At 39.8% G+C, this 121,896-nt stretch overlaps 16 protein-coding genes across 19 annotated transcripts; 6 read left to right on the top strand and 10 right to left on the bottom strand.

The window, feature by feature from the left end:
• Positions 1–2,362: 2,362 nt before the first annotated feature.
• On the bottom strand, positions 2,363–6,606 carry spef1 (sperm flagellar 1). The gene is made up of 7 exons (XM_058651957.1): positions 6,268–6,606; positions 6,069–6,180; positions 5,153–5,300; positions 4,996–5,041; positions 3,856–3,928; positions 3,177–3,282; positions 2,363–2,870 (listed from the first exon to the last, which is right to left on the bottom strand). Exons 1-7 carry the CDS (start codon positions 6,374–6,376, stop codon positions 2,757–2,759), a joined length of 708 nt encoding a protein of 235 aa, XP_058507940.1. The 5' UTR covers positions 6,377–6,606; the 3' UTR covers positions 2,363–2,756.
• A 2,237-nt stretch (positions 6,607–8,843) lies between these two features.
• Positions 8,844–10,699, top strand: LOC131474243 (AN1-type zinc finger protein 6-like). Its single transcript, XM_058652009.1, has one exon. The coding sequence runs from the start codon at positions 8,909–8,911 to the stop codon at positions 9,503–9,505; it is 597 nt and encodes a 198-aa protein (XP_058507992.1). The 5' UTR covers positions 8,844–8,908; the 3' UTR covers positions 9,506–10,699.
• Positions 10,700–10,879: 180 nt separating this feature from the next.
• On the bottom strand, positions 10,880–20,248 carry adam8a (ADAM metallopeptidase domain 8a). The gene is made up of 20 exons (XM_058651022.1): positions 20,179–20,248; positions 20,006–20,084; positions 19,727–19,803; positions 18,814–19,045; positions 18,639–18,716; positions 18,471–18,539; positions 17,854–18,023; positions 17,666–17,747; positions 17,144–17,286; positions 16,875–17,052; positions 16,698–16,787; positions 16,367–16,562; positions 15,813–15,894; positions 14,693–14,867; positions 14,523–14,609; positions 14,356–14,440; positions 12,831–12,948; positions 11,679–12,743; positions 11,498–11,554; positions 10,880–11,395 (listed from the first exon to the last, which is right to left on the bottom strand). Exons 2-18 carry the CDS (start codon positions 20,054–20,056, stop codon positions 12,611–12,613), a joined length of 2,046 nt encoding a protein of 681 aa, XP_058507005.1. The 5' UTR covers positions 20,057–20,084; positions 20,179–20,248; the 3' UTR covers positions 10,880–11,395; positions 11,498–11,554; positions 11,679–12,610.
• Positions 20,249–22,240: 1,992 nt separating this feature from the next.
• znf511 (zinc finger protein 511) lies at positions 22,241–26,035 on the top strand. Of its 2 annotated transcripts, XM_058652366.1 has the most exons (7): positions 22,241–22,399; positions 22,478–22,554; positions 22,948–23,149; positions 23,912–24,036; positions 24,361–24,621; positions 24,962–25,078; positions 25,372–25,440. In XM_058652366.1, the coding sequence occupies exons 1-6, from the start codon at positions 22,301–22,303 to the stop codon at positions 25,068–25,070; spliced, it is 873 nt and encodes a 290-aa protein (XP_058508349.1). In that variant the 5' UTR covers positions 22,241–22,300; the 3' UTR covers positions 25,071–25,078; positions 25,372–25,440. The 2 variants fall into 2 exon arrangements, with proteins under 2 accessions (XP_058508349.1, XP_058508350.1); XM_058652367.1 differs by lacking the exon at positions 24,962–25,078 and having other exon boundaries at positions 25,372–26,035.
• Positions 26,036–26,552: 517 nt separating this feature from the next.
• Positions 26,553–28,438, bottom strand: msx3 (muscle segment homeobox 3). Its single transcript, XM_058652369.1, has 2 exons — positions 27,916–28,438; positions 26,553–26,959 (listed from the first exon to the last, which is right to left on the bottom strand). The coding sequence occupies exons 1-2, from the start codon at positions 28,265–28,267 to the stop codon at positions 26,553–26,555; spliced, it is 759 nt and encodes a 252-aa protein (XP_058508352.1). The 5' UTR covers positions 28,268–28,438.
• A 17,051-nt stretch (positions 28,439–45,489) lies between these two features.
• si:ch211-217g15.3 (uncharacterized protein LOC368914 homolog) lies at positions 45,490–60,042 on the top strand. Its single transcript, XM_058650752.1, has 7 exons — positions 45,490–45,929; positions 46,009–46,165; positions 57,681–57,810; positions 58,587–58,680; positions 58,790–58,844; positions 58,982–59,013; positions 59,094–60,042. Exons 4-7 carry the CDS (start codon positions 58,673–58,675, stop codon positions 59,746–59,748), a joined length of 750 nt encoding a protein of 249 aa, XP_058506735.1. The 5' UTR covers positions 45,490–45,929; positions 46,009–46,165; positions 57,681–57,810; positions 58,587–58,672; the 3' UTR covers positions 59,749–60,042.
• Positions 60,043–60,672: 630 nt separating this feature from the next.
• Positions 60,673–63,229, bottom strand: fuom (fucose mutarotase). Its single transcript, XM_058651927.1, has 6 exons — positions 63,101–63,229; positions 62,864–62,932; positions 61,749–61,819; positions 61,554–61,652; positions 61,362–61,435; positions 60,673–60,829 (listed from the first exon to the last, which is right to left on the bottom strand). Exons 1-6 carry the CDS (start codon positions 63,183–63,185, stop codon positions 60,763–60,765), a joined length of 465 nt encoding a protein of 154 aa, XP_058507910.1. The 5' UTR covers positions 63,186–63,229; the 3' UTR covers positions 60,673–60,762.
• A 3,824-nt stretch (positions 63,230–67,053) lies between these two features.
• echs1 (enoyl CoA hydratase, short chain, 1, mitochondrial) lies at positions 67,054–71,476 on the bottom strand. Its single transcript, XM_058651507.1, has 8 exons — positions 70,996–71,476; positions 69,663–69,860; positions 69,434–69,561; positions 69,130–69,229; positions 68,906–69,010; positions 68,558–68,677; positions 68,400–68,467; positions 67,054–67,485 (listed from the first exon to the last, which is right to left on the bottom strand). The coding sequence occupies exons 1-8, from the start codon at positions 71,087–71,089 to the stop codon at positions 67,420–67,422; spliced, it is 879 nt and encodes a 292-aa protein (XP_058507490.1). The 5' UTR covers positions 71,090–71,476; the 3' UTR covers positions 67,054–67,419.
• On the top strand, positions 71,107–73,716 carry sprn (shadow of prion protein). Of its 2 annotated transcripts, none has more exons than XM_058651509.1 (2): positions 71,107–71,241; positions 73,123–73,716. In XM_058651509.1, exon 2 carries the CDS (start codon positions 73,140–73,142, stop codon positions 73,605–73,607), a length of 468 nt encoding a protein of 155 aa, XP_058507492.1. In that variant the 5' UTR covers positions 71,107–71,241; positions 73,123–73,139; the 3' UTR covers positions 73,608–73,716. The 2 variants fall into 2 exon arrangements, with proteins under 2 accessions (XP_058507492.1, XP_058507491.1); XM_058651508.1 differs by lacking the exon at positions 71,107–71,241 and adding an exon at positions 71,717–72,111.
• An 806-nt stretch (positions 73,717–74,522) lies between these two features.
• mtg1 (mitochondrial ribosome-associated GTPase 1) lies at positions 74,523–77,928 on the bottom strand. The gene is made up of 11 exons (XM_058651506.1): positions 77,700–77,928; positions 77,544–77,610; positions 76,612–76,714; positions 76,445–76,531; positions 76,292–76,348; positions 75,985–76,075; positions 75,846–75,907; positions 75,653–75,749; positions 75,396–75,477; positions 75,184–75,296; positions 74,523–74,832 (listed from the first exon to the last, which is right to left on the bottom strand). The coding sequence occupies exons 1-11, from the start codon at positions 77,800–77,802 to the stop codon at positions 74,735–74,737; spliced, it is 960 nt and encodes a 319-aa protein (XP_058507489.1). The 5' UTR covers positions 77,803–77,928; the 3' UTR covers positions 74,523–74,734.
• A 332-nt stretch (positions 77,929–78,260) lies between these two features.
• LOC131473894 (peroxisomal N(1)-acetyl-spermine/spermidine oxidase-like) lies at positions 78,261–83,852 on the bottom strand. Its single transcript, XM_058651504.1, has 10 exons — positions 83,617–83,852; positions 82,678–82,854; positions 81,848–81,978; positions 81,193–81,380; positions 80,774–80,955; positions 80,446–80,615; positions 80,119–80,204; positions 79,893–80,005; positions 79,228–79,382; positions 78,261–79,151 (listed from the first exon to the last, which is right to left on the bottom strand). The coding sequence occupies exons 1-10, from the start codon at positions 83,771–83,773 to the stop codon at positions 78,999–79,001; spliced, it is 1,512 nt and encodes a 503-aa protein (XP_058507487.1). The 5' UTR covers positions 83,774–83,852; the 3' UTR covers positions 78,261–78,998.
• A 371-nt stretch (positions 83,853–84,223) lies between these two features.
• On the bottom strand, positions 84,224–89,153 carry LOC131473895 (peroxisomal N(1)-acetyl-spermine/spermidine oxidase-like). Its single transcript, XM_058651505.1, has 10 exons — positions 88,972–89,153; positions 88,387–88,563; positions 88,144–88,283; positions 87,730–87,911; positions 86,555–86,736; positions 86,281–86,450; positions 85,793–85,878; positions 85,558–85,670; positions 85,261–85,415; positions 84,224–84,946 (listed from the first exon to the last, which is right to left on the bottom strand). The coding sequence occupies exons 1-10, from the start codon at positions 89,123–89,125 to the stop codon at positions 84,803–84,805; spliced, it is 1,503 nt and encodes a 500-aa protein (XP_058507488.1). The 5' UTR covers positions 89,126–89,153; the 3' UTR covers positions 84,224–84,802.
• Positions 89,154–90,346: 1,193 nt separating this feature from the next.
• Positions 90,347–110,540, bottom strand: rassf4a (Ras association domain family member 4a). 2 transcript variants are annotated; one of them, XM_058652040.1, is made up of 11 exons: positions 110,434–110,502; positions 104,879–104,917; positions 104,655–104,723; positions 104,440–104,515; positions 96,955–97,061; positions 96,072–96,136; positions 95,048–95,229; positions 93,575–93,728; positions 93,358–93,479; positions 92,359–92,456; positions 90,347–91,942 (listed from the first exon to the last, which is right to left on the bottom strand). In XM_058652040.1, exons 3-11 carry the CDS (start codon positions 104,705–104,707, stop codon positions 91,873–91,875), a joined length of 927 nt encoding a protein of 308 aa, XP_058508023.1. In that variant the 5' UTR covers positions 104,708–104,723; positions 104,879–104,917; positions 110,434–110,502; the 3' UTR covers positions 90,347–91,872. The 2 variants fall into 2 exon arrangements, with proteins under 2 accessions (XP_058508023.1, XP_058508022.1); XM_058652039.1 differs by lacking the exon at positions 104,879–104,917 and having other exon boundaries at positions 110,434–110,540.
• LOC131474269 (protein DEPP1-like) lies at positions 98,888–99,945 on the top strand. The gene is made up of 2 exons (XM_058652043.1): positions 98,888–98,973; positions 99,252–99,945. Exon 2 carries the CDS (start codon positions 99,253–99,255, stop codon positions 99,655–99,657), a length of 405 nt encoding a protein of 134 aa, XP_058508026.1. The 5' UTR covers positions 98,888–98,973; position 99,252; the 3' UTR covers positions 99,658–99,945.
• LOC131474270 (C-X-C motif chemokine 9-like) lies at positions 105,838–107,398 on the top strand. Its single transcript, XM_058652044.1, has 4 exons — positions 105,838–106,013; positions 106,185–106,314; positions 106,424–106,504; positions 106,824–107,398. The coding sequence occupies exons 1-4, from the start codon at positions 105,947–105,949 to the stop codon at positions 106,927–106,929; spliced, it is 384 nt and encodes a 127-aa protein (XP_058508027.1). The 5' UTR covers positions 105,838–105,946; the 3' UTR covers positions 106,930–107,398.
• A 2,030-nt stretch (positions 110,541–112,570) lies between the features above and the next one.
• tmem72 (transmembrane protein 72) lies at positions 112,571–117,764 on the bottom strand. Its single transcript, XM_058652042.1, has 5 exons — positions 117,301–117,764; positions 114,653–114,719; positions 113,809–113,880; positions 113,381–113,520; positions 112,571–113,252 (listed from the first exon to the last, which is right to left on the bottom strand). The coding sequence occupies exons 1-5, from the start codon at positions 117,374–117,376 to the stop codon at positions 112,804–112,806; spliced, it is 804 nt and encodes a 267-aa protein (XP_058508025.1). The 5' UTR covers positions 117,377–117,764; the 3' UTR covers positions 112,571–112,803.
• Between the last annotated feature and the right edge of the window lie 4,132 nt (positions 117,765–121,896).

Below are 121,896 nucleotides of genomic sequence, written 5' to 3' on the forward strand. Positions count from 1 at the left end.
TAGGGAAATTACTGTCAGTCTCAGACTGACTGATATTCTCTGCATTTGACCCATCCTAGAATTAGGAGCAGTGGGCTGCTGCACTGAGTAGCGCCCGGGGAGCATTGGGAGTTGGGTACCCCAGCCCTTTTTTGGCCGGGTGGGGATTTGAACCAGCGACCTTCCGGTTACAAGTCAAGTTCCCTTTCCACTTGGCTGCCTTATGTTATGTAATCTACGTTATCGATGCATTTTCAAATTAACTATGTTACAAAAAGCAGATAAATAGTAAAGCACATTATTTTTTTCTTCATTATGATGTCAAATTGTAGTTATTTGCTTGCATTCCTGAACAGAAAAATTAGTTTTAGTTGATCATATATTCACATTTTCTTGACCGGTAGTTCAATAAATGCAACAAATGGTTTTTGAAATGAACTTATAAGGTGTTTGATACCATGTTTTATAGATAAAACAGAATTATTACGTCCGTTAGTTCTTGGCACATTCAAGATGACCCATGGTAACTTGCAATAATGTGCAATAATTATATTTTAGACCTCAGGAAATGCACAAACTGAGGCTGGATGATACTGTTACAATAGGTTTTCCCATTTCCTCTGAGCCTGATCCTTATGTAACAGCAGAATCAGTTACTTTGATCTTTTAAAGTGCAGTATTTGTCCAAAATGACTCAGGGAACAATAAATAAAACACTGTTCTTTACACGTTCTCTGCTGTTCTACAGTCCATGTTCACGTGTTGTTAACTTTACACCCGTATGTTTGTCCGTTGACTTTGTAAAATGTTCCTCCCAATCCTGGAGCCCTGGCCTCAGCAGGGCCTGTCAGCTGCTAACAAAGGTTTTCAGGAAATGTTCGGTGAGTGTGAGAGAACAAGTGACTGCTAAGCGATCCCTCATTTGAGTGACCAAATGAGGGATCGCTTCCTCTTATCAAACTCCTCATGGAAGCCTCTCTGGTGTTTGTTTTTTTTCCACAGACAAAAGGCCAGCGCTTGCTTTCTGACCTGGTTTCCCCTCATATTTGGGAGAAATGTGATCATAAACCATGCTTGTGTGAGTACATCCTCATCTTGTTTTCATGTGTTGATGTCTAGTGGAGTGTTTGTCTGATTTCATATCTGGGGTACAAAGTCAGCAAGTTTAAATCCCACCCTCCCTCTCAGGAAGTCAGGTCAAGGTCATATTTGCTGCCATCTGGTTGAGGCAGCACTTCTCTTTCCTTTTTTTACTCTTCCGTTTGGATCTTCAGATCCTGACTGAATCTGTCCCTCACCAAGAGATACGAGGGTGTGGTCGCTCATCTCTCGGTTCAGGACTGTAAATCTCGTCCAGTGATTCATCATCAGCAGCAGCAGCAGCAGAGAGCGCATACTTCAAGAGCTGCTCAGGTTTTCTCTCACATTCCTTGTGTGTATGTGCAGTGCAAACGTCTGACAGAAATTATTATTACTTAGTTTATTAGTAATTAGGGCACTCACACAGTAGTGCGTGCACTTATTTAGATTTTGGTCATTTATGAGACCTTAAACGTCGATGAAAACATACAAAAATTGGCATGCAAATCAGAACTAGGCGAAAAAGTGTAAAAGTGGTCCCGAGAGTTGAAACCTGTTAGGACAAAGCAAAAACTTAAGTTGCTTGAAACTTGGTGGAAACATGTCGTAGCCCAAGACAAACAAAAATGGCCATTTTGAAATTGACATCCATCTTGGTGAGTTCGTCTGAGCACATTAATTGTAACATAAAAAACATACGTGTCAATTTGTACTAGACACATCAAAGATGAAAAGATGTGAAATGGTTTTGCGGATTCAAAAAGGCGCGGCCACGACAACCATCGCAATATTGGCAGATTGCGATCGTTTGTCACGAGGTGGCCTGTGACTTTGCCGTACATTGACCGAGTCACGGGCACAGCGCCACCAGCTGGCAGCATGGCAGTTGCAGTTGAAGTCTCTGTTTTTCCCAGCGTCTTAAATGTATCTTTGCTCCATATAACAGACATTTTATGGCCCTAGTTGCAGCCCTAGACACACACTCCATGTCATTTAATCAGCAAGTTAATTTTGGAAGCCGATGCTTGAAATTTCACATCAGTAACGAGCAGTCTTCACACTTGAATGGGAACAAGAGCTGCATCAATGACTGGTGTATATATTTAGACTTGAAAGGAAGCGAGAGTCAGTGCACAAACATAGAATGTCATTCGGTTTTGTTACGACTTGGTTATTCACAAGATTCGACCTTCTACTCGGCTCATTTGGACGTGAACTTCTCGTATTCAGAAAGAGAATTTAGAAAGAAAGAGAGGGTCAGTCACTGCAGAGTATCATTTTCTTTTTTTTTTAATCATAAAAAAAGTGTATTCACAAACTATTATCACTAACAGGACTTCACAAATCGCAAAGGAAATAATAGTCGACAAACAGAAACCACAGTCTTTGTGGTTGGAATTGTGTTTGACACCACACTGTATTCTAGAAGACGCGCATGCATTTGGTTTGTAAATATTTGGACAATAAAGGAGAACAGGGAGAGAGGGATGAGGATAGGAGATAATAAATGAGCAGTAATGCAACATTAACAGCTGTAAACACCAAAGAAATAAGGAATAAAAAAACATTGTCATAAAACACCATGAGCTAACTATTTTTTTGATCATTTAATCTAGTTAATCACGGCTTATTAATCACTATTTTAAGTGAATACTATTTTTTCTTTGAAATGATTCCTGATATTGTCCGTGTGGGCATCAGTTCCGATCACCGCTGGCTCTGCATGACCCCAGGTGCTGGGTGAGCTCTTCGATGCGCATGTCCTTGAGGTGAAGCAGGTGCTCTAACTTGTTCACTTTGAGCTGTAAGACCTACACACACACACACACACACAGGAAAGAGAGAGAAGGATGTGACCAAACCAGAAAGTGGCTGAATTAAGGTGTTGCACAGCGGAGTCATTGTTTACTTCCTCCAAATCCTGCTGAGGTGGCCACAGATGAAAAACAAAAAAAAAAAAATTCTTATACCCACTGAGCAGATGCCTTCTCATCAACCACAGAGTACTTAGAGTACTTAGTTGTGATGGTTAAGGGAATGCATTATGTCCACGAGGTGTCGTCCTCACTACGATATAAAACTGTGTGTGTGTGTGTGTGTGTGTGTGTGTGTTTTACCTCCACAGTCTCCTGCAAAGCCATGACCGCTTGCTCTTTCTCCTGCAGACTCATTAGGACGATTGGGTCCATGTCTGTCTGAAACTGCAACATGTGCTGCATGTGACTAAAAAGAAATTATAAAAGAGCATTCAAATAAAAGAGGCACAAAACATAACACATCAGTATATTCATTACCAGTGTTGTAATGTTTGTTACTGTACTTTACTTTGTTATTTATATTTCTAGTAACATTTCCTAAATAAATTGTGTACTTTTACTCAAACTATCTTTGTTACTCGTTACTACCAAATAAAATCAGAAGAATAGTTGGCAATGGTCTGTAGTTGAGCTGCTTTACACTACAGTTTTATCATTCACGCGCTTCAACATGGGGTTAAGTGTCTTGCTCAAGGACACATATAGACAAGCAGAGCCAAGAATTGAACCCTCATCCTTCTAGTTGAAAGACATCAATCCTTGCGCCTCCTTACTAAAACTTAAGTACATTTTATATCAGAAAAACACTTTTGATACTTAAGTAAAGTAAATGTCATATACTTTAAGACTTTTACTTAAGAAATATTATGAAAAAAAGTCATTTTCTGCTAAGATACTTGCACTTTTAGTCAATTACTGTTCATTACTATCTAAACAAGCATTATGGATTGATTTCAAGTCAGTTTTTTTTTAATCATACCTGTTGCTGAATCTGCTCAATTCTTTTTTCATCCCGTCTCCCCTCAGATGAATATCTCCACTCTGATGAAGTTCTACAGACAGACAAAACTTTATGTGACTGAAAGCTCATCTCTCATAGGAAACACAAATCTTAAGAACACAACTAAAGGGTAAAGGGAGGAGATGAGGAGACAGATCCATGATGATAAACACGAGCACAGGGGGGAGGAACAAAGGTCAGGTGAGGTCAACAGGTCAGATGTATCTTGTGGTCCCAAAGACCCATTTCAAGACGCGAGGTGATCGCTCCTCTGAAGCAGTAGCACCTTGAGTCTCTGGAACACTCTCCCTTTTTCCCTTCGCTGCCTAGACACTGTTGTTGCTTTCACAAAGCAGTTAAAAACTTTTCTTTTTAATCACAACCCTATTCTTTTAGTTAGACTATGATTTAGACTATCAGTATTTTATGTACTTGTATCACCCTGTGAAGCACTTTGTGATTCCATATCTGTGAATGGTGCTATACATAATAAAATTGACTAAATACACGTGTACCTTCCCTAGGGCTAAAGTACATAACCTCAAAACCTATCCTTAATAATGTGCGTTCTCCTTTTTTGGATGATTTGCTGTCCTTCCTCCTGATCCTGATGACCACTCCCACATTTAACCCAGCTTATGTGTGATTAAACTGATTAAGGCTGTTATTTGTAGTTTTTTAGACTTTAATCGCAAGCTTGGTGCTATTGTTGTCTTTTGCTGTGTGGAGTAGTGGTGAGTCAAAGATATCGTGCAATACAAAAAACGATATTTTAATTACTAAATTAAGGCTTCACATTCACGTACATAGACTTTATGCACTGTGTGTTGTGAATAAATAGAGGCATCCTGCAGTCTTAACTTTTCACATTAACGTTTTGTTTTCTTCACTTGAGACCGATATCGTGATGTATCGCTATATGATTGTCTTGCAATATATTGACGATGACAGAATCGTTGTATCGTGATATTATTAATATTGTGGACCATGTATCATGTATCTTATTGGTTAAAAAAAAACACATGTTTTTACTGACAATACAATGCTGTCTGTACATGTCATGGGTCAAATATACCAGCAGTGGATTAGAAAGGATGGTTTTGTTTGCAGCCACTCTACCTGTGTAATTTTTCCCAAACTTCCTGGGGTCACTGAATTCCGATTCCTGCGTAAAACAACAACAACAACAAAAAACAAATCTGATTATTGTTCCAGCAACGCTGCTTTGCTTACACGTACAAAGGGACTTAAGGTACAAACAAACAAAAGTACCAACCAGTGCATTGCTTTTGGTCTGCTCCAGTTTAATTTCAATCTTCTCATTCAGGGCGAACAGTACTGGCTCTATCACTCCTGGAGAGCAGATGATAATCTTGTTCACAGTTTCTTCAGGCACATTAAAGTTCAGCTTGGAAAACACCTTCCTGCCTCCCCGCCCCGCCACAAAGAAACACACATAGGTAAGCATTAGCGATGATGATGATGGTGGTGAATAAAGTGTGTTTAAATGTTGAAAAGTGTGGAACAGTAACGAGGGTTTACGGGCAGACACTGAATAAGAATGTCTGTATATTGGTTTAGGTGAGGGCCTTGTTTTATAGGGCAAACAAGACTTTTTCAGAGGCAAATCAAATATTGATTTAATCATTCAAAAATATTGTATTTTGTTGTTTGAGCTCCCTGATTAGTTCTAAATCCAAATGTTTCTTCTTTTCAGAACATACTGTATTCTCCACTTCATACACTCACCGATGGTATAGCATATGGTTATAGCAAAGCAAACATGAAGTTTGACCACATTAATGTGGGAGAGAATCTTGTTGAAGTATCCAAGGGGGAGTTTTATGTTTGTGAACTGTGAGCACACAGTAAATTGGCGGATAATTAACGTCCGTGTCAGCACTTTAGTTTGTAAAGGTTTGCCTTTATTTAAAAACAATTAATGGTGAGATTTGTGTTCAAGAAAGAACCCCAACCTTGTTAAAAAAGGTAACTAAGTAACCTTTACTCTGAGTACATTTTAAACAAGTTACTTTAACTTGAGTACATTTTTAGAGCAGTTACTTTTACTTGTGTGTAAGGTTTGTGCAATATGTTTGAGTCTGTAAATATACTATTATGAATCATTTATTGTGTCTATCTATCTATCTATCAAAAAACAAACAAACAAACAAACACAGCAGCTTTCTTGCCTGTTGAGGACTCTCCAGTTACTGAGCTTCTGTGGTCTGGAGTTTGCAGGAGCGTAGTTGTGCAGATCAACGAGCTTTGGGAAGAAATGTTTCACAACCTCAGCGGTCATCACTACGGAGGTGAAGGGTCATAGGTCACAGCAAGTCATAATGAGCACATGAGTGTAACACGTGACAGATGTATTTCAACGTCACTCACCTCCGTCGCTGAAGTCTCTCGTGATGTGTCTCTTTGGACGAGACAGCGGTATTTTGTCGACCCACGAGTACAAATGCCGCAGTTCCTCATCACTCAGTTTCTGCGCCATATTCTGCTCAAAGACGTGCGTGTTTACTGAGCGTGTGTTAGGCCCGATGTGTTCTCCTCCATCCCATGGAACATGAAAGAACTAATCAGAAGTATCCGTCGCTTCCTTTCATGTCGCGCGCACCTGTGGAATGATCACACGTGGCGTCATGTTTTTCTTCTTCCTCGCTCAATGTGATTATTTGTATCTATCAGAACAAGCAAGTTCCTAAAACTACTGAGCTTTTAGCTTCCCCGTGCGACGTGTTGTCTAAAGCGTTGCTGGGGCGACCATTCACTTACCATGGCAACCAGGGGCTGTTCAAAAATCTTTGGGTGCCCAGGGGCAGGGGGGGCGTGTATATTTTTTGGTTTCATTTTTTGTTATCTATCATTCATTTATTTATCATTTATTACATTATTTCTGTATCTTTTGTATAAGTGAATTTAATTTGTAATATTGGGATTTTTTTGTTATTAAACGTGATTATTTCGAATCAAAAGAATCTCATGAGCACTTTCTAGTTCGTATTCCTCAAATAATTTGTGCAATTTATTTCCAAGTTGAATTATTATTTATTTTAAAATATACAGGAGAAAGCACTTTTATCATTATTTTTTTGATCTAGATCCAGCTTACCACCAAAAATGCTAAAACTGCCTTAATTGCAATCCCCAGACCCATCTTTATAAATCTGAAAACATTCTGTCTGATTTTGATTTATATACTTTTGGATTTGTCAGTCAGTCAGTCATCATCATCTACCGCTTTATCCTCTGCTAGAGGGTCGCGGGGGGTGCTGTGCCAATCTCAGCTACATCGGGCGGTAGGCGGGGTACACCCTGGACAGTTCGCCAGTCCATCGCAGGGCCACACACAGATAGAGACAAACAACCATTCACTCTCACACTCACTCCTATGGTCAATTTAGAGTGTCCAATTTACCTATCCCCACAGTGCATGTTTTTGGACTGTGGGAGGAAGCCGGAGAACCCGGAGAGAACCCACGCACACACGGGGAGAACATGCAAACGCCATGCAGAAAGGCCCTTGTTCCAACCGGGGCTCGAACCCGGGTCTTCTCGCTGCAATGCGAGAGTGCTAACCACTACACCACCGTGTGGCCCCCTTTTGGATTTGTATAGCTGTTAAATTTCTATCCAAGCAATGATAAGTGCACTCTTGGCTCAGAAAGAAAAAAGAATGGGACCAAAGGCCACACAGATCCAATTACAGATTCACTCCTGCCAATATTGGCTATTTTCTAGTTGTTTTAAATAAACAGGACTTCAACTAGGTGATGTACAAGCTTGGACACAATTTGTGTTTATTAATTTATTGTAATTTATAGCATTTAACTATGACCGCTTAGGATGTGTGGGTGGTGGAGTGGCTCAGTGGTTAAGACAAGTACCCTGGATGCGAAAGGTCACAATTTCGACTCCACACCTGGCTGATTGTACTCAATTCCATTGTAAGTTGCTTTGGATAAAAGCGTCTGCTAAATGACATGTAATGTGTACCACAATTTGCTTTAATTGCTGCAAAGCATTTGTCACATATTTATTGTGGTGTTTTTTTATTTATTTATTTAACCCTCATCCATCAATATGGACATTACTGTCCATTTGGTCTCCTCTTGCAAATTCTGGAATTCAAATTTTAATTTTTCTGATGCCAAACATTACATTTTTTTGAGGATTTTAACCATTTGAATGGCAGTTTGGTTACTTGACGTCACCGTTAAACTATTAAACCCCCCCACAAAAATGAGTTATGTTCCATATAACAAATGTTGGGTGGCTGGGGGAATATTTATAAAAAAAATATTGAATACGTCACACATTTACTAAATTTACTACTCTCTACTAGCCATAAACAATAAAAAAAATATCCACTTCCAAAAACTGCTACAAAAATAGTACGTATTCTTTGTTCTGCTTTTTGGGGCTTGATCAACTTCAGTCCTGCAAAACTATTAATATCAAATATTGAATAATAAATATTGAAAATAAAAAATAATAAATAAAGGGTTAAAATCCTCAAAATGATTGAATATTTGGTCGTTTTGAGCAGGGGTTAAAGTTGTTTCGATGAGTTGTTTGAGATTTATAAAAAAGATATAATGTTTTTACAACAGTTCTTGGAAGTGGATTAGTGGATAAATTAAACTAACGCCTGTGGGTTAAAACATAGGACAAGATGAGGTTAGTTCATCAGAGGTTACCGGTGAGGTTACTAGAGTTACTACTAGCCTATACAACTTGTGTATAGAAGTTCTGTCACAACTCTTGATTAATAAACCTTGATTTTCAACTTCAGATATAAATACACCAGCTAATATGTAAAATGTTGTGTCACGTTTAGAATCATGACGTAATTGTCAGTCCTTTGATGTTCAACTTTTTTTATGTGACGTCATATTGCGAAACGCCAAAGATCTAAGATACCGACGTTCGCCCACATGTAAACAACCCTCTGGACTGTGTGGTTGTCACGCGACAACTGCTCATTTTTATTTTAGAAACCAAGCTTTTGTGATGAGACCAAGACATGTCGGGGAAACAAGACATGACACAGGAGACCAACAGGAGGAGTCCTGTGCTCTGCTCCACGGGCTGCGGTTTCTATGGCAACCCCAGGAATAACGGCATGTGCTCCGTGTGCTACAAAGACTTTCTCCAGAGACAGAGCGGCAGCGCATGCGCTACCACATCTGCCGCTTCTTCTGCCCACAGCAGCAGCAGCAGGGGAGAGACTCTTCTGGCTCAAAGCTGTGACAGTACCACAATCTCTTTACCAGCTGCTACGTCATCTGTACCAGAAGACTCTGGACACTGCAGTGGACCGTCCACAGCCACCGCCAGAAGCAGCAGCCTGACAGCAGACTGTTTGAAAACACTCGGGGATGAAGGATCAGTGGACAGGACCGCAGAGACACAGAAGCCCAAAGAAGAGAAGAAGCGCTGCTTCACCTGCCGCAAGAAGGTTGGTCTGACAGGCTTTGACTGCAGGTGTGGACACATCTTCTGCAGCCTGCACCGATACTCTGACGAGCACAACTGCACCTTTGACTACAGAGCTGAGGGTGCAGAGAGAATCAGGAGGGAAAACCCCAAGGTGACAGGAGAGAAGATCCGGAAGCTCTGAAACTAGAAAAAGATAAACATTTATGTCCTCGGATAAAACTATATGAAAACAAAACCCCAGCATACCTCAAACTACTGAGCTGGCTTGTAGCTTCTCTGGACAAATGGTGTTGTTGTAATGGATCTGTGGGGGCCCAGGCAAACAGGAGCTGGAGGGGGCCCCACCTTGAACTTCTTTTATTTTTATTAAAATACATACCAAGGCAAACAACAACCAACCGTGTGCAATATACAGCAAAAACAAACAAGATAGCTGAAGATGAAACACAAAAAAAGCGGGCGAAAAGCTCAGGAAGGAAGGAGAACTCCAGTCATCCAGTCAGGTGGTTGAAAGGGGGGGGGGCATTTGGGGCCCCCCAGATTCCCAAATTTTTATTGTATATATACAAAAATACAAGATCTCACATGAGTACAAAAAGAAGGCAAACAACAACCAACCTGAGGGACACAACAAAACAAAACAAAAAAAAAATAGCCGAGGATTAAAAACAAAGACAACTTAGAAACACAACTTCTGAGGTGATTTTACTACCTGAGGCAACGATGTAAAAAATATCCAGGCTGAACAGAAATGGCAAAGAAGGGAAGGGATTACAGTGTCTCAATTTACAGCAGTGAATATTCTTCCAACATTATCATTTTATTAATCATATCAGACACATTTAGATCATCCAAAAAAAGAGAGAAAATGTACCCGTTTAGTTTCACCCTGTTTAGTTCCGTTGCCACCATCGACTAATGTCCTTGGTATCATTTCTTTACATTAAAACTATTAAACGTAATCATCACTTCTGCTAAATGTGATGTTCCATGACTAAATAAAACACAGTTCCCTCAGTATGCTGCTTCTCAAATTGAGTGTCGTGCAAGAAAATGCAAAAAAAAAAAAGTATTTTGTTCCCTACAAAAAAGTGATGGCCCTTACATTTAAAGATGTGCAATAGTACATACAGTACACCAAAGTAATGTAACAAAAGATAACAACACAGTTGCCTCATTAGCAATATCTTGTCGTCGCATTTTTTTGAAACATGTCTCTTTCTGCCTTAGTTCTCTCACTCTGCTGTCACGAGCGCCCTCCTCCTCCTCCTCCCCTTCACCACCAAGTCTTTCCATCAGATCACCAGGTCACCAACCACGGTCACCATCAGTGTCTGGATTTTCCCAGTTTACAACCCTTAAGCAGACTCCCCGAGCTTTGATATCTCCCCCACTGTGTTTCAATGTAAAAAGGATGAAAAACAACAACCTTGTGAAACAGTGAATAAATGCTGATTTATTTAAGATGAAAAGTACGATTTCAATAAATACATTGAAAATTTATTTTTGAAAGGTTTGCAGGAAAATTTAAAAAATCCTCAGTGCATGGAAAACAGTCATTGGCATTTGTAAAAGCAGTGCAATTGTTGCTGCTGCAGAGAATATGCAAAAGAAAATCCCATGAGAAACTACAATCAATATGTATCAGACACACAGAGAAGAAAAACACTGCTGTTAAAGTCTTACAAAGTCACGCGTACATTGGTTAGTACAAAACAATCAACTTGTGCCCATGTTGGTGCCACCATTTAAGATGTTTAATGTTATTTATTTCTGGATTTACAAACAATACGTCCAGTTGCCTTCAGCAAACTGACTGAGAACCAAAACCAGTAAAACAGTAAAATAAAGTAAATGTATCTCTATGGCACACAAAACAATTGCCGTGTGAAGTTTTCACACATCCCAGGATCGAGGGAGAGTGACATGAACCATGGCGGCGTAGTCGTTTGTCATTCATGAATGAAGTAGAGAAGTTGAGATTGTCAATGCTGGCTCCAGGTTTTCATCAACAAAGCAAGACAGACGGCAGTGGTCCCTAGAAAAGCTCTGTCACTTAACATTGCAGGTCCTTCGGTAATGAGGTAGTGACATCACAAAACATTTTATTAAACAACACTGACGCATTGTAAGAAGCAAACAATTAAGAAAAAAATTCTGGATGCAATTTTACCTCTTTATAGGACGGCTGGCTTATAGCAGGGTATGGCAGCATGAACGGCTTTACAACCTAAAGAAAACAGTTCATTTACTCACTGGAACAATGCAGACATCTGATTACAGACTAAAACATATAACCTAGTAATAATAGTAAAAAAAATAGTACTGTTTGGTGAGTAGATTAAAGAGATTACCTGTTGAATTTTTGATGGCTGGTATACAACTGTCTTTGGTATATTGGGTGGCTGAAACGGGCCAAAAAAAGTTACCCTTTGACAGTTTAATAACAATAATGTTGTGTTTATAAGTTGTTTCTCTGGAGTTTATTGCATGTGTGGCTACGGGCCATACCTAACTCAACAGGCTACCCAGTTCCTACTGCAGGCTTTGGTCATCTCCCACTTTGACTACTGCAACGCCCTGCTAACAGGCCTCCCGGCCTGTGCTGCTACAGATGGTCCAGAATGTGGTGGCACGCCTGGTCTTAAATCAGCCTCCAAGGGCACATGTCACCCCTCTGTTCATTGAGCTCCACTGGCTACCCTTAGCCGCCCGCATCAAATCCAAATCACTGATGCTAGCCTACAAAGTGCTTCATGGGTCTGCTCCTACCTACTTCAATGCTCTCATAAGGCTTATGTTACCTTTGGACTACTCCGTTCATCATAGGATCGTCGCCTCGCGGTGCCAACACCCCGCACAAAACAATCCAGACTCTTCGTGTGCCTACCGAGAGCTACCAGAACAGGGGTGTCCTTGTCTATCTTCAAGAAGCTCTTGAAGACCCAGCTCTTCCAAGAGCATCTTGTGTCCTAGCACTTACCCTACACCCCCTCCCCTGCATGATCTCCTTCTGCACTTGGATCCACCTCTGAACTTTCACCCTCTATCAGTCCACTGGTCCTATCTAGTGGAGTTCTTTCCAAGACTTCTTCTATGTAGATAATTCCTCTTTTGTAAGTCACTTTGGATAAAAGCGTCTGCTAAATGCTTAAATGTAAATCTAAATACAGACCCTTTGCTATATAAGATGAAAAACTAACACATACAAGGTCGGTGTAAGTGTTTCACTACTGTGGTGCTGATGCTCCTGGATGAAACGGTGACCTCACCACTGGTGCTACAGTTACGTCGTGTGCTCAGTAGCAGACGGTAGAGGTGTGCAGTGCGAAGTGGGCGACGACTCCACAAATCCAGGCTGGCTGGTGACTTGGTCCAGAGGCACTGGATTTAATTGTCCTGAAATAGGCTGGAGGCATCTATACAGAAATAAACACAGAAGTTCAAATAAAAAAAAAGGTCTTGTCTTAACTTCACATACTGAGGCAGAACTTTTTTTCCCGAACCTCTTTGCAGGACGTCTTTTATCAGTGCAGCAGCAGCAGCAGCAGCAGCAGCACACCATTATGATCACCAGCAGAAGTAAGCCAATGCCACCAGCCACTAGAATCACCGTCATATTCACTGCGATACACACATATTGAATGATTACCACTCAAGGAGTAGCACGCATCAGCATACATCACATGCCCACATTTCTTCAGACCAACAGGGGAATTTCATTCAGTCATTGTCGATCTTCAGAACAGAGCACAATTGTTTGAGGTTCCATGAGAAATCTATTCTGAGAATGAATGCATTTAAAACATGATGAATAAAAAGTGAAGCAATAAGGAGGCAGAGACGGGGATATAATATGAAGACCTAGTGCTTATGTGCTCATAGACTCACAAAGTCTCAGTTTGAAAGGTGAAGCTCGGGAAGTGGGAAGGACGAAGCAGTTAGTCACCAGTGGGCAACTCTGCTGGTTGCAAAAAGAGTCAAGCGGAAAATGAACCGAAACTACATTGATGGTCTCTAATCGCTGTAAAATGTAATATGCCACAGCGTATTCTCAAAATGTGTTGTTTCTATAGTTATTAATTTCATAAGTGATGTCTTAGAATTAACTTGTTTTTTTTACCGTTATTTCCTGTTTTTAGGTTGTGCTTTTATTTTGATAGAGTGTAACCGGATAAAGAAAAAAAGAAAGACGAAGCTGCGGATAGTTGAGCGTTCGTACGGCATAAACGGGTCTATTAAAAGTTCAAAAACGCTAAGAAAATGTCTACTAATAATTTCGTTTAGCACCTGGCTGATAAGGGCACAAGGTCTGTCATCATTTTGTTTTAATGTTGTGCTTAATGCTTAATAGTAATGTGATGTCCTTTTATAGTTTTGCATTGTTTTATACCAGTGTATTTTAAGCTAGCAATAACGTTGTTTTGGTGCGATGTAGGATATGTCTGTCGATCTGAAAGGGACAGTTATTTCAGTTGCTTGTTTGCTAGTATAAATAAATTATATTTATTATTATTAGAAATTATTTTTGTGTGTATTAATAACAATTCCTGAGGTTAAAGCTGTAAAATGTCAATTAAAATATCGAATTTTAAGTTAAATATGTTTGTTTATTGCACTGTATTCTGAGGTTGTCATTGAGCTAAAACATGTTAAAAGGGATTTTCTGTTAAAGGTTAAAAACACACTTTTTTGATATTGTTGAACATTACGAAGTTGCTAATACTTTATTTTTGTTACGGTGTGTTCAGACTGTGTTCAAGGGGCCAGAGGTTTTAATGGAGCCACGTTATCATCTATTCAGCTCAAAAATAAACACTTGTGAGCCATAAGTTAAAGAGTTCGACCATCATTCAGCCGGGGACGCTACATGACCCCCATGTGGAAGATAAAGCGGTAGAAGATGCATGAATGGACACATTAGTGGACATCAGTGTGATTGATAGCTTGTAACGTCCAATAGATGCAGAATTGGACATTATTTTTGAATTTTTATATACAATCTATGCATAAGCACACACTGGACCGTACTTGGAGGCTTCTCTTTGCGCGGCTCCTGACAAAAAGGTGGAAGCCAGCCGGGGTTGCAATGACACTTACTCTCGTCGTCACACACCTGTCAGAAATCACACTCACAGTCAGGTTTACAGTTGTGGAGCTTAAGAACTCTGGTGTTGTGAGATTATTCCAGTTTTTACCCCGTTATTGCTGCAATTATGAGAACAGTCACTGGAGTCGTACGCTTTGAGGGTTGTAAAGTCTTGACACTCCTTGCTGTAGCACACCTGAGAGACACAAAAGACACTGTGAGAAGTAAGTAAGTGGAGGTTTTCTTTCTTTGTTGAGCAGAAACAGAATATTTTTTTACCTTGTTGGTGCCACACTTGGTGCCAGTAGGTATATTGCCCACATCTTCAGGGAAATTAGGTACTTTAGTTGCTTCCTTGCACTCTTGTCCATTTGTTAAAGTGTATACGGATTTCCTCTTTGTCACAGGAAAATCCCTGCCTCCAGAGCAGAAAAGTGTCCCGCAGTATTTTTTTCTGGAACCAAACACCACAAACTAATGTTTTTACCAAATAATATCACCCTTTTTCTATGCACGTGACCACAAGAACTTCAACTACATGTTAATGCAAATATCTAATAAGTCAATTAACTTGCAGCAACTCAGTGGATTCAAGAGATGTAAGTGACACGATAGACACGGTAGCTAATCTGAGTATTTCAAAGACTGCTAATCTACTGGGGTTTCAATGTACTATAGGGATGGGAATCACAGAGTACCTGGAACCGATACGATACATGCTCCACGACGCCAATAATATCACGATACAATGACTCTGTGATATAGATATACTGTATATTGCCGGAGAGTCATATAGCGATACATCACGATATCTGTCTAACGGAAGAAAAGAAAACGTTAATGTGAAAAGTTAAAATTGCACGTTTACTGTATTTATTCACAAAGTCTATGTATTGAACGTGGATGGAGCATCTTTTGACGTAGCTTTCTCCACCGTTATCCCGCTGTAAAACTCCCTCTTCTTAAGCCAGATAACGTCTGCCCAAGTTTCGCTCGTTCATGACGTAGCGACGCCCAGTGAGTGAAACTGGCAGGGACTGTTTACTTTACAGCGCCTTGATTTGTTAATTAAAATATCAATATTTGCCCTGGCGTATCGATTATTGTATTGCATGAGGGAGGACGACGACATGTTATCACCAAATTGATATTTTGACCCACCCCTTATGTACAACCATCTGCAGCGTTTACAGTGAATGATCCAAAAAAAGACTGGTTCAAAAATTATAAAATGGCCACTTATTTAAATAACCACTTATTTGAACCAAGCCGAAGAAAACTAGCTCTTACATGTCAAACCATATATCAGATGGGCTACAACAGCAGTAAAAACCACACTAGACATTTACACAAGTACAAATAAATACCTAAAGAACTGTATAGTCTTTTGGCAACGTACCTGCGCCGACATTTATGGCCAAACCATGTTAAATGGCAGTTTCCATATAGGTAGTAACAAGCAAACGGTGCTACTACTGCATCTAAATGTAAACAAAAAAAAATACAGTATGTATACAATCGCTGCAGACAAACAAAACTGTAATTACCTCTGTCAGAGAGATTAGGTTTTTTTTAATCTGCATGGGTTTATCTTCAAAATTGTCCTTGTGTTAGCAATTTCCTGTCTTTTTGTGTGACCAGTAGGTGATGACCCAAGTATGTTTCCACTATATTTTGGTAAGAATGTAGCCAAAATTTTCTTAGATAACTGTAAAAAAACTCAAACCAAAAGTCATTGATTTGGTATGTGTATGCGGGATCAGACGCCTCAGTGACGTCTTAACGGATCCATTTTGTCATGCTTATGTAAGATGATAGTAGCTATAGGCAGGTAAAGTTCTACTCAAATCCTGGATCCAGTCGATCCAGTCCAAATGTAAAGATTTCAGGTGTGGGTACCTAAAATGCAGATGACAAAATGTCAAAGCCTTGGCGGAGGCTCATGTTTTTTACCTGGACCCCAGAGTTTTTTGCATTGTTGCTGCTTTGAGGGACACTGTCCATTGTAGCAGTATCCTTTTCCACTACCGCAGAGCAGGCCATTTTGAGCATAGACGTCAGTCGGACAGGAGGCAGAGAAGCCATTGCAGTTTTCTGACATGTCGCAGTCCCTTGCCTTCGGTCGGCAGACACTACTTGTGGGTTTCAGCTAAAGAGCAGAAAGAAACACAGATGGTGATGTACCATCTACTGAAATACACACAGTCAGACAGTGTCTAGCTGTATGGTAACACATTTAGTTTCAGCATGACTTCATCTAGAGGATAGAGTGACTACGACTAACCTGGCAGTTTTCACAGCACTCTCCCACTGCACACTGTGCTCCATCAGTAAGTCTGCAGGTCGCGGCAACGCAGCAGCGATTTGTACATTCCTAAGAGACGGACAGAGGAGAGCAGAATATTGTGGTTCACTTTCACGTATGTGTGATCATATTGGTGTGACCGCAACATACACAGACCCTTTCAGTGCCACAGTCACACTGCTCTCCGGCCTCCACGAAGGCGTTTCCACACACTGGGCCTCCGTAGATGCGATCAGTGGAGGGTATATTCAGCAGACATTTCGGGTTGTAAGACCTTAAGAATATATCCATCTCCCTCCTACTGCAGCTGCTGAACAGCTGTGGAGGCACGGGGCTGGAAGAAAGAGATAAAGGTATTATAAATATTAGCTTTACCTCAGGGTCATGAATAGAAAGATGACATGTAGTTGAGAAACTCAGCTCACTTCGCTGTCGCTGCCATGATACAGCCTATTTCTGTTGCGTTCCCATCACACATGCAGGTATTCGTGTCATGGTTCATGCCCAGGTTATGACCCATCTCATGGGCAATAGTAACAGCCACCATTATGAAATTGTTGTTATTGTCCTGTGAATAGTTGAAACAGCAGATTAGGAAAATCTACACTACAAGACACCTTTCATTTTCTTTAGTTTCTAAATTTTTTAGATAGCAGACTGCAACAAACACCAAACTCATCTCACTCCTCTCTTACTGAAACATGTCAGGGAACCATGGTGCCTTCTTCTTAGTGTGAATTGAAAGTGTTCCCCTCAACATACAAAAGCCTAGTTTTGGCTTGTAGAAATGTATTGGAGATTAACGCATGTTTTCAGGATTTTTAAGTATTTTTTTAACTGATCTACAGTTCGCCATTGTTCAGTTTTCCAGTGACGACACTCAGAGCAGGTACTAAAAAAACTGCAGCTTTAATGTGAGTATACACGTTTGAGCTAAATATACTTACCTGATTGATTCCTCCAGATTTCGAACTGCACATTGCACTGGTGATCGCTAAGCCGACAGTTGGACCATCAAAGTCCACACCGCTGCATGAAGAAGAGAAGAGTGACACTTTTTTTTGGAGATCAGATGGTTTTTGGAGGTGTTTCTGCTGCCATGAAGTCTCACACCAGTACAGTTGCTGCGTCTTACGTGATCAATTGTGCATTGTCGTGTTTGATCTTCGGCAGCAGGGTGCTCCGACGCCACGCGAGGAAGTTTTTGAGGGTCACATTGGATGCACTGCTGACCACCATCTCATCTCTGTATGACCAGATATATACACCCACCAGCATCACACGAAATCCCAGTTGGTGATACAACTACAACACAACAGAGGCAGATAAACTGTCAATCACAGAAATACATGCTGCTCTCACAGGAAGCCACATTTTAGAATAGAATAGAATGGAATAGCCTGTTACTGTACAAGAAAATGCAACAGAATTGCAGTGTTTTGTGATTGTGTGATATTTTCTTTAGGCTTATGTGTGGAGAGTCACAGTTAAAGTTAGATTTTTCGCAGTGACATTTCATTCCTTAAAATGGTCGAGTTCAATCCAATAAAGACCAAATAGTAGCAGGACAAGTGTGATGTTGAAAAATCTAAATCTTCTCTGCATCTGATTAACATGAACTAAATATTTTAGTAGTTTTTAAGGAGAATTGACATGGTATTAAGCTTCTATACTAATGTGAAGTTATATTCTGGCAGTTGTTTAAATGTTAAATGTTATGTTAAATTTAAAAACAGAAAGAGGAGAACACACCCTGTCCACGTGGTTTGCTATATCGAGCATTCTGGTCCTGAGTATATCCGTATTGTTAAACATCATGTACTGCAAATTAAAAAATAACTTAATTAGCAACGCAATCAACACAATCAAGAGTGTCTAACAGAAATAAAACATAATCATGTAAGTGTATTGTAATCAAACCTCAGTGTGGTCGGCCACCAGAACCAGCTCCACTGTCAAGGGTCTTACCATGTACTCTCCGGCCTCTGCGCCGCTTCTCTGAATAACACAAAGATATGAACAGTGTCTGGGGGGTTGTGTCTGTTTTAGAAAGTAGGTGTACTGTATATTATGTGACTGTGCTCGGAGTCTTTACCAAGCTGCTGAGCTGGAACAGTCTAGATGGATGAGCTCCATGACCATTGAAAGTGGTCGTGGTTCCCTGAGAGCAGGTGCTTCTCTTACTTCTCAGGTGTTTGTAGTTGTAGACCATGTGAAGGCCCTCGTCACTGTGAGCGTGAGAGCTTGGCGTGTCCTCCTGCTGTCCTGCCTCGCGACTGACCAGAGGTTCAATGAGGTACGTCTGGTCCCAGAGAAGCAAAATACCCCTGGAATTGTGGATGGAATGGACAGAATTTCAGAGTGAATGAGAGAAGGCTGAAACACATTATCTCATACAGATGACAAATAAAAAAAATCCAAGAAGGAGATGTTTTGAGCCCTATAATGTAAAAAGAACAGGTGGAGGATGTAGGTTGCGTTCCAAGGCAGAAATAATTATATTTTAGCGGTGATGCAGATTTGAAAACTGCAGCATTGGTGGTGACAGGTTTAGATTTTACTCCCTACCTTTATTGACACTAAAAGTTATTTTATTGCAACCAGAAAATACCCTCCTCTTCTTTGCAAAGGTAATCTTGAATCCAGCTCCATATCCAGATCACCACCGTATTTCCGTGTCCCCCCAAAACCAAACAACATGGGCAACAGACTTGAAGAGCTGAGCAAACTCAGCATCAACATAATGATTTGAAGGGTATTCTTCATTTGACCAAGTGGGAAAAAAGGGTGAAACAGCCCTTTAATTGAATTAGAACCTCAATGACTGGGTTCCAGGTTTCCATCACTACATGCTCACTACATGCTCTCTAACTTTTGGACACGCTAGCCATGAGTCACAGCAGGAGACTTTCAAATCTCAAATCCTCTTGGGGTTTAAATCAATTTGCTTCTCTATTTGGGGGAAACAATTACCTTTCTGCAATTATCTTTAAAATGCATTTACTCACTTTATTCCAGAACACAGTCTCACACTGGCAGACGAGGCCTCCACCCCCACGATGTGTCCATGGTAGTAGCAGTGAACCTGAATATTTGTCAGATGATTAATGGAGGGATTTCACAGTTTGGCTCAGATATCAAGTATCTTGAGCCAACAAATATATACATTAAACAACCTCTTATGTGGAATTAACTGCAAGTAAAATGTATTTAAAGTAAATGCATGAGGTCAAAACTAAGTGGCAAGTCAAAATAGAGAAAGGTTTCGGCCATTATGAGCAACGTACCCCGAGATCTGGATACGTTGTGACTTGAGTGCCTTCATCTGAATGATACATCACAGAAAAGTTCTTCCCAATAAGATGTCTGAAAGAAAAACAATAATACAAAAACTCCATGACATTGACAGATATATATATATAAAGTCATCACAGGAGATGTGAACAGTACAAAAACTTACATGTTCCGTTCCAGATGCAGGGTGAGGTTTTGTCTCTCGATTGTCAAAGAGTACTGGACCGTATCAGGGTATTTCTACAAACACAAGAGACCCACAATGCATCCTTTACAACCATGGTTCTCAAACTGGTGCACGTGTACCACCGAGTGGTACGCGAGCTTCCTCTGGTGGAGGAAAATCAGAAATACTTTTTCATCTATATATACCAGGGTATGTGATCAGTGTGTGTAGAACAAATAACAACAAAAATAATAATCAGAATCACCTTATCTCTCGCTCCATCTTAATCTAATTTCTCTATACCCTTTTGTGAAGTATATGTGAGGAAAATTAGGATGATGGGAGCAAATTATCTTATTGGGATTAAATCGATATCGTTGGTGATAACGGTGTAACTTCAAGAGCTCAATATTCTCTCAGGTGGCACTTGGTAGAAGAAGGAACAAAAAAAGTGTGTGTGTGTGTTACCTGTGTAGCAGCATCGTTCATTCCAGATGAATCCTTCAGTCTGCGAGGTATCACTGTTTGATACTTTGTCACATGAGGTAGAGTCCCTAAACTGACCACAGTTATTCCTGCGATTACATAAAGAAAAAAAGAAAGGAAGAATAACTTTACTTATTTTGAAAAGTGCCTTATAAAAAAAAATGATTAATATTTTTTTTTTATAAGGCACTTTTCAAAATACAGAAAAAAACGTGCTTAAAAACTTTCAGACACTTATATAACGTAAATACAGTGCAAGCAAGAAAGAATGAAAGAAAGAAAAAATACTTCTTTATATGGACCGTGGAAAATTTGGAAAATAAAGTTACTAATTGTTTCACACACACAAAAAAACTTCAGGGGAAAAAATTGCTTACAAAGTCGAGTAAGAAAGAAAGAAGTCGTACCCCATGAGAAGAAGATTATCCATGTCAAATATCCAGCGTGTATCATGTTGGTCAGTTGGATGGACTGGTCATTATGCGCCTGTTTACTGGGAGGATAAATGGAGAGAAATCCCTACATTTTACACAGACACCACACAGGTATCTCACTGGCTTTTGTCGCCATCTACTGTCTAAATAGTGCAATAGTCAGAGTTAAAACCTTCACAGCAGGGGTCCCAAACTCAAATGACCTGGGGGTCACTGAGTGTCTAGTTTGATCAGTACAAAAAAAAAGTCCAATTGAAATAATAATATTTATGTGACGATGAGTGTAATGATGTGATAGTTCACACAATTTCATAAATGCTGATTTTCTTGGCTGCCCTTTTCCTTATGTCAGAAAGCTGCTTCCTTTCATCTGTACACAATCAAAGGCAACCATGGGAGGGAGTGAGGGGCTCTGACCTGTGCAGGTGTCAAACTCGTGTGGTCACCCCCTAAACTATCAAGTTGTAACGAGTTATTACTATATGTTTTTTATAATTAACAAACATTTTTACATCATTAATACATTTTAATGTCAACTACACGCATTCCATAGCAGCACAAATGTTTTTATTTTTAAATTCTGTGAAGAATCATAGATGCCATTATATGCTGAAAAACTATGCTTTTTCACAAGTCTGAAAGTCTGACTTGACGGCCCCTGAGACCCATGTATTCAAGGACCTTGAGTGACTTGCAACTCAAGTGGCCCTTCATCCATCTTCATTCATTTTCAATGGTAAAAAAAACAAAACCTATGAGAAAATTTTGATAACTGAAGGAGATTAAACCAGCTAAGGGGTGTGGGAGAAATTAGTGACTAAAAAAATATCACTATGGATTACATTTTTTTAATCAATTTACAAAATGCAGATTAAGCTAAACCACAAGTTAACTCTTACTAAGTTATTTTGATACTTAAGAGTTTTACTCAATATTGAAAAAGGTGACTTCAACTTCTACCAAAGTCATTTTCTGGAAAGATACTTGTACTTTTACTCAAGTATCCCTTTAGGTAATTTATACAAGACTATATTACTACACATTATAGTAATATAATGTGTAATTCATATTTCAGAACAGAGAGTGGCAGTAATGAGCATTTTACGCTGGTCTGAAGAAGAAGAAGGAAAAGGAAGACGTCTACGTCATCATTCTGCGTCAAAAGAAGACTCCATAGCACAACAGTCATGTGGTGAAAAAGCATGATATCTTTAACAGAGACCACCGAGGAACAGTCTGAGCTCCCGTTCAAATTCGTCCCGCAGCTCTTTCACCTGCACAAGGACCACGACCTGTTTGAGGTAACATAGCAACAACGACGCATTTAACGTTGACCCACTGTTGTCGCCAGGTTAACTCACACATTAATGTTTACACAGGATGGAGACGTCCACAGACACATGTATCTGCAAGACCTGTACTGTGTTTCAGAGGCAGAGGACAAGTCAACACCCAGGTACTTCAATACAATGCAATACAAATGTAGTTCTATAGCACATTTAAAAAAACAACCCAAGTGACCGAAGTGCTGTATACATAATACATATGGCACACAGGGTATGAAACAATGTAAACCAAAAGCAACATTAAAAAAACTATAAAACAAGGCCATATGTTAACACTATATGTTATCACTTAAACTGACAACTCTTATACATGGTCTTTGAAATCTGGACAGGGAGCCAGTGAAGAGAGGCCTGCACAGGGCCAATATGCTCATATGTAGCTGCAGAGAAAGCAGGGGGAAAAAAGATAATTTAAACAAAACAAAATTGATAAATGTTTTGCTTTTAAGATAATTATAATGTCTGTATTGTAGAGTTGTTAGTCACCTTTTATCTCTTCTCAGCATATCGCAGTTTGCCTGTCACATCTCCGGCTGCAGCGCCGTCTTCAGCGTGCTGGAGGAGTACGAGCACCATTACAACTCCTTGCACAGACATGTTTGCTGCTCCTGCCGTCGTTCTCTGCCAAGTGCTCGGCTCCTTGATGTTCACATTCAGGAGTGGCATGACTCTCTCTTCACTATCCTTGCCCAGACACAAGACATGGTAGGCCAAAGTGAAAAAAGCTTTTTGTTTGTTTTGCACTCACCCAGTAACCAGCACACGGCATGTATGGTTGTTCACAATGTAACAAAAAATAAATACATCACAAAATAACCCTAAAATCACATTGTATCCACTTAACAAAAGAGTTAGAATAGAACCTAGTCCTTGTTGGGTCTACAATATCTCAGAAATAAATGTTTCACTCTCCTGCACCAACGTTCATGGAGACAATTAGCTGTTTGTCTGCTTCTGCCTCAACAACTCCAGTGTGCAGTCATGTAAAAGCTCTTAATTTCTCTATGGACTTTGGTGTTTTACAGTTTACAGTTGGAAGATATTGAAGATTTAAATGAGAGTAGATTTTATTAGGTGAGCCTTTGTTTTTCCTTGGGCCCCCAGGGGGCCTACAAAGCTCAGGGTGTCAGTACCTCATACAACCTAAAAAAAACTGGGCTATTCCTGTAAACCAGGGGTCTCAAAACTTAAATCACTTGGTGGGGGGAGGGGGGGACTGAGCACCTAGACTGGTCAGTAGGGGACTGGTCAAGTGAAAAATTTCCAAAATGTTTACCAAAAAAACAACTGTTTAGTAGAGGTGGGTGATAATTACACACTATTTCTCAAAATTACAAAATAAAAGCATTTCCAAACTCTGCAACTTTGAAAATATTTTGAGTTTTTATATGAGAATGAAAACCTTAAGGCTTCAATGATGCCATTTTGTGTGCCCTTCCTTCCTTGTTTCCTTCCTTCACACTGTAGTACCAGTGTTTGGTCGAGGGCTGTGGTCAGAAGTTCAGGACTAATAAAGACAGGAAAGACCACCTGGTAATGATTCACAAGTATCCTCCCGACTTCAGATTTGACAAAACCAAAAAGGACAGGCGGTAAGACCACGTCTTGCATATTTTGTCCAGTAGATGGCAGCAAAACACCAGTAAAAATAGTACTCTGCCGCTGTCTTGTCAAAGAGGGTCTTTGTTTGTTATGGTGAACAGGATTTATGCATCTCAATTTAATCTTCTGACTTTTTTTTGCTACAAAATGTTGATAGAATGAGATTTCCTGCTGCTTTATTACATAACATAACTTTTCATCAACCTCTCAGCTCCAATGCAATTTTTTACTTCGTATGTCCAAGCAGAGAAAAGTGGCACAAATTAGTTTCACTATTTTACTTCTAATTTTTGACATCATCTCTTGGTTCATAGAACCCACGAGACAAAGAAACCACAGCAGATAGAGACAGCCATGGAGGTGGTAGATGATACGTGCGGGTCTGAGAGAGTGCACGATGGGCTGTCTGACCAGCAGGAGCGCGGAGAATCCATGGAGACGCATGTCTCCGAGGAAGAAGCTGCTCAGAACTATGCTGCTGCTGCTGCTGCCGGGGGCGACGCAGGACTTTCTGCTGCACTTCACAGCAACAAGCATGCAAACAGCGAGATGCCAAAACCACAGTACTCCTACAGGTTAGTTTAAAAAATAAATTATAATAAGGGCCAGTTTTAGAGAAGATATTGTGTAGTTATGCCTGGGTTAAGCAAATGTTTTTGTGTGTGTGTGTGTGTGTGTGTGTGTATATATGTGTATGTGTGTGTGTGTGTGTGTGTATATATGTGTGTGTGTGTGTGTATATATATATGTGTGTGTGTGTGTGTATATATATGTGTATGTGTGTGTGTGTGTGTGTGTGTGTATATATGTGTGTGTGTGTGTGTGTGTGTATGTATGTATGTATACACATATATGTATATGTATACATATATATGCTTGTTGCTTCAAGGACTTTTACACACTCTCCGTCCCCAGTGTACGAACAGCGTGTGCAAAAACAGGAATTCGAGTACTGTGCTGCTTCAGACTGGAACAATCTACAGAACACTCTAACTCCAAAATCTGGTTTTCTGGATCATTTTAAATTAATACGTAAAGATTTTTTTAAATTTTTGGTCCGTTATTGCTTTTCAGGGTTTGGACGTTAGACTCTCTAATGTCTAATGTTATTGTAATTTGGTTGTATTGTCTTTGTTGATGTGTATGTGTTGCTGCTGCCTCTTGGTGCCAGGTTGCCCTTGTGAAAGAGATTTGCAATCTCAGTCCCAGTGAGATTGCAAATCTCTTCCTGGTAAAATCCTGGTAAAATAAAGTTTAACTCAATAAATATATGTCAGTTAATCTGAGTTGCAAATCCAACAGCTGTGTTCTTCTTCTTCTGTTAGAGTCCCTGCGACTGTGTGCTTTGGTCACGGATCCGTCCGAGGCTTCAGAGGGCGACGGGGAAGGAGAAAATGAAACTTCACCGTGATTGTCTCTTTTAAATATGTATAAATACCCTTGTTTTTGCGAGTGAATGTATATAATGTCATCTGTGGCTTTTAAACTTAAATTAAAATAGCTTTTGCAAAATAATAATAATAATACGATGTTTTTTATCCTGTTACATGGCTCACTTTTGTTATTTTTGTTTTTTTTACACACCATACTGAATGCTGTCATTATACTGCAAGAATGTAAACCGAATCACACAGATCAGCGCAACATTCAGCTGCAAATAACTAAGATTTTTGTGAGGAAAAACATGAGTGGAATGACCAAAGTTTACATAAAAATGTTTTAATATTGTACAAAACACCTTTTCTCCTATCACATATAAAATATGTTGTAAATTTAGAGTCTTTTCAGTCGAGTTCACTACTTATTGCAGGGAGCAATTTACATTTTGTAATGAAACCTTTGTCTAGGACATTTAAGAGCTCTTCAAACACCTGTGCAAAAAGTTATTTTGAGGTAATTTTTTTTAAAAAAGGAAAAAAATACAAATGACCAGGATGAATGTTTCTGACTTCATTTGTATCTTTATGGATATATTAAATTGTGTTTGTGCTAATTGAACTGTGGATATTTTAAAAACTATTTGAAAGGGCCCATGAAATGTAAACAACAACAAAAAACCCATTCACATTAGTGACTTTTGAATAACTGCTTCATCAAATGAACTGTGACTGAAATATTTGAACAGAAAATAAACCGTTAATTTAAACATTGAAACTAGGAAAAAAAAACAGATGAATGTCTTGTTTAGAAAAATGTATTTTACTAATTATGCTGCAGAAAAGAACAAATAATTTACCACAAAGAAAAACTTAAATAGGATAGAAGATTAAGGAAAATAGGTAAGAAGTGAGAGAGCAGTTGTGTGTGTGTGTTCCTTGAACATTTTAAAAGTGAAGCCAGTTTCTTCTGGTTAAAGTTTTGTATGAAAAATATTCTTCTTGTGCCATTAAAGTTTCCTCTATCTATTTGTTGTTGTGCATTGTTTGTCATTTTCTAAGTGAAAGTGTAAACAAAAGAAGGAAAAAGTTGTTTCCCCCCCAACGCTGCATTTCATTGTCACTGTGCGTTAAGACAAGTAGTACATCCCATATGGTCCACGGAAAAGTCCCGGGACAGGCACTGCAGGCCGCGGTGCGCTCAGGGCCGCGTACAGGGACGGTGCGCCCATGGGTGCGTTCAGGGGGAAGGGGAAGGCGAAGGCCGGCAGCAGGGGCTTGGCGGCCAGCTTGAGTTTCTCCAGCTCGGCCTCCTGCAGTCTCTTGGCCTTGGCCCTGCGGTTCTGAAACCAGATCTTGACTTGTGTCTCTGTGAGGCTGAGGGAGTTGGAGAACTCCGCTCTCTCCGCGATGGAGAGGTACTGTTTCTGACGGAACTTCCTCTCCAGAGACAGAAGCTGGGAGGTTGTGAAGGGAGTCCTGGGTTTCCTGTTGTTCTTGTGTTTGCGGAGATTGCAAGCGGCCGGGCTGGGGAGTCCTGCGAGTAAAATAAGACACATCAAATCATAGAAAACCCAGCCTTATTATAATAATAATAATAATAATAAATAATAGATTCTGACAGAAAGCCAACATGGGAGGTTTTCAAACACAGAACAGACCTGGGCTGTTTATTATCATTATTTATTGAGAAATAATATAGTGTTTTATATATATATATATATGCTATATATAGCATAGTGTTCTTTTAAAAAAGTAACCACTCAGAGAACGAAAACCTCTACACTAACAAATGACACAACCATACATTTCTGTCAGGGATCGAGGACCTGAACTCCTACGATACACCTGCTGCTTCCAGAGGTTATACTCTAACTGTATTGTATACATTTCATCTTGTGAATATGGAAAAAGTGAAATTATTGAACTGCGACTTAAACATTTAAACCATCAACAAAATGAACACTGCACATGTCTCGTAAATTAACGTCATCCAAATTCGTCCTTAACTTTTATTTGCTAACTTTTTTATATTAATTAGGACAAAAAAAACACAACCTCCATGGCAGAAGTTATGGTGGTTTCCACACTGTTTTTATGTTTAATAATTAGAAATAATACATCGTTGAAAATCAGATAAGATCGTGATCCTTATCTGACTAAAAAGTAAGGCTGACTAAAAAAGTAAGGCATGAGTCGTTTATTATTATTATTATTATTATTATTATTATTATTGTTATTATCATTAGTATTACTATTTTAATCTATTTATTTATTTATTTTTAAATAAAATCTGAAGTATTCTCACCTGTTTTAGTGCCAACTTAATGTTTAACTTATTAGTTCAGTTTTTCGTGAGTTTTTATATGCTAGTACAAAAATGAAAGACAAATATTACAAATATATATATATATATATATATATACTTGGCCAATAAATCTGATAAAGCTGAGAACATGAACATGTTTCAGAGTGTAATCATCCAACACTCACTTGTAGGGGAAGCGTATGAAGCCTGACACCAGGGCCTCTTGTCCATGTCATCGGGATCCACCGCCTCTGCTTTAGACCGGTAAAGTTCCCTCGGAGACGCACAGTCGGAGTCCTCGTCCACCGCCCGGACGCAGCCTGAACCAGACCCGGGGGAGTGGAGGCTTCTGCCGGACGGTCTGTCTGAAATGATGGAGTCCACACCGAAGGACAGATCAAGACTGCTGTTTTTACATCTTCTCGCAGGTGACAGGTCCACGTTAGCGGCTCCCTCCTCTGCTGATGAAGTCTCCCCGGGAGCGGTGGAGGGCGGTGATCCCTGCGCAGGATTCATTACGCACGACTGAGGTGCCATACACCCACTTTCCCTGCAGCGCTCCCCCGGTGCTGTGTGAAGTCTTTCCGTGTCGTCGACTCGGAGGAATCTGTGACCGTCCGAGGAGGAGGATCATCCGAGGATGTGTGTGTCTGCGTGGTGAACTTCAGGTCTGCTGCGCGCTCGTGCCGCTTCTGTCCATGAAGTGCCGCAAGTTCGCCTTTCATCTTGCCGCCTGCCTATCGAGCTGCCCTGTGTCCACGTGACTCGACCTGAGCAGTTTGTGATTGGTCGTGACCCTCGGTGCTCCCTGGGTCATATGATCAGGAGCAGAGTTCTGGGTTCTCGAGGCAGAGTTTGTTGTGTGTGTGCTTAAAGGTTCATCTTATAACATTTTATTGACAGTAATTGAATATGCTTCTTAGAATATGTTTGATTAAGTGCATTTTATGTGTGTTTAATTGCATATTTAGAATAAGCCTTTATGTACTGGAGGAAAGGGTCTTGTTTTACATAAGGCACCATCTTGCACCACCTTTTTGTCAGTGTTCAATGTCATGTAACAAATTACAAATACTTTGTTACTGTACTTAAGTACAAAATTCACCTATCTGTACTTTACTTGGTTATTTATATTTCTAGCGACTTTTACTTTGACTCCACTACATTTCCTCTATCTTTGTTACTTAAGTACAGAAAATGTCAAGACTTTTACTTAAGTAATATTATAAAAAGTGACTTCATCTTCTACCAAAGTCATTTCCTGGTAAGATACTTGTACATTTACTCAAGTATCCCTTTGAGGTACTTTATACAAGACTGCTTTTTGTTTACAGAGACCTGAAAGGACAAACCAGAGTGTGCGTTTTGCATTTTGAAGCAGAAACTTAAGATACATTACAAACAAAGAACTGACTAAGACTGACTTCATTTCTAGTAAGTGTAAGCCTCTGTATTTCCCTGACGCTTGGGAAAGAGTCCTGTATTTGTTGCAATGTGTAATCTCACCATGAGATGTCACTAATTCTTACCAGGCATTTAAAAGTTTTGGTATGGCCGATTATTAAATTACCTAAAATGATATTTAATAGCGTATCGATCAACTATTATATATATTTAATTTACTCATGTTTAGTATTTTTAAATAAAATGGGTAAGCGCGCCGTTACCTTCTCAAAACTCTTTTGTTTGTACGTTACACAACAAAGACACACCACGTTATTTTTTTGGACACATCCCATTACTTTTTGGGGGGATTTTTTACTTTATTTTGTACATTGGCAATGCTAATTTAAAGTGTACTTGCTTTGGTTTAACAGCCCTCAGCACTGTTTTGATTCACTCCGACTGCTCTCATCCAGCCTCGTTCTAATGCAGCAGCAACAGGCAGCTGCTTTTCAGCCCCAAAAACATGTTCTGCCCTTGAGAGTTCAAAAACAGAGACGACCGGAGACTAAATATTGAACTAATATTCATCAGGCAGAGATAAACACGAGTCCAATACCCTTGTTGTTTCATGGATGCAGATGTAAATAAGCAACTGGTTCCCATTACCTTTAAAAGGCAATAATGCTTTATGTCAGTGATGAATTTACACATTACCAAGAGGAAGATTTAGATTAACTTTAAAAAAAAAAAAGTATAAAATGTTTTCAGAATGTTGTGAAAGTTTGTGCTGCTGTCGAAGGGCCTCATGTGTGAAGTTGTGCTGGAGAAAACGTTGACAGTATTTTATTGCTGTTTCATTAAATCTCCCGTGTGTAGCTTCTGTTGCTCGCCTTAGGAATTCTGAGTAATTACTGCAGCTCTGCTGGCGCCTCTAAATGTTGTATGCCAGGGTGAGCTCTCACCACCCACACCTCTCTGCCAGCCAATTGCAATAATCATTTGTCCTGTCAAACCACTGAGCATCCAGACTCTTTCAGAGGGAGAATTCTCTTCTGAAACCTTTTTTCGCTGGGTGCTTTCTTGGCATTTTCAGTCGTGCTCCAATGGCTTGCAGCTGCCTCGCTTTACTCGTGCGATGTAGCTGTCGTGCTTCAGCCCTCGCCTCGGTCAATTGTTGCCTAAAATGAGTCACTTCCGTTCACTTACTTCCACGTTGCGGGATCGTAGGCGACACGAGAACAGTTGTGAGGCGCTCACGGGCTTAATAAAGATTTGTATCAACCCATTTGGCTTAAATGTAACTGACATTTATTTATATTCAGAAGTTACACAGAACAAGACAGCCCAGCCTCACGGTACTCTTTTGTACTCGTAAGAGTTATCATCACCGTAATTTCTATCATGTGGTCTCTAATCAAATTATCTATGGCTGATATTGGTTCTATTTTACCCTGTTGTGTTCATTGTGTTGTTCCTTTGAGAGACAGTAAGAAGCCCAAGTATTGTCGCAGAGGCCCTTTGAAGAGGCCCAAATTGGCTTTACTTTGCAGCTCTTCATATCAAGTCAAATCACCGTCAGTGAAACCCAATATGCAAGTTTTTCCTCCCGTATGGGAACTATTGCTGGGCTTGTCTGGCTGTCTGTAGGACAATTGGTTAAATAAAGTTAACTGTTTCTCTCCCCGAGGTACATTACTGCTTTGATCCTGCTGCGCCTGGCGCCTGTCTGCCCTCGCTCCCCCTCCCCTCGCTGTGACAGTGATAGATTGCCGGGTAACTATACAAGCTCACAATGACTGTAATTTAGTGTCCAACAACATTACATTCTCCTTTACTCACTCTCTATTACCACTCTCACTCCCCTACTGTTTGAATAGGAATGGAGGGCTGTCTGTAATGTTTTGTTTCTCCTCCATTGTTTTCTAATGAATGAGTAAATCAAATATTTTCTGCCGTGTCAGACAATCAACAACTAGATAAAGCTCTCCGGGCTCTGCTAAGGCCAGTTTTTCACAGTTAATACATTCACCTATCTCGTAATGTTTTTTGGTTTTAAAAGAATCCTGAATCACATACGGGTTACCACCAAAATCGAATAATTTCTTCCCTGGGTCTTTACCTCCATCTCTGGACATTTTTGTTAAAATCTGTCAAATTTTGAGTTAAATGCGACTTCATCTTCACCTTTTTGGCAAGCATATAATAAAAGCAGTATTTCATATTAAAAGCTGAAAATCTATATTGTAGGGTTAAACTTATTATAGATTACACGAAGGAAGACGTCAAACCCTTCAGACAGAACAGAAACACCCTGAAGTCATTTCCTGTCCTCAGCGATATACACATTTTAAATAACTTTGCAGTCAGCATGGGAGAATAATGCAGGCAGTGTTTGGCAGTATAATACCAGAAGTCACGTTGGTAGAATCCTGAATCATATTTTCAATTACCACCAAAATCGAATAATGGAATAACCTAAATCTCCAGACGTTTTTGTTCAAATCTGTTTGTCGCATTTTTCAGTTCTATGCGGCTAAATCATCACCTTTTCGGCAAGCATAATTAAAGCAGTATGTTAATGTTAAAAGCTGAAAGTCTGTATTGTAGGGTTGTCCCGAAGGTAGAAGACACTTAAACTTATTATAGATTACAAAACCCTCAGACAGAACAGAAAGACCCTGAAGTCATTTTCTGTCCTTGGCGATACACACATTTTAAATAACTTTGCAGTTAGCATGGGAGAATAATACTGGCAGTGTTGATGGTGGCGTGACTATTTCTCGAATCACACAAGTTAAAATAACAAACTGCTTCCAAAAAATGTTTTCTGAAATGTTTAAGTATATTGTAGCGGCTGCACTACAGCACAAACATGTGTGTTATTACTTTACTTTATTACTTTATCACTTGGATAAACATGTATGAATGAAGAGGACATTTCACGTAAAAACTCAACATGTGAACCTGTTGATGACACAACAGGAGACGTCTTCAACATCCATCCATCAGACACACCTCGTCTTGCTTGCCAATGTGTAGAATTGTTTGAGGAGGTAATTGTGGTTTCCAAAAGAGTTTTTTCCCCCCTTCAAACAAACATGTTTAGGCAAGCTTCATATACTGTATTTAATTTTTTTCCCCTTCTTTCATGAGAGTTGGCAAGGCTTAATCCAGCTCCCCTAAGCAAATTTTGTCAAAGGGGGCTGGAGTCATGTGGGATAAACATTTATGAAACACACAGCAGGGAACGTTGTGGTGAAAGTGTAGCGACTTTAAAAGAGACGAGAGGCCAGCCCGCTGAAGCAGAACAAGAGTATTATCCTACGTCTGAGAGGACCTGCCAACATTGATATGTCAAGATATCGACTGATGTGAGGTCACAGACTTTCCTTTCCCTGCTGACATTTACAACAAACCACACTCTATGTAAATTATCTTCATATTTACAGGCAGGACGACATGTTGACTGACATACACACATGTGTCTTATTTACGATCATCTGCGTTTATTTCATGAAGTGAGCAGTCACATTTGTTAATGGTGTAATTTAAATGTCATTTGTGTAGAGCCAAAACCATTATTACTCCAGAGTTCACCGACCACTTTAATGACATTTTAATAGCAGTGTTCTGTTTTCATCTCATCCTCAAGAGTCATTTCTCAGTAAACCTTGGATTTTGTGTCCACAACTCTCAATTCAAAGTTTATTTTAAAACAACTCGGATTCGTTTATCTGGTCATTCACGGCCTTCCAAGAGTTACTTTATAGATAACTTAGAGATAACGTTCTACCATCCTGTCCTGACAGCAAAAATAAAAGAAAATCTAATGTTTAATGCATTTGCCATACATTAATGACAGTTGACATTATGAGTTCAACCTGAATTTTAGCTGGCAAAAACCAGAAGAAATAAAGAATAACGGCACCACCAACAATAATGATAATATATACAGACAAGATACATGTATATACTGTGTAAAAAAATAAAAAATAAAGCATTACATGTGTGAATACAGGGAACATGTCTTTGATTGACTGGATAAATGCGGAAATAATTGATACTAACAACTGAAATTATGGAGTCAAGCACACACGTTCCCCGAGATCCAGCTCGATTTCACTCAGTCGTGCCAATCATGCCTGAGAGGGTGGAAGGCCCGAGGTATTCCCAGTAATGACTCTCCTTATCTGATCGAAGCTTAAAGGGAACTGCAACAACACGTTAGCCATAATTAGCTGTTTCATCTTTTCCACCTTCAGCACTTTGTGTTATGTGAGCTGCTGCTCTCTCTTTACCCGCTGAAGGTCAGGTCTTAACTGTTTACCTTAACTAAGGGTGGACCACTGGAGCATAATACTCCCGGCTTAGATATCACGGTGAGACATCGTCTCTAACTGTGTCACAGAGTCAAATAAATGTAAGAGGATTTACGGGACACTTCAGCCACTATAATTCATTCAAAATTCAATTCAATTCAATTTATTTGTGGAGCGCCAAATCACAACATACACTAGGCACCAGTGGAGAGAAACAAACCTTTTAGATGAAGAAGAAACCGGACTCAAAGATGTGCCTCGACAGGTTGGGAAAAATGGGGGACAGATGAGAGAAAGGACAAGAGGGAGGTGAGGTAGAGTCATTTAGTACTTGATAAGTCAATGTCATTTATACAAGCAGCAGCAGAGATGGTTGATAAAGAATTATACTGATATCAACTTTAATTATAGCATAATAATAATAATATCTGAAACAGTGTCTGAAACCACCGCACTGCACATATTTTGGTTTGGATGGAACTTGTGTTTGACAATATCTTTATACAGTATCATTATTATTAATGCCACCCAGTAAAGACAATATATCCCCATGGATGCAAAAAATACCAGGGGAAAAAACACTTAAAGGTCTAGTTTTTTTTTAAGATTTAGTGACATCTTCTGGTGAAACTGCTGATTCATTGTTGTTTGGAGTTTGGGTTGAGAGCTTCCTGGTTCTTCCTGATGGTCACTGTTGCATGGATTCTAATGTGACTTTCATCATTTATATCACATGGTCACATATTGGATATGTAGCAGCTCTAAGACCACATAGTGATGTGACACAGATCTGATTTTGAAACTGGAATTGACGATCAGATTTCTGTGTCCTCACAGCCCTGAAAAAAAAATCAGATCTGACTCAAATCAAACGGAAAAAAATTGAGTGACTTCAGCTTGGTAATATTTTCTTAGTCAAAATAGAGAGGGATACATCTGGCTTTGTTATCTACGCAAAAACAACAATGTGGATCAAAATGGTGGCTGGAAAAATCTGCTGTGGCGACCCTCAAAAGAAGAAGAAAAAAATCTCAATAAACATTGTGTTCATATCTACACGTAAAGTAAAAAATGCAATTGTTTTATACCAGCAAAATTCCCACAGCCCTTAACTAGAATACGACATTTCACATTAGCATATCCAGAATACTGTGGACTCAAATGGCCGATAATGCTTAGAACCTTTGTAATTACCTGATGGGTTGTTGATTGGTTAAGTGCTTTTCATTTATCCTCTTTATGTTAGCATGAATCGAGTGCCAGGGGAAAGTGCTGACAGCTAAGCAGCGAGCGGGTTATTATGCCTCTGTGTTTTGTTTTGTAGGATATTGGGTTTGGTGACAGGAAGGCGCGTTCCACATGGCGTCTGACAGAGAGGAGCGCGGTGTTCGGCCAGCGCCAGGTGCTAACAGGTGAACACAGAGATGTTGTTGCTGTTTGGGAGGAACAGGCGGGGGGCAGTGGGAACTGGACACCCTCTCTGGACCTGGAGCGAGCCGGGGGTTAGGGTGAGCTCAGAGACTGTGCTGACAGCAGAGAGGATGGTTTCTTCAGGTGGCTTTCCTACACTCAGTGATGATAATAACAATGATGAGATTAGAGAGAGGCCCACTAACAGAGCCATCTTTATTGATCCGCCGTGAAAGCAGAAACATCACACAGTACTAATGGAAGAAAGAGAAACCTGACACACACATAAACCTTACCACAACATAAAGAACTCTGTTTCCCCTTAAAGTATGTAGATGTATACAAACATGTGTTTCACTTTGCCTTCAGTGCTTCTCAGAGGTGAGATGGCCTTGAACAGTATTTTTGTTTAACTCATCAAGAAACTGACAATGATGTTAATATTTCTCACTATATTATTAAAATGACCAAAGTGAAGGCACGGTACCAAAGCACCTGCGAGGGGTCGGTTGGTCCACAGAGATATTTAGTATTTAGTAAATTAGTAAATTAACGATTTGCTCGTTAATTTGAAGGTTGGTATTTTATGCATTCTGTACAAACTAGTGAAACACTACATTGATATCCTGCAGATGGAATCGGACTCATGAAACAGTTTGACATTTTAGGAACTACATATATTTGCCTCCTTGCCTGGAAATAGAGGAGATTATAGTTTACCTCTCATCTTTGCTTAGCAAAATCTACTTTCCAAAATGTATTGTTTTTGTTTAGCATGTATGTAACGTGTTGATTAGTTGACACACTGGCTCAGTGGTGAGGGGGTGGTCTTTTAAGGGTTTGATCCCTGTTCCCTGACTTCTTTAATCTACAGGCTAAGAAATGTGTCCCTGAACAAGACACTGTTTTTGTACTGTAACACTCTTGATCATCAAGAAAAGCACTAAACAGTTTAAACATTTAAAAGTAAACAAACCCCTGGATTTAATCAATGCCACTGAACCTCCTTTCACATTATTCATTCCAAACAAGTGCTTAAAATAGCATTTTTGAGCAATGTTCATGAGCAATTTTAAACCTTTTTCCCATGCTTCATCTCAGGCATGTTCTCACTGTGTCTGGAGGTCATTCCATATCATCTGTACTGGGTTAACATCTGAAGTCTGACTGTACCACTGCAAAAAGGTGGATTTATTTGTTCAAAGTGCTTTGATTTTCATTGTCATCGTCCTCCTATCAACAGCTTCTACTTATCTCCATCTGGTGCACAGCTTCCCTGACATCATTCTGTAACCCTGATAAACTCAATTCAAACCACCCGGGTCATTCTAATCCTAATCCACCTCTTTGTTCCCCACACATCCGTCCATGCAACAGTGTTGTTGCGTTTTAGGAAGAATTCCCCAATACCTCGTGACTGCTGCTTTGGTGAGTCAGTTATAAATCATGGTGCCATAATCTAGTTGAGGCTCTGACAATGTTTAACACAGAGAGGCCAAAAGTGGAACAAATTGGAGTTGCATGCCTTGCTCGGGGGCATTTACACAGTCGGTCTTGATGGTGGGAATAGCACTTTGCATTCACCCCTTTCATACAGATTTTTACACATCATTAGAAGTTTTGAGTCGGCGTGATGTTCTGCTCACACGCCTATCTCTCCAAACATAGTCTGTCTTGTTCATCTCGTATACAATCTCTGCATTCTAAAAAAATATTGTTTAATTAAAAGATAAAATATTTAGAGCCCTGACTTTGGGTTTGTGTGAGTGCGCGCCTGTGATCTCAGCACAGTGACAACCTGAACAAATATGCTGAGTTGAGTCTCCTGAGATTACAAAAGGTTCCACGTCGTCCCATGAAGCTCTGAAAGAGATGGGAGGGCAAAGCAAAGGCCCCTGAATAAACAACCATTAAATTCTCCCTAGTCTGCCTGAGAGGGCTCCAGACTTGAGGCCAAACCAAAACACAAAATAGACAGAAACACAATTTAATGTAGGGGGAGGGAAATTTGTTAGAGAAAGTTAGCCAATTTTATCCAGACTACCTCTCTTTTTTAGACTACATGCTTGATGACTAGCGGACAGTGGGATAAAGCGAAGACGATTGGTTGTGGAGAGAGAGAAAAGGGGATGAAGTGGACGAAGGAGAAGATGAAAGCTTTGTTGTGCAGATGCTTAATGAGCTGGAAAACACAATTGAACTTCTCTGACTGTGGAAATTGCTGTGAGGGCATCGTAAATTAGCGCCTGTGTGGGAGCTAGCCCGCTGACAGAAAAGAAGCTTTGTGTGTTAAAGGCTTCTTCACAGGCCTGTGGCCACTGAGATCCTCTATCCAAGCTCGGGCTGTCACATGACAAGGAGTTGAGTAGTTGCTCGTGAACAATTGGCTGCTATTTTGTTGCCAATGTGACTCTTGTACTTCACTCCACCTGTTGATCTATGTTGTTGAGTAATACTTGAACCTCATCTCTATCCTCTTGAACTCCGACTCATGACAAAGATATGAAGGGACCAAAGAAGAGGAGTTAGGGCCATACACACAAGAAACGAGTTCAGAACAATCTGCGTAACTTTTTTATTTACACAAAACTGCCGTTTTGGCATCACTGAAACACTATTTTCATGCAACCAAAATGCTATTTTGGATAATTGTCCCACTTCTCTCTTGAGGTTTGCTGTCGCTATCTTTGTCATTGTCTTCTTTCTCATCTAATGATTGGAAATTCACTTCACTTTATGATAACGTTTATTTTCTCTCATAGTGCCCTGACATGGTTCATTCTGTCTTTGACTCTGCGATTATTTCTTATCTTTCTTATTTCCCCTCTGTTTAGCAGCATTACAGCGCCATATACAGGTGCAGTATATGTACTGCAGCATTTAGAGTTATTGGGGGGGGGGGGGGGGGGGGTTCATGTGGATGGAGACGTTTCTTGAAATGATGCAGTGTTAATGAAATGTTTTTTAAGCATGAAAAATAAAAAGATCGTATAGGGAAAGTTCTGTTTCCGTGTGGATAAGGCCTAACTCTAAAGGGTGACTCTTCATTCTGGCTTTGCAGGCTTGGCACATGCCTTCTGTTACTAAGTGGCTTCATATTGAAAGGCTCTGCGGACACTATTCTTTCTCCCACTGGGTGCCAGCCTCTCTGCCCTGGCAGCTGCTGGGTTTTAGAATAGACCCATAGTCTCCCCTCTGCAGGTGAGCTGCACAGCCAAAACAGGGCCCCTCAAAGGCCTTTTCAGAGTCTCAATAGGAAACTGACTTGGGTAGAGAGGAACGGGCACACAATGGCTGCCTTCTCTAGACACAGAGAAGATGGAGATGAGCTATTGGGGTGCTGCTTTAGTGTTGCTTATAGCCATGTCGAGGAGAGGTGATGAGAGAAGAGAGGATGATTTCCCCCTGTTTTGAAGGCGTGGCTCTTTTCCCTCAACATTTTTAAGCACTGCCACTGCCATGCAAGGGTGTCCTGTCATCCCACGTCTCTGATGTAATTGCTGTGCCTTTGAAACCTGACAAAACAAAATGGTTTTGCATGTCCTGGGGCAATGGGGTGGCACTATCCACACCTCTCTTTCTTCTCATCCCCACCTCTTCACTGGAACTCCCTTTCTGTCCCAGCAAAAAACCTCCCTTGCAGCGAGGAAATAATTCACCTCTCTCTGCTCCCTCTCACCTCCTTTTCACTTTTAAAACTTTTTGCTTTTTATTTGACAATAGGTAGCAATGGATGGATATGTACTTTAAATGTGTAAATGTAAAGGAGAGTGATGAAGGAAACAATGGTTGATCTGTTGTTGTAATTGCATCATTTCCACATCCTGTCAAAACAGAACCAAAAGCAGAAATACAATCCAGACATCCTGGATCTCTGAATCGTTGTCTTTAAATTATGAGTGGGCCCTAACTTACTATCATGGCTAATCATATTGTAAATATATGATTCCATGCATGTTTAAAATAGTTGTTTAGTCTAACTGTGGCCCCAGCAGTCTGTTCAGCATTTGATTCTGCAATTTAGTGACATACTAATCTGTGTTGGGATTCGTTTCGTATATTGGAATATTGAAATTAGCTTTTACCCAAATCATTCAGCAGCTAAGATCAACTTCAGTGCAAATCTTTAATGATTAGTAAAAAAAAAAAACGTTGCTCATCTTATTGTTAAATATTAAAAATACACTATTTATTTGCATGATGTGGGTTACACTGTTACACTGTAACGTTGCAGATCAAATTAGACAGAGAGAAGCAGCGGCGTACACAGGCTGACAAAAATGATGCATGCTAAAGTAGCCTCTTGAGTCACAAGGCACACTAAGTAGCCTCTAGAGTGGTAAAAACATGAAGAAGTACTGAACTTATGCGGCCTCTAAAGCAAAATAGAAGGGCCTTTCTAGTGGCGAAAAGTGGCCTTGCATCTTTGTTTTCTATGGGTTGTTTTCTATGGGTCAATCAAATAGGGTGCCATTGTGAAGTTCGATATATGAAGAAATCAACAACTAACTCCACCAAAAGGCGTTTGTAGACACTGAAATAGTAGAAAACTAGAATTAATGTGACACAAATATTATATTTGTAAAATAATACATAAAAACATTGGAACATTTGAACACTACCCCGAGTTTAGGATGTCACCTTGGCTTCATGATGAGTATAACGTGATTTCCTGTTCACGGCTTCTTGTTTACTTGTTTAAAGTTTGTCACACTGAATGCAAATTTTTGCTTCATAGAGTTCGGGTTAGGGTTTTGAGCATTTGTGTCTATTGAGTGGCATGAATTACGAAATTCTTTATATTCTGGCCAGAACGGAAGACGGTAAGAGCGGCTATTTCTTTTCACCACCAACATGGGTGAAGAAATGCGGATTGTCTCTGTCTCTGTATATAAAACCTTTGGTGTCGTACAGCTCTTTTGGTGTGAACACAGATGAAAAGCTTCTTCTCCTCCATGAACCAAGTGAGTCTGGCTGCCGGATACAGACATGACATCAGTCGGAGATTTTCATGAGGCACAGTTTTGCATTGAAAAATGTATGTCTACTTGAATCTGTGAATTGACTTTATTCATAAAGTTATTTTTATGAATAAAGTTAGAATATAAAAAACAAATGGGATATTAATAATATTCAAAATAAAAGCAAGTAGAAAGTGTGTTTCTCCTCTTTATATTACTTAACATGACAAAGTAATTTAAGTATAATGGCATTTGTGATGTATTTTATAAATACTGGCATAAACATGAAGGAAAACATGGAGGTAATGGAGGTACATTTGAATATTTATTGATTGGTGACATAAAACGCACCTGATCCTCTTCACAGGTGTTTTCAATCAGCTGATGACCGCGGCTTCCTCCTCCTCCTCTTCTTCTTTCTCTTCCTCCAGCCAAGTTCAGTGCTGTTACTTCGAAGATAAGCCGCATAGACAAGCCGCAATATGAAAAAAACACGCGAAAGTGTCGCTGTTCATGTACAGAAACTGTCCCTGGAGGAGGGAACTTTAAAAAAGAAAAAAAGAAGAAAAAAAACGCGACGTGACGTCAGACGCCGAGAAGTTGGTCGCGTGCAGCAGCAGCTGGCTAGCAAGGAGGTTCAAGATGGTGGGGGTTGACCAGGTCCAGATTGATGTCTCTTCCAGAATGGTGAGTGACTCTTGTCAACTTTGCCTAATGGTGACTATGCTATGTCATAATGTTGACTTAGTTGTATACTCAAATTAACTTTAGGTCAATGTCAGCCAAGATGTGCCTTATTATCAGCTCAATTTTGAATTAATTGTTTCCTCAAAATTAGCTTGAACTCAATGTTAGCCAAGCAGTGCTTCATTGTCAGCCCTATTTTGGCTTCATGTTTGCTTATTTGTTCAAAGTTATCCTTAGTTCAAGCTATGCTTCATTGTTGGCTCAATTTTGGCCTAATTATTTATTAGTTTTAGCTTGATGCTAGCCTAGCTGTTCCTTATTGTCAGCTAAATGTTTTGCTTAACGTTTGCTATTTGCTCAAAATTAGCTTTAGCTCAATGTTAGCCAAAGTGTGCTTCATTGTAAGCTCTATCTTATTTGCTGAATTTCAGCTTTGGCTCAATGTAACCTGAATTGTATCTCACTGTTGGCTAAATTATGGTTATATTAGCTTAATTATTAGCTCAATATTAGCCTTGGGTCATTGTCCATACTTTGTACCAAAATAGATTTTTTTAGCCAACAGTGGCGGAATTATTAATGTTTGGTCAATTGTGGCTTGTTACCTGAATTGGCGGTCAGTTTGTCAGGTAACAGCAGGTAAATTATGGTGTAAATAGGGCTGCAACTAATCATTTTGTATTGTATGTGATTAATCTGTTACTTATTTTCACATTAGGTCCATTCAAAATTTTAAATGTTTGTTTCTCAAATCTCTAAATGATATTCTCTAATCAGTTATTTATTTATTCTGTTATATGAAGCAAGTGGTGAAATATCCACATTAAGTTAAAAAATCAGATTGTTAAACTCTCTGAAAGACATCAATCATACCATTGTCAAGATCGTTGGTGCACAAAACTAAATGGCCACTGTGCCGTTTACTCATTTTTGTATTCAGTGTCATTACTATTGAGTATTTTTTACTGGATAGATTTATTCATTTTCTTTAATGTTTTGTTATATTTTAAAGGCAGATTCAGGGTTACACACAAAATCCTGGAAGAAACTTCTGCTTCCTGCTCGTGGACAAAACAAAAAACATGAGTGACGCCTTTTTTACTACCTCATTAACATTATTTATTGAACCGATATCAATGTAGCATTTTCAGAAATATATAATGTATACATTTTGGTGTTTTAAAACAAGTTTGGCTGTATGAGGTACTGACATATTTACACTTTCTTCAAATCTCTGTCTTTATTCTGCAATCATTTGTAATTATGTTAATTTCTTTACTTCACTGTTTCTTTACTTCACTGTTCATACAGCACCTGTATGAGGTACCTGAACTAGTTATTTTAAACCTGTTATGGCAGGAGCTTGGACATTTGAGTTTTGAAACTGTAAGATCACTTTTTTTTTTTTTTCCAGGTTGATCTTCATGCAGATCTTCTAATAGTAGGTGTCATGTATTTTAATTCTGGGTGACCGCCGTGTCCCCACTCTCTTCTTGGCCGCCGTGCCTGTATCTATCCTATCTGCATTGTTTATTTGAATTTGCTGAGACTGTATGTCGAATATGGCCATGTTCTTTCTCTTCTCCTCCTTTCCATCTGTCATATAGTTGAGGGTTGTACATGGCGCATTAGCCAAAGGTTGTGTTCTGATTGTTCAGGTTGCAGTGACATTGTCCACTTTGGGTGGTCTGAATATGTAAAATGTTGGTCTGGTCCTTGTTTCTTATATAACTGCTGAGCAAGTTATTTGGAAATATGAGATGCTTGACTGAAGTGGTTTTAAGGTGCTTGTCTTTGAAAGAATGCTGATCAGGGTGTTGAATGGGTTTTGAGTGCACGTGTGAGATGTCTGGATTGAATAGCTGAGATGCTGAGAAAAGAATTCTGCTCAGCAGTTCACATTAAAGTAGTGAAGATGGGTGGTTTGTCTGAAATGACTGCCATGCCAAATTCTAGAAATGCTTGATAAATTTTAATGCACTAACATTTCCCTTTTAGGTTTATCTACAAAGGGTAAGTCCATATTTTTTTTTCTACTTTGGGGGCTACCATGTTGGCCTCCGTGTGTGGTTAGGTTTTGTAGAGTAGGGGAATAAACAATTTGAAACTTGTGTGGTGTCTTTCTTGAATGTCATGGTCATCAGTACTTAATTGTTGGCAATTGACTTGCTAGTCCAGTTGCCCACACTTAACTACTAAGACTAAATGTGTCTAGGGACAAAATGGTTGTTACATTAGACATTAAGTGCCTTCTCAATGGAGGGTGTGGTTTTTGCCTGGCCGCAGAAATACTAGATGGTAGAAATACAACATTTGATGCTGTGTCACAAGGCTTACGCCTCGGTCTCTGTCAAATATGACTGCCAGGCATTTTCTTTTCAAACATGGCCATCAACCGTTAGCCCTAACATGTAAAAATAGATCCTGGTGGTCGTACGTCACACCTTGTGTGTCTAGTCTTTTCACACCCCTGTCAAACATGGATGCTGAGGCTTTAGTAAGTGTACTAACCATTTATTTTTCAGCTTCTTCAATGAAGATGAGGACCCAGCATCACTGCATGCCCATCTTAAATTATGATTGCATTTTAGTTGCGTTTAAATATTTTCAAACAGTAAATGCAATTTTGCTTGCTTGGCTGCTGTGCCATGACTGTACCTGGTCTGAGCTTTTTCTGGCTCAGACCAGACTGCCTCTGGCTGTCTGTCTGGCCGGCCTCTCTCTGTCTGTCTGGCTGGCCATCTCTCTCTGCCTGTCTGTCTGGCCGTCTCTCTCTCTGTCTGTCTGACCGTGTCTCTCTCTCTCTGTCTGTCTGTATGTCATTCAGTCCGTGTCTGTATGTCAGTCCGTGCCTCTCTCTCTGTATGTCAGTCTGTGTCTGTATGTCAGTCAGTGTCTGTCTGTCGCTTGCTGTCTCTTGGAGTTAGTCAGGGTCTCAACCTAAATGGATGATTTTAAAGTTGATTAGTCTCAAGGCTTCTGTTATTGCTGCAGCAAATTCTGGTACCTTATCTTTTAAATGGCTTGATTTGGTCTTGAAACTCTTGTAATAGTTGCAACTTGTGCTGTTGACAAACTTGAGGACTCTGACTCATGCGTGGTAAATGCTTTAGATTACTGTAGCTTGTCAAATGTTTTGTTCCAAACAGTAGTAATGTTTGACTGCAATGAGCTAGAGGAGTTTATTCCTCAACTGGTAATTGCTTTGATCATATAATTCAGGGGTGTCAAACATACGGCCCGGGGGCCAGAACCGGCCCGCGAGGGGGTCCAATCCGGCCCACAGGATGAATTTGTTAAAATTTCACACTAATCTAAACGTAATGTCAAATGCTCCAGATACCCGTGACTAAATGTTTGTGCCTTAATAGATCCATTGTGCTGTGTAAATAGTAAATTTAGGCATGATATTGTTGAAATTGCACTTATATTTCTCAAGAAATTTCATGTTTTGTAAAATTATCCTTCATTAAATGTAAAACAAAGGAGAAAAACAAAGGCGTTCTTGTTGTTCATAGGTTATTATGCTATTATTTTACTATTTTTACTGGTCCGGCCCCCTTGAGATCAAATTGTGCTGTATGTGGCCCCTGAACAAAAATGAGTTTGACACCCCTGGTATAACTGGTTACTGATGTGATTATGAAGCTAAACTGTGATTTTTAGGCAAGTGTAGTCAAAATAGAGTTTAGGTGTTCAGCCCATGGATAATGTTACGAAATACTTTAAATCAAACTGTTTTCAGATTATATGCACTGCCATCATCCTTTGTAGTTTTATCCGTCACCAACTAAACTGGAATTTGACGTTAAGGCCGATTTGTCTCCCTCTGCCAAGTTTAGTTCCTGTTGAACCTTTTTTGTGTTCATAAAGCTTTTTTGCGCCTCATGTTGGGAGGCCTCCCAGCAGGGGATTTCCATCTTCCCCTGCTAAACTATGCACTGCGTGTGTCTTGTAGGGATGCAGGGATATCCTGGACAGTTTCATACATGGGATTGTCCTTATTGGGTAGGTTGCAAGGTTAGAGTGTGTTTCAGTTCTTTAGGAGGAAACAAACCTGGCAGAGAGACAACTCGGATTATTTAACTGAACGTTACACCAAATGAGAATTTTCCTTTTCTGTTGTGGACAAATTGAAATGAAACCTTATTCTGTGGGATGAATTCCAGTTATGTTCAGACAAAATAAGACATTATTTGGCTTAAAGTGAGACTATTATGCAAGTACCCTCTTCTGACATGAGTGAGCACCTGCAGCTTTTATTTTTCATTATTTCATTTGTTTCTTGGATTCACTTTTAACCTTGATCATGTGAATTTGTAAACTTAAGTGGTCTTTTGCCTTCTATTTGCATAGCTGGTAACTACAGTAGTTGAAATTATGAGACTTCATGCCTTGCACAATGGGGTTTTTGATAGTATAGAATAGGGCTAACTTGCCACACTATAGCAACTTCAGCTAACCAGTATTTTTAGTCCACTCATGACTTTATTCCATCAGCCACTTGATTCCCCAGTTTGGGCAGCTTGTGCAGTCATTAGGGTGATGCTTAATCCTAATGTCTTGGTTGGATGCATGAGAAACGGCAATCTCCCAGGTGTGTTGGCGAAGTTCCTTCTGATTTTGTAGCCCTACCATAATTTTTCTCTTTCTTCTTTGTCGTGTTATGCATTAAATGATTGTTCCAGCAGCCTTGCAACGCACACTGCTGTTGTCGCAACATCTGCAAGAGGTAAAGGTTTCACAATTCAGTGCTTTTAATTTGTTAAGATGTGGCACTAGACTACTGACGATGCAGACACCTTGCTTGATCTAATTTACCCAAATGGTTCATCAGTTTACAAGACATAGTAATTGAATTTGACATTCTGAGGGTCAGTAACCTGACCTTAACTTTTGGGGAACCTTGCAAAGGACCGCAAGCTCTTTGCATGACCCAACGGAATCAATATTTGAGCAACTTTATTGCTCAAATTGTAAATCAGTCAAGATGTAATGTTAGTTCTCTAGTTCTCCTTCACACTACAGAGAATAAGGTAAATTGAGTCAACTCGTAAGATGGTAAGGCTTTTTGTCCTTCCCCTCCTAAGATGGTAAGGCTTTTTATCCTTCACCTCCTCTGTGTGTGAGGAAATCTGGCCACGGATCCTGACTGAGTAGCATACCATGACACTGCAGTTTCCAAAATCGGACAAGGTTCCATCTGGTTTTGTGACTCAGCCTGTCATGGTATGTATTTATCTTCTCAAATAAACAATTAGAATATACATGTGTTCATGCAAATCACTTGTGGACAATGAAGAAGCATTTTGTCAAATTGTGGTCAAGCATTTTCAGGTGTCTGCTTTGTCAATAGTCTAGTGCCACATCTTTAGTAGCCAGTAGAGATTGAGGCAGTAATCCATCTGTGGGCCTTGACCTGTCGCACTTGACCAGGTAAGCTACCTGAGGATTTTTTTTTTCCATTTGTGTATGTTTTTTCTTGTGACTTACCAAATTCTATCATGTTTTAAAGAGGTGATGAGGGCTGCAGCAGATTCCTGAATCAGAGTACTCCATGTTGGACACCACAACCTGGAGAAGTCCCGTCCTGGATGGCTGCAGTGAGGACCTTGCCCCACGGTGAACTGACCCTTCGACGATGACGCCTCTTGGCCACGGGATGTCTTCCGGTACGTTCTTTCAGATGGTACTCACTTTTGTTTAACCCATATTTAGTTTATACCAAAGTGTGCTAACTTTTTTTTTTAGATGTTAGACCTTAAAGACCAGAGTTCTACCAAACTGTATACATGCTTCAATGGCTCTCACTGAATCACTCTGCCCAACAGGACATGGTCACAGATCCAGCTCTGAGATTTAAATTTTTTATTTTTTTTTAAATTGAGTTTTCCACCTAAATCCAGATACTCATCCAACTCGGAACCATCTGCGCCCACTGACCCACAACCACACATCACAAAACACTGTAAATGCACATGATACAGCACAACACTAAAAATACAGACACTGCCTCTTTCAACCTGTGATTTATAGAGTAAAAAAAAATATTTTTCTTAACTTGATGGTTGACTTGTAATTTTTTTTCCCATGGTTCTGTGATGAATGTTATTTTGGCAAGTTAGTTCCTTGAACTTAAAAATGTGGAATTCTTTTAAAAAAATTGCATTAACATGTTACTGTAGACTCGGCACCCTTAACACTGCAGAGTATCAGTTTGATCTTAACCAAAAAACTCAAACCCACAGGTCCTGTATAATCATAGATGTCAACATTTGACTTTTATATTGACCAGAGCTCCTAGTTGTCTCAAGACCCTTTGTAAGATCAACATTGTGTTACTACCTCAGGTAATGGTAGAAAAATGTAACCTTGAACTTTGTATTATTGTGTATTTAGATGAAAGATAGAAGTTGTGTTGACTCTGACGAGTAGTTTAACTGCTAGTATTTGAGCAAAACAATGACAAACAAATACACTTAACTGCTAAAATGGAACTGCAAAGTTAAGGATTATTCCCCTATCTGGATTTGTGCAAGGTTTTAAAGAACATAATTAAATGGACTCTAAAGCAGAGAATGCTATAATGTGAATAGTGGGTATCATGCATAGTAATCTGCTGGTGTGTGCCCCATCTCACAACTTTTCTACCTCCAGCCACTACCATCAGATATGGCCAATACATAAAATGATGCCACTGGACAAGATGAGACTTGTTTTCACCAAGTAGTACATTTAGTTTTGTTTGTAATTTATGCCATTTTTTTCCCCTCCACTGTCAAACATAAAGACAGGGTTCCCACGGGTGTGAATTTGAAAAAAACACACCCTAAATAATAGTGCTTGAGTTTTTTGCAAGAAAGAAGTTAAGTTGATATGTAGGTAAATGTTGCCGATGTGCCATCGTTTGTTACGACACCACCTACTATTTTGCTTGGTGTACATAGACTAGGCCTAGTTGGTACATTTGTGGGTCATAATATTGTTGGCACTGTCCACTGTCTCTCTATGAAGTTGACATGAGATTCCATGCAGATCAATGAGTTAGAAACATTAAGCAAGAGAGCAAGAAAATTGACTGGCCTGCCCAAATCAAAAGTGGACGCCATGGGCAAAGTGGCTCTTACAAGTTGCCCATCCATCTTAAGCTGATTATAGCTTAGATATTGATCCTTTCGAAGATTTCTCATGATAAAAAGCTTCAGATATAGGTAGATGCAATGGACGATTTTCATCATCTGTTAATTTTCCTGATCTAGTAGTTGTTTGGTCCATAATTGTTAAAACATTTTTTTGTTTCGATTGTTTCCTAAACCTGAAAATTGTTATTCAGTTTTAATAATTTCTTTGTTAAATGGAGCAAATAAACCAAGAATATACACATTTAAGAAGCTGAGAAATCAGAGGAACTTCTGTGCATTACTAAAGCACTCAAATTGATTGTCAAAATTCTTACGGCAATTCAAACTGCTGCTTGTATAAATGACATTACATGTAATATTATAAAAATATTATGACTTTGTTTAGAACTATTTGGACAGAAATCATTTAAATAAAATTCACCAAGACTTTATTAGCATTTTCTTTCTCCACTGGATTCCTGAAACTTTAATTATGTCCTGGAAAAAAACGTTATCAACAAAAACCTTAGGTGAAATGAAAAAACACAACTAAATAGCCTTCACCTTGTCGGCAGCATTTGTTTCTGACCGCGTCTCCAGCAAACTCACTGACGAACATCTGAGCCCTGGAATGGACAAAAAAGTGTCCTTGAGTCCCAAACATTTACATCAACCTACAATAGAGTTCATTTTATTATCAGTGACATTAGACCGTAAATCAGCAGTTCATTTCGGATATCAATAATCCATAATTTACCAAGGCTTCCTTGCATATCTTCAAAGACACGGCAATACAAAACACAACTTGAATTTAATAAACAATGTGTAGAGGCCCAAATGGAATTTATTCCTCTGGGCCGGCCCCTGTCCTTCCAAATGTATGTGCACACCACTGGAGAACAGGAATTGTTTTTTTTTTTTTTTTTGCATTTTCCAACCTCTCTTCTAAAATACAGAAATATTATATAAGTGTTTTGTTATTGTTAACATTTCACATGAGATCCTGAGCACACAATCATCTGACAGATTATGGAGCCTTTGGCTGTCTGATATAATTATGTTGGCTAAGAAGATGCTATCAGTCTTTGTCTCACTTTACTCTTTTCTTCCTCTATCCTTCCCTTCCTCTCCTCCCCTAATCAGTTCCACTCTGTTATTGCTGGCCCCAGGCTGTGTACCTCTTCACTAAACTGCTTTCACAAGCATGAGCCCAAAGCCTGCTCAAATGTCTATTAGGCCTTTTTAAATACCCGCTGAAACCCACTGTGTGGCTGACCTTACAGCGGTTGTTACCGTAATTATGGAATCAATGCTCGCTGATCTGGTGTCCCTCACACCTTCTTAAGCCTGGAATTGTTTTTTTCCCCTCTGAAGTAAGTCGACCACTTTTCAAAGGTCAAGTGGTGGATAGTCGCTCTCATGGCTCTCTTTGCCTCCGGGCTGCATTTAAAGTAGAGAAATCCACAACAGAGGGTTTAACATCATTTTGAGAAAAGACATGCTCTTGAATGCACCATGCTCCGTGTACTGTTTGCTCTGAGGTTTTTGAGAGGAACAAAGCATTTCCTGCAGTCAGGCCAGCTGGGAGTTATTTTCCGACTTTAGTAAAATCCAATTCTGGCAAACGTCTTTCCTCGGGGATAAGTTCATAGGTCTATATAAACCCATAATGTAACAGTAACCTTCATTGGCTTGTTTGGAAGTCAGACTCACTCTGCATCATTATGGTGTTGGTTTAATTTGCAAAGGGGGCAGTGACTTTTGAACTTATACCTCTCCTTGAACAGCCTTTAACTGTCATTACTTACATGTGTGAGTACTTGTTAAAATGCAGTTATCAGGTACCTGCATGTATCCTGCAGCGTGTAGCCAAACCCCGAGCAGAGTTTGTGTTCTGCTACAGAACTAACTGTTGTAACTTTGGTTCACATGAAATGCAATATCTGACAGTAAAAATGTTCCTGGAGTGCGTCTGTGAACAAGTACAGACATCATGTCTGTAACTATGAACTCTGCTCCGTGCACCTCTCACCACCTTGTTAGAGCCATTGATCTCTGACTTTCTCCATATCATCACACTTCATCACACTCAGTTGCACTTACAAAGCATGATTTTTAATTTTACAGTACATCAGTAATATGCACAACTAATATAAACTTCTTTTTTTTATTATAATGATTTACTGGTTAATCCTTTTCCAATCTTCTCATATTGAGAAATGCATATGTAAAAAGAACGTATCGCCTTATATGGCATCTACTCTTACTATTTCCATGTCCACTAACAGTTTGACTACACACTACAGTAATTCCATCACTAGAAGGATATTCTGTATGTTACATGGATGCTTAAGTAAATACAGTGGGTTTCAGAGGCACTGAACCACTATTTAGTTTACTTTGGCAAAACACTAGTAGAGTAACTCATCTCTTTTACATAAAATAGACACAACACATGGCAGTGGGTTATCATATATCACTCATGGTTACCTCTTTTTTACTCTTCTGTTGTCTTGCGTTCTGCAGGTATGTAATTATGGTGTGAAAAGGTTGGAGACAGACGTTCCACAGGGCACAGCGTGGGAACAAAGCAGGGTTTGAGAGGCGAGGTCACACAGCAGAGTGGCTGCACGGTGGTTAATAACTACAAAGATCTCAGCAACAGTCATCCTCCTCAAATGAAAGTCTGCTGTTTGGAGTTGATTTGAAGGGCTGACTCACATCCTGTGACTCTGCCGAGGATAGTTCTTGTGGCACTGAACGATGTGGAGTGAGCATGAATCTACGCATGAATCTGGCATGAATGGAGGTCCTTATAGTATCTATGGGTGATGAACGGTGCATTATGTATCGGGATTCCTTTAAGCTTGTTAGTTTGTCATGATGATGCACTGAAATAATAAAAAAACAAAAAAAAGGCTCAGTATAAACAGGAACAAGTGCACACTGCTTGATGCATGGAGGCAGTTAGGTTACCTCATTGTCCATAATGTGGAAAATTATCTTTGGATCAACTTTAGTTCATTTTAATCGTTTCATAATTTAACTATTCAACAATTGAATTGCACTTGGTACACAGGATTTCTTTCAGGTGTTTCATGTGGTGTGTGGGATTCAACAACACTCTCCTGATAGCAGTTAAAACTGAGAGGGAAAGAGGCTGATCACTTGTTGAGAGCAAAACTAATATAGAATGTTTTTATTGTTGGTGTCTTGACATCATGTGTGAAAAAGTAACTTTGTTTTTTAAGCATATATTGTTGTTCCGTCTGTGTTGCTGTGCGTGTTTGTGGGAGTAGCTGTAGAAGTCATGCACCAATTAGTTTTGGATAAATGACGAGGACCACAAATTAAGTAATCGCTTTAGTGGATCCGATTGGTTTGTCACCAGGGAGTCTGTAATGATCCTTTGACTATGTAACAAAGAAACTATTGATGAGCACAAAGATGTGTGTGTGTGTGTGGGGGGGATAAATCACATTCAGTGACGGTCCTAAATTAATCTTTCTTACAGGCTGTGCTTTTTATTTCCTATGATAAATGAGAGTATGAACTTCAAAAGATGAGTTTCTTTTGCGACGTATGTCTGTGTAATTTCCCAATCTGTACTGAGGGGGGGAAGAAATGGGAGAGAAAGTGCATAGAAAAAAGTTTCATCTGCTGACATAACTGCACAGAGCGGGCACATGTTTCTTTAATAAGGATGAAAGTGCGGCAGTCCTGTAACTGGATCTCTCTGTAGCAGAAAGCTTTCCATCAAGAAACAGCAGGATTCTCTCTTTAACCCGGGAGCATCAGGACAGATGGGACTATGACACGCAAACTCGGTTCAGAGCATGACAAAAAAATCTGCGAAGGTTTCTGTAATTTATGCAAGTGTGTTGCGAGTGTCACAAGAAAGAATCAGCTGTGATGACGGTGTAAAAAAACATCTGTAACACCTGTCCTGACTGGTAACACCTGTATTCAGTCCTCGCTGTTGTCACCACTGTGTCTCACAGGATGCGCTCCCCGCTGAGGGCATTGAGCTGACCGATCTGTGATGAATTCTGTGGTGCTGGGGGTCGGAGGTCGAAGGTTAGGGCTACTCCAGCTGGCAGCCAGGGCCAAAGTGAACCCCAGTGAGGAGGCATTCAGTGGCTGCAGCAGGAGGGGGGAGAGGGGGAGGCAGAGGAGGTTAGGGGTCTGAGATTGTTTCTCTCTGTGTCTTGTTTGAAGTATTCCACCCTCAAGGCCCTTTTTCTTTTCTGGCATCAATCACCAGTTTACTCTCAGATGGCAACAAAGCTGAAAAGAAGATTTCTTGGTCATACATCGAACAGGCCTGTTATCTCCAAAAGTATAGCAGCTGTGATCCACATTTATGTTACATATGTTTACAATGGATTACGTAACTATTAAAAAAAATAAATAAATTAAAAGTCACCTGATCAGGACGGCAACAATTCATATGTTTAAACTTTTTAAATCATTTTTATGCACTGTATCAGATTAGCTTCAAGCTAATTTACATCTGCATTTCCTTGGCAAGTCGGAACAACACAAGGACAATAATATCTGCACATTAACAGATGGCACACAACAAATAAAACGGATCACAAACAGACCAACAAGTGTTGAGCTCAGTGAATGCAGAGCTGAGCAGCGTTTAAAACGGTACAATAACAGTAATAATACACCAAGCTACAACACAGACGGTATCAAAGATTAGGTACAGAATTGATATTAATAGTTTGCTGGATGCAGAAGCAGTTTCCCAGACACACTCTCTCCATAATATCTGGAAGTATTCAGGGCAATCGAGGTAAACAGCTTGAGTTTCTGCTGTAGCTTGTTCAAGGCTGACGGGGGGGCTTTTTTGCCCAATTCAGTGCAAATTATTTAATTTCTGGGTCATTATAAGCAACCAACTGGTGAATCATCAGTGGTGTTACCATTTTTTCCTGCCACAGAAATATTAAAAACTGGTAACAATTTTGTGTTTCTGAAGAGATTTCTGTTTCCCCCCCGATCATACGAGTCAAAGACATGATCCATGATGTGTTGATTACCTAATCTAATTGTCAGTATGCTGACAAGTCATATTTTCAAGATTTCAGCTGATATGAGCTGAATCTGTAAAACCACTGAGATCATGGCAGCGCTCAAGTTTCTGCGTCTTCCTGGTTTGTCCTGTAGAGGGCAGGCCACTAATTAATGAACCAAATAACCACATGTGCATAGTGCTGGCATGTTGTGTGTCTCATTAAACAGAATTTTCCAAAACATTACTTCTCCTCAAGCGGAAAATGTATTTAATGAGAGGCGAACAAAACACAGTAAATAGCCATTAAGCTTTTCTAACAACTCCCACATGTTTACTGAGGTTATGAGGTCTGTGATTGAGGGAGGTGTGTGCGCGTTGGCAGGGGGGGGTTGTGTTCGAGAGAGTCAGTGAAAGAGTGAGTGCCCAGCTGAGCTATACGTGTCTGTAATATACTTAGTGGCCACTTTATTAGGTACATAGGATTCCTCAAGGTTTTAGGAGTGGCACACGGTCTGCTTGTGTGTTCAGAGATGGTCTTCTGCAAATCTAGGTTGTAACGAGTGATTATTTGGATTACTGTTGCTTTTCTATCATTTTAAACCAGTCTAGTCATACTTTTCTGCCCACAGAGCTGGCACTTTTTTGGACCGTTGACTGTAAACCCTATAAATGTGTGCGAAAATCCCAGTAGGTCAGCAGTTTTTGAAGAGCTCATACCAGCACATCTGACACCAACGACCATGCCACGTTCATTCAGCAGGTCGAGTTTGAAAGTGTCTTGAACCTGAGTTTCTGTCATGTGATTGGATGATTAGATGTTTGCTTTCGAGGAGCTAAGTGGTTGTTCCTCCTAATGACACACGTGTCAGTAACTGAACTGCAGCCTCACTGTGGACACCCACAAGAGGGCATTCAGGGCTCTGGCCAAAACAGTGACAGAGGCAACTACTTACACTGGAGACACATTATGCAACTTTCACGGTCGTTACAGATTTTTCAAAGACTTGAAGTACGGGATGTTTTTAGCTGATTTTTTTACGACGACTGAAAGACCGGGGATCACACATTTAACGACTGCGACAACTTAATGTATCAAACTTGGCCGTGTCTGCAAGAGCGACAGTTTTGATATTTCCCACTACTTCCTGTCGCCTTCTTCTTCTGACGCTATTTTACTGTCCCACCTACTCGACTGAGGTTGGGTTGGGTCTATTACCCTCACACACTAACAGATTTCTGTGCTAACTAGCCAATGCCCACTGTCCCCAACTTGTGCTGACCGGTGCAACTGTGAATCGTGAGTAAAATAAAAATCATATGGCTCTTGTACTCAGCTTAAAGCAACATGCAAGTCTTCACTTGGCATTGGTCACTTTACCTGTTTGGATTTTTATGCTACTGTAGGACTTCTGATGGAGTCTGTGTTGTGTTGGCAGCTGCTACACACTACGACTACAACTCACTTCTCAATGCTTTGGTAACGATGGGCAGAAGAAATCAGCCTCCGTTGCTTACTCTCACGCAAACGGGAGTGTGCATAATGTTCTGTAGATTTCACTGTGCACTTTAAATGCCAGGAGATTGATGCAAAACTAGACACACTGAATATATCTGATCCTTGTAATGCCCCCAGTGTGCTTTTTACAAGTTTGGAAACAGCTGGATCCCATCGTTCCATCTTATTCTGCTTGCTGTGAGCGTGTTTCATAGCGGTGATTCACTTCCATTATCTCTCTGGATCTATGGGGATGCTCTGTTAGCCTGTCCCAGGGCACATCTATCCACTTTTGACAACGGAGCAGGTTGTGGAAGGTCTAATTTTTTAAGTCACATTATGATCAGCATATTCATTGGCATTAAAAAATGATTAATGAATGGATGATCTTACATTTGGCTTCTTAAACAAGCTGTTGAACAGGTGTACCAAAAAAAAAAAAAAAAAAAAAAAAGTGCATGTCGAGTGTATATCTGCATGGTTATATGCCGTCAGAGTGTTGTGATAGCTCTGTGTCAGCTCTAACAGCTGGCCAATTTTCACACAAGATACTCAGATTAGCACTTCATAATAGCTGCCCTCGACAAAAGGATAGACAGTATTCCTCTGGAACAGACAAAGAGCTTTCCAGTCTTCTGTCATCACTTACATAACAAGGAGAAAAGGGGAAAGTTGCACTTTCTGTCTGTCTCCTGCTCTGTCTCCCCTCATCTGCCTCAGCTGTCATCAACGCTATTATTGCAGGAAAACTCTTTCAGATATTACCTGTGGAGCCGGATAGTCATGTGGCTCCAGGCACCAGACTGACTGGCTCATCGCTGTCCTCATTTAACGCTCCCAGCTCCAACTAACCCCACCTGTTACTGGAGGAGGCATTTAATGAAACATTTAGCATGTGAACGGCTGCATTTGCAGAAGGCTTCCTTAATTCTCTCGGCAGCCTCTTCCTAAGTGTGACAGCTCCCCGTCGACCAGACCGTCGTCACAACATTTTATGTTTCACCTCCGCTCTTTCATGGAGGTCCTTCCCTCAGCCCTGTAATTTGTGCGGCTGCACTCCACCATGAGATGTTCTAATGTGTGTGTAATGAGCGTTGGTGAAGCCTCAATTAAGTTAATTGTAGATCATTGCGTTAATTTCAGTTATTTAGAAAACCACGGCTTTCCTAAATGTTGTTAGCGTGGGATATGTGATGGAAGACTGTGTAGAGACGGGGGGCCGGTTAGCCTCAAGAGCAGCCCTGTGCTCCCGGACGACCCTAATGGGGATTTACTGATAGTAACAATGGTGATGATAAGGCTTTAGTGCTGATGACTGTTTTAGTGCGAAAGAGTAACTTGTCTGTTTTCCTACAAATAGGCGATATAACACTCATGATCAAACAGCGATATAGTATTTGTTGAGGTTTACCGTGGAGTCTGATGTCTCCGACTGATTGTCGCCTGTTGAATATTGCGTCTTCTATTTGTTTTCTTACCCGTAGTGAAATCTTAATGAAGGTGCCACTTTCAGTCAGGCAGGGACATGAAGGCTGCATTCTTCTCACCCTAAGCAGTTATAAGCTGTTATTGGTTTTGGGACAGAGCCAGGACAACAGATCTGTCATCAGTGGCATTGGCATTTATCAACTGTATCTGATTTCGTGTTGTGCTCCTGCAAACTGTGCACGCATGCATTTATGCATATACACACACACACACACACACACACATGCATATACACCTACACGCAACAACTGTTAAGCACAATTATATTAAGCACAATTAATCCAAGATTGTTCATTTTGAAAATGGGACTTTAGTCAAATATTCATTTTGGTGGTTTCCCCCCATAAATTGCTGCAAGCTGCAAAAATTTGGATCACGTTTTCTGTCATAAATCATGACTTACTGCTACATTTAAATAATTACAGACAGGCAATTTATTCTTGGCTCCCTGTCCACAGTTTGTGCAATAAGGTGTGTGAGTGTGTTCATTCAATCATCACTTGCTGACAACTCCCTTTCGTTGTGCTCTTTATTGCCATTTTTATAAAGAGCTCATCATTCTCGTGATACGTGCACGTTGACACTCACCAGCACAAGCACCTACAGCACAGTGTAACCGACAGAAGTATGCAGCGTGACGGGAAGAAGAGAATATTTTTGCCTTTGCCAGATCAAACCAATCTTCTGATGACTTCTGGAGCACAACCGGTGCATTGCACCACATAAAAAGATTCAATTATCCTCACATTACCTGGAGCCTGTTTGACAGAAGAGAAACTCATCGTTTAACATTATGTTTTATGCTTGTTTTGCTTCGAGGATAATGGCATAATTACACTACATAAACGTCTTCACCACCAGATACAACATGAATAGCCCATACATCATCCTAATGAGATACATTAAAATAACACTGCAGATGGTTTTTTTTCAATTTGTGAGGAGCAGTAAAAATACATGTTTTTAAAAACACATCTACCACTTAGTATCAATATGATTTATGTGTCACAGTAATGTTTACAAGGGTACATTATTTCTTATTCCCTTCACTTTTCCCACTGCTTTGACACCTCATCACTGTAGTGGAGTCAAGTCCACATCACAAGAGACTCAGTTGCTGTGCCACAACATGGACATGTGGTCAGTCTGTGCTGGTAACCGCCTGGGCCTTTGGGCTTCACACGAGAGCTGATTTTCTTGACGTGAGCAAGACGCAGTGAGTGAACTGGTAGAAGCAAACTTCATCCATCAAACCTCACTTTCAAGGCTTGGAGCTGTAGGATGGGATTGTGGTGTCTGAAAGACTGGGCTTTTCTCTAGTGACTCGCCAGCCAGTTTGTCACCATTATTAACCTGGCAGCTTATCTTATTTTAAAGATTTGCTTTATAAAGTTAGATCAGTATACCATCACTTCTATGTCTGAAAAGGTTCTATATAATGTCCTGTTGGGCCTGGTTCAGTTATGTTCTACAAGTGACAGGTTATGGTTTGTGGTTGGGGTGAAGCCATTTATCATCAAACAATTGTTTGCTCTTTTTTAAAATCATAATGACAACAGAAACTGTCCTGATCAAAAGTTGACATACCCTGGTGGTTTGGGCCTGACACACGGGTTTAAATGGCTACTAAATGTAAATATCCTCACCTGTGATCTGTTTGCTTGTAATCAGCGTGTGTGTATGAAACGTCAGTGAGTTTCTGGGCTCCTGACAGACCTCTGCATGTTTAATCCAGTACTGCACTGACATTGCTGGATTCCAAGCCTTGGGGAAAGCAAAATAACTATCAAAGGATCTGCACGAGAAAAAGGAAAAGTATAAAAAGATATCCAAGGAATTGAGAATGCCACTCAAAACTTAGAGGAGTTTTTAGTATAAATCTGGGCTGCTTTCAGTCACGTGGTGCCTTCTTATTTAGGATATAAACTCCAGAATGGTTTTGATTGATGATTCCAATGATTCTCGAATGATTCCAAAATATCCCATTGATGTGTTAACTGAATACAACAGGACTAACTAAACCAAACAGTTTTTTTTTGCTTGTCAATATTTCACAGAGCCTTAAGATGCCTGGCATTCACCCCGTGACCTGGACTGGGGCAGCATTGGAATTGTACATATGGATTTGATACAGAGGGCAGATAAGCAAGTAGACAGAGTGGAGCCGTCCCTCGTACAGGACAGGAGGTGTGTGATGTGTCTGTCTGCTCTTGTTCTCTTCTACTGTTGTGTGTGTGTATGTGTGTGGTGCTGTGAGACACCATTATAAACTTTATGATATATGTTTTTGTTGGATTAATCATCTTAGTTTACGGCCTCTGTGTATCTTGGTTTCTCGGTTGCATAAGAGACAAAACTAATTTCATTAATAATTAAATGCAGCTGACTGTGTGTGGAACAAACACTGATCTGTTTTTTGTTTCTCTTCTCTTTAATGTTCAATTTTTTTCACCCCCATGTGTGAAATCTCTAAAGACAGGACATGTTCTAGTGATATGTAGCGTCTTACTTTCGTCGTTACTTTTCATTGACAGTAGTTGTTAAAAGCTCTTAACACAAGACAATGAATGACAGTGCAAGAGAGAGCTGGGAATGTGACGTCATTGTTTTCCTAAAGTAGCCCGTTTGCTGTCTACATGGAAACGCAAGGCCGGCCATTTCAGGTCCCCTAAAACGCTGTCTCCGTGTGGGCGGCCCCTCAGTGAGCTCTAATTTAAACTAATCATGAATCTGAGAGCACGTTGGTAGATTCCACAGTGTCTGGACACCGAAGATTCTTCTGAGAATGCAACAAATGCATTGTTTGCCTGCCCCTTTTCTGAATGTACTATTGACAGACACAAATAAGAAAAGAGTTTAGAATGTGGTGACCACATCACCAATGAGATAAGGAAAACATAATTACAGCAGGTGTTGCTGTGCTCGGAGGATACAAAGGTCAGGAATGTGTATCTGGTTTATAGGTGGAACTTTGGTCCTCTGCTTCAGGCGCGCTGCGTTTCTTTGTATTAGGACATAAAACATTGAACTGCGAGCAAAAAGAGACACCATGCTCAGGTAAGAAAATCATAACACATTCACCTCTATTGCATGTTTGGTGTATTGTTTGTCTCTTTGACTAGACAGTGCTCAGTTTTGGCTTTGAAATCTGAACATTAATTCCCAGGATCTGTCTTCTCGCCTGTGTTTCCTTGATATTTGGTGTCACAGCAAAACCCTGGGTATGTACAGATTAACCCTCGTTGACCACAACTCTTATGTTTCATGTCACATCACTTAACTATTCCTAATGAGTTTAAAATGGAGAATGTGTTTGTATGGTCACTAGCAGTTATGTAACATTTGTCTTCATTCTCAGTCTTCAGATGCAGGATTACAGGATACCGTGATGTAAGTAGAGATTGCCTTTGTGGTTAAACCGCTCTTTGTCGCAGAAAAAGTAGACTGATTTTTCATGGTATTTGTTTCAGGTCGGAGGACAGAGGAGGGATCCCTCGGGGAGTTGAGGTGGAACCCCCGGAGGACATGGATGAGACTGACTATGACATTGACCCTAAAATGATGATTTGGAGCAAGATGGATGGACGGCACGAGAAGGCCGAAGCAGACTTGGATGAACTGTACCATCCTTCGATGGCTGATCTTCTCAAAGCCCAGAATTTTGTCCCTGTTGTTGACATCCAGGAAGAGCCTGTGCAGGAAGATAATATTATGAAGTACAATGAGCGACCAGAGGAGGACAAGGATGACATCGACCACCCTGATTTTGGTAAAATGGCCCCAAGTGAACCTGAGCAGGACTGGGATGATGTCTACAACAGAGCAGTGGAGGAGCAGGGTGAAGTGCCTGTGGGATACTCTGAACCAGAGCAGGATGAGGATGGACTGTATCATCATGACAACCAGCCCGCACCTGTGCAGATGGAGCTGCTGCTACGTGAGGTCCAGGATAAAAATGAGGTCAGAGTTCACCTTCTGCCAGAGGAGGACATGGACTACCTGTACCACAGAGATCCACCGCAGCCCATTTCTTACCAATATGTTGCTGAAGCTGCTGCTGATTTGCCTTTTCAGAGGAAGTACAGTGAACCAGAGGAAGATCTGGATGAAATCTACCACCACTGATGCCTCCAACAGACACAGAGATCAACTCTTATGTCAAATCAGCCAAAGATCATTCACTTTGTGGTATAGGTACTTCAACTACTACTAATTCCAAGATGTTAAGCGCATGCATGACTGTGTGCCATATTATTTATGTACAGCACATAAACAATATGAAATCATATCAGTCTCAAGTAAACTGGAAATTGTTTTGGGGATGATTGATATTGATTTGACTTCTTATGTTGAGAGCAGAACAAAAAAGAAAATCTGCTTTTTATTATCATTTGAGACATTAAAGTTGTGCCTGAAACAGTCACTGGGTCATTAATCCTCTGAGAGAATGAATCGCTTCTTCAGGATCAAATTACCAAGAAGAGCTTTTTCCCTGCAGAGGAGATGTTAAAGTTTATGAGCTGCACTTTGAAAGGCATATTGGAAAACTTAAACTACCACTTCCACTTGATTATCAGTTAGTGTCCCAGATAACAGGTAGCCATCGTGCTGATTTAAAAGTGAGACAATTGACATAAAACATCTTGAGAATAGTTTTCCTCAGCACAGAATTTCAGCAGTTTTCCTACAGACTTTATTCTGACATCTTATAGAATATAGAATATTTTTAAATTAACTGATAATAGCCAGAAACTGACCAGTCGGCTAATTTTATTCTGGCATAATATTATTCTGGCATAATATTATTTGTGGTATTAAGGTTGCTATATTGATGTGTATTGAATCTTAATTTCTTTATAGAATAACTAGTAGCTTAGCACACTATGTCTTCATGGAAAGCACAATTGTGATGCTTTAATCACAACATCAAATGTGTGTTACATTTATTGAATTTCAGGTACAACAAAGACTTTATTCACAAAAACTACAGGTTTAATAGAAGTGAATCACACCATATTTTAGGTATAAGTGTATTTACACTTGTATTTACACTCTGAACTTCTGGAATGATTAGTTTGATATGACACCTCATGTTGATGATTAAGGCGTTAGGACATTATTACTTTGAACGCTGGTGTATCACGGCAGCAGCTGAGCAGGAATGACCCCCTTCTTCAGTATCAAATTACCATAAAGAGCTTTTTCCCTATGGAGACAGAGCAGAGAAAAGATTACAATTAATCAGCTGCACATTTAAAGACATGTTGGAAAACCTTTCCTACCAGTTCAACTTGATTACCAGTTAGTATCACACTTCCTTCACACCTTCACAGTCAGTTTGACTGACTTTTAAAACACAGGCAATTGTAGAAATTTGAATTTATCTAAGCAGGACTAACACGCCCAGATAACGCGATAGGGAGACAAGCTGCAACTATAATATCTTAAGTCAGACATGTGCATGTGCCACAGTTCACACCCTCTGGCTTAAAAGAAGCTTGTACAGAGAGAAAGAAAACAGCGAGAAACTTTCAGCTTAAAGAATTGAATATAAGTTTATGGACAGTAGTAGGACTCGCAAAGATGGACACATTCAATTTAATAAATCGATTGGGACAAGTCTAGTAGTACAAGAACTGTGCCCAAAAATCTAGGGACTGATAACAGGTTTTTTCCCTTTTTCACACAAAACCCAAACCCCGCTATAATATTTAAGTGAAGGCAGAGGAAATACACACCCTGTGGCTACGACAGCAAACGCTTTCTTGGCTCGTTCATAGAACGTGAACCTTTCCACCATCTCAAGAGGAGCCTGGGTAAAACAAGAAATCAATGCATAAAGAGTCCAAATTCACACAGTTTATGTTGTAATACCTTCTGAGTTTGTTTTTTTTCTTTTGTTAAATACTCTTATGGACATGCTGTTTTACCTGAGACCCAGCCTGAGACAAGTAATTAGTGTAGATGTCCCACACAGGGACAGATAAATGTCTTTGTTTGTCCATGTCTACCAGGTCCATAACAGCAGCCTGTTAAAACATGTTAGTGAAGATGTATTTTTAAGAAAGACAATTTAGCAGGATGAAATCACTTTGTTGATTTTTAGCTTATTATGGGGTTTGTACCGGAGAGGGGACGTAGGTGTCCAGGGGCAGCAGCTTCAAAATGGCTTCCAAAAGTTGTGGTATATCCAAGCCTGCATTAAAATAAGACACAGTTGGAACATCCACTTAAAATAAAGTTCCCTCAACCGAAAAGCACTTAAGGCCTCTATTTTTATACAGTATATAGTTTGGAATTTCAGGATAAATACACTGAGGCTAGTTAGAGCAGACTGCCTTTATGTGTAAATATAAAATATAAATATACATTTAATAATAATGTTTACGGTAAAAAAAAAAACTGTTAACTCAAAATATTAGGTTTAATTTTAATCTGGGAACATATAGGAAGTGTAACTACAAAATGCCAAAATACTTATTATTATGAGGGACACAGTGAGCAGGGAATGAGTTTGATGAGGGACCTCCATCCATGTCTACTTAGAATTAAGTAGACATGGATTTTATGAGGTCAAGTGGCTAAAATCTTGTTTTTCTTTTTGTGTCCTGGCTGGCAGCCATGTTTTAAATGACAGCCCCCTACTTATGTCAATATATTAATTCATAAAACTCATATTTGAAGGTACAAATGACTCCTAACAGTGTGGTGAGGAGTGACACCTGATGTGGTCCTCGAGGCGATTGTAAGGAGTCTTTAACTGAGTTACTGTTGCCTTCCACTTCAGACCTCTGGCATCAACAAGGCATTTTTGCCCAGACTGCAAACTGCAGCTCGCTGGACATTTTCTCTTTTTTGAAGCTGTCTCTGTGAACCCTAAACATAGTCGTGCATAAAAAGTACAGTAGATGAGCAGTTCCTAAATTACTGGAACTAACAACCATACCACAAAAGTCATTAAAGTCAACTTGGCTCCATGCCTAAATGCATAGAGGGGCTGCAGTGTGGTTGGCTGATTAAATATTGGCATTAACAAGCAGTTGAACAGTTGTACTTAAGCGTAGTCAGGAAAGCACACACACACTTACTCTTGGCACGATTTGTTATGAATTCTACAGTAGAAAGTGTATATCCTGTATATCCACCATCCAACGAACTATCCCTTTAACTTTTAAAAGTGTATTTGAATTCGGCCTCACTGACATGGACTTATATGTACAGATATATACCATGTTCATACCATCAGCTCTGATCTCTTGTGGGCCACAAGCACAAATGGAGGATGTTGGAAAATTTGCATCGGCAAGAACTGAAAGAAAGAAAGAAGAGAGAGGATCGTGGCTCAGTGAGTCACTCTTTGCTCAGGTGTTGCCTTAGCATCAGCCTATAATCGTTTATACAGTGAGTGCACAAACATTCACAGGCTTCCACTGTGTAGAAGAAAGATCACATATACGTCTACAAACAAACGCCATACCCAGCTCATCACCGTGGCCCATTTTAGCGAGAGCATACAGCAGCTCAGGTGACAACACGGACGGGATTCCTTTCAACACCACCATGTTGTTCGCTGTCAAACAGAGAAACACGACCAGAGAGTGTTGAAGGGGAGTGAGAGCAGTCACTCCTCCCTACTTCCCCCTTTGTTTAGCTTCGCCACAAATGCAGGCTCAGGTCTGGCATCAGGAAAAAAGTCACTGTGATTAAAATGGGGCAGCGTTTTTAATATAAATAAAATGAATTGATAAACTGTTCAATTTAATAAAAATGTCTCCAGAAAGGCTTAATAACAACATGAAAGGGTTTACATATTACGCATCAATTTGAGCGCAGACAAAAAAAGAAAAAAGTAGCAAACAGAATATTGTCTAAATTTATTAAAAACAGCATTTTAAAACGGTAAAAGTAAAAATGCTGTAAAAAAAAAAAAAAAAACTAGAACTAAAACGTGGCAAAATTACAAGTGAGCGTTGGGGCACAGGTTCCAGCGCAGTCTGTAATACGCAGCTGTTCACTGTGTCTCGCGTGCATATATTATGTTGACATCCTTTGTTGGTTTCAGTCTCTGTCAGACAGGTGTTCTTCTTGACTTCTTCACTATCTTGCTATAACTAAATCATCTTTGGCGATGTATCATGTGATCAGTGAGACACACTTGTTTGGTTAGATTGAGTAAGTGTGTGTAAAGTCTGCTCTCTAAAAACAAGCAAACTAAATTATAAATATTTAAAGACAGAATAAATAATATCTAGTCTATCCGGGTGGGATTAATATTACATGTTTTGTTTAGTACTGTATTATGTTTCCACAAAACTCTCTCTCTCTCTCTCTCCATATATATATATATATATATATATATATATATATATATATATATATATATCTATATATATATATATATATAGATATATAATTAGAGCTAAACATTTGAATGTGATTAATCATGTGTAGCTGTGGATTCATTATGATTAATCCACATTCCTATATATGACAGAAACATTCATTTATGTTGTTGGAGCAGGTAGGCAGATATGTATGCTTAACCATTTGGTTTTTTTTATCTATGGCAAATACAAATTATGGCATTATTAAAATATAAAAATAACATATCAACGTAATCATACCACACAAAAACTGCATTTGGCTTCCTCCTATGCCTCTGGGCAATTAAAGGATGTGTTATTCACAATCAGAATCATTTTTAAATCAATCTAAAAGAAAAATTTTATAGTAAATAGCCTTGCACACACATAAATGTGTTGCTGAGGCAAATTAACTGGCTAACATTTTACATTTTCTGAGCATAAAGGCCTTTGCACACCAGACACGTTTTTGTCGTGCAAATAATTTGCACATTTGAAATAGTTTTCTAACATGTGTCCACTCAACGCAGCGTGTGGTGGATTTTCCTGAGCTTCCTTTTCCGACGATTTCACCATGAACCAATCAGAACGAGTGTTGTTGACAACGAGTTGTCATCTGCCGAGTGAATCGCTTGTTTCCCAAAACCCCATTTTTTTCCTTAAACAAGAAAAAACTAAAGACATGTGGACGGAGGTTGTAACAGAGTTTGGGTGGGACGTGTGTGTGTGTGTGTGTGTGTGTGTGTGTGTGTCTGTGATGCCCACTCCGCGCATGTGTTAGAGTAAGTTACCACGTTAATTCTACAAATTAATCATCTTGTGTTATTTTTTACAGCCCTAATATTACAGCCCAGTCTTCAATGATATTGTGGTTGGAAGCTTCCTATGCCACTAGCTTTTTTTGTTTTGGTTCCATGAAGGGCCCCTCATGCCCCCTGTTGCCTGGGGCTGCCGAGTCTTTAAAACGCCCCTGGTTGCCTGTCGTCTATAGAAGCTATAAAACATCGTGTCATTGTACAACAGGCTGCACAGTCTGTTCGACGTCAGTCTGTGTTATTTCTGACACCCTTGGGTGGGCATAATTCAAAGCAGACGCACAGTTTGAATGTGTCTGTGGTCCCCGCCGGTGCCAAGAATGTGAGATAATGAAAATATTTGTCAGATCACGAAAAGCCCTCCACCCAACCTGTTTCATGTGAGCCACAGAAAACCCTCAGCTGGAAGGTGAATGAAAAAATGCTTGAGAAATCCTGACTATGACCAGAGATCACGATGGTGTAAAGGAAGAGGACATGTGGACATAAAGAAGGCTTCGACAAAAGTCAAGAGACATTTGCAATTTGGTTTATTGCTGTCCGATTAGTCGTCGTTGTGGGGTTTGTGTCGCACTATATTTTGTTTTCTGCTGATTAACAGTGCTGAATTACAGTACTCACTCACAGGAACCTTTTGCCATATAGGGAACAAGTGGAAATGAATTCCTGAATGTAAAAGCTTGTTGTGCAGTGTAGGAATATGAGTGAGGGAACATGGGAGGCTGCTGGGTAGAAGCAGGAGAAAAGGCCCTTGCAGGAGCCAAGCCTGTCTGCTGAAGTGAAAGCCCCCTTTCTCCCTCTCCTGGACCCATGCTGCTTTCTCTTTATCTCGGCTTCTTTAAATGAGTTTATCACGCTATGAGGGTCTGCGCTGCCAAAATGTAACGTTTTGCCCCTTTTGTCAGCGCGGAGAGCCTCAATTGAGTCTACATTTATTGTTTTGACCTTTCGGTAGCCTCAGAAAGGAACTTCTTTTCTGAGCCTCTCTGCAAACTTTTGTGCTTCCCCGCGGACTGAGGAGACACGTTTTTTTCTTCTCCTTCCCCTTTTAAGTTTGGTGCCAGGGAGCCGACAAGAAAGCAAACTCCGGGGGAATATTGAATGAAAATAAAAATCAATTAGGCCATGGCCTTGTGAGGATATGGGGCGCCGCCGTGTGAAGATCAGACAAAAAAAGGTGCCGTGCGATGATTGGAGCGGCAGATGAAAGCACACACTAACCAAATTTGTTCTGGTGTTTTTCTTTGAAATCAAAATTATAATTTTATGTCGCTGAATAGATTAATCTGATAATACAGATGAACTTGGATGGTTATTCTTTTTTATGTCCATCTACAGTAATACTACACAAATAAAATGTTATCAAATATCAATTTTATTTTAATAGACCAATGCGTTAATTAATTAATTACTAAAACACAATGTTTTTCTGCCGTCATTTAAAGGCTTGACACTAAAGGTGAAACTTTACTCCCATTTGCACCCAGTAAATGTTATTCATCTGCATTCAACCTAGTGGTTTTTGCTCAACAGCCTTTCCTGTGTTTAAAAACACAAGCACCCCATCTAGTGGCGAGAAGTAGACACTTATTTTTCGATTTTAGCGACATAACTATATGAATCTCTCATGTGTTTCAAAGATGCAATTTTAAACCAGACTCTAAAACCTGAATAATAATAATTAACCCTTACGTGCACACTTGGTAAATTGCCATGGGAATAAAACACAACTCCTTATATGGACATCCAGGGTGTGTGTGTTTATAGGTCACATATTCACATTATTTTTAGGAATTTTTGAGGAATTACTTGGTGAAAATGGAAAACAATAATTTCATCAGATTACCTATAGGTTGTGCTGAACTAAAGGATAGAAGACACTGTATACTGCACATTCTTAAAGCCTCTGTATATGTGTTTTAACATAGAAATGGAAAAAAAAAGGCTCCGTGTTCTAAGAGGCAAATGTGAGTTAATGTGTGCAATCATAATTTATCAAAGCGTACTATAAATGTGTACGAAACACCCCAAGGTGTGAGACAAATACTGTATCTCATCAAAGGGCGGCACAGTGGTTAGTAGTGGTGAGCACTGTTGTTCTCCACGTGTCTGCATAGGTTTCCTCCCACCATTCGGTCAGGTTGGTCCCTTGTGGCGGCGCGCTCAGTCGCAGCGGCTCTGATCTGACCTCGAAATTTCGTTGTGCAGTTTCGGTTGTATAATGACAATAAAGACGATTTCCGATTTCAAAATAGTGTCAATAGTTGGTTTATTGAAGTAAATGTGTGAATCATCCATGTTAAACCAGAGCTTTAATTGTAAAGTTACACAGATAAATCAAGCTGCCTACAAAATGTAGACACACATTCGACAGTCCAAATTACTCACCTGCTACAACACAGTTCTAGTGTACCCACACATGATCCTCATACTGAGCCTGAGCAGGTAGAGATGCACTCACAATGATAAGTCACTCACTGCCAGAATCTGTTGTTGAACAGCTTGCATGTTCAACAACAATCAGGGTTTTATTTGTGTCACTCGTATTAATGTGGATAAGGAAATAATCCATCGGTATCAGGAACTGTGTCTTGTTGGCTCTAGATCGGGGGATTTTCCTATTTGTCCTGGAAGTTTGCCTTTCTCTTCTCCACAAACGCCGACATGCCTTCTTTGCGATCCTCCTGAAACACAAACGTACATCATGACTCGACTGTCAGAAAATCATTTAAGTCACTCTGATAATCGAATTATTGTGTAAGTCTAGCTAAAATGTTACACAATTGAATTTCTCAAATTCAGACTAACACACATAGTTAATGCAGTTGGCAATCAAATAATGTTTAACTGGATCCAAACTGGCCTAGTGCTCTACGCGTGTTCCACAGGTCCTGCCCCCGGGCTTGGAGCCAAAAATAATAAAAGAAGCTGTTGCAGAGAAGAAGACGAAAGCCAGACTAGTGCATTTTAGGGCTGACGAGAAAACCAAATTTCTGCTCTGTTAGCTCAGTGAATTAAATATTACACAAAACACAAAATGCTGCTGCTTACGTGTTTTAGTCTGCAACATACTAGCTGTGTCTCAATAGTCAAGGCTGCAAATGTGCAACACAGAAATGTGACGGTTGAGCCCCTTCTTCTTCTCCTAATAGAATCTGGCTACTATTAGTAATAATTGTGCAGACATCATAAACGTTACGTTTCTTTCTTTATTTTGGTTTGTTCATAAAAACAAGCCAAGCGAACTTTAAACTGTGACGCATTTCCACAAATTAAATTAAATTTAAAAGGTTTTTAGTAGGTGTTTATATAGTTGGTGGGAATGAAGGAAAAAAAAGATTGCCTGTAGTTTGTGCTAAAAAAAAGAATATAAGACACTCTATATTGTACAGTCTTATAGCCTCTGTATATACGTTTTAACATAGTCACAGGAAAAAGCAGCCTAAATGCACTGTGTTCTAAGGGTTAATGAGCAAAATCATAGCTGTTGAAGTAACAGGAGTATTTTTTTTAGTTAGTAACGCGCCAACTACTGACAAGTTATAATGAGTATACCGCCACCTAGTGTAGCAGAGGACACACTGGCTGTTCTACTCACTGTAGCAAAGGTAGCGTGGAACAAGCGCTTTTCCATACGATTCCCCTCAGCCAAAGTCAACTCAAAAGCTAAAATCACACAAAGAGAAAAAAGTCACACAAAACTGAAACTGACTCAATGTTTTAAGATATACAGCCTTTTAAACCAAAGTTACACACCTGCATTTACAGCCTCTTTAGCCATAGCAGAGACCAGTTTGGAGTTGGCGGCCACTTTTTCTCCACATTTCACAGCTTCAGCCACGAGCTGGTCCACGGGAAAGATTTTACTCACTAAACCTGAGGGACAAGAAGAAGAGTACAGCTTCACATTCTATGTATATATATATATATATATATATATATATATATATATATATATATATACATACATACATATGTATGTACAGTATGTATATGAAATGAATGTTTATTTAATGGAGCTGAAGCGTAAAGTACAATAAGCGCCTCACAAATTCGACTCATGTACAGTGATTGATTATATTTACTTTCCTACAATGCAGTTACCTGACTGTTTTGCTTCTTGAGCATTAATTCTGTCTCCTGTTAGAACCATTTCCATAGCCAGGGACTTGCCCACCGCACGAGTCAGGCGTTGGGTGCCACCCACTCCTGCAGGAAGACACATGTGGTTAAAAAGCTGCCTCAAAAGCGAGACTCTGGTGACCTGAGTATCAGGAAGTGAATGAAGTCTGAACAGCGAAAGAAAGGAGATACGAGTGAGTCTTTACCTGGAATGGTCCCCAACAGGATCTCAGGTTGACCAAACTGTGCTTTCTCTCCTGCGTAGATAATGTCGCACATCATGGCGAGCTCACAGCCTCCACCCAGCTGAGAGATTAGATTGCAGAGTCAAGCGTGAAAGAATCAAATGAGATTTCTATTCATTGTTTCAGATTTCAGGAAATGTTGACAAGCATTCTGTTGCCTCCCCATGAACAACATGGTGGAACTATGTTGACTGACTCATCTGTCATACATGGTACTTTCTCTCAGCTTATAATATAAATGGCATAAATTGAAAAGGCCACTCACAGCAAATCCATTGACAGCTGCAATTATAGGTTTCTTTACTGTGGATACCCTGTTCCAATGAGCCAGGAAGTTTCCACTAAAACACTCTTGGAAGGTTAGATTCTGCATCTCTTTAATGTCGGCTCCCGCTAAAAAAACACAATAAATGGATTTATTGTCGCAAACAGATGAAAGATAAGATGTGGATACAAATCTTAATAAAAAAGAAAAAAAGACCAGTTTCACTCACCAGCAAAGGCTCGCTCACTGCCGGTGATAACGACAGCTCCAATGTTGCTGTCGGCTTCAAATGCATCTAGCGCCAGTCCGACCTCCTTCATAAGCCCGCCACACAGAGCGTTGAGAGCCTTAGGTCGGTTCAACTGGATGAGACCGACATCCTTCTTCTCACCTCGCTTTTCCACCAAAATATACTCATACTGACCACCTGCATGAAGGAATAATAAACAATATAGTTTACTGCATCAAATATAGCTGATATTTTCCAGAACAACGCGAGGTGAAGTGATATTGTTTAATATCTAGGCCTTGGTATTTCCTGTCGTAAAACAAATAGAGGCCACTTTACAAGACATACTTCAATACAGTTATTTTGAAGAATAATAACATACCATTTAACATTTCACTGGCTTTATTTTGGCACTGCACCTTAGGTGAAATTGACTGTATACGTCAAGACTACCATCATTCCATTTGCTGCCATGTCGATTTTGTAATCTGAATTGATAGAGGCAATATTTTCAGCACAACCCTAATTGTCCCATTCTAAATCACAACAATACTCATTTTACTTATAGCAAGAAAGAAGAACTGACACTCTTCTATACCCTTAAAATATATTTGAGAAAACTAAAACCAAGGCTTGTAAAGAGCTGCATGTTCAGCATTTGCTGCTTGTTGCAGTTGTGTCAACTTCTACCTGGGGGCAGGTGATGGGTCACCAAAGTGGTCTGACTTATTGTGACAGAAACACAAGGAAAGGCAAAGCTCTGGTTAATCATTCATGAAGATCAGCACTGTCAAGGTCTTACATAGACATGGACACATCTTGCGGGGTAAAGGTGAAGAGTCTCAGTCTAGTCTTGATGAGCTGCTTTACACTACAGTTTTAGGATTCACCCATCTTTCATACCCATTAACACGCTACAACATGGGGTTAAGTGTCTTGCTCCAGGATACATAGACTAGCAGAGCCAGAAACTGAACCCACAACCTTCCAGTTGAAAGACAACTTGCTCTACCACTGAGCTATCATGGCTCAATCCCAACTGCTTACTTTTTTTTTTTTATATCAGAAAATTACTTTTGATACTACCTAAGTACAGTAAATTCCATATACTTTAAGACTTTTACTTACGTAATATTATACAAAGTGACTTCAACTTTTACCAAAGTCATTTTCTGGTAAGATACTTTTACTTTTACTCAAGTATCCCTTTTATGTACTTTACACAAGGCTGGTTATCAGTCTGCCTGCAGTTCACACGTCAACACGTCATATGTTTCATGACATTGTGGCTGCAGCAGAGTGAGTGACCCTGAGTTGAGTTTGAAACGCTCACCGGAGCTGCAGAAGCGGGCGGCGGACAATACAGCCGGCGCTAACGTGCTGCGTGGCTTCAAGAGCAACGCGGCTCTTCTGCAGAGGAACGACATGACTTCTTTCCCTTTACTGTTGACAGTTACGTCGCTCCACCAGTTCTCCTCGATGCTCTGGATGCAGCTTCCGCCTCCTGTGACTTCTTCTTGTCCTTCTTCCTGTTCTTCTCGGTGAAAATAAGGCAATGGCGCATTACCGCTACCAACCGGTGAGGGCAGCGAACATATCGCATTTAATATATTTCTTCTACTGCAGGGACATTAATCAAAAGTTGGATATTTAACAGACCTTCGCCCCAACTCCAACAGCGGCTCGTTCGTCAGTTTCACCCGGCGTTTGCTGCACGTTCGCGTGGCGGGTGGTTATAACATTAGCTTACTGCTGCCCACTGACAACAACGGCTTCACTTAGGGACCGTCAAAAAAAATTACAGTTTTCTGCGCACACAATCCAAAACAAAATTATTCTACAAATGACAGATACATGAGAACATTACACAAAATAAATCTCACATGGAACAACTGTGGTTATTGCAAATGTGTCAATAAGTAAGTGCACTTTTTCAAAAGCTTTTATGTCACGTGACATAAAAGATTATTCATTGGTCCCCCACTTTTATGTCATTCTTGTTCTTGTGGAAAAATGATTATGTTTTTAATAGTTTTCAAAGAATAGGGCAAACCTTTTTCGGTATTCCACTCGTCCCCCAATTTTATTTCAATGTTTTTGTTGAAAAATCTGATTCTTCTGTATAATGTAGGGAAACTATTTACAGATTCCATAAATACTCAGTGATTAGATATTATGTATCACACGATTTGAAATAGGTGGATACATAAATTAATTAGACATTTCGCACTGAACGAATAAGATGAAAAAAAACATGTATATAATCCAAAATAATATAATAATACCTAAATACAATACCATAAATGGACGTCTTGAGCGCGCCGCGCGTTCTCGCAGTCAGCCGCATGAGCGAGCCTTCATGCATCGCGCACGACAATAGCCTCTTGTCTCTCCTGCGATCGCCAAAACGCAAACTGGGATTTAAAAAATAAAACACACGGGGAATCAGGTAAGGACCAATTAAGGTTTTGGATCCACTGAATTACTCACGCGTGTGTGTGTGTGTCTTTTATAATGGTGGGATTCATTCAAGCGACGCTGAGGATGCAGTCAGATAAACATCATGCATTTGCAGTGTTTATACATTAGATTAACATAATCCAAAACAGATTAAACGCAAACGTGCAACAATATTACTAATACAAAATATGTATTTTTTTTTTACTTGATGGCTTAGTTACCTGCTAGATATGAATGGAGCATCTTCAGTGGCCTGCATCATCTACAGACATGCCAGCCTGTGCCTTTTATTCATAATAATAAACCACAATGTATATCCTGTATATATTAATATACTCTAGAATTGATCAACACATAGATCATAGATCAAGATCATGATTTAAAGGTTCAGTGTGTAACATTTTAGGAGGGTTTCCAGGCATAAATTGAGTATACTACCCATAAATATGTAGTAAATGAATGCTTCCAAGATAAAAAAAAAAAATGGTTTGGTTTTCATAGCCTTAGAATAAGCATTTTATATGTGCATAGACAAGGGCCTTGCATTATGTAGGTCACCATCACTGCTATCGTCAGTATCCACTGCTTGCAAGGAACGAGAAGAGCAGTGACTCAAATGGTGCTTTTTCACTATACAGTTGTAGCACGGCACGGCCAGACTCTACAAGCCTTTGGTCGTTTTCCTTTACCATAGTACCTCCTCAACGGGGGCGAGGTCGTCATACCACGACTGCACGACTTTTGTACGCGACACAAACGAGTGACGAGCAAAGCAGTTGTTTTCGGTGTACTTAATCATTAGAATCAGTTAATTAAAAAGATTTGTTCAGTACTCCCTGCATGACCGATGATGAGGCTACAACTCAACACATTAGACAATGTTCCCATAATCAAATTATTGACTAAAAGATAAGGCATAACTTCTCCATTTAAGACTTAGTGCAGTGATACTGTGCGTCCACCACACATAGGCCTAAAATGTGCTCCTTTGCTGCATTAGATCTTCTCCCTGCACAGATGTTGGGAATAAACCAGCTGGTTGCCACATGCTGGACTTGCCTTCTGCTCTCTGCTTTCCTGTGTGAGCCCACGCTGGCCAAGGGCGGTCGTGGAGGTTCCCGGGGCTCCTCTCGAGGCTCCCACTCGCGCAGCCCCACGGGGGGGAGTTACCGAGGAGGAGGTGCCTATGGTGGAACGCGCTCTCGCTTCAGGTCAGCGGGGCGATCATCCCCGGTGAAGGTGGCAAGTGCTGCAGCAGCAGGGGCAGCGGTGGCGTTAACTGCGGATAAATGGTACGCGTCTGCCTACCGCCGCAGCAATGCCGACAGCCCAGAGGACGGACTGGATTATTACAACAGGACCAATTACTTTGATGCACTGATGTCGGGTTCAGCCCATATGGGATGTTCTCGGTCTCAGCTGGTTGCCATCATCTTTGCAACATTTTCACCCATATATGAGCTCTTCTTGGACTGTACACTGTAGATGTTCAGGTGATTTCTTTCTTTTAAATTATTTATGATACATTTCTGATTCAGTTTAGGCCTGAGCTTCTCTGGATCTGACTATGATGTGCAGCAGGACTGACTGGAATCTGCATAAAAACATCACAGTACTGTACTGTTTTTACACATCTAATCCTCTATACAAACATGCATAACCAGCACATTACCAGTCATTGTGACAATGTTTCACCTTTTGAAGAGTGCACTTTATATCAAACACTTCTGTGTTATACTGGGGCCAAACTCTAAGAGTAATCACATTTGTTTCCTTTACTAAATCTTGATTACTCCATCTAATTAATATATTTTTGATGAAAAGCAAACAAACTACTACTCTGACCAACTAAAAGAAAGTTTTTATTTGTGATTTTGATTCTAAAAATAAACCTGGACTCGTTGCAGTTTAACTGCAGTATTCTCTGGTGAACTGAGTGAAAGAACCAGCCTTTAAACTGATGCGTGTAATTTTAACATTTTGCTTTAAAATTCGATAAATCAACTTTCCTTTTTTAAATTATTTTACTCCTTCCTACAAAATCTCAGCTCAGTGATGTGACTGATTTTTGTTAGCAGACTAAGAGCAGTATATCCTCTATCATAAGAATTTATTGTGCAATTTACATCCTTTTTATACTGTAAGTTTGCTAAAAATGTCCTCAACTGACTTCTTAAGACTTAATTGCTGCTCTCACTGTTGCCAGTCCATTGTCCAAGAAGAACTTTTTACCTGCTGTAGAAACTCAGGAGCAACCGACTGTTCCATATCTATAAGTGCACTCACACTATGTACACAGTATGTTAATACTAACACGTTTGTTATCACTGTCTTTATGCTAATAAATAGTTGTCAGATACATGTGCCTCATGTTTTCAAAAACCAAACATTGCACCTGAATTAAGTTCAACAGTTTTATTTACAAAGGACACAGTGTTTGTGGAGTTTTTAATTTACAAAACAGAATTTATCATGTCCCCAAAATGTCAGCGATGAAGACGATGTTTCCCACCAGACATACTGTATGTTGTGGTAAAAAATAAATCCTTCTTCCGGGTTAAAGAAAAACTTGGAAAAGCACCTCAAAAGTCTGTGTATCTGGATTCAAACGGTCAGTCCAGCATCACTTGTCCCAGCTCCCCTTTCCTGAAAGCTCTAATGAAGTCATAAGCTGCTGCTGTGTAGTTTGGGATAGTGACAGTAATGTTCCCTGATGGAGATAAAGAACAATGTCAATGCAAGGCCATTTGTTAATAGGCTGTTGATCGTGCCATCAAACTGAAGACAAATAACATACATCTCTTGGACAGAATCAATATTTTTTTAGTGGCAGTGAAAACCGCTTGATACGTCATGCGCTGCCTACCACTTCAAAAGAGTCCTGTGGTTTGTGTTCTGTGTCTACACATCAGGGAACTATGGTGGCCTTTGCATACGAGACACAATGTTGTACTTGTTTAATATATACAATTCAGCATAAAACCTCTAGTTATTCCTCTTATTACTAGTCTATAATTCTATATAAAAACAGAAGTTATCAATGGAGTTAGTGTTTTCTTACCCACTCCAGTGATGGCTGTGACCCTCTGGGTCTTTTTAAGTTTCACAGCAATGTGTTTGAGGACATGTTGGATGTCATCACTGGGCTCCTGCAGGTCGTATTTTTCCACGTAACTACACATGAAACAACCATGCTATTGTGAATCAAAGGGACTTCATGATCGATACACTATGACAGAAAATAAATACAAAAATAAATGAATAAAATCACACCTGAACTTCCCCAGCCTGTTTAGGGAATACAGTAAGTAGTCAGCGATAATATCTTCCCCAACTAAATGGTCCAGTATAGTTCCTGGAGGATAAAAAAATAAATGAAAATATTAGTTTAACACATTAAAAAACAAACATAAGAGCTCTGACGCTAAATACACCACATGAGGGTCGTGGGAAAACCCACACACACACACAGGGAGAACATGCCAACAGGGCAAGAATGCTAACCAATTTATAATCAATGTTCCACTCACCACATAAAGCCAGCTTCATGCCAGTTTCAACACTCTCAATCCTGGGAGGCAGGACTCCCGGTGTGTCCAACAAGTATATTATAGGTCGCTCACTCACCTGAAGACAAATGCAGGTAACAAGTACTTCACAGATGCAAAAAGCAATTAACACACACTCATATACAAAAAGATAAACCGTGTCTTTGACACTTACCTGGATTCTAGTAAGGACCGCTTTAGTTATACCAGGCTCCCCACCTACTCGAGATGCACGACCTGGTGTATCATTCCAACAATTAAAATATGATATTGAATCAATGTCCAGCGCCTCTCAAATGTTTTATTACCCATACCTTTCTTTAAGTTTGTTCTTCTTAATGAGTTAATTAGAGATGACTTCCCCACATTAGGCACTCCGATCACCATCAGGCAATAGTTTGTATTCTGCAAAAAGAAAAATTAAGGTAAATGGACAACACATTAAGATTTAACCTCTGCCATCTTCAATATGTAATAAGTTAAATGCCATTTGAAATAAGTTTAGAGATTCATAAATTTAAGCTAGATGATGCGCTGATGGCTGCATCTTTCAGCGGCCTTATCATTTTGAATGATTCTCAAAGCTTAAATATATTATGACATTGTCTGTGGTGGGCAGACCTCATCTCTGTTAAAACGTGGTGTGTTTCCAATAATGTCCATCACCATTGGCACCAACTATAGAAATAAAGAAAACAGTAATAAGTTGCACAGTCATGCTCAGACCTTTTCCTCCATATTAATTGAAGTAGACCAAATAAAAGTGACCTCTACCTTTTTGATATTTTCATCTCTCTGCTTCAAACAGTCTGTGAAAAGAACATTCCTGACCCCATCTTTTTCCAGCTTCTTAAGGATTCTCTGAGTGGTAAATGTACAGATGAAATTAAATTGCTGTTGACTTTGTACTGTAACACTGCTAAAACTGTAACAGACTTAACCTGCTGGCTGCTCAGATCAGCAAGGTCCATCTTGTTGAGGATTAGCACATGTGGCTTGGCATCCAGAGTCTCCTGAAACATGGGGTTTCTTCCAGAAAATGGCATGTGCTTAATGTTAAAGAGAATTGTCAAAGTGTTCAGACTAACCTGACAATACTCCCAAGATATTACCCTCAAACACTGAGCAATGTGTGCGCCTGTTATTTGCATTTTATGCACCGAACAACCAATCGATTAATTAAAGTTTAATCTGTCGATTTCTTTCTCTAGAAATGGATTAGTTGACCAGACCTGTAATCTAAGCATGAATGAAAGGGTTCATACAGTATTAAAGTGTGTTTTGTATCTGCTAAGGTCAATAATAAGTCATAAGCATACTGCATTTACTGAATTTAAGGAGGATTTCTCTCCAGTTGTCGGCTTGTTTAAACTTCTGCTTATAATTGAATTCAAGAAAATATAACTGTAATACTTGCCTTGTGTTTCAGGAGTGACACAGTTGTGCAAAGATAGTTTGTTGTAATAGTACAGTACATCATGCCATAACTATATTACAGTTTTTCTCCTGGTTATGACAACACAAGCTGTGTTGTCATGTGTTGGAGAAGTACGTCTGGTTCCCCCTCCAGTGTACATCATGTCATATGATGAAGTAAAATGCATCAATAAGCTCCTGCAGATTCACTTGTAAAAACTGAGCTGCCCTGTTAAGATAAAATGATTATTAACCAAACAAGTCTTGTGATTTAATCTTCATAGCTATGACAGTAAAAAATTTTTTTTTAGATTATGGATAAAGCTGAACATTTGAGGGATATATCGACAGGATTTTTTAAATTATTATTATTATTTTAAACACATTAAGAGCAAGTTTACTAACATCAAACTACCCATACTTCTGACACTTGTACATTCAGCTTAAAAAAAAGGATATTCTTGCATCGTGGATTTCTAATGTGCAGTCCACACTCTTGAGGCTGGCTCTCATCTGCTTCAATCCTACAGACAGTGAGAGGAAAACACAGACATTTCCACGCCGCTGCTACATACACGTACATTTGACACGACCCTGCAGATAAAGCTGTCACCTTTAGCCATGTGTCCAGGGAACCAGTGAGCCACATCCCGTCCACCGAAGTCGAAAACGGTTCTGAACTTTTCGACATTTCGCAGAACCTGGTGCAGTTTCATGGTTACACAAATACAACTATGCTTGATTTTAAATCTGTGTCCATTCAAAATAACCTCTACACCTACAATTTAACCATCAATACTGAGAACATGCTGATGCGCCACACTGTTTACACGCCGACTGGAATCTACCGGCGAAATTACTTTGTTCCGCTTGATGACTTCTTCGCTCTTTCATTTAAATGCGCAAGGACACGTGTTTGCCCTCCTTAGGAGAGAAACGGAACTACTCTGGACACTACTGTTTGTACGATATTGGAAATTAAGATTTTAAGGCCCAGTGTTTTACTTTTAATGTGTTTCTTAAAACACTGTTTCTCCAGTGTTTAATTCCTACAGGCTGTTTATGTGGTATCATTATTCATTGTCTCTTAACGGCCACAAATGTCTAGCTTTCATTGTGTTTTTACACATCCAGAGTCTTACAGCTTCTCTGACTGAACAAAAATAGAACAGAGTAGTCAAAATATTTTATTTAGAATATCTTTGTATAATTACAATCAACCCATGACTGGATTATCAAAGGAAAAAGTTGAAATCTTAAACCACACACACACACACACATCAATTTTCCTTAACAGCAGTGCCCTCTTCAGGCACAAAAGGCATTCATGACTTTGGGCTCTCAGTCTGGGCTGATAAATGAGTTTTATGCACAGAAAACAAAACCAGTAATATGATAAAGCTCAGACAGTGTGGGCCCACACGGAATTGAAACTCAGCTGAATGGTGACTATGATCATCATCCTCAGGAACTGGAAATTCTATCACTGCAACAAAACACACGAAACTCCAGTGCTTAATTACTTCAACGGTTCAGCATTACAAAGTTTAACATGATCATATGTGCTTGTTACAGTCACATAGTGCAGGAACAGACATTAAGGCCAGTGAGTGTAAATGAACAACCATTTCCTTATAAGAGTCAGTGCACCTATGAAATGTTGCTTTGATTCATTCTTACAAGAAAACAAAATTACTGCTAATTCTTCAACAGCAGTTTCATTACCAGATTTCTAAGTGTGTGATTTCACTTATTCATTAATTCACCTCGCTAAGGAAATTTTTATTTGACCAGTTTAAATAAAGAAAAGCCCTAAAACAAACCATCAAACCAATTAATGTAATTGTTTGAAGAATTTGAACATTTTGGATGAAAATCTGATTGATTACTTCCTGTCAGCAGCGCAGTTCTTTTACAGTTTTGACTTGGTCGGCTCAGATTCACCAGTGGTGTTATAATGAGAGATGAGACGATCAGCTTCTCTCCACCCACTGAGTAGAGCTCCGTGAACAGTTGAGAAGTAGCAGGGATGAGTTGCCTCTCCAGCAAACAACACCTGCAAGGGCTGAAACACAGCACGTATTAGACAAACTATAGTACTGTTTGTACACATTTATGTCTGAATATAACCATTTCAGTACTTGTGACTGTGATCCCTTCACAGGCAGGGGCTCCATTAAGTTTTCCAAGTCCTGCTCTGAGCAGCCTATTCCAGGATGACTGTATGACCCACGTGTCCATGGATCATGAAACCACTGGGAGCGCAGAACTCTCCTTAGGGTGATGGTTGGGTTCCCTAAACACACAGTTGTTGTATGGATGCTGTTATGACAGTTTTTGAAAGATGTTATTCACACTGGTGCTGCTGGCTTCTTTTGTGCCGTACTTTTGTTTATTTTCTTTTAAATGGGAACATAATTCATAAAACTGACATCATGTGCTACTGAAGATAAGAATTGTCCTGCAGTGGGGTAATTTACAGAATTTAAAGAAGATGTGCAACTAGTGTTAGAGACTTTTAACTCCTCATGAAAGTATTACTGATATCATAAATCAAGTGAGAAGTAGCAGAGGTATGTTCCTATAGATTTCCATTCAAACTATTATTTTTGCAACAGTGGTGTGGATTCGCCCTCTGGTGATTAAAATTCCAAATTCCACCTGACTTATAGGCTTCACTTTTCAAGTTGGAAGACTACATTGATTTTTACATACAGTCTATGATGCTGACAGAGAATTTTTGGAAAATATAAAGACGAAGTATTGTGATCTTAATTGAGGAGCATTTCGAATACTTCACACTCACCTGTGAACCTACGAAATAGCTGTGCTACGGTGTGTGTGACCTCCTGTTCAGACAGTGTCTCCATGTACTCTGACTCATGGCCAGCTATCCAGCCACAGAGGATATGGCCATACCTGAAGGTTTAACCACAAACAGCACAACACTGCATTCAAATAAACGTCAATATGCCACTTATTATTGAGCAAAACCAACATAAACGAGCAGGCTGAGCCTCACAGATGCTGACCTTTCTGCGGGTTTGAGCACAGTGAAGCCACACAACTTCTTTATCCAGGATCTCTGTACATCCGGCACCTGATCCACAATGGCATCCTGAAGATGACAAAACAAGAAGCTTTGTGAGGACACCATGAAATTAACCTTTGGCTATTCAAATCTAAGAAGCAGCTAATCTGTGAACAAATGTTTATTGTTTTTTTTGGGGGGGTTAAGTTAAAAGAGAATCACAAAGTACATAGGGTTAGGGTTACTTTGAGGGTCCTTGTTTTTCTGAGAAATTCAAGCGTTTGAAACAGGAAGTGATGTGTAGAGTAAACGTGTTTCCTTCATTCACCTCATCGTCCCACACAAGGTAGATGACCTCACAGTCAGCGTCCCACCACGGGGAATCAAACTCCACAAATATTTTGTTGTTTGTTCCAAAACCTTGTCTCTGGACAGAGTGCATCTTGTGTGGAGGCAGAGGAGGATGGAACAGAGTTGAATGGTGTTGCTTTAGGTATCCTGAAAGAAAGGGAAAAATGTAATACATTTTTCTTTGTTAATTCATTTATTTACAAGTACATGCCCTTAGGAGGACGGGCTGTGACACACTTTTATCCTCCTTATTTTGTATTAGTTTGGTGGCACCATGGTGAAAAACATGGTGCACATGATTTTACCTAGAGGTACTGTGACAATAACATGATCAGCAGCGATCTTCTCCCCATCGTTACACTCGATCATCAACGGGGTTTGTGTCTTCTCTGAGTTGCTCCAGTGGACACAGCGCACAGGCCGACTGTACGTCACTAAACCACTGGGGAGCTCCGACATCAAGCTTTTGATTAGACCCTCGTAGCCACTGCATGAGACAGAAAATGCTATTTAGAAATGAAATTTAGGCCAGTGTGACGCATAGATTTGTACAGGACCAATCAGTTGGAAGTTACAGTTGACCTTCTACATCTATCATAATCCTCTTATGAAGTTGCTGGCCAAATAAGCAACTACATTGTCTTACCTATAGAGCTACTCATGAAATAATGATGCAATGATTTGTATTAATTCTTAGATATGCATGCAGTGCTGGAGTACAAACCCTGGAAATGTACAGTCCAGTCCAGGTAGAGTCTTGTAAAGGCCATTGGCCCCCAGGGCCACCTCATCCAAGCTGTGAGCCCCGTTAGTGCAGCACTCCAACTTCAACATGCTGCTGATCGCACACAGCTGTAGTGATCTGGTGTTTGCATCTAAATGTTTCCATTCATCTGCTGCTCGTCGTTGCACCTGCATCAGGCAACAAGCGACAAAACGAACTGAGAATATGTAGCCAATCCTGGCCAGCCGCTGACAAACACATTTTCAGTATTACTACTAACTATGCAGGAAAAATAATCATGGTGCAGTTTGGTTTGGTACAGTACGGTGCAGTTTGGAACGGTACATTTACTTGGTAGGCGGGGTGTGCGCTGTGCTCGTTGGCCGCGTCAGTGAGATACATAGTGTGAAGCCGTAGCGGTGCGACAACAAACAACGATATCAAACGTTCTTTTCCTGCTTGGTTTGTGGCTGTTTGTCTCTACGAGACATCTACCTTCATCCGTACCATACCATTACTCTGGTACCCCAAAGGAAGGGTACCAAAAATTGGAAAGGTTGTGGACAGTTACTTTGGTAGTATTCCTAATGGAAACACAAAAAAATACGCACAACACCGAACTGTTCCACTTGGTGGACACATGGCTGTAATGTACCTCTGACCGTATGAAATCTCCCAAACTGGGAGAGGGTTCTCCCCCTCGACTCTGGAATCCTTCACTTTCACCAAGCAGCTCAGAAAAAATCTTTTGAGCGGGATAGATGTCCTCAGCATTCAGCTTACGGCCTGCAAACGTTACAACATGGATTTAAAAATGTATTATTAAAACTGCAGTGCATAACTTCTGTCATTCCAAACAGAAATTCTAAATAATGACCGAAACACTACTGGCGTCTCTTCATGAAGTATACCTAGGTCACCCCCACCTAGGTCACCCATCCACTACCTAGTTGTAAGACGTGTTTATCAACCTCAACACACTGAACATCAATGTTTGTTAGCAGTAGAACCCACTTCTGAAAATTAAAGATCTAGACACAACTATACTGTTTATACAACTACATAAATTTGACTAAATTAACATCGTATCAACTCAGCTGACACAATAGTTTGAGTGAAACAGACATATTTATGTCTAAAAGTTACACACTGTAGCTTAAAATTATTATCAGGGTCACAAGGTCATATCACTTTATTCACAGTGAAGTCAGTCAATCACAACTAGACGTTGTGAAGCTGTGCTTCATTTTCCTTGTTGAGTGTCTGTTATAAAACCGGTGCAAAGTCTGATTTTAAATCAATACTACTATACACACCAAGCCACAGGCAACTATTTATCACAGGATAAGGTCACAGAAAGAACGCAGATTAAGGAAAGACCAAACACACATACAAAAAATAAATAAATATATATATATAAAGACTAAAAGTGTTTAATTGGTAACTTAAAGTCCATGGTAGTTTCATATTTTTCATTTTTATAACCTGAACTGCTGAAGATGTTGGGAGGCCCGGGAGGATGTCCTCCAACGTCTATGGCTTGGTTTTCTGGGGTGAGGGCCTCTGGATCCAGGAGCCCGTACTTTTGGGCCAGACAAAACACCGGGTTCTCCTTGCATGGTCCATGGATCCAGTTTGCCCCAATCTCAACAACACTGTCACCTGCAGATGAAAAATATAGTCATATATGCTGCAGAAATGTCACGCAGCTGAGTCTGGTCCTAGTTAAGCAACACAATGCATGCAGTTGAACTTATATCAAAAAGTTCAACTGCATCACAACAAAGTAGTGAAAGCCTGTACAATAAACTTAAATCAATTTCTGAAATCATATTTGTGTTCCTGTCCAGAGAAGAACATTTGTAAACAGCCTGGAGTTAAACAACACTGCATGCAATCTTCCAACACTACATGCAATCTTCAGATTAATAAATAATAAAAGTCAGTATCTGTCACTTAATAAATGTCAAATCCTGTAAATTATTAGTTGCTCTGTGCAGATCTTTTTTGTGTGATTATTATACATCTGAAATCACACCAATGAGGTCTCAAACTCGCAGCCTGCTACTTAAAATCAAGTTGTAATTTAGTTATTTCTGTATGTTCTTTAGTAAAAGATACATTCAGAATTATCAGTACATTGTTTTTGTGAACTCTATATCGTTCCATATCAACATAGACACTTTTATTCTGTGACATTTCGATCATTACAGGTATTTCTATTGTGATATCAGAATGGATTATCGTGATATGACATGAAGATTAGATTTTATGAGTTTCCTCAGTTATTCAAATACCTTTTTGTAATATTATAATCAATAACCGTACTTCTGTTATCAAACATATGCATAACTATGTTACAACACAGGTACCGTTATTTGCTGTTTCCTCTCGCTTTTGGACTCCTTGAGCTTCCGTACTCACCTAGTCGAGACGTCTTAATTCTCCCTCCGCTTCTCGCCGTCGCTTCAAGTATCCGCACATTATGGAATCCAGCGTTAATGAGCCGGTGAGCCGCCGCTATGCCTGAAATCCCGCATCCCACTATAACTACTGTAGTGTTTTTATATTTCACGCTCATTGTCAAGTGCTGAGTCAGAAACAAACCCTTTGTACGGATCCTCAGCACTCACCGTAGTCACCGCACGACCGTTTTCTGTAGAGCAAAGATTAACGTGTCGTGTCCGGTTTAAGACTTTCAAAATAAGGTTTGTCTAGCTTTGTCTTTGATCTGCCCGCTCAATTTATTTCCGCAGGGAGAACATTTGCAGAAAAATTCAAATTGTCCCGAAAATATAAAAAATGGGAAATACAAACAGGAAAAGAGCAGTTGGAAATCTCACCTAAAAATCCTGTATCTTTGGGAAATTATTTTCATTTGACATAAATTGAATAACTTTTAATGACCTGAGTGTATGAATTGTTGTTTTTCATGAGCCCAGGATGAGCCTTTTTTTATCTATATGAAGAACATTTAACATTTGATTTTCAGAGTTATTCTTGGGCAAGTTAGTCAGGAAATGGGGAAAAAAAATCTTTAAATGTTTTCTTCAAGTTCCTTCCAACAGTGAATTGCTATGACCTGCTGTGCATACACCTCATCAAATCACTCAGTGTTGCTTTGCTTCATAATTGGAACATTATTACTGTTTTGTTTTAAGTATAATCTTTAATTAATTGAATAATTAATAATAAAGTGATACATTTCTTGTTATGTGCACAGCAATTTATTCCACGGATTTAGAATATAAAGACACCAATTCAGAGATCTTTGTCAACTCTATGAACATGGAATTCTATGGATTTGTATTGAATTGTGTCCTCCCACAGTCCAAAACATGCAGATTTGGGGATTAGGCAAATTGGACACCATGAGTGAGTGTGAGAGTGGATGTTTGTTTGTCTCTATAAGTGTCCCTGGGATGGACTGACAACCAGGGTGTACACCACCTTTCACCCTAAGTCAGCTGAGATTCACACAGCACCTCCCTCATGTGGAGGATAAAGAGGTAGAAGATGGATGGATAAAAAAAAAAAAACACATTTTACACAAGTACCTCCAGGTCTTTTAAATACACCATATTTTAAGCACCTAGCAGTAGGACCATCTTTACGTGTTTTGATTTGTTTGAGCGATGGGGGAGTAGTGAGAGATGAGCTGATCAGCTTCTCTCCACCCACTGAAGACAGCTCCATGGACAGTGCCATAGTGGGAGGGATGAGTCGCTTCTCCAGCAAACAACACCTGCAGGGGCTGAGAATAGAATAGAAATGTTTTGCTTTCAAAATACTGTATATGTTAGCAAATTCATTTAAAACACGTTTTTTTTTAAACATAAAACAAGACTTTTTTTAGTAAACCTTTTACATTATATAATGTGCACTGTAACATCCAATACATGTACTAGAAAATGGATAGCATCTTTAATATACAACATATATGAGTTTTGAAAAAGCAATAAAATCAACCACGATGGATTTCCCACCATTTCTAGTTTAGCAAATTGTTGACGTCACCAACTGTAGGGTTACTGCTACATCAAATGTCAAATGTGTTTATTTACGTACCTGCGACTGTGATCCCTTCCCTGGCAGGGGCTCCATTATGTTCTCCCTGTCCTGTGTTGAACATCCTATTTTTGGATAACTGTAAGACCCACAAGTCCATGGCTCATGAAACCACTGGGTACGCAAGATTCTCTTCGGTGAGATAGCAGGGTTTCCTAAACACACACAGATACGCTGACATGTAATGGCTTATCCAGAAATAATTCTCATACTAATTATAGTGTATAACTCTTTTAATCTTTTTTCTTATTGTGATCATCATTCACAGATTTGTTTGGAAGAACGACTTGAACTCACCTGTGAATGTACAGACAAGCTCAGTGATGGAACGTCTAACCTCCCGCTCCGTCAGTGTCTCCATATACTCTGCCTCATGCCCAGCAATCCAGCCACAGAGAATGTGACTATTCCTGAGAGTTTAACAACATTTATAGAAGGGAGTCACTTGACTGTATTGCTCTCTGAATCTGTGAATTATTGTACAAAAAATGGAAAACACTGTTCTTGTCCAGGTGTTAATTATGTCACAAACCTTTCAGAGGGTGGGAGCACGATGAACCCGCCGATCTTTCGCATCCATGATTTGCTAATATCAGACTTCTGGACCGAAAGATCCCACTGAACATACAAAGAGTACTTGGGGTCAACCATCCAAAGCAATGGACAGTACACAAGCGAGGTGAAGGAGAGGGTGCAGGCAGAGTGGGTGAGGACGAGTGTTAGGGGTGATATCAAAACATGCTCAGCCACAGCGGCTCTGATTAACCCTCCATCTGACCCCGGAATTGTGTTGTGCAATTTCAGTTTTACAATGATCATTTAATTTTCATATGTGAGAGAAGAATAGCAGCAAAAGTCGATCTGCTGTTGGGGGGGACCGCTAAAGAGAGAAGCCAAAAAGAAGACAATCTGTAAGTTCTGACAAACTAAAAGCTGCCAAACCAGCTGCCATAAAACACCAAGAGCAACCAGGAGAACACTGAGACAGCATTAAACAAAATGTAGTTTAAAAATACACACCTCATCTTTCCACAGCAGGTAGATGACCTCACAGTGACTATCCCACCACGGTGATTCAAATTCCACATACATTTTGTTGCATGTTCCAAATCCTACTTTCCCGATGGACTTCAGCTTGTGAGGCGGCAGAGGAGGAGAGAACAGGGTTGAATGGTGTCTCTTAAGGTATCCTGAAAAATAATAAATAATCTTTGACAGAACTCATTATATCTTATCTACAGTTTTTGTTTTCATGCACTTAAATGAACAGTTCAGTGTGTGAGCGAAAAGATACCTAGGGGTACGGTGACGATAACATGATCAGCAGCTATCATTTCCCCATCGTCACACTCGACCTTCACTGTGTTTGCTTCGCTGCTCATGTTGTTCCAGTGGACACAGGTCACAGGACGATTGTAAGACACAACGCCACTGGGGAGCTCAGACATCAAGTTCTCGATGAGGCCTTCAAAACCACTGCCCCCAAAACAGTTTCATAGTAGTAAGAGCAGAGTCACAGCAGAATTATCATCTGATTAAAAACATGATACCTTAAATATCTAACAACATATTTGAGAGAGAGAACGAGAGCGCAAACATGAGCTAACCTTGGCTAGAGTGTCATTTTTGCTTCCTTGGCTTAACTGCTTTCAGCCATATTTTATTTCATGCATCTCCACTGCAGACACCTGTCTTGCTTCTCCTCTGGTATGGACACATTTTTGAAAGGGGTCCTCACTACCCCTTTTTAGGTTTTGGCAACATTTTGACTTTCTGACACTGTGTGGACTCAAAAGGCAACCTTTTTTTGGCAACTTGTTTTGCAACTGGAAGTTCAGAGGTGTCACCAGGCTCCAATTGGATGATACCAGATGCCAATCTCTCTTGTGTATATTCATAATGTGTCATGCTTTATTCTACATTTTCCTCTAAATGGGAACATAATTTTACAAAATAGACATCATGTGCCAATGAAGAAGACTTGTAACTAGCAATTTTACTTCTTATTTAGCTTCAGGGGCCTGTTATTTGGTTAGTTGGTTAGCAGCCTTTTATTTGCCTCTTGCATTTCCTCCCACAGTCCAGTGAGTGTGAGAGATAATGGTCGTTTGTCTCTATGTGTCCCTGTGATGGACTAGCGGCCTGTCCAGGGTGTACCCCGCCTTTCACCCTATGTCAGCTAGATTTGGCACCAGCGACCCTGCAAACCCTCAAGCGGAGGATAAAGCGGTAGAAGATGAGTGAATTTACCTTCTGGCACCATTGTTATCACTGATGCCAGTAGGTAAATTTAACATAAGACAAATATTGTTTTTTACAGCTTAGTTATTGCTTAGCCTTTTGTGTCAACGGCCCAAGTTAATGACTTGTCTCATAGACGAACGTCGCCAGAGGAGATTGTTAGTAGCCGCACATGTAAAAGCACCCTTCACTTTGTATATAAACATGTCTCAGATGTTGGAACCGAACCTTGGCAATGTGCAGTCAAGTCCAGGTAGATACTTGAACATAGTAAATCCTGCCAGGTCTACATCATCCATGGTATGAGTCCCTTGTTCACAGCACTCTTTCTTCAACAATGTACTGATGGCACACAGCAGCAGCTCCCTGGTGGTTTTATCCTTCCACCTCTCACCTGCTCGCAGAAGTGCCTGCACAAAATACCAAACACTCAGACAGTGTTTTAACAATCTGCACCGTGCAGCCAATTATCTCTTTTAATTATTTGAGTGAGCACTAAATAGGTTTACACATTTGAGGTAATGTTAAATACCTAACATTAAATATTAAATTATAATATATAATATATTAAAGTGCAGACTCAAAATCAGATTGGAGAGACAGAATATTGTTTTACTTTCTCTAGATTATTACCACGTTTACCTCTGATCGTATGAAATGCCCCTCGCTGACCCACTGGCTTTCTTCTGCTCCTTCCTGAGTCTTCATTTGGGACATGTCACTCTTTAGTTCACCAAACATCTCCACAGCAGGACTCATGTGTTTAGCACTCAGCTTCTGACCTGCACACATCAGACATCAGATAATTAATAACAAAAAGTATAAATAGCTAATGTTAACATTATTATGATTTGGTATTAGAACAGACTGGTGACACCAGGTGACCTGAGCTGCTGAACCAGTTGAGTGCGCGTGGAGGGTCTTCATTCACAACCATGGTCTGGCTCTCCTGAGTGAGGGCCTCTGGATCCAGGAGGCCATAGTCACGAGCCAAGCAAAACACTGGGTTCTCCTCAGATGGACCATGGATATAACCTGCACCAATGTCTGTAATGTAATTACCTAGAGGAAGAAAATATCTGTGTGATTTTTCACTCCTTAAATAAAACAATTACAACATTATCTGATTCAACTGTGAAGTTAGGGTTGACATGTTGAAATGTTTCTTCTGACAGTATATGTATTGGAGTAGGGTTTGGTCTTGTAGTCGTGGGCAATTTTCAAACTGCATGCCTAATCTGCAGGACAGGTTTACAGGACAAGACAGGACAGGTTTAAAATAAAGTTTTGTCCACAGAATTATTGTTATATAGAGCAAAGAAGCCAGTCTAAAAAACCAGAGAGCTTGTTTTTTTAACTATATATAGATATAAAGTACAATATATTTGTTGTATAACGCTATATTTATGTGTTTGGTCTCTATGGAAAAGAAAGACTGCATTCAGCTGTTACATTGCACTTAATCCTCACCCAGTCTTCCTGTCTTTATTCTTCCTCCACTTCTCACAGACGCTTCAAGTATCCGCACATGATGAAATCCAGCATTGATGAGCCTGTGTGCTGCTATTATACCTGATATCCCGCATCCCACTATAACAATCTTTGGGTCTGCACTCACAGCCATAGTTGACTGGACACAACTAAAGACTAGAGAGGTCAGTAGCTAAGCTGTGTGTGAATGGATAAGCCTGTTTTTCCTGTTTTGCTTCACTACACTTTAAATTCATGGAGATCAGTATAGATTGGCTCCAGCCCCTGTGATCCTTATTTGAAGGTTACTTGATGTCTAATGTAGTGTTTGGGAAATTTGATTGACAGAAGGACAAAATGTGATTTAAAATAAACCAAAAATGTTCAGAGCTTTAGAAATCCAGGTCCTCCCTCAAGGTCCTACCTCAGACTATCCTAGACTCTGGAGGGCCCCAGGCAAGGAAGCTAATTGGGGCTTTTCACCATCCCTCCCCACCCTCATCACATGTACTCCCTAAGCCCTCATAAAAATGCAATAAATGCTTATCAAACTATCAAATTATACACACTTAGACACATCAAACAAGCTTTTCTTCGGGGCCCCAAACATTAATTTTGCCTGGAACGCCTGACCTGTTGTGCGCCTCTGACTGCTGTGTCCAGTTGTCGTCACTACAAAGGCTCAGATTTGTGTACACATGACCACACTTAGGCTACATTTAAATGTGAGCAGCATCTCTGTAAAAAGGCGAATTCTGATGAAATGTAGGTTGTGGCGAGGATCTGTGTCCAGATTTGAGTGGACTGACATCATGGGAAACTGAGCGGCCTTGGTTTGCACTCTACTGTTTTCATTTGCTATTATTGTTTCATTAATTGAATAATAAAACGGTCACCTGACTGCAGGTCAGTGCTCAAGGCCAAGGTTAGCTCACGTAATACCACAACAGCTTTGCTGTTTGTGAAACTGTGGGAAAAAGGAAGAGCCCTCCTCTCTCAGGATACCGCCATTGTGTAATGTTGATATGTTCACACACGCACAGACACACGCACACTTTCTGGTAGCTTATTTTTCCACCAGCACTCCTTGACTGTATTGTCTCCTTAAAAATAAATTAGGGACTGATCACATTCCTCAGTCATGAAACTTCCGGTGAAGTCACTTTATCACAGCGTCATTCATTTTGTCAAGATTTAAAAAATTCAGTTTTTCGGTCAGTGTATTTTGAAAGAGCCGAGAATCAATGTATGTGTCACAACAAACAAAAAAGGACACAAAAAAAAATATTGTTTTTTTTCTTAGGAAATACTTTGGTATGATGTGGAGACTCCCTCTCCCCAACTCCAAGAAACAACCAGCAACACACAGAACAAACCAATTTAAAGGTTTATTGAAAACAAAACAAGTAATACATGTCTGCTGTGAGTGGTTCAACAGAACTCCACTGCGGCTAGGCTGATCAGGCCTACTGGAACCTCCTGTCAGCTCCCAGGATGCACCTATAGACACACTCACACACTCACACACACATCATTCAATCAAACATACACACTTATAACCCATCACACATTCACATACACACAGAGAAAAAGCAGCCACGACGCTGGGCTCGGAACAATTCTTAGATTATATTTGTTTCATTCCAACAATGCAGTTGTCCAAACAGGTGTGACGAGTGATGAAGAATGTCGACCACCCTTTCATTAGTATTTGAAACTTGCTCTTCTTCTATCTTAAGTGTAAATGCTTGCTGCTTGCTGTCTTCCCATCATGTAGCTGGATTCCAAAATGTGTCATCCTGGACCGATGATGTGTTTGTATATTGCAGACCAAGTCCATAAAACGTTAGAGAGTTTCAACCTTTTATAAAAACAGATTTAATTCAGTTGGAATTGGATATGTCCAGTGAATATCCTGTAACATGTGTGCATCAAACAGTAGCTGGTGTAGCTGCAGTTTCTGTTCCTGACATGTGTTTCCCCATAACAGGGACATTTCCCAACAGACCGTGTACCAGTACTCTCTGTATCGGGAAACACTCATTTCAAACTGAGGCAAGCTAATCTGCAAATCACATTTTGGCATGTACTGTAGATATGGTCAATGATAATCTGACCCTGTATTCGGTGTCCTGTGTACCTTTACAAGCCTTTGCAATATTTCTAATGCCATAACAACACCATCTCTTGTTGTAGATGTCATTAGTTCAGCCTAATTGTGATCCTCTGTGCTTGTGCCTGCATTAGACAGCTTAGCACCCCGTCGCACATTGCTTGTTTACAGTCTGGTGGCTTGTTTAAGAGGCTCACACCAGGGCAAGTTCAACACAGTTTAAATCAGCCACACACATGCACGTACAGGCCGCACGCACAGCTCATGGGAACAGGCTGGCACAGAGGGTCACAAGAACAATGCTAATCTGAGCTCCAGCCACTGTGGAAGTTCAGGAAATAATAAAGATTACTTGTGGGAAGACTGAGCTGGGTTTTATGTTTGGTGTCAGCAGAGATACAGCAGCAGAAGGCCACATTACAACTGATTTATTACATAAAAAGGTTTAAGTCAGCAAAAAACATTACCAAAAAAATATGTATAAATATTCATATTTCTAAAGGAGATCTTATACAAAATGTGAATACGTTAACAAGGCAGATTTATCAAACAGAGAAACGTTACTATTAATAGCATTAACAGAGAGATATGTATTTATATCATTCTAAAAAGTAGTAGCACATTGGTGTTTGTGGTTCTGTTGAACCTTAACCTTTACCCTTTTACAACAGTAAACAACAGTAAATGTTCCCATTGTACATCAACAATCCTGAAGCATCCCTGATGCACACACACACACACACGCGTGCACACGCACACGCACACACACACACACACACACAAACACACTATGCTCTGTCGCTGGTATGAGCTCTGTCTTCAAGCTGATGTAGAATCACAGATTTCAGAGCTGTGTACCTGCAGAGGTGGGGAAAAACACAAATCACAACACAATTAGCACACTGCCACTTATAAATTCACATTCAGAGCATAGTCGTATAGTCTTGATAATAATAATATTGATAATAATAATAATAATACTAATAACAATAATAATACTAATAACAATAATAATATGTATGGTAATATCATATCATTTTAGGAATACAGGGCTGAGATCACATTCTTTATTTTACACAGATGTAAACAGTGAGTGATTAGTGATGAATGATTCACAGGAACAGTGGCCTCATTGAAGAGCAGCAGGCTTGTTTTGATTACCTAATCCTGCTGCGAGTCATTGGCTTTATGTAATGAAACAGATGCACCATTAAACAACGAGGGCTTTGTTTTGACTGAAGCAACTTTTGCAACTCTGAGAGACGTTGACTTACTTTTTGGTCAGTTTGTTTATCTCACGCTCCTCTTCCTCTTTAAGCTTCTCTACAAAACTGTCTAAGACAGGGATCTCAAACTTAATGTACTGGGCAACCTGGGGAAGAGAAAGTTTGAAAAATAGAAGTTTTAGCAAGCTAAACAAGATTATCCTTTAAAAAATGTGTAATAAATGATGCATGCATCAGGAAATAAAAGACACATAAAAGCATGTTGATATGATGATAAGTAATAAGTCTAAAATCAAATCAAAACAATAAAAAGATAAAATACTAATGGTTTGGACTAACTGACTGTCGGTGACACAATAACACAACCAGAACAAAGAAACTAAAGGACCATTTTGTATTATGTTTAGAGGAACAGTTGGGTCTTAAATTATATATATATATATATATATATATATATATATATATATATATATATTACAAATTTAAATATGAAAAACTCAACAGAGGAGAACACTTTTCAGAAATATCTTCCCTGTTATTCTGCAAAAAACCCCATGACATAACAGACTTAAAGGCTATATTGTCTGTGTGAGAAGCCCTGTTAAAACTGGCTAAAGCTTGTCCATTCAAAATAACCTAGAGTCTGTTTCCATAAGGAAACATGTGCTATTTTATGTCATATTTTATTATTTTAAGCAACACAAACATAATAGTGGAGCCAGCTCCACTTTGAGGTGAATATTACATATCACACACAGGGTTGTGTGCAGCTAGATACCATGAGAAGTAAGTCAGTTTCTGAATATTCCGACTCTTGAATTTGTGATAGAGATTTGATAGAGTTGATAAAAATAGACACTCCAGCATATCCGAACATGGTTTGCACTCATTGCACAGTTTTCATCGTAGCCTATTGTTATACCAGTCCCAAAACAGGATATCTTTATCCAGCCTTCTAAATTTAACCCAAATGTCTATTACCATTGTATCCTTAAAAAAAAGAAAAAATAGGGAAAAAGAAAAAGGGTCACTTATCAGGAGACTCACATCATATGTAACTTCCTCTCCCAGGTCAGCCTCCATGATGAAGATCTTGGAGATTTTCTCACAGGGTCCATAAAGGACCCGAGCCACCAGAGGGTAATCACCCTCCCTCAGACAGGTCCTCTCTACAAGAGCCCAGAAGAAAACAAAACAACAACTGACCACAAACGTAAAGGTAAACGCACACTAGAACACACAAATACACACGTGTGTAACTTACCACCAGACTCATGCACCATATAAAGGACAAACTCTTCAGATTTATTCTCCACCCTGAACTTGTGCAGCAGCAGGTTCAGGATCTGTTCAGTCGTCATGGTGCTGTTTACTCGTACGTTGGTGACCGAACCATAGGCCGGTGTAAATACAGACGTCTGAAGTTCAAGAGACAAACATAAAACATTCACACGTGTATAAGAGAGGACACAAAGTGTTAAAAACCGATAAACTGCATTCACACTAGGTTAACTTCTTGAACCGAGCTGTGATTTCTGGACTTGAACATTCTGTAACAGGAAATCTAAGAAAAAAAAGCAGGAAATCACTCACTTTGCAGCTGGAATAACACACACACACACACACACACACACACACACACACACATGCACACACTTTTGTGCAGCTATTCTTCTGAGGACAGTGCATTGATTTCCATTAATTTGGACAGCCTAAACAAAGTTATATCTACCCTTAACCAAACCACAATTCAAATCTTAGCCCTAAACTTTAAATGAGGTTCTGTCTCATTAGGACCAGGTTTCAGTCTCCATGAGGACTACTGGACCTGAGACACATAATATGATGTTTAAACAGCATTCATAGTGAGGACACCTCGTAGACAAGATGTCTAACCTTGTCTAATCTTAACCATCACAACTAAGTATCCTAACCCTAGCCTAAACCTAATTCTAACCCTAACCCTAAAGCCAGGTCTTAACCTCCAAAAACGCCCTTCCCTGAACCGTCTTTGAAATGCACCCAAAGAAATATTGCATTTTAAAATAAATATGCTGAAGTGAAGCAGAGTGAAATTACAGAGGTTTTAGTGAAGAGATGCCTAGGCGACTCTAGTTTGGCACTATCTATGAAAATCTTTTAGCTGAGCTTTTTGTGGGTATGCAGCATGTCAATATTGATCAAAGGTAAATGTGCCTTGATTAATGTGCATCGCGATGCATTTTTTGCCCCCGGTACCGCGGGCTACCGGGAAGAAGAGGTTCAGGCAAAAGGTTCAGACAGAATGTCCTAATTTTCCCAAAATGTCCTCAATCTGTATGGATTATACGATTTTTGGTGCTCGACTTGACTTCCATAATATTTGTACAGCCTAATGAAAGACTTGTTAATCTAGCTAAGTTTGACCAGGGCCTTTAGAAATGAGTTTCTGCATCATTAGGCCCAGGTTTTGGTCCCTCAATGAGGACTATTGGTCCTGACAATGTCTGTGTTAAACCAGAAAAGGTCCTAAAGCAGTAACACACACACACATTCATATACACACACACTGTGTTTATGAAGGAACTCAGTGTAACCTTGTATTCTGTGAAATGAACCCACAGGAGGCTATTGTGAAGTACAAGTACAAGCACAGGAACACCCACACAGGAAACCCCATCCCCTCTGCACCTGGTGATGTGCTAACAAAAGGATACATTACTGTAATGTGTGCATGAAACGTTCTGTTTTATGGCACCTTGTGATTGTAGAAGTGGCCGTTGATTGAGAACCTGTGTGTGCGCAAGCGCTGCAGGTCTCTGGCAGTGTGTGTCTTTGACCTCCTCTGAACTCGCATGAAAGACGCATCACTCCTGGTCCTTAGCAGCTGAGGAGAATCCTCCTCTTCCTCCTCCTCCTCCTGACAACCCATGTCACCACCTCAGGGAATCAAGCCAACAAAGACACACTCCTCTGATCACATGCATCATCTACATGTGAGTCAGACACTTTGTAACAGTTTTATTTCAAGTCAAATCAACATGTTTTGATTTGCCTCAAACAGGTTTTCTCCTTTCTTCTTTAGGCTTTCATCATTTTGTTTTATCCATTTTGATTATCACATACTGTATCGTTGAAAAACTAGTCATATGTAAGTTTCTTTTTAGAAAGAAACTTACATATGACTCAATGTTTTTTCTTCTTTGGCATTTATGTACCAATCCAGAGCAGCGTTAAAGAAAAAAAAGATATACTTTTTTAGACAATTCAGTGATTAAATATTTTCTAATGGAAATACTGAACACAGCAATTTTGTGGGCCTCTTATCTATTTCAGCATGTATGTGTATAATCTACGTGAATCAAGCAGGTGTGTGTTTGTTCTTGTATTTGTGACATACTGACATTTTGTCTGGTCCTCACATTTTTAAAGGGCTTTTTCAGGGTTAAGACCTGGTTTTAGATTTTAAAGTTAGCATTGGGTTTAGTTTAGGGTTAGGCCAGTAGTTATTTTGGTTAAGGTTAGATTATGTCTCTAGAAAATTAATGTAAGTCAATGCAATGTCCTCTGAAGTCATGGAAACCAGTGTGTGTGTGTGTGTGTGTGTGTGTGTGAATTATGGTAAAGTTAAGGTAAGGGTTAGGCATCAACCGATTAGGGATTATGCGTCATTTAAGCTGTCCAAAATAATGGAATTTAATGCAGTGTTGTAATAAGAATAGCTGAGCAAACCATTGTGTGTGTGAGAGATAAAGAATGCATATGTGCTGTTTGTAACTCACTTCCTGGTCCACTTTCTCTGCCCAGTGAATTATTGTTCCACTCTGCAGATGCCACAGTATCATTTCTGTAAAAAAGATGGACGTAGATGGAAGTATATTCTCTGAATGAAAAACGTCATGTTCATAATAAAACATAAGGAAGAAGGATAACTCAAATCTCTCCATAGTCCCCTGACACTTTTAATCATAAGCCTGTAGTTACACAGTACACTTTACACTAATGTCTGCTTTTTTTATTTTGTCATGTCGTCATTTTGTTAGGTTCCAGAAGCCTGAGATCACTTATGGGAAACATAATGATGTCAGACCTTTGGCTCCAAGTTTAAGGTATAGTTTTGGCCATAAAATGTAATAAAACAGTCAAACAAATGGCCACGATAGCTTTCTGAAAATCGCCTCACACATCCACTTCTTAGGACAGGTGTGTAAAGAGAAAAATGTGGATCACCGATGTCCAAACTTGCAGGCGTGAAATTAAATTAAGGTTCCATCTTCATGAACCTGTCATTTATTTCTAAGCCAAGAAAGAGTATTATTATTTACATATATTAATATGAAACACATTCATTGTTTATATTCATTTTGCCATTGTCATTGTTGTCAAGAAACAATCTGTGTGCAGTTTTATATCTTGATATTATCAGGATATAGAATTACACACAATATCTCAATATATTATATTGAGATATTATATATAAGCCACGTTTTTGGGCAATGTTTGTTTTTAATAGTTTGAGAATTTATTCACAACCTTTTTTAACACCAAATCTTTGGTCAAGCGACATCATGTGACACTCGGGCAAAAGGAGTGTCTTCTCTTTACATAATTATTTGTTCAGCACATAAAGGCATCTGTGTGTCACAGTAGATCAGGCTATTTTACCGGTTGAAACGGAGTCTTTCATTGCCGTCGTACATCTGAAGTCTGATTGGTCGACGTAGACCCCAATGGATGTTCAGCAGCCCCTCGAGGACAAGCCCTCCATTATCCTAGACACACACAGAAACACACACATGTAACAACAATCCCCAGCGGGTACAGTCAGAGGGGATATCCTGCTGGCCGCCCGCCATAACGGCTCAGTATCAGGTGTACGTGCAGGAGCGGTCGCTCACAGCTGCACGGTGACCCCTCTCATCTTGGACAAAACCTGTAAGGTTTGTTCCTCCCTTCTTTACACAGTACAAGATGAAGTCACGTCTGAGGAGGCAGCAACAGAGCCAAGTATGCTTTGGGTCACGTACACAAGCAAGAACTATTTCGATTTCATAAAACTGAAACTCTAAAATTAGAAAGATGATGGTGTCACAGACCTTTCCCCTGTTTGAGATTAAATCTTAAACCATAACTAAAAGATGTCTTCAGCATGAGGTCAGACAAAAGGTTAAAGTTTTATGTGCATGTATCATAACATGAGCGGGCAATAAATCCGACACATTGCACCACAACTGTATTTACTGTGATCATTGATTTTCACTGTATCAGTCAGCTCCTTTGTTTTGATAGCTCGTTATATCATCACTATGTCTAACTGGATATCACATGCAGGTCTTTTCACATGCTAATGAATCAATTAGACACAAGGATTTTAAATACCAAAAGTGATACAGATTGGAGTGATTCTAAAAAGTCAGTCTGATCATCTGATACACATCTAGATCCAAGTCTGTGGTTCACCCTGCAGCCCCGCTTAAACCTGAGTCAACATGGGAATACTTAGAAATACAAGTCACAGTTATCAGAGTTTAACCAGTGTGTTAAAAAAAGTGGAAGTCGTGATCATTTTAGAGAGACCACATAGTATTTATACACTTTGTTTAGGGGATAAATATACACATGTACACGTGATATGTTTTCTTGCATGAATGCATGTTAGAGAATAATTCATATGGAAAAAAAAACAACAGAAATATTTATAAATTGAGGAAAAGTACTAAAAAAACTCAGAAAAGTTTCAGAGGACATACTCCAACACTGTCTTGTATAAAGTACATTGAAGGGATACTTGAGTAAAAGTACAAGTATCGTACCAGAAAATGACTTTGGTAGAAGCTGAAGTCACTTACTTAAATATCACTTAAGTAAAAGTCTTAAAGTATATGACATTTACTGTACTTAAAAAAAGTATCAAAAGTCATTTTTCTGATGTAAAATGTACTCATCAAGACTAGAAAAGCATTGTATAAATACAGACCATTGCCAACTTTACTACTTTACTTTAGTAAAAGTAAAGGAATTTTGTAAAGTAACAAATATTTGTACTTTGTTACTGTACAACACTACTCAAACAACAACACTACTCTGCTGTAACATGGCTTTTATAGAGTTGAACAAATTCTTCATGCTGTCTCAGCCAATGAAAGTATAGTTTTCATGGTTAATGGCTTAATTTGAATGGCCACATAAACTAATTAACTCACATATTTTTCTTGTGTCACATATGCAGTGGGATGAAAATAAGGCTTTTTGTGACAAAAGATATATCAATAAATTTACTAGATTTACTAGCACTTGGATGATAACAGTAATTTTCATGTGTGACTAAATGCATGTAAAATGTCAGAGGAAAAAGAGGAGAAGTAGAAAGTAGATGTTTGGAGGTGTGTCAAATTGTTCCCAAGGCTCCATTGTTTCTGGAATATAAACATACAAGGCAGCTGCACCACTGAACTTTGCTAATCTGCCACTACTGAGCTTCCTGAACAGGCATGAACACACCCTCACACACACACTAATGCAGTCGGGTCAGCAGGGCTATTTTTGGACATAACGGTTCATTGCGCCGCTTCAGCACGCCTCTATAAAGCCTGGACACACACTCCGCTCCAGTCAGACTCAACTAAGCGGACTAGACACCACTCTGTTTCCCTCGACTCAGACATAAAGACTCAAGCACCAAAGGTGAGACTGCTTTTCTTTTTTCCATTATCAGCTCTTCTTTATTACATGGAAATATTTGTTAAGAAATTGTAGCAACTTAAGATGTGTTTTTGTTACATACATTTCTGTCATTTAGTGACACAACCTTTTAAGTGTAATTCACACAAATAATAGAATATAGAAGAGTGGCATAAATGGTAGTTTCCTAAAAAGCTGGCAGATTAAAATCATGGTTTGTTCTTCATTATTTATAGACAAAGAGCCGCAGTCTGATATTTTTTCTTCTTCTTACATTCTAGCATGAAACGCAGGCTGTTGTTGCTTTCCCTGCCTCACCTGCCCACCATTACTGAGATGCTGGAAGACACTTCTGTGCACCCCTCATCCTCCCAGTGCACCCAGGGCTCTCAGTCTCTTGAGGCTTATATGACCAGCATCCAGGCTCTTGCCTGCTCTACTGAAGCCCCGAGCTGTGGTCCTGTCAGACTTCAGCGGTCCCCCAGGCTCAGGCAGTTCTCAAAGCCTCAGATGAAGCTCTCTGTCTCTGCCTCACTTCCTCGCGGGTCTCCCCGCACACTAAGGACTTCTAGATCTTCCAGTCTGAGTCTAAACACCACGGAGGACTTTTCTCTCAAAATGGGAAGGGAGCGGGACAGTAAAGGCAAAGACCCCATGGACTGGCTGTTTGGACAGATAAGGACTTGAAGACTTGAGACCTTGCTGTCGTCTTAAGTCCTGTAGGACTCATAATGGAGCCACGCTGGATGCTCCTGATTTGTTCATGGAGATTAAAAGTATTATGGGCCTTATTATGACAGCTGAACAAGGACAAAATCACAGAGGCGCTTGAATAATAAAAATTTTATTTTTTAATTTTATGCACTGAGGAAGTCAGGTCTACATGTTTACATTGGTTTCATGTTTTATATTTGTTTACTATTTTATATTTGTGCACTGTTTGTAATAAAATATTAAATTAAATATGGAAATGTTGCTGTGTCTACAAATGATTTGCTGTGTCTACAATTACACCACAATGGAGCTGAAGATCATTTCATATGTCAATAAACCTTCAAATGATTAATAAAGTAAAGTCTGGTTTCAGCGGTCCAAATGTGAAAATCTCGTTCAATCCATATATACAGTTTATAGAAATAACCCTGAATAAATCTAATCCAGTAATAATAAAATGGCAGTTGAATTCAATAATTTAACCTCCGCTGCTATATTCATACCAATGTTTGATGCAATACTTGTAAACATAAATATAAGCAACACCAACAAAACACCAGCAGTGTATAGTAAATATGACTTACTGCATAACAACCATAAAAACAACAATAGTAATACTAATGGTATTAATAATAACCATCATGATACTGTAATGTCTAATTAATGTAATCTATTAATTAAAAACATAATGACAGTGAATAAAATAACAACAATGTCATTATTATTATAATGATTATATATAGTACAAACAGTGGGTCCCAAAGTGTGAAGCCACTGGACGTCAACTATTAATTGGCTTGAGTGTTTTTTTCAATAATTAAAATAAGCTGTGTGATTTTTCAGCTCCTTAAATGTGAACATTTTCTGGTTTCTTTGCTCCATATAACAAAGAAATCATAAAAACTCAATTATTTTGGTTTGTGGACAAAACATAAAAAATGACATTCTTCATCATCATTTCCAGGTTTGGTAAACACACCGATCAACATTTAATGATCATTATATAAATAAAGTGTAAATGAAATTTGCGTTTGACGTCATTTGGTGTTGATTTGCTACTTAATCTAACAATTCACAGCAACCATAGCAGTAATGTTTAGACAGTGAGCATCACATCTAAAAAAACTAAAACACGATACTGGCATCTAGTGGTGATTGATGGCACTGCAGTGGTGCAATGTAAAGTCCCTAATAAAGCCACCAGGGCGAGCTGCAGGCAAATCTAGCTGAATGAATGATTAATAACCACAGCAGGCAAGTCCAGGCAAACACATTGAGTCACTCCTATGTTTGCACTCCTAACCCAGATCTGACTGACTTGTTTTGACAGTCACATTAATGTCATGGAAAAAATGACGGAAGAACAAAAGTTCACAGTACTTTCAGCGCAAGTCCATCACAATGACATGCGCTCAAGAAAGACTGACCACACTGGCTCAGCTGTGTGAGCAGTGAACGGAATAAAGGCCTCCAGCAATCACAATAATCTTCAGTATTACAGATACAGCAGCTGAACTCTCAGTGGGCGCGTGTTCAAGCTTGTTCTTCTGGGTTGTTTTACTGTGGATGGTGCTGAACCACCTGACATGTCCTCCCACGACATGACTAACACACACACTCCACCTGACTTCACCTGCCAAGTGTGACCGTGATGTCATTTAGCAAACAATCCTCAAAAGAAATCATACATTTCCAACTGTCTTTTTCCCACCACTTCTTCAAACACAGAACCTGTTTGTGCCATTGATGAAAAAGAAACAAGACACGTCGTCACGTGATGTCTGTAAAGCTTTGTTTTTGGAATAATCATCCCATCAGATTGTGGGAATTCACATGGATGAGTTTCCAAAAGTTGTCCATTGGCCAGTCTCCAAGTGTAAAATGCCTCTGCTGACCTCAAAATATCTACTGAGTCATGACTGACTAACTGTCGGTGTCGCTTCATCTGCTTCCAGAGGTTAAGTCATGTATAAGCTATGCTAGGGAAAGACTACATAATAAGGTAGTTGTCAACATACTACAATGGTCCAGTTTGGGGAAAAAAACATTTTATCGTCCACAATTCTGGTTTTGATGAGTTTTATCATGTTCATGACAAAGCAGATGATGTCACCCAGTTGAATCATAAATGTTAAACCCTTAGTAATTAGACATTTTCATCTACCGAACCCGTAACAACTACTGAATAAACTTTGAGGTGACGAACAACCTATAATTTAATGATATCCTTTAGTGCCGCTTATTACTTGTATACCACAAACTAGTAAGCAAGTCATGTGCTACTTGTACACTTTGTTTTATAGTGTGTACACATTTCCAGCACACTCTGAACAATACAACAAATAGAATGTCAGTCAGTCAGTCATCATCTACCGCTTTTATCCTCTGCCAGAGGGTCGCGGGGGGTGCTGTGCCAATCTCAGCTACATCGGGCGATAGGCGGGGTACACCCTGGACAGTCCGCCAGTCCATCGCAGGGCCACACACAGATAGAGACAAACAACCATTCACTCTCACACTCACTCCTATGGTCAATTTGGAGTGTCCAATTTACCTAATCCCCACATTGCATGTTTTTGGACTGTGGGAGGAAGCCGGAGAACCCGGAGAGAACCCACGCACACACGGGGAGAACATGCAAACTCCATGCAGAAAGGCCCTTGTTCCAACCAGGGCTCGAACCCCGGTCTTCTCGCTGCAAGGCGAGAGTGCTAACCACTACACCACCGTGTGGCCCCAAATAGAATGTGTACATCGTAAATTTCTTTTTGCCGACAAGAGCAGAGCATTTGAGACTGCCCACATCTACTTTGTCTATTATGTATGTCAAAAACACAGCTATGACAATGCCATGTGCCTTTTATTGTTTTTGCTATATGCTGTATGTCATATACAGTGGGTTTATTTGATTGAGTCTGTTCTGGCTCCTTATTTCTTTGCTTTCTACATTTCTCACCAAACTGGAACCTTGCAGTCTAAACAATAACACAGGAAGCAACATAACAACTTTGTTTTTTTAGTTGTTTTTTTTTTAACCAAACTTGAAAAATGACAAACAATACAAAGCCGTGCTCTAAAGCAATGTGTTGATTTACTCTTTATAATGTGGCATAAAAAAATTGTTTTGTCTAATATCTGATCCTTAAATTAATCATTTATTGAGATTCAAGATATTGTTTCCTTGTTTTTGGCCAATATTAAGTCATCATTATAATATGACTGATCCATCTATATCATACTGTATACATATATTTATATATATATATATATTTATATATATATATATATTTATATATATATATATATATTTATATACATATATATATATATATATATACAAATGCATATGTACATATGTACTGTCTGAACTCACACCATGGTCTGTGACTGTGGGGGATTTTCCCAGAATGAGACAACATAGTGAGTGTGGCTGGGGGGACAGAAAACAGGGACGGCTCATGACCACCCTGGTCTGCACAACCCACACACACACACACACACACACACACACATACACGTTTATATCTTAGTGAGGACACATCATTGACATAATGCATTCCCAGTGTTGTAACGTAACTAAGTACAAATTCTTTGATACTGTACCAAAGTACAAAATTCACAAATCTGTACTTTACTTTCTGTACATTATTTGTATTTCTAGCAACTTTTACTCCGCTACATTTCCCCTAACTATCTTTGTTACTTGTTACTACCAAATAAAATCAGAAGAAGAAGAGCTGGTATTATGGTCTGTATTTATGAAGTGCTTTTCTAGTCTTGATGAGCTGCTTTACACTATAGTTTTGCTATTAACCCATTCACACACTTCAACATGGGGTTAACCGTCTTGCTCAAAGACACAAGCAGAGCCAGGAATTGAAACCACAACCTTCCAGTTGAAAGACAACTCACCCTACCACTGAGCTACCATGGCTCAATCCTAACTCCTCACTTTTACTTCTAAAACTTAAGTACATTTTATATCATTTTTTTAAATTTAAAGTAAACGTCCCTTTTACTTAAGTAATATTATGAATAGTGACGTTAACTTCTACCAAAGTCCTTTTCTGGTAAGATATTTTTACTCAAGTATGCCTTTAAGGCATTCTCTAGCCCCTTACCCTAACCTTAACCACCAAATCTATATGCCGAACCCTTACCCTTATAACCAAAAAAAAGCCCCTTAAAGTTTTGGGACCCAGACAAAATGTCTCCACAAAGATAGGCCTTTACATTTTTTTTTTCTATATGAATACACACACACACACACACACACACGTGTCCCTTCCTCAAAAACCCAGTAGAGAACACAAAGGGGAAGTCCAGACCATAAAAAAAGAAATAATTATCAAACAAATAACCACACTCTTACAAACAGCTTCAGAACCCACAAGAGCAGGCGTTTACTGTGGAAATGCTTCGCTAAGCAAGTGAGTGCATTTGACTGAAATATGTAACTCCCTCCCCCTCCTTCAATTTTCATTTGTCTTATTGAGGGAAAGGGGGATCTCGTGGGTTGCCAGCCACACGGTTTGTTGGAAAAGAAGTCAGGGGTTGCACATTTAAACTGAACACATAACTGCAGCATTTTATATTCCCAATTTCTGCATGAGAATTAAATGAGTTCCAGTTTTATTATGAGTGCAACACCCACACACACGCGCAGTATTTTCAACAACCCTCCCCTTTTGTCTTGTTTTGGTGCCAGCACCATCATCCTGTCAGTTGATCTGTCTGTGGCTCAGCTTTTCTCACCTCACGCATCCGCAGCTGGAAGTTTTTCCCTTCGTGGTAGCAGTTGTAGGTCCTCAGTAGAGACAAAATGTCAGCCCTGAATTTAAACCACAAAGAAAAGAGTAGCTTTCGCTGAATACAAGGGGGCAAAGACTGAATTTCATGTATGCAGCCACTGGGATATATTACTTGATTGCATGATATTAGTGTGCAGTGATGGCGCAGAAGGGACTTACTTTGGAATATGTTTCTCGTCACTGAGCTTCACAAAGATCTTTTGCTCACCCATCCTGTCAGGAGTGAAGCTGCAGAAGAAAGATGACACAGAAAATCATAAAAATGACATATTCAGACTCTATTATCTCATTAACACTAAATGCACAAGGACACATTTATTAGACCACCTGTCAGAAAACATAACATTTTTAGAAATCTTTCAAAAACAAAAAACTGAATTCACCTTTTTATACCCAAATTTGAGCCGGCTCCATGAACTTCTCTGAGAAATAATCAAGCATAACATTCAATCACTTCATTTTTCTATTCAGGAATAAAAGTAAATAACTAGAATTTGACGTCTTAATCAGGAAATAATAACGTGCTTTACGATTTTTGTGTGTGTAAAACAGTACATTTGGAAATTCATGAATAACAATAATAAATGTTTGGAAAAGCTGCACTAAAAATAATAATTTTGGTTCATTCTGGTGTATTTAACCATTACAGTAACATTAAAAGTGATTTTTGATAATTACCAATGCTGTTACAGCATTAGGTGGTGGTCTAATACATGTGTTAACCACTTTAAACCCTTAATTACTGCCGTAGATGAATGATGATAAATATTCACATACATTTTATCCCCAAATTAAGGTGAGTATAAAATATATACATTAATCCAATGTGCTACTGTGCATCATTTTAAGTTAGGTTTTTCTCTGACACTTACACTAAACTGTTTTATAATAATTGCCCCTGGGTTGAAAGCAGAGACAGGGAATGAGGAGAAATCACGTGTTTCTTTCTTTTTTTTGACACAGAGCCAAAAACACACTGACAGAATTAGCATTGCTGTGGCGCAGCTTAACAATGCCTGGAAACCAACTCTGTGTCTTCATGTCTCATTCAAGGACAAAGTCTGCTCCTGTGCACAGCTTCTTACAACTATGTAACTGTGCACTGTTTATTAGTGATAAAGATCTTTTATCTTTTTTTTAGTCACCACAGAAACAACCAGTCTGCATCACAGCTGTCTGTCTTTCTGTGTGCTCAATGCATTCCACGGGGGAAATATTAATCACTGTGTCCGCTTACAATGTCAAGTCTTCTCTGGCAAATCTGGAGCAGCCGGGCCCTGATCACTGTATCCTGATTCCTGTGTCCTGATATTTTAGAGAGAAAGTGCCTTAGGGGATTTCCATAGGGAATTGGTTTGGAAAGCCCAGCGCTGAGAGTGCGGGGGAGGAGCACAAGTATAAAACAGCAACATGTGGCTCAGGAGCTCAGTGTCAACGCTCAGGTTACCAACATGAAGCTTCACTGTGACTCAGTCTGTCAGCTCGTCTTCCTGAGCCTCTGCTGTGTACTCATCACAGGTAAGAATCCATGCAAATCTGTCTTTTCCTTTGATTCAATCTTGAAACAGTGTGTATTTGTTTTTGTTTTTTTGCCACAATTGTCTGAACATATGAAGCTGCAGCAACTTCCTCTGTGCCCACGCTGCCCTGTATGGAATTAACCTGTAATCCTGTTACCGTTGTGCACAGTGAGAGAGTCAGACAGCACGTTTGTCCCGGGGAGATGCATGTGTCAACACACGCAACCAGGTGTCAGGGGGCAACTAAAAGATCTCACTGTCTACCACAAAAGCCCCCGCTGCAGTAAAGTCACAGTCATGTGAGTACACTGCACCAGATCACATAAAAACAAAAACAAAAACATGCCCACACGTGTCCAAAAATAAGTGTGCCTAAATGTGTGGATTGGTGTGTTGTTGTTTTTTCAGAGTGACACTGATGAGTAACAACCAAGTGTGTCTGAATCCAGACGCACCGCTGGGTAAACAGCTAGTTCGTTGCTGGAATAGGTGAGAGTGATACAATTACAATAAAAACAACTGTATTTATGGTTTTAGCTGGTTGTATTAATGTTCCCATCAGTCTTCCTGTTTCCCATAAATCACAGCCATCTTGTCTGCCAAGCCAGTTCTTGTTGTAACAAAGCACCTAGTTTTGCCTCTGATGTTAATGTTTGTATGCTTTTCTGATAATATCAGCTACTAATACAGCAGAGGAAACTGTATTGTTTTACATGAATGCATTTTCACTCTTATCCAGTCTATATTAAAATAATCTAATAATACTAAGACATAGTTTGAACTCGTGTGCATGTTTTTTTTTTTTCAGAGCTCATAAATTGGGTCGTGATGTGAAACTGTGTCTGAGGAGGAGGAGGAGAGGGAGAGGGGGCAAGCGGCTGCGCTCTCGACAGCGGAGCCGGGGCCACAACTAGAAAACCTCATCTTCAAATTCCCAGTAGTCAACCAACCTGAAACAAATCCAGTGCATGGAGAGAAGTGTGCACATGCCAATTGTTGCCAATCAGTGGACCCTTAATTGTAGACCAGCAGTAAAAGAACCACTATTTCTCCTTCCACACAGCTCAGACATCAGGCTCCCCTGAACTGCTGCCTGGGCTGTAAACTGAACCCCTCTTCTAGTCCAGCAGCAGGGGGGCTTTTCTGTGCAAATGACTGATGTGATGTTAAAAACTAAGCCCTGGAGGCTTGTCATAAATGCTAATAATGTCTTTATAACACTATCAAATGGCAAATATATTGTTTATATGTAGTTCTGTGTAGGCAGCTGGAAAAGATAACTGAACCCTATATGTTGGTTATTTATTTTTATATTACATTTTTTTTTTTTTTACAAGAAATATTTGTGTAATTTGTACGATTAAAACAACGACGTGAACTCAAGTGTGGCCTCGCGTGCTGTTTAGCTTGTGACAGTTTTAGGAGTGAAAGATGGGAAAGATGATCCCGTACTGTGGCAGGATATGAGAGGTCACTTAACCCAAAGTCTCAGCTTTGGTTAATAAACGACAGGATGTGAGTCAGCGGTGGCAGGCACACAGAAAGAAAGAAAGAAAGAAAACACATCTCACTCAAAACATCTGCACAAACATTTCACAGTTTCAGCAGGAGCTACTTGGGAGGTGAATTACTGTAAAAAAAACTATGGAGGTGACCACTTTTTTGTTAAACACAGGGTCACTGTTGTGTTTATCTCAGGTTGTTGATTATTAACTATGGTCTGGTATTGTGCAATAGACGGAAGACACAGGAGGTATCTAGGTGATCAGGGTGTGGGCTGCTGAAAGTGAGTGTTTATGGCAACTCCTACACACCACTGCTGAGATTTCGTGTAAAACACGTGACACACACACACACACACACATACACCGGTCAATTAATATGGGTATTTGAAAGCAAACACCAAGGCCTGTGGCAACATGTGTTGTAAAACTAGTGATTACTCAATTCCTGAGGAGAATAAAAAGTGAAAGTAAACTGGCACAAAGGCAGCCTTTGTCAGGGTCAGAGCCAGGTAACACAGAGGGATTTTCACATGGCTGATGCCTTTCAAGTCAAGCATGACACATTGCTAATTGGTTTATAGAGGATTCAAACAGAGAAGATCTGTCAGCAGCTGCCGAGATAACAGTTTAATGGCAGAATAACATACCACAAACAACACCTCCCCTTAAAATCCCACTGGATTAAGCCCACCGATGCATTTTAGTAGTGGCTTAGTGAATGAGGTGCAATTGTATTAACTAGTAATGCAAGGTGTATTTTATTAAGAGTTGATCATGTGACTTGAATCTAAGGACTATATAGTGAGTCTTGCAATGTCTTGTTAAAATCCATTCTCTGTTATATCCAGTATAACTTTACACTGTGCCCGACTACAACATACTATAACACAGCCTACATGCAGTGTAAACATGTGATTTTAGGCTTACAACCAAATACTAAAATCCTTATCACTTGAGCAATTTAACCACAACAGTGGTGTGACAATAGTGCCATCTAGTGCCTAAAGTATGACAGCGTTCCCAAACACAATATGGGCAGCAAATTGGGGCTCAGTTCACAGATTTGTGCATTTCTAAATATAGTTAGTATTATACTATATTTTTAATGTCATTCCTGAAAACACCTAATATTATGTTGAAATTGGTAAACCAGTCAATGCCAATGTATACAGTGCTTAACAAAATGTATTAGACCACCTGTCATAAAAACAAGAAAACTTGTTTAAAACTAAAAATGTTATTGTTATTTAGCAGGCAAATAACAAACTGAATTCACCAGTCTTTTATACCCACATTTCGCTGGGCTTCTCTGAAAAGTCAGAAACGATTCATAAAAGCACAACATTCAACCACTAAAACATTTTTCTGTTCAGGAATGGAAAGAAAATAACTATTTTGTAAAATAGTACAATTCATGCATGACACAAATAATGACATTTTAGCATTTAAAATGTTAAAGAGCTTCTACACACTGGTGTATTAACCATTACAGAAACATAAAAAATGATTTTGATAATTACCAATGCTGACAATTTAGAGCAGCTGTGGCATAAGCCTGGGTGGTGGTCTAATACATTATATGTTCGAATAGCAACTTAATGTTATGTGTGCACTATTTAATACATTTCAAGTAAATGGAATTTTTTGGAAACCAAAGAAATTCTGACTGTTTAATCCAGTGTAGCAGAAACTGGATTGACTTTCTTAAGTAGCTCACAGGAACTGCAGGACACTGGACAGCTCTGTTTACTCCAAGACGCTAATAGTAGAGCTCCTGGTTGAGTACTTTCTGAGATGATACTCAGAAAATGTACAGTGTATCGTTTGATCACATGCTAAACGTGGTGAAACATTTGAATTTCTCGTACTTCAGACAAAAAAAGTGCTTGCATGAGCAGCAGCAGTAGTCACCACAAAAACCAGGAAACTGCCGAAATGAGCACACAGCTGTTTGACTGGGAAGTCATGTCTGGGAACTGATGCCCACATTTAGCAAAAACATTCAACGCTGAGCATGAAATATGGAGGCAAGTGTAATCCCTGCTGTCCCTCTGTTACTCTCATTCTTATCCATTTAAATCCAAACACATCTAACATGATTAAATCGATAACTAAAGTGTGCTGTAGCTACATCCACCAGCACCCTCTTTGATGACCTCTGCTCTCACCTCCACTTCTATCCAAGGAAACTGCTGACAGAGCAGGTGCTTAATGGAATGGTCAGTCTATACAGAACCTCATGCATATTTATACCAAAGGATGGGTGGATAAATATTCCATAACATGAAGGATTCCAGTCTGTCACCATTATTATGAATTATGGATCAACTCCACGTTGCTGCACAAGCACTTGCTTGGAAGTGTGCAAAGAAAATGTGGGTCATATATGGGGGGTTGATGCAGGGAGAGCCTCTTCTCTTTTCTTTTGTGTTTATACGCTCTCCCATAGGTGGACAAAGAACTATAATCGCAGATCTGCTAATTGGTTAGATCATCGCGAGATTCGTATCCAATTATAGCACCTTCACTCGCTGCCAGCTGCGCCCAAAGACGATCCATCCCTGTGCGTAAAAATATCCGGGAGAGCTCCAAATAACGCGCGTCGCGCAATACCGACAATAACAATCACTTGGTGGTGAGAGACTGATTTTTTTTTTACTGCAGCCACAACAGTGATAAACATCTAAAAATAATAAACCGACTACACCTTGAGAAACTGTTATTTTAAACCATCAAAAATCCAAAACAACAGTTACGGTTTGTGACCTGCATCCAGATTCAACACCTCTACTCATCGGGGCATTTTCTTGTTTCTAAGGGTTAAACCACATCATTGCGAAGTAAAGTTTTCCTCTCTCCTCTCATTGTAGACACATATCCCGCTGAACGATTTACACTGAGTTGGTGTCTTACCATAGCAGAGTGTGTTCCTCGTCTTCCTCCGTGTACCAGCGTCGTATCCCGCTAATCACTAGTTATCTTCATGCCTCCCCGGCTGTGCGGCATTCAGAGCCGGAGCAGAAAACTGACAACACGGTCATCCAATGGAGAGCGCGCGCTGGCCCCGCTCAGCCAATCAGCATCGACAGAGGGCTGCTGGAGTCAGGCTTTCACACGTCTCTCCTCCTGATCAAGGTGCGTTTGGATGCTTCACTTAGTCTCATCTTCTACAGCAGTGAATGAAATGATGGTCTTTGAAACATTAGACATGAAACATAGACATGATCATGGTAATTTTATTATTATTTTTAATAACATACCAATATTTGAGATGAATATACTTTTGATATTGTGATACAATAGTTTACAGTATATTAAGACTGTTTAAATTAGGGCTTTTTTGGTTAAATATCATGTCTGCAGCTTGGTGTTTTGTTTGTGCTGCTGCCTTTTTTTTGCAGGTCATCCTTCAAAAAAAAATCTCATGGGACTTCTTTCCCGGTCAAGTAAAAATAGACTTAAATGATGATAAGACTGAAATCACTTGGGAAATTTGGACTGAAAAGGAACAACAAATTGTGTACCTTGATTTTCTGATCATATATACTGTGGTAATAAAGTCAAATCCCCTCTTGCAAAGCCACACATCCCCTCATTTTTCTTTCTTTAGCTGAGCAGTAAAGGAAAAGTCCCCACAATGATTTAGTTCACCCATCCTGTTTTTGTGCCTGAATCTGCCATCTAGGAAACTATAGGGTGGGAACAAAAGCTGTAGGAAGTCAGTCAGCCTCTCTCGCTCTCTCTCTCTGTCTGAATAATAAGATTTATGATTGAACATGCATCAGAGGAAGTAAGTTGTTCCAGCGGCTCAACAACTTCCTCACTGAGAACAGCTCATTTTACAGGATGCACATAATCACAAAGTTGGTGTTGCATTTATGGAAACACTGACATGATTTCCTTCCCCTCTGCTTCTCACTGGGTCACTCTAGCTAATTGACCAGATATCTTTGTGAAGCGGTACAATGCAGCCCTGACACTGACCCAGCGAGCGGCCTCACCAAACTCAAAGACTCTCTGTTCTCGGTTAAAACACCAGAACATCCTCCTCCCTGCTGACTGCTCACATGCTTTGATGATGTGTGGAAAAAAAAAAAACACTCTCAAGAGATTTGAAGAATGAATGACACCATGCAGCTGCGGGGTTTTTAACCCAGTTGTTTCACCCATAGGCCTTTTCTGTGTTTACAAGTCTGCTGTCTGAGCCCTGCAGGTGTCTCGATGAGGTGTTTTGTGATGAATGAGGCTTTCTGCTTGTATTGATTTTCTCCTTAGCTTTGATGCCGCAAAGAGATTGCCTCTTTAGGAGACATACGCAGCACTGTACCTACAGTTAAAGATACAAAGGACGGAGGAGAAACTGTGTGTGTGCTGTGCATGTGTGAATGAGTGTGAGAGTGTGTGTTTGTGCTTTGATGGCAAAAAACAGCACTGATTTGTGACATGAAAAATACAGATTTTTCATACTTGTCTTCTATCACAAATATGATCATTTCAGGGGTATTTATAGGGCTTGTGTCTGAGCAGACACCTTGTTAATTTCACATCTATGCACATGCTATGACATTTTGTTCATGTATAAAATACACTGATTATGTTTGGTACATGGTGGCACGTTTTGGTGAAACACGGTGCTCCCGTGGATTAAATGTTGTAGCACTCATCACCATAATCACACCCTCACTCCTCCCAGAGAGCCCCCGTCTCCATGGCCACCAAACACACAAGACAAACACACAATGAGGAGACTTGAGTGCAACTGACACGTGCACCTGCACAAGCGCTAATGTCTGCTCTTGGTCACATTTGCACACGTTTTCCACTGAAGCTGAATTAGGGGAAACAGTTGATCTAATTTATTTTGCTTATGAATAATGTATGCGACACTAACTGGATTGGATTGCTCCACATTTAAACGTCTGCTCCCAAATCAACGAGCTTTCAGACATAAAGCCACCCACATGTAATGAGGAATCAAATTACTTAATTTATTTTCATTAAAAATACTACAATATACAGAAATTGAAATGAAGCATATACAGATGAGAGAAACAACAATTACATATTATATTTGTACAGAGCCTTAGAGAATACATAAACATTTTATTTTTACATTTTAAATCTTATATTTTATGTTTATGTCTCATTTTGGCTGGTCAGATATTTTCTTGGGGGTATTTCCAGTTGAATATGTGGCACCTGCTATTTGCACCCAGTCAGCACAACTCAAGCTTTCCATCATGTGATATCAGCAAAGAGCTTAGTCTGAGCTCGGGGGGACGTTCAGTCAGTAATCATAGGTGCCGTGTCTGAGGTGGTGTCTGGCTCAGCCTCACAGTAGCTGTCCATCTCCTCCATCTCCCGCTCCACAGGCTCCTCCCTACCTCTGAGGCTTATCAGCCTCCTCTCTTTCCACCTCCTCCTCTTCCTCTCCCTGTCTACGTCTTTGGGCGATGCTGTCTGCTCCAACTGCAGCATGGCCTGGACGCTCTCTCCTCTCTCGCCTAGGCCGAGGCATCCGTCTCTGGGTGTGAGGGCCACTTGTCCCGCTCTGTTTCCTGTCCCCATGTGGAAGAACAAGGAGGAGGCGCTGTCTGCTTCTGCAGTCTCCGGCACACACACAGTGGTCAGGCCTTGCTCGCTGTAACGCTCCTGTGGCCTTTTGTGTGTCTTGTTCTTTGTTTTTTTGCTAAGTATGAAGTTGAAAACAGCTGTCACCAGAAGCATTATACCTGGAAGTCGAACATATATTTACATTTTTATAGGCTCTTTTTATAAGTATCCCAAATTATTTTTCACGGTCCTTGTTTCATGGAGGTTGTATCACTAAAGGAAACTACAGTGATCCCTCCTTTGTTACCTGGGATAACTGCATGCCACACTAACACAGGGTGCAAGAAGCAGACCACGGACATGATGGAGTAATAGAGGAACTTGTGGAAGCCTCCAATGCGAGCCATCTTCCCCCACAACACAAATAGCTGCCAGTCTGGAGGACAGCTACAGAGATAAAGAGGAAGAAGAGGAGGAAGCAGGAAGGTCCTTTTGTCATGGACACAGCTAGGCAGAAACAATATCTCCATGCTAGGATTAAAATTCATACAATTTCTAAAAAAAAAATGTTTCTGGCAAACAATCAGCTGAATAGTATGGTGGTAATATAAAAATGGTAATACAGAAGACACTGTGACCTAAAAAGCAATGACCTGACAAAATGATGTGGCCCCTCGTTTGCATTCAAGTTACAGTATCCATACAATATGTTGCGTTTGAGTGTTGTGTACTCACGGCAGACACATGAACAGGAGAGCGTCCAGAAAATAGGCCATCTCAAAGATCATGATGGCAACCGCTGACACGCTGCAGGAAAGCCAAATGAACGTGATACAGTCTCCGCGATAAAATCAGGAACATGTCTTCAGAAATATGTGAAATGGATCTTATAATGTGTCACTGAAGATTGCGTTACAAAAATTTAGTGGGCAAGACTTCACATGCCCTGTGACAAACTAACATTACTAAGAGATATAGCATATATCATTTGTGCAGGTGTTTTGGCATTTAAGAGCTGTGTCTACCTGTGAATTCCCCTCTAACTTAGTAACAATCTAATAACCATGTAGTGAATCAGTAAAATACACACAATTTACCATCATTGGGTCAGGACCCACATCACTGTACATCTTTTTTGAATAACTTTTGCTCTATTGTGTTTCCACGTCTCTCTGTGTGCAGCATTCATCTGAATTTGTACAGACAATAAACAATTGAGCATCCCTGGTCTCCTATGGGAGATGTTTTCCTGTGCCTCTGTGGGAGTTTGGCTTTGAGCCGCAGAGATAATACAAATCCGTACAGAAGGACTCCGCTCATTTTTGCATTTTGCATTTTTGCACCTGGAGTCTTTCCCTGACATTTCCTTGCAAGTCTTGTTTGCGTATAAGCAATATATGGTCAATTATGGAGGTCATATAATATTGTCACTGTTTTCTCAAAGCCCACAGGCCACACATTCTTTGCCATATTGAGATCCAGATGGCTTATTTGTGCCGCCAGTTCAGCCTCAAGTAGGTCAGAGTCAGGAATGGCTTAGAATAGATTTTGATTTCACGAGGTAGATAAGAAAACTTACAGGAGGTATATGCCGAGGCTGTTGAATTCTCCCCGGTGAAGGGTCTCCACTCCCACGGCACACAACACTGGAATAGAAACAGGTGCAGTTGTTTTTAGATTTTGTCCACCAGATGTCAGACTAACTTCATGATTTTCTCCTCGGTGGCAGGCTGCAGTTATTATAATACTGTTAACGTTTCTCCATGATGCTGCTTTTCTATTACTGACACTTGTGTTACTCCTTTGTTAGTTTTTCTTTCATTTTCCCAAGCTGTTTTGTTTGAGCTGATTGTGTGTGAGTATTTTTACCCCCCATCAACTAAGGTGGACTGAACTGAGCCGACCCAAGTTATGGTTTATACTCCAGCAGGTCATAGTACTGAAAGGATGGCGTGTTATTATTTGAGAGCACATTATTTCAGTAATTGCAGCAATTGTTTCTGTCATGGTCAAATCATTTTTTACTAATAGCTTACTCATGTTTGCAATCATGGTATTAAAGTCTGCAGGTGAGCTCATTTTCACCGAGTGGATATTTTGCACACACTCTTTCGACCACTGAACCACAATCATTACATTCTGAGAAGTGGCCACTAAATGTCATGTGGGTATGTTGATAGCTGTTTCTTTGCTTGATGAACATAAATGATACTGAGCAACTTTCCTTTTATTCGTCTACCTTAACTTACTCTATGTAATTGAAAGCACACTTTCACACTGCTCGGCTGCAGTTGGACGTTTCCAGTTTATGTTGGCCTGGCTTCAGTGTTGGAAAAGCTGTATTTACCTTCTGACCCTTACAACTGTGGGTGAATCTTAGAAAATGGAATCGGTTTACTGAATTGATCTGGTTTTGCCTCATTTGATAACTGATATTTTAAAGAAAGAGTCTGGCACTTTCAAATATCTTTGTTGATGAGAAATAAGTCCAAAAATAACTAACTCTGCCTGCTGTAAAACACACTAATTTTCTTTTTTTTGTTTTTTGCAGGTTATATGGGACACCCATACTACAAAGCATTGTCTAAATCTCTGTATCATCCAAGCAGATTGTCTATAAAGACCAGAGATTTCTTTTCTTGGACCATTGTAAATGGACTCCTTAATTCAAAGTAGTTGAGTCCTGTCTGATATGAACCAGGAACGATCAGGAAGCAAATGTGGATGACTGCATTATTGTATTAACAGGTTTGTCTAGACAACATGACAACCACAGAATTCTATGTGGCCTGTAGCCTTTCCAAAATGTTCTGTTTAAAAAGAAAAACTAAACATATACACAGCTGAAATGATGCATCTTAAAACAAAATGCATTAAAGTGGATGTAGCGTCTGTAACATCCGAGCAAGGCTGTTTGTGCCGTCTTGAACTTTGCACAAACGCAGCCTCTAACTGTTTCCCTCTGCTAACAGTCTTCATGTTCGGGCCAAGATAAGCAGTCGATGGATGTTTATTTGACAAACAGATATCGAGACTGTTATCCACCCTCTCGTTAAATCGGCATGAAACCCAGAACACTATACTATTCCTTTATTGTGAAATTTTAGCTGCTGGAAGTAGAACACGCACACACGGAATGACTTGAAATTAGATAACAACAACGTATTAAAGACTATAAATAAAAGACTATTTTTGTAACCAATCTTTCGTAGCGAGGTATGAGGTAAGAGGTAAGCGTGGTTAAGAGGTGATCGCAACTGAACACATGGAAGCAATTTCTCTGGCCTGCTTACCAGAAATTCAGAGATAGAATCTGCACCAGAGGGAAATCAAGGGAAAGTAGCTAAATGGCTTCTGGTAGTTTATAGAGTGTGAGAAGACTTAGCCATATATATCAAGTGCGCATAATTAGCTGAATATGCACATGCTGGCCATAAAGCTATATTATAGAACACACACAGGAGCAGACTGGCAACAATAAACACACATAAACACACAGAATAATGCACAGAATATCCATGTTGTTGTGAATGCATGTAGCTCGGCTTGATACAGAGATTGTGTTGGTGCGACGGCAGGCACATGTTTCAGTAAATGCTCAGTTGCTGCATCTGTTTGACTTTAAGTAGCGGAGGAGGGGGGTCCTACATTTTTTTTAAAGGATGCAGCAACCAGAGAGTTATTTCCCCCCGATTATGATTTAATGTGGCTAAAAAAAAAAAGCAGGATGCAATCTGTCCCAGCGTGCATGAGAAGAAGGGACAATGATCACAAGGTTGTGTGTGATCATGTGTGTTCTTTTACGTTTTATATATGAGCCAAAAGATGGGTTAGTTTTCTCTGAAGTCAGGATTCTGACACTGTAATGTTTCAGGTTCATGAAATGTAACCTCCCCCCGCAGGAGAGCTTGCAATGTTTCTGAAAAATATGACACTTTGGAGACTGGTGAGAGTCGGAAACTGCAGGGGGAAAAAATATGAGGGACTCAGATATCAGGTTTTTACCATCCTGTGGCAGCACCCCATCTAGTAAATGAAATACATTTCTACCTCTGCAACTTTTAAGTCCTTATTTATAGTTTAACAACATCTCTGACTGACCAGCTGCAAGTGATTTGGAGTCTATTCCACCTATAGTACATCTTTGGCGGTGGAAATTGATGTATAAACGTATAAACCGTAACCTTTTGTCGTATTATATTTCTCGTGTTTGTATTTAAACCATACCTGTTGCTGTTGAAACACCAAGGATCCGGCAGGCGCACTCCACTACAATCCACCACACACTCTCCAAGTTCCCCATGACCTCAAATACTTTGCCTCATCAGTGTTTAAGAATGCAACACTTTTCATTCACCATCTGCAACAGACCTATAGTCACAACTAAAATAGTACTTCAGAGTCATAGCTGACGGTCAGCTGGATGAATGGTTGGTGGTAAGAAAAAAAAGCTAAAGTCAGGTTATCCATGATGTGGAGCCTCGTGTCCAGGACGAGTTTACCACAGAAATGTTTGTGCCCCTGTTGCACCAATAACTGCTAATCACACACGCACACACGCACGCACACAGACACATACACACTTTCAGCTCCGCTCCTTTAGCATTCCACCGTGCTTGTCAAGGTGAAATGGCTCAACTCAGGGTCAGTCTTGATATCCCATTGGTCATTAGGGCTGGTTAAAAATTACACAAAACTAACACACACACACTGCCCTTGCACAAGCCTATAAACACATAAATTCCAAAATTACTGGTGCTTTGTAGACAACCTTGAGCTGTCGAGCTGAGATCAGTTGCCGTGATTAAAAGAAAGAACCCCCTTTACTTTATCTTGTTTTCCTCCTTGTGATTTCACATTACTGTGTGGATTTTGCTGATTTAGTGTAATCCAATGATTGAACATGTTTTTTTCAGGCCACACATGCTCAGGCCAGTGTTGAATTCACTTCTACGAAGCCTGTTTCAACTGGAGCGAGTGCTGACAAATTAAGCTGCGGCCTGCGTCAGTGAACAAAGAGCAGTTTAACAATATGCAATGGACGTGAGACTTAAGTGTCCAGTGTCCGTACAATACAATGCAGATGTTGCATTTGAGCGTTGTCGTGAACAAGAGGAAATGGGCCATCTCAAAAACCATGCAAGTACAAACAGTGATGCTTTGACACACACGTGCTTAAACGCAAGCCCACATCATGGGTGGACCTAAGTTTGGCTGAGGTGTAATCTTGTTCAGGCACAGCAGAGACTTACTGGAGCGAGCAGTCAGAGTCACAGTACTTGCACACACACAAACACACACACACACACACACTCAGTGACTCCTGCTAAGGGCCAAAGTAAGCCGGGCAAATCTCCTTAAATCTCTAACAAAGACACTTGTGTTTTTGAACTCGTTCCACTTGTTTACGGATTAGCGTTCATATTATTTTGAGCATTTATGGTATAGAGTTTATATAAGTGGTTGCACAACAACTATTGCTATTATATGTGTCATAATGAATGATGCCTTGTTGTTGTTTTTTACATATTATTCTACGTATAGCTAGTTATATTAATTAAATACGTTATAAATACTTATTGTACATGTTGACCAGAGTAGAACAGAGCAGCACAGCCTTCAAACAAACATTTACAGGACATCATTATGTTTTTCTATTTATCTTCTTGATCATTCATTTTGGGGACATGACTGCAAATGTATTGTTGTTTTGTGCTTCTAAGCAGTCTTGTATAAAGTATCTTAAAAGGATACTTAAATTAAAGTACAAGTATCTTTCCGGAAAGTGACTTTGGTAGAAGTTATAGTCACTTTTTTATAATATGACTGAAGTAAAGGTCTTAAACTATATGACATTTACTGCATTTATGTCATCATCAGTCAGTCATCATCATCTACCGCTTTATCCTCTGCCAGAGGGTCGCGGGGGGTGCCGTGCCAATCTCAGCTACATCGGGCGATAGGCGGGGTACACCCTGGACAGTTCGCCAGTCCATCGCAGGGCCACACAGATAGAGACAAACAACCATTCACTCTCACACTCACTCCTATGGTCAATTTGGAGTGTCCAATTTACCTATCCCCACATTGCATGTTTTTGGACTGTGGGAGGAAGCCGGAGAACCCGGAGAGAACCCACGCACACACGGGGAGAACATGCAAACTCCATGCAGAAAGGCCCTTGTTCCAACCGGGAACCCTGCATTTATGTATCAAAAATAAATTTATAATATAAAATGTACTTAAGTTTTAGAAGTGAAAGTATTAAAAAGGTGACGAGTTAGGATTGAGCCATGTGGCAGGGTGAGTTGTCTTACAACTTGAAGGTGGGTTCAATTCCTTGCTCTGCTAGTCTATATGTGTCCTTGAGCAAGACCCCATGTTGCAGGGTGTGAATGGGTATGAAAGATGTGTGAATGGGTTAATGACAAAACTGTAGCATAAATCAGGTCATCAAGACTAGAAAAGCTCTATAAATACAGACCATTTCCAACTCTTCTTCTTTTGAACGAGTAACAGTTCGAGGAAATGTATTGTACTTAAGTACAGTAACAAAGTATTTGTAGTTTGTTATATTACAACACTGCTTCTAAGTGTCTCACGCTGACACACTAACTCTTGGTGACTGAACCACAACTACACAGTCAGTTGAGAGTTTGCTCTGTATGTATCCATACAGCAGTGTCACATGGTGTTAAATAAATGCCATGAACAAACACAACAACCGACACCCATCCATCTATCCATCCAGGGGGGCGCTGTGCCAATCTCAGCTGGCACAGGCAGGGGGTCACACCCTGGACAGATCACCAGTCCATCACAGGACCACATAGAGAGACAAACAACCACCCACTCTCACACTCACAATTTAAAGTGTCCAATTCAACTAATACAACTGACACCCACTTAGTGCAATGTGTGCAACTGATTAAGTGGAAAATAATTCTTAATGAAGTCACATACATGTAGTACACCACTGCACATAAACCACACTATTATGACAGGAGAACAAGCTTTAATAAAAATATGTCTTAATAATGAGTCACAGTATTGTGATCATTGCTGACAGTAACTGTACATTTTGAGTTTTATGGCTACTGTCAACGAATGCCAGAGGGTTGAATGGCTGAAGTACTTTTTGACTGATTACCACGCAGTGAGACTGTAAGACTGCAAATCTACTGTTACAGTATAAATAAAGCCTCCTGTTTTCATTTGGTCTTTGTGCAGCGACACGACCTGTATCGTTATAAATGTCTGAATCTCCTCTCAACACTCAGCTGACCATCTGACCTCTCTCTCTCTGTCCTCCCAATCTTTCACTCGCCTGCTCACACTTTCCCTTGCCAAGTAATCATCTGTGCTAACGCCTCCTCACCTCTATCATCATCATCACCACGGCTTTAACACCGTTCACACCCCTCCTTTCACTCCTCTGTGCCCATGAGCATTAGACTATAGATTAGCCCGTGTCTTTCTTGCGTTCTCCTCCTCCCTCCCTCCTCCTTATGCAGCCTCTCAGTCCAGTGTGGGTGTCTGGTGCCTGTCAGAACCAGTAAAAACAGCTCTAATTGTAATTACAGCAGCAGCTTTATTACCCTGCTCCACTGCAACCTCTCCATAATCACCTCCTACAGGCTATTTCATCAGAAAACAGGAGGAGGGCTGTGAAAGATCCCTCAGTGCTTGATTATGTTCGGCAGAATACATTAATATTTCTTACAACATGAGATAAAAGCCTCATTGGACGCACTGTGACTTGTACACCGTTTCTTGTATGTGCTTTTTCTGTCACCTGGTCCCTCTTCACAGCAGGGCTTTATTATTAAATTGCAGGGAGCCATCTAGTGGTTCAGAGGTGTTGGTACACTGCAGCCCTGAAGTGACCTCATGGTCATAAATTGCTTTAATTTGTGATACGGTATGAATCAGTTAACAAAAAGGGATTTTTTTTTCCTCTAATGTCATTTACATTATATACATATATATATATATATATATATATACATATATATATATATATATATATATATATATATATATATGTATATATATATTATATGTATATATATATACACATGTGTGTGTGTGTTTGTGTGTGTGTATATATAAAAATAAAGGTCAGAGGAATCACCCGAGAGACAGAGAGCAGACATGGGAATTATCAGGAAAAGTATGTGGTGTGAGATAGATATGAATCATGGCGATATGTTTTTTGGGCAGATAGAAAAGATGTTTAACATCTGTCTGCTTAGTGTCTAACAGTCAGTGCAGATTATATTCACCATTACAGAAGGTGGTGAGGTGTTCACGCGGGCCCCAAACGAAGAAAAAAAACCATTAGTCTCGTCAGCTGCTGAATGCTCCACTCACTTTGAATGTGTTGTGGTTTAATTTTTTTTTTTTGGTCAGTGAAAGTTGAGCTAGAGGTCAGAAAACCAAAACAATGAGTGATAAACCTAAAAGCTCACTTGTGCAATGCATAGACAAAAAGTACATTTACTGTTTTGATATTTATTTATTTATTTGTTTAGTTATTCAGCAATGAATGTGCCTGTTGTCCATTGTTGTCTCACTATTTTTTTCCATATTGTTTTATAGCATTGTTTTATATCCACTGACCACAGCATTCTGTTCTATTCTATTCTACTCTTTACTCGTTAATACCGAAAATAACATCAATAACTATTTTATATTCTTATATCATTCCCCAAACACCCCTCCAGTCCTTTTCATTTGGCGTGCTCTTCTCTGTGACGCACAGCGCCCCGCCTTTAAATGGTCGTCACGCTTTGCGTCGGGTCGTTTGCGAGCGGCCCGGAA

Source organism: Solea solea, chromosome 15 (genome assembly GCF_958295425.1).
Source record: "Solea solea chromosome 15, fSolSol10.1, whole genome shotgun sequence".
NCBI lineage: Eukaryota > Metazoa > Chordata > Actinopteri > Pleuronectiformes > Soleidae > Solea > Solea solea.

Bases quoted from the DNA above. Each gene is read 5' to 3' on its own strand.
- LOC131474269 (XM_058652043.1), top strand. From the start codon at position 99,253: ATGAAACGCAGGCTGTTGTTGCTTTCCCTGCCTCACCTGCCCACCATT.
- znf511 (XM_058652366.1), top strand. From the start codon at position 22,301: ATGATATCTTTAACAGAGACCACCGAGGAACAGTCTGAGCTCCCGTTC. The intron at 22,555-22,947 runs GTACTTCAATAC...ATCTCTTCTCAG, and splicing joins GAGGACAAGTCAACACCCAG to CATATCGCAGTTTGCCTGTC. The intron at 24,622-24,961 runs GTTAGTTTAAAA...CTCCGTCCCCAG, and splicing joins AAACCACAGTACTCCTACAG to TGTACGAACAGCGTGTGCAA.
- echs1 (XM_058651507.1), bottom strand. From the start codon at position 71,089: ATGTCGTTCCTCTGCAGAAGAGCCGCGTTGCTCTTGAAGCCACGCAGC. The intron at 69,861-70,995 runs GTGAGCGTTTCA...TCCTTCATGCAG, and splicing joins CGCCCGCTTCTGCAGCTCCG to GTGGTCAGTATGAGTATATT. The intron at 69,562-69,662 runs GTGAGTGAAACT...GTGTTTTTTTAG, and splicing joins CAGTGAGCGAGCCTTTGCTG to CGGGAGCCGACATTAAAGAG.
- LOC131473894 (XM_058651504.1), bottom strand. From the start codon at position 83,773: ATGAGCGTGAAATATAAAAACACTACAGTAGTTATAGTGGGATGCGGG. The intron at 82,855-83,616 runs GTGAGTACGGAA...TTTCATCTGCAG, and splicing joins AATTAAGACGTCTCGACTAG to GTGACAGTGTTGTTGAGATT. The intron at 80,205-80,445 runs GTGAATGAAGGA...TGTCATCTTCAG, and splicing joins ACCTTGTGTGGGACGATGAG to GATGCCATTGTGGATCAGGT.
- spef1 (XM_058651957.1), bottom strand. From the start codon at position 6,376: ATGGCGCAGAAACTGAGTGATGAGGAACTGCGGCATTTGTACTCGTGG. The intron at 3,283-3,855 runs GTATGATTAAAA...ATTTCTTTTTAG, and splicing joins TTGAGCAGATTCAGCAACAG to TCACATGCAGCACATGTTGC. The intron at 2,871-3,176 runs GTAAAACACACA...GTGTGTGTGTAG, and splicing joins CTTTGCAGGAGACTGTGGAG to GTCTTACAGCTCAAAGTGAA.
- LOC131474243 (XM_058652009.1), top strand. From the start codon at position 8,909: ATGTCGGGGAAACAAGACATGACACAGGAGACCAACAGGAGGAGTCCT.
- adam8a (XM_058651022.1), bottom strand. From the start codon at position 20,056: ATGTATCATTCAGATGAAGGCACTCAAGTCACAACGTATCCAGATCTC. The intron at 19,804-20,005 runs GTACGTTGCTCA...ACAAATATTCAG, and splicing joins CAACGTATCCAGATCTCGGG to GTTCACTGCTACTACCATGG. The intron at 19,046-19,726 runs GTGAGTAAATGC...CCACAATTCCAG, and splicing joins AGACTGTGTTCTGGAATAAA to GGGTATTTTGCTTCTCTGGG.
- LOC131474270 (XM_058652044.1), top strand. From the start codon at position 105,947: ATGAAGCTTCACTGTGACTCAGTCTGTCAGCTCGTCTTCCTGAGCCTC. The intron at 106,014-106,184 runs GTAAGAATCCAT...CGTTGTGCACAG, and splicing joins CTGCTGTGTACTCATCACAG to TGAGAGAGTCAGACAGCACG. The intron at 106,505-106,823 runs GTGAGAGTGATA...TTTTTTTTTCAG, and splicing joins CTAGTTCGTTGCTGGAATAG to AGCTCATAAATTGGGTCGTG.
- sprn (XM_058651509.1), top strand. From the start codon at position 73,140: ATGTTGGGAATAAACCAGCTGGTTGCCACATGCTGGACTTGCCTTCTG.
- si:ch211-217g15.3 (XM_058650752.1), top strand. The intron at 58,845-58,981 runs GTATGTACAGAT...CTTCATTCTCAG, and splicing joins GTGTCACAGCAAAACCCTGG to TCTTCAGATGCAGGATTACA. The intron at 59,014-59,093 runs GTAAGTAGAGAT...TATTTGTTTCAG, and splicing joins GGATTACAGGATACCGTGAT to GTCGGAGGACAGAGGAGGGA.
- msx3 (XM_058652369.1), bottom strand. From the start codon at position 28,267: ATGGCACCTCAGTCGTGCGTAATGAATCCTGCGCAGGGATCACCGCCC. The intron at 26,960-27,915 runs GTGAGTGTTGGA...TTTTACTCGCAG, and splicing joins TTCATACGCTTCCCCTACAA to GACTCCCCAGCCCGGCCGCT.
- rassf4a (XM_058652039.1), bottom strand. From the start codon at position 104,707: ATGGGTGAGCAAAAGATCTTTGTGAAGCTCAGTGACGAGAAACATATT. The intron at 93,480-93,574 runs GTAAGTTACACA...GGGCTCTTGTAG, and splicing joins TATGGTGCATGAGTCTGGTG to AGAGGACCTGTCTGAGGGAG. The intron at 91,943-92,358 runs GTAAGTCAACGT...CCACCTCTGCAG, and splicing joins ATAAACAAACTGACCAAAAA to GTACACAGCTCTGAAATCTG.
- LOC131473895 (XM_058651505.1), bottom strand. From the start codon at position 89,125: ATGGCTGTGAGTGCAGACCCAAAGATTGTTATAGTGGGATGCGGGATA. The intron at 86,451-86,554 runs GTATCTTTTCGC...ATTATTTTTCAG, and splicing joins TATCGTCACCGTACCCCTAG to GATACCTTAAGAGACACCAT. The intron at 84,947-85,260 runs GTACGTAAATAA...TTCTATTCTCAG, and splicing joins GGAAGGGATCACAGTCGCAG to CCCCTGCAGGTGTTGTTTGC.
- mtg1 (XM_058651506.1), bottom strand. From the start codon at position 77,802: ATGAAACTGCACCAGGTTCTGCGAAATGTCGAAAAGTTCAGAACCGTT. The intron at 76,715-77,543 runs ATCCTTTTTTTT...CATTAAGCACAT, and splicing joins GAAATCCACGATGCAAGAAT to GCCATTTTCTGGAAGAAACC. The intron at 75,908-75,984 runs GTATGGGTAATA...ATGATACACCAG, and splicing joins AAGAACAAACTTAAAGAAAG to GTCGTGCATCTCGAGTAGGT.
- fuom (XM_058651927.1), bottom strand. From the start codon at position 63,185: ATGGTGGTGTTGAAAGGAATCCCGTCCGTGTTGTCACCTGAGCTGCTG. The intron at 62,933-63,100 runs GTATGGCGTTTG...TCTTTCTTTCAG, and splicing joins GGGCCACGGTGATGAGCTGG to TTCTTGCCGATGCAAATTTT. The intron at 61,436-61,553 runs GTAAAACAGCAT...TGTTTTACCCAG, and splicing joins TGTCTCAGGCTGGGTCTCAG to GCTCCTCTTGAGATGGTGGA.
- tmem72 (XM_058652042.1), bottom strand. From the start codon at position 117,376: ATGGGGAACTTGGAGAGTGTGTGGTGGATTGTAGTGGAGTGCGCCTGC. The intron at 113,881-114,652 runs GTAAGTTTTCTT...GCTTTCCTGCAG, and splicing joins AGCCTCGGCATATACCTCCT to CGTGTCAGCGGTTGCCATCA. The intron at 113,521-113,808 runs GTGAGTACACAA...TTATCTCTGTAG, and splicing joins CTCCTGTTCATGTGTCTGCC to CTGTCCTCCAGACTGGCAGC.